This window comes from Phodopus roborovskii, unplaced genomic scaffold (assembly GCF_943737965.1).
Source record: "Phodopus roborovskii unplaced genomic scaffold, PHOROB, whole genome shotgun sequence".
Taxonomy (NCBI): Eukaryota; Metazoa; Chordata; class Mammalia; order Rodentia; family Cricetidae; genus Phodopus; species Phodopus roborovskii.
This window is the reverse complement of record NW_026126470.1, coordinates 30,518,358-30,662,536: the sequence shown is the minus strand read 5'-3', so window position 1 is coordinate 30,662,536 and position 144,179 is coordinate 30,518,358. Positions and strand designations below refer to the sequence as shown.

Sequence of the window (144,179 nt, the reverse complement as noted above, 5' to 3'; positions counted from 1 at the left end):
CAACACAAACTGGAAATGATTAGTAAGGAAGAAAAAGCGAATAAAGAAGACACAAATTTTGGTGGACAGGGAAAGGGAGGATGGATCAGAGAGGAGGTGAATATAGCCATGACTGGGAAAAAAAAAGCAAAAGGTGTATTTTTAAGTAATTAATTAAAATAACACTAATATAATAATTCTCAGAATGCAGCTCGAAATGGAAAAGCTGCCCAACCAAGGCCATCTCCTTCCCCTTGACATTATTTTGAATCCCATGAAGAGTTAGCTTTAGCTGTTCCTATAAGAAGAGCAAGGACAGCCCCGGCCTGACGTCCCAACAGGCGGTGCATGAGAATCACGTGCAGACTGTAGAGTTCCACTCACGAGAGCGCCACACTCCCAAAGACCCCAAGGTTATCCCCTCGGGGTAAACCGCCCCCATGAGAGTGAGGATTTTAGCACATGAAGAATCTGGTGGTGGCAATACAGGTGTTCGGACCACAGGACAGCCTAATCCACCTGTAAAGAAGGTAAACCTTCCGCAGGGGCCTGTTTTGGAGAATACAGGGAACAATATTCACAATGTCTCCGAGCTCTATTCCCCCGACAGTGAACATCTAACAGACATTGCTTTACCCTGCTTACAATGCAGGCATGACCAGTTGTTATCTTACATCGGCAACATACAAATGCCATGTAGCACTGATGGCAACCCTAAGTACCAAGGTCATGCAATATGCAAGTCACAGCCTACCGTGTCACGCTCCCAGAGTGTGAGAGGCTGGGCCTTCGATGACTGGCGTGATTCCCCCTGACAAACACGGTGCTCATTCACGTCTTTGAAGGGAGTTGTGAGCGCCTTATGTAAGACTCAGAACGCTCTTGTAGCAGAAATTCTTGGTTATTCTCAGTGTTAGGTACACATAGCGCCATGTGAACAGTGATGACATGAATCCCAGGGCCTCGGGCATGTGTTTGCACGCCAGCCTCCAGTCTCCTCCATGGTTCCTGAAGCTCTCAGGAGACAGCCAATGATCTGGGAGACATTGTTCATAAATAAATCTGCCCTTACAGACCCTGCTAGGTGTCCAGGGCTCTACAGTCACCTGTGGTGTCCTGTTACCCCTTCAGGGCCTGCTTCAAACATGTGCAGAGGTGAGTCTGAGACCCCGAAGATCCACATCTGTGTGTGTCCCCAGAGTGTCCACCATCGCGCGGAGGCCGAGGCTTAGAGGAGTGAAGAAGCAGACAGAGGGGTTAGCTTCTGGGGGGGGGGCATAGTAAATTCTTCTAGAAGGGAATTTTCTGAGAAGCCCAAGAGCATTTCCAGGAGACAATTCACAGCAAACAGAAGGAGAAATGTGGTGCTGGCTGGGAATTTCGGCACCTAGCTCCGCCAGTAATTCACACTTCCCGGGAGCCAGGTGGGCACACTCTGCACACTATGGAACCAAGCTCCAAATGGTGGGCCCTCGAGCAGGGACACATGTGAGGCACAGTGGTCTGGGGACATGTGCAATGTGGGAGCTGGTGTGCAGAGCTAGGCAAGGTCATGTGGTAACCAAGGTAAGGTCTCCATCCTGAAAGACAGAGGTGACCCAAATACCCAAGTACATATATATTTCCTATAACGAAGTGCCATGAAGCCCACAGCTTCAAACAGCGGGAATTTATTCTTTTGCCATCTAGATGCCAAACTCTACAAAACTGGGGCAATCGCGGCTGCACATCCCCCAACGGCCCTTGAAGAGCTACTTTCCTCCTGTCCCAGGCTCTTGTGGCTCCCAGGCTCCTCGGTGTGCGGCTGTATCACGCCATTCTCTACCCATCTTCTCAAGGCTCTCTGCCTTCCATCTCTGGGCTTCTCCGGGCACCAGGACACTCTAGTCATTGGGTTAGGATCTACCCTGGATGTAACAGGATCTCTTCATTCGATGCCTTTATCACTGCACCATCAAAATTCTTTTAAAAAGCAACTTCAGGGAGGAAGGGTCTGTTCCACCTTAGAGTTTAGGGGACACAGTCTGGGGAGCAAGCCGCAGTGCCTGGGTCGCTTGGCAGCCGCAGTCAAAAAGCAGGGGGGAAGACTACTGGTACTCAGCTTGCTTTCTCCTTCTTCATTCACCTTGGATCCCAGCCCGAGGCGTGATGCTACCCAAAGTTACAGTAGTTCTTCCTCCCTCAGTTAAACCTGTCTGGACACGCCCTCGTAGACACACTGGGGTGATTCAGGTTAATAATGGGGGTCAACTTATCTCATCTCAAAACCCTTAATCACATCTGCAAACAACAACAATAAACTATTTCCTAATGACTTTCTATCATCTTAGAGGCTGCACATGAATTTACTGATATTTTAATTATTGTCTGTGGCCCCAGCCTCCACTCGGGCTGTGGCCTGGCGGGGCTTCCAGTTCCATGGCCCGACTATCCCGCAGCTACAATATATAGGTTTAAATTAAGTCTCTACCTTTCTATTTGCCAATCAGACTCAGGAGTCAAAGGCTGGGGTGGAAACTTGCTAGCTCAGGGAGGTTGGATAGCAGCTGACTGATTTTGCTTCATTTGGCCAGAAACACCACAAGAGACTCACTCATCTCTTTCCTCGTCTCAGAACCAAAAGGCAGCTCAGACTCTAGACCCTGCCTAATCCTGGTCAGCTAGTTGCTGGATCTGCCCCCCCCACCTCCAATTTTAGGTGAACTTTATTTAACAGTTATTTAGCAGTCACAGTGCAATCAAAACATCCCACAACATTTCCCCCGTTTGTCTAAATAAAAAGAAGAGGTTTTAACTCTAACATAGTAAAGCTATATACTATAAGAACAACTGTCAGGTAAGAATTACATTCATAATATCAAGTCCATTTATATTTGGCAAACTCATAGAAATTACTACATTATCTCCCCTATCTTGGTGAGTCCAAAGTTTTATACCTATACCATTTTAGATCACAACTTGTATCACCACTAAAAAATATCCTTTTAGGCCCAAAAACGTCTCCTTAGATAAACAACTTAAGATTTTGTATTTCTTGAGCTTATAAACATCACATCTCTTATGTAAGCTTCCTGTCTGAATTTGGTAACATGGAAAACTGTAATTATCTAGTCTTCAACCCCAGCAGAGACCTGAGACGGTTATAATATTACCTGAGTAAACAGAAAGTGTTGAGCAAGCAACTTCCAAAACTACAGAAATGACAGAAACAGCCGGCTGCCTGGACATTCACCCAAGTTTCCTCTGTAATGTTGGGGCATCCATCTTTGGTGTACAAGCTTAGAATATCTGACAGACTTTTCTGCGGAGCAGGAATTTTAAAGGACTGTCCTGCCTTGTCTTGGCAACGTTCAGCAGTTGATTTCTCTTGGGCCCTGTTGTCCAGTTTGAATAGCATACTGTCAGCAGTTGAAGCAAGGGACGTTTCTAGCCAAAATGGCTAGCTTTGCCACATTGAAAGCAAACTCCATATGGAGGTTTCTCAACGCCCATCATCCTCTTTTGACGTAAATCAGTGCTGCCAGGAGCAGATGTATCTCACTGTCATGAAAATCCTTATGTTGTTAAAACATCTTAAATGCCATATTCTGTAGATCTCTGAAGTGTTTGAAGACCATCTATCTATTTGAAGTGTATCTCTTGTTTGACCTTGTAAGCATATCTATGGTTTGATTATAATAGACAACTACTGAACTGTATTTCTTTATTATCCTAAATAGCTTTCCAAGACTAAAACTTTACATTTCACTTTTAAATGAACTGCATAAATACAACACCTTAAACAACAGTAGAGCCATATATACAATATAACAAAAATAACCTTAAGTGTGTATTGACATACAAAAATTAATACCAATGTAAAATATTTAAGACTAGTAGTTGCTTTTCAGTCTAAAAGTAGATTTAATAATCTATCTTTTTCTATCCTATGATTTATGCAACCCCCTTTTTCTTTTCAGAATGAGATCCCTGAATATAAGCTCCCTCGTTCAACTTTCTCCCTGACCATGACCGAGAACAGCTTGCAAACAACCCCCCTACATGATGAAAACACCCATAATCTACTGAACGACCAAAAGCCATCCCCCCACCTCTTGGGAATGTGGGTGTCGTGTTCTATAATCTGCTTCCTTCAGTCTGGGGGGCACATAATCTCTAGGGGACCCTGAGAAAACAGGAACAATGTTCAAGTCCCGAGAGAACTCGCTGTATTATTTTTTTGTTTAGTCTCTGTGTACTGAGAAAGTTCAGGGTATGTCCGTGGAAAGTTCAACAGAGGGATTCTGAGAGACTAGATCATCACCTGGGCTACTTTTTTTTTAAATTAGTGTTTGTTTGTTTTTTTTTTTTTCCTGAAAACACACAAACTTTTAAAGGTAACACACATATGTGTAGATATAATATTTGCATGTATTGTTAACACAAGTACGGAATTGCAGTGCGCACAAATCAGCTAAAGATGATTATTTTGTTCTATGTTTGGTTGGGTAAAAGGCATCCGTTAACTTTATAAGTCTGTTTGGACTATATAACTAACCTGTAATGTAAACTCTATCCATGCCATAGGAAAAGATGACATGTAATAAGTCATGAATACTGCAGCCAGCAAGATTTGTCAAGTCTCATTCCGTCTCAGAGCTGTATCCATGTTTCTTTATATCTGTAGGTAAGGTGTCTCAGGAGATCTCCCCCAATCAAATCTGGTCCTTACTCATTTTTAAGAAATCCACAGATCTTTGTTTTCTGTGGAGACAAAAGTAAAAACCTCTCCCCCCCAATGCAACACGTTTTTCTGACTTCCATTCTGAAGTTGAGTCATTCTTAAAATATATAAGTTGATTTAATTTAGCAGTTTCCATAGCCAGTGTCACCCAGCAGTTATTTTTTTTTTACATTAACATTTTAAAAATTTTAAAGTCAACAAAACACCATACAGGATCCCAACACCCTGTGTTTATATCATTTTACTCTCTCTCTCTTTAAAAGTCTTTATTGTTATTAAAATATATATTTATTTTTATGACTGTCTATAACCATGTTCTTTTCTTTAGCATCTAAGCACATTTTTAAGTATACTATATCCGTCTAGAGGTATCTCATCTGGACCTGACCTGTTTGCACATCTGCAGCCTTCTCTGACTGTGCTAGCCCCTCCGTAGGGCAGCTAGTATGTGGCTCTGGTGACTGGCTCCACCCTGTCCAGGTCAGTGAGAGGTGTCTCATGCCTGTGGCCCGGCCTGAAGCTGGTCTATCTGCCCCAGCTCCGGGAAGCATTTCTACCTAGTCTCCCCACCACAGAGTAGAGCACCACCTGCTGCTCATAAACCCATCGAATGCTCAGTAACAGGTGAGCCTACTAGGGATTAAGTTCTCAGCGTTTTCACGCCCTGTGTGGATTGTTTGGCACCAAATGTACAAACTTTCTAGTCAGACTATCTGCAGACTTCCACCCTGCAAATGATGACTCAGATACTTATTTATTATTGATTATGAAACCGTGGCCTTAGCTTAGGCTTTTTCCCAAACAGCTCCTGTAACTTTAGTTAGATTAGTAGAGAGCTACTAATCTACATCTGCCATGTGGCTTGGTTACCCCAACTCTGTACTTATGTCCAGCCTCTTCAGAGTCTCTGGTGAAATCCCACACCTAGATTCTATCTCTTGCTTCCTTGCTGTCCGTGAGATTTTTATCACACCAATCACAGCAGTACGTCTTCACACGATGTACGATTATCCCACAACAACTTCTGAAAGTCCCCTTTCCGTTGCAAGGGTCTGGGGGGGGGGGTGATTTTCTGACAGAAGTGAGTCACGGGATATAAGCTTCAAGGCTGGAGGCAAGCCCCACTAGATTTCTGTCGCTCTCTGCTTCTGCCTTCAGACACGGTCTGCCGGGTCACCCTGTGCGCCTGCCGCAACCCTCCTCCTCCATGGTGAACCGCATCCTTCCGCAAGTTGCTTTTGTCAAGCATCTTATCCCGGCAACGGGGAGAGTAACGTACACAGGGGATTCAGGGAGAGATTTCTGTGTCAGCCAGTTCACACTGCTGTACAAAGCACCACAGACCCGGTGACTGAAGCAACAGAAACTTCTCCTCTGGCAGTTTGGGAGGCGGGAAGTTCGACAAGATCAGGATGCCAGCCTGGATGTCTCTCGGTTTGTTTCGCTGTGAGAACATCTGAAAACTGGGTGATTTCTGCAGGATAGACGCTCGGTTCAAGGTTCTGCAGGATGGAAAGTCTCAGGGTCTGGTGCTGGCATCCCGTGGGGATTTCTAGCTGTGTCATGATGCAGCAGAGGGCGTCACGTGACAGGGCAAAAGAGCTTGTCCGCCTCTTCTGGCGGCTAATGCTGTCACGGGGGCCACACCTACGTGGTTTTATCAAATTCCAGTCTCAAAGTCGTCATCTCTAAACACCATCAACTCCTGAGTTTTGGATTAGATTTCCAACACCTGAAGTTTTGAGTAACACATTCAGACTAAACCATAGTCGAACAACCAGTCTGTCTGGGATTAGAAGCCTTGACGTCAAGGGGTCACAGCAGAGCTGCGCTCCTTCTGGAGAATCCTTGCCTTCTCCAGCTTGGAGAGGGGCTCACTTCTGCTTGCCTATGGCGTTTGCTCTCCCGCTCCCTCTCTTCTCCTTCGTCTCCTTGAGCGTAGTCAGGTAATCTAGTGCGATCCCCCATGTCACTGTTCTTAATCACATCGGTCATGCAAAGTGACATTTTTCACAGGTCCGATATTCAGATGTGGATGTCCTTGGAAGAATATTAGGCAGCCAGCCCACTGGCATGTGTTTGTGCATGGATATGGCTATACCGTGTATGTGTGGTCACAGGTAAAAAGCCGTGTGGGGTGGCAGAGTGTTGAGCTTGCAATCACAACCTATTTCCAGGTGACCCAAGGCCACGGGATCGTGAGCTGGAAAGTGGGGCCCCAGCTTGGCTCTGACTCTTACTGACGATGCAATCTCATCTGAATCATTTCCTCTAGTAATGAGAGTGCCAGCCCCTACATCTGTCTGGTTCACGACAGACTATCAGCAAGGCATGGCTGTCCTCACACACCTCACCACCCTCATCATTATCACCAGCACCCTGGACACCACCGAAAGCCCGTCTGTAAGTCTGTTATCTCTGCCTTTAGCAGTAAATCCCGCCCTGACTAAGCCCTCTCAGGGCTCCTGCAAGGAGGATACGAAATGCTTCCCATTTCCCGAAGCCAACCTCCACAGGCAGAGAGGACTCCCCTGCAGCCTCACCCCCACCCCAGCCCCTGCCAAGACTTGAATCATGCACGTGCAAAGAAATATTTGTCACGCTGTCGAGGCAGCATGGCAACTCTGCAAAAGAGCGTGATCAGACTTGACAGCCCCGAGGAGACACCCGCCTTGCCCAGGAGCCTCTGTCACGACCACATTGCTGAAGTTTCCAAGTGACCTTCTTGTGGGATACACAGGGGGTTGGAGACTGCAGTTCCAAGCCTGGTTGTCGGGGGCAGCTGACACACTGGGTATTAGACTCCACACAGGGCAGGAGTCCAGGCTCGCCCCTCCCAGCTTGCCCATTGCTCCCTAGCATGGGTTTTAAAGCTAAGAACTTTCCGTGTGAAATGAGGGGAATGTGCCACTGGCTTTTATTTTCTTCTTTCTTAAGACAGGTTCTCGTGTAGCCCAGGATAGACCTAACTCACTATGTAGCCAAGGATGGCCTTGATCTTCCAATACTTTTGCATCCTCCCTCTTAAGTGCAAGGATTCCTGGCACACACCCCCAAACCTGGTTTTATGTGATTAGAGGGATCAACTCCAAGGCTTTGCACATGCTAGGCAAACATCCTAGCAACTGAGTGGCATCATCAAACCCCACCTCTTTCCCATTAGTAAATTTAATTTCTACAACAATTTTATGTTTATGAGAAATTGGATGGAAAGTAGTATATTCCCCAAACCTCATGCTGCATTCCCCCATGATTTCTAACACTCATTAGCATGAGACACCAGCTACCACTATATCACTGCTTGGCTAGCACAGGTAGATAATTAACACTGCTTGGCTAGCACAGGTAGATAGTTAACACCACTGGGCAAGGACTGGGAGGGTGTGAACTCAGAGCTTCCCATGAGTGGGAGAGCCCAGTTTCATCGCTGTGAAATGAACCCTCCAGAGGGGATCCAAAAGTAAGTGATCAAGAAAAACATTATTTCAATTCAAAGATTTGTTTTTAATGTAGTGAGAAAAATATCTAAACTTTGAATAAGACTCCCCACACACAATATTGGCAAAGCTCTAAGCTTAAATGTGTCACCCCCTCTGACCCAAGCCCACCCCTAAGATGAAGTAATAAATGTGAGCGTGTTTGACATAATGTTAAAGATTATAAATATATATAGAGAGAGAAATAACAACTCATATGGATAGAGAGAAATAACAACTCATATATAGAGAGAAAAAATAACAATTCATACATATAAAGAGAGAAAAATAACTCATATAGATGAGAAATAACTCATACATATATACATAGAGAGAAATAACAACTCATATAGATAGATAGATATATAGATGATAGATGATAGAGAATAACATCTCATTTTATATATATATATATATATATATATGGATAGAGAGATAAATAACAACTCATAGAGAGAGAGATAACAACTCATATATAGAGAAATAACTCATATAGATGATAAATAGATAGAGAAATAACTATAAATGTATATATATAGAGAGAAATAACTCATATATATAGAGAGAAATAACAACTCATATATACATATATATATATATATATATATATAGAGAGAGAGAGAGAGAGAGAGAGAGATAACAACTTGAAGAGCAACGAGAACCGCAGGTGTTTGCAAGTCGGCTGACCGTCCTCAATAGACAGCTCTACTTACAGAGGCAGGGGCTAGGGCATGCTCCAGGTGAGGAGGCCACAGATAGATGAAGGCATGCACTGAGGGGAGAGAGGGGCTCAGGGGACAGCAGTTAAGAGATTCAGAAACATAGGTGGAAGTTATGGCAGGAACAATCTCAATAAAGGCCTTCAGTGGGACAGTGCTAGAGTAATTTATAAGCACAAAGTGTAATCTGTCATCAAGTCAAAAGCAAGAGAGAATGGACAGTTACTATTGCTGCTTTTCTTAAAATACAACTTTTTCATGGATTTCATGGGGTCAGTTGTGGGGCATCTGGGAAGAGGGTGTGGAGATGAAGATGATCTAAACACACTAAATATCCATGTATGGAACTCAGAAGATAAATACATTATTTTCAAAATAACCGAAAGTAAATATTTAACGTATCTTCCATTACATAAATAACGTAAGCTTATTCTATAAAATTAGAATAATACAAGTACGGGTGAAACACCCCAGGGTGTAACACGGGCCCTCCTATGTTCTCCAGGAAAGACAATTTTCTCAGAAGTGTCTGACTAAAAATAGGGGGACTAGTAAGTCAGGTCCGTGAAAACGACAACTTTAGGGCAATGGCTCTCAACCTCCCTGATGCTGCGACCCTTTAATACAGTTCTGCACGCTGTGGTGACCCCCAACCCTAAGCTATTCTGTTGGTACTTCATAGCTGTTGTTTTGCTGTTGTTATGAATCATAATGTAATTATCCTATACGAAGGGTATCTGACACCTGGTCCCAGCAGGGTCACGATGCACGGGCTTAGAATCGCCGCTTTAAGAGAGCAGCTAGGTTCCAAGGAGGATGAGAGCCCTCCCTTCAGGGACTCCTTTGTGTGGCAAGTGCTCGCTGGGGTCAAACTCACGCGTGACTAATCCGTGTGTCCTTGGAGAAGCCCACAGACTTCTGCTCAGGTGTAGAGCAGCCATAGCTCTTTTCCCAGCATGAAGAATCATGCGGCCTTCATGCTTTGGGACACCGTTTCCCTTCTTTTCAAACATCAGCTGCCAGCTCGGTGGGCTAAGACACAGGAGCATCATTCGTGTTTTGTGGCAGGTGCGGTCCCGGGGCCTTTGACCTGCAGAGGGGAGATGCCTTGTCCTAGGGTCCAGGTCTGCAGGGGAACTGGAGTTTCTGCCTCAGAGGCTTGCTTCCTTCTGAAGAGCTGCAGATTCTTTCCCAGGCCCCCATGTGGCATCTCTCGCCATCCTCAGATGCCAGGAACACTGGTACAGAGCTGGCAAGATGGCTGGCTGCAGATGCTTAGTCCCTTTGAGCGAGCAGGCAAGATTGCATTATGCAATTCCCCCAAAGCGTCCCTGATAAAATGGCCGTTAACTCCCCTGTATGCAAATCTTTTAAAATGCAATGCCAAAAATACAGTGCAGTCCATGGGGGGTGGGGGGGAGCAGGGATCAATCCTCTACCTTTAACCAACTGAGAGTAGGACTTGGTTCTTTGTCCTTAGTAAAGAATGCCATGCAATAATTCTGATCTGAGTGCTGTAGCACAGGGCCCAGCGTGTGGGAAGTGTGCAGATGTGATGGTTCTAGAGTAAGTACCGTGATCAGGCACAGGGCCATGAGATTGAAAGTCAGGAGCCAGACCGTTACTGAATTAGGTTGGCGAGAGAAAAACTAACCTATTCAGTTAGTTTTCCTGTTCAGTAAGGGAGCCGGCTACTGAGACGGGCTCCAGTGGATGGGGTGGACGCAGACGTGGGTGATGACCTTTGTTTCTAACAGCCTATCTACATAGCAAATTATTATAAAAAATAATAACACAAAAATAATGAATGGAAGGAATGGACAGGAGTGTGGAATCCCACCAGGGGGTTAAGGTTTGGTGATCTGAGAAAACAGCCATAATAAGTTGTTGAGGGATGATGTGATTAAAACAAATAAAAAACAGTGCAGGGCAGGGGGTGAGGCTGGAGATTTTGCTGTGAGATAAGAGTCGGGACCGGAGAGACGGCTCAGTGATTAAGAGCACGCACTGACGATCTTGTAGCTGGCAAAACCAGGTTTGGTCTCCAGCACGGCAGCAGCAGGCGGTAGATAGTTGACGCACACCTGTAATTTAAGTACCAGGGACGACATGGTCTCCCAACCTCCTTAGCGCATGCACCGTCACGCATGCACCACACACAGACACAGACACAAATTGAAAATAAAACAGGTCTCCCTTTTAAAAGCAACGGTCATGAGAATCGACACGCCAGGGTGACGAGAGAGGAAAAGGGACAGCTTCGATCTGACATGGACAAGGCCCCACCCAAATGACTCAGGGGTCCATTGTGAGAGAAGCCAGAGGGCAGGGAGGAGAGCTGTGGGACTATCCTCCAGGCCGGGCGTGGCCACTGCGCTAAGGAGCGGCCCCCTGTGTGTGGGGGATGAAGCCAGCGCAGCAAGCAGCCAACATAACTGGACTTGGTGGGTTAGCAGGGTGCAAAGGGAAGGCTTGAGGGCGCGAGGGTGGGAGGCGTGGATACGAGCGGGACACGTCAAAGAATAAATAAAGCATGTCGTGTAACCAGCCAGCTTGTGATCACTCAAGACGGAGAGCGTGGGCAGTAACCTCGGGAGTACACACAGGGGGTAATTTCCCAGGGGGCAGGAGGTCACCCCATCCTCCTTCCACACGGAGGCAAGGTAACACCGTGTGTGGGGAGGGCGGGGAGGGGAAGAGCCTCACTTAGCCCCTTCCCACCTCCCACTAGTACCTATTCCGAGCTCCTTCCCAGGAGCTATCTTAGTCCTGGGGAGATAAAGATAAATAGGACTTGACTCTTGCCCTTGAAACCGAAGACAAGAGGGTGGAGTAGCCTTCCGCCTTCAGGCATCCAGTTGATGCTGCTGAGAGAGATAGGAGCCCAACGTGTGTGCCGCACACCAGGACGCCTCTGGGTCCTGCCACCCCCTAGCTTCTCACGGCCCACCCCAGGAAATCAGTACGCATAGGCAACAGGGGAAAAAACACACATCACAAGCAGTGAGTGCCATCCATAGTCAGTCAGTGCTGCTATTCCCTGCCCCTTCTGCAACCCATCTGGTCCTCAGACCATCCTAGACCTCCTATCCCCTTGACGAGATAAGGAAAGTTGATTTTCTCGCTGTAATCCCCTGGTGCACTGTGTATTTTAAATCTATCAAACGGATGCCTCGTATTTCCTGAGAGGGCGCTAATATCCCACGGCATTGTGCGGACTTGGCGCTACGTACAGCGCGTAGCATGGCCACGTTATCTCACACAGCACGGTAGCTTGATGCTGGTGAAATGTGGAAGTGATGGGTCACATTAAAAATTATTTTATCATCTTGAGTGAGAGGTAGAAGTTTCTAGAATGGGGTAGTGTAATGATTTGAAAATAAATGTCGAGTGCTTCAGTAAAAACAGGCGATTTGGATCTGTGGTAGCTGGCGATGCATTTATAACACAAGTTGTGTGCTTGTGTATGGGCATGTACGTGTGTGCACGCATTCGTGTGTATTGTGTGGGTGCGTACAGACGTGTGCATACGTGCATTGTGCGTGCGTGCAAGCATGTGTAGATGTGTGCTGTCCTGTCTGTGTAACTTATGGATGAGCGTGGGTGTATCTATACACGTGCACTGCGTGCATGTGCTTGCGTGTGTACATACACGTATTTGTATGAGTGCATACATGTGTGTCTCTGTGAAGAAATTCCGAGGGTGCACACTAGATTTCCACTTCGCCAGCTACATAGGAGCACAGTAAGTTGCACAACTAGTAAATTCTCCTGGTACACTCCCCTCCCACCAGGCAACATTTGGAGATTCGGATTTGAAAATTCTTTCGAATATCGTCTTGAAGCACGCTTTAATGTTTAGTTATTTGCTTTTGTCATAAAACATCTCAAATAGCAAACCAGGGTGTAATTATAATGTACCATGTGTGAAGTAAAAGGCAAGCTGATAGACGAGATTTATACTTTTAGACAGGACCATTTCATCTGTGGGCCACAGGTGGGCAAGCACTACACGCTCACACATCTCTTATGAGAGCCACTCCGTGTTCAGAGAAGACGGGACACCGAGCACGGGGGAGAGTCTGTTCTGCTGCTCTGGACCTCTCGTACCAGAAGCGTCATAAAGATCATGAAAGCCTTGAAACACAATGTTCTCCTTCGCATCATCTAAAACATATTTGCCTCGTGGAGGGAGAGCATAAGAGAATTTTAGGAAATTCAAAGTGACGTAGGTGACGTAGGCATCAGCCCAAAACATTGCAAACCCAAGGATCAACAGCCAAGGCACCTTTGCCACCTACACACGGGGAAAGGTACCTCACGATCCCCCTGGATGCCGCAGCCGCTGCAGCCTCCTCATGAAGTGCCTGGAAAGCCTCTTTGGACCAGATAGGAATGAGCAGACACCGACCTACCTCCTAGAAGGTTACACCCAGTGTATCAGTCAAGGTCTGATCGGGGATCGGGGAAACCGGCAGCAAGAGATTTGTTGCAAGGCATGGATCTGTGAAGCTGTGTAGCTGTGAGCTGGCCAGGGATGTCTCTGTGACATCACAGCAGACACAAGGGCACAGCTGGCTGAAGACTTGCCCGGGCCAAAGCTTCCATTTGTCCTGGAGATTTCTTCTCCCAGGGACAGCCATGTTGTCTCGTATACCAGGAAAGGCCCTCAAAGTACAAGAAGCCTAAAAGAGACAAATGGGATGGTGTTAAATTAAAAGACCATTGGATAGCCAAGGAAACAAACAATGCAGTACAGAACAAATTATAAGCCTGCTAAGAGGTTGAAATCTGGGAGAGACTCAAACTAGGGGTAAAAAAATGATTAAGGCAGGGTAGGTGGCCCCATCAGTAAAGACCCTGCCACACAGCATAAGGACATGAGTTCAGACCCCAGCATCCACATCAAATCCTGACATGATGGTCCATGCTATAATCCCAGTGAGGTCAGGCAGATTTCTGAAGCTCACTGACTGGTCAGCATGGCAAACTCATCAAGCTCTGGTCTCAGTAAGAGACCTTGTCTTGGAAACAACATGGACGGTGATGGGTGGAGACAGACATCCAACCTCTAGCCTTCAGGCGTATGCATGCCCGCCCACGCACATACAGGAGCACACACAGGTATATGAGCACACATACACCTGCACACACAGATACATGAACACACATACACATGCACGCACGGGTACGTGAACACAGGTACATGAACATACATACACATGTACACACAGGTACGTGAACACGGGAACATGAACACACATACACATGCACACACAGGTACGTGAACAACATGAACATACATACACATGCACACACGGGTACATGAACACACACACACACACAACATTTTTTAAAACAGCAAAAAGCTAAATAATTTAGGGGAAAAAAAAACATGAAGACAGAAGTGGTTGGTGAACAAGTGTATGGAATGCTAAACCTCGCTGGCCGCTCTCAAACAGCACAAATGCAAATCAGAACCATAAGGAGAAACCTACTCACTCTGGTTAGGATGCAGGCTGTAGAAAAAGACAGAAGAGCAGTGCTAAGGAGGACATGACGCATCAGGGGGCAGAGGAAAACCTCACACACTCCGTGGGAATGTAAATTAGGGCACCTACTACAGAACACAAGGCGGAGCCCCCTTTGAAATTAAAAGCAGGGGACCCTGTGACTCGATAATCCCAGTGCTGGTATATACCCAAAAACCCTCCCTCCAAAGGAGGAATTCTCCAGAGAAGATGGCAGGAAGATGGTGAGGGTCCGCTCTATCCCATAAGCCTGCCAGCAGCTTCTGAGTGTCTATGCTCCAGCGCCAGCGCCGTTAGATCTGCTGGCTCCCATGCCCAAGTGGCAGAGCAGCTTGTGTGACAGCCTGGACCTGTTGCAGAGCCTCTTCTTGTTCTAGTCCCTACTTCAGGCTCCGAGGTTTATAGCCAAGTGGCCCAGAGTAGCACAGCCAAATGGGGAATGTGTCGACTTGAAAATCTGTGAAGGCTCCCTACGCATTGGGACTTGCTGCGTCAGAGGAGAGGCTTTTACAGCTACTTATCCTTCACCTTAGGAAGGACCGCCTCGTGCCTGACCCACACCACCAGAACCCTAGGCTTCTCCTTGAGATGCTGGAGGGGTTTCTCTTCCACCCTCTGTCGTGCAAAACCTATAATACCAGCTGCTTCTTGCTGACCACATCCAGTCGATTTCACCTCCCAGCTCCCAGGAGGTGCAGGGTGACACCCATCCTTCAGGCCAGTGCATGACATTGGAGTGCATGCACTCCCGAGATCAGCCAGGGAGGGTGCTTGGCTGACTTGCCAGCAGGTAGCAGACAGAGCCTCTGGCCATGAAAAAATATGCCCGGGAAGGGCAATTCCAGATCACACCACCCAGGAGGCGTGGTGATCTGCTCCTGAGTGCAATCTCTGAAGGTGCCCCTCCCCCAAATCTGCATGATGACTCTGTGCACATTGAAAGGTACCGCCTCTGCCTCCTTCAAGTCCTTGCAGTTGGAGCAAACCCTGCAGGCTCTCGAGGAACGTGGCCTGTTTGTAGGTAGAGACATTTCTAGTGGCTTCCACTCGCCCTTACCTGTAGCAATAGCTCTCACTCGGCGCGCCGGGTGACCAGTGCAGACCCTGCATAGGTGGCCTATGCCATGAGTCCAGATCGCAACAAACCTTACCATTAATAAAGCCGGCCTTCAAAACCCTTCCCCAGCCATACTGCCCAAACGGCTGACTCTGTGACTCAAAGGAAGGGCCTCTCCCTCACAGGGCCTCGCCCTTGCCATAGATCTAGCCAGGCTCAGGAAGTGAAGGAAACAAATCCTAAGAAGCATCGGTGCATTTGGTTAGCCAGTACAGCCCCTCGTGTGAGGCAGGTGAAGGCTCCTTCTACCCACAAAGGAGGTGGGAGATGGACAGCCATGGCCTGTTAAGCCGCTGCCCAGATGTTCTCGGCATGGTCCAGGTGTACTTCAACAACAGTCTCATAGCACAGGGCAGTTTCTACATTAGAAGTTCTTTTCTTACTGCCCGGGACACTGGGAAGTATGACGTCAGCTGAACCAGTTGTCTGCTAAGACCGCGCCTCAGACCCAAGGAGTCTCCAAAGGGACCCTCTCTTCCCCTCTCTCTCTTCCCCTCTCTCTCTCCTCTCTCTCTTCCCCTCTCTCTCTCTCCTCTCTCTCTCTTCCCCTCTCTCTCTTCCCCTCTCTCTCTTCCCCTCTCTCTCCTCTCTCTCTTCCTGTCTCTCTCCTCTCTTCCCCTCTCTCTCCCCTCTCTCTCTCCTCTCTCTCTTCCCCTCTCTCTCTCCTCTCTCTCTTCCCCTCTCTCTCCTCTCTCTCTCTTCCCCTCTCTCTCTTCCCCTCTCTCTCTTCCCCTCTCTCTCCTCTCTCTCTTCCTGTCTCTCTCCTCTCTTCCCCTCTCTCTCCCCTCTCTCTCTTCTCTCTCTCTTTCTCTCTCCCTCTCTCTCTCCTCTCTTCTCTCTCTTCCTCTCTCTCTCTCTCTTTCTCTCCTCTCTTCCTCTCTCTCTTCCTCTCTCTCTTCCTCTCTCTTTCTCTCCTCTCTTCCTCTCTCTCTCCTCTCTCTCTTCTCTCTCTCTCCTCTCTCTCCTCTCTCTCTTCCTATCTCTCTCTTCCTCTCTCTCTTCCTCTCTCTCTCTCCTCTCTTCCTATCTCTCTCTCTTCCTCTCTTCTCTCTCTTTCTCTCTCTCTTCCTCTCTGCCTATCTCTATCTCTCTATCTCTATCTCAAATCAATGTTTTTAAATAATAAAATTTTAAAAGACAAAATAAAAGCGAGTGATTCTGGGAAGGGGGTGAGTGAACCCCAGTGCCCCTGGAGACTGTGTTAGATAATCCACGTCTCGGTGATCTATATAGGATGGCCTCAGAGAACCAACTCTGCCAACCACAGAGCCTAAGAAGGACCAACAGGCTGGCATGTGGCTGAGAAGAAGCCAGACAACTCAAGCTGACTCATACAGACGCTCAAAAAAATTTTTTTTAAATCCACACACAGCCACCTACGGTATTTTAATTTAAAATTTTTACCCAAGTCCTTTGGAAATAGAATTTTCATGAAAGCCCACACATCTAAAAAGATTTGCAGTTCCCACATCTGATTCCCCAGACCTTCAGGCTCTGTGCCTCCCCCCCAAATGCAGATCATTTTCCAAGCTTTGGTATATAAAATACAAACATTGCTTTAAGCTGAAAGCTAATCAATCTACTCTAAGTCGAAACACAAAAATCAAATTCTCATCTCAGAAGTTTGTTTGTGTTTTTGTTTTTGTTTTTTTTTTTTCCAAAAGCAACTGTAGCATTTTTCTTCTGGAAAATAAGAGAGAAGAAAAAGGAACCCTCTGACCACAGTATTCCTCCTCAGAGTCCCTCACATTCCCACCTTCTCCCTCACAGCCCCCAGGATGGCTGCTAAGCGGGGAGAGTCAGGGTTGACAGCCAGGACACCTTCATGTCACCAGCCGCCCTCCTGGGGACGAACATCCCCATCTCTGGGAAGGGCCGAGTCTTGAACTCAGGCCTCTGAGACTTGTACTGCCGTTGTGCTGTGATCTCAAGCTGCACACCCAATCCTATTTTATCATGCTGAAAGCCAACCTGTGCCGGCAAATGTGCATGTATCTGAGGTTGCCTGGGGTGAGCATGGAGTAGCATCAGTCCTCAGTTCCACTCTTTCTCACCGGGTAAGGGATCTTTAGGAACTTTAAGTTCCTAAAGTAACCATGCATGAACGTTGTCCTGACTCCGATCTCATCCCAGGGTGCCCAGCATTAAGACGGTTGGAGAGCATTTTCAAAGCTGGCTCTGTAAGACTCCTGGGTTATTTGTCTCCACTGAGTCTGTTTCCTTTAGTCATGCCTCCCGTGTGTGGACGCCAAACTTTGGTGCTGTGTGGCCTCGATGGCATCCACTACCGTGTGCACCAATCTGTGTAGCCCAGGGTGCTCCCATCCTCCCTACCATCAGACCTCACCAAGGCTCTGAGAGGCTGCTGCTGACTTCGGTCTGGGGTGGCTAGAGTGGGATTGAGTACATTTAATGCAAGAACAAAATCCTGCCAAACTCCAGGCAGACACTGTTACCCACCCCCTTCCCTTCTGTGCCTGAACTCATTCCTCTCTACCCTGGTGACGGCCCACATGTCTCCAAACACTGGAGGCAGGGCTCTGGAGTGGATGTCTGGGGGTGGTTGATAGCCTTCCACTTCGTCCTGGTCACATTGTAGAGGAAGCATCCTACCCCACCCACCAGACAGGGAGCCGATCTGTGCGACATGTATGCTCATCTCAGTCTCCATAGTCCCCAGAACTAGCCAGAGAGTCCACAGACACACTGTGTGTGGGGGACGTAGAATGAGGGGGCTGCATTTGAAATCAGGTCACTCTGCATCTGTAGCTCACACCCAGTGGCATGCTGATGAGTGTCTATCAAGAGCTCTTCGGGAGAAATAACATGCGAGCTTCCCCGAGCTGAAGGCCAAATGGTGGCCCGCATAATGACTGCACGATAAAGTCTACATGGCCGACTGGTTCCAAGGCATGAGCTCTGAAGACGATGAAGGGTGTGGAGAGGAAACTCAATGGGTAAGGCGCTTGCTTGCTTGTTCAACAAGCACGCACACATGAGTTGAAATCCCCAGACACAGGGAAAGCCAGGGTTGTAGTGTGCAGATATAATCCCACTATAAGATGAGCAGTGAAGGCAGTAGAAACCCCAGAAGCTCAGGGCCACATAGCCTGGAGCACGAATTAGTGAACAAGCTTCTCTGCCTCATACAAGGTGGAAGGACCCACACTCAAGTTGCCCTCCAACCCCAAATATGCTGGAGCAAATGAGTATCCATATTCACACAGATGAACACACACAGACATGTACATACATATCAGACATACACACACACGATAAAGATAACCAGTAGGACTTCCCTCATTTGTCAACATTTGAATCGTGTCTATACTGACTTATCTAACAGTTTTAAATATCAAAGAATTGGATCTTTGTTTTTGCTTGTGTTTGTGTGTGTGTGAGCACTTGCCTGGAGTGTGTGTATGTAACTCACGCAGTGTAACAAGCATAGACATGACACCCAAGCTTATTTTACAGTGCTAACATTTTTTTATTACATTTATTGGGGGGGCAGCAGCATGGGGACTCAGGGTACGCCATAGCGCACGCAGACGCCAGAGGACACCTTCTGGAATTGGTGCTCTCCTTCCCCCATACGGGTCCCTGGGATCCAACCCGGGTCATAAGATTGGTGGGAGGCACCTTCGCCTACTGAGCCATCTCATTAACAGATAATTTTCCATCGCTCTTTAAAATCTAGAGCAGGGTTTCTCAGCTTTAGCGTTATTGAGTTTTCGAGCCTGACAACTGGATGAGAAATACAGATGCGTCTTTGTCTGGGAGTTGAGGGAAGGCACACGTTGTCTTGTGTGCCTCGGGATGTTTGACATCAGCCCGGCTTCTGTTCACCAGATGCCAACACGCATGAGCCACTTGGTTGGCGTGCATCAAATGCATCTCCAGATACTGTCAGTGTTTCCTGGAGGCAAGGTCCGCCCAGTTCAGAACAATTGCACAACAACAGACCAAGTCAACCCTGGCCTGGCTCTCTGATGATCTCCGTGGTATATACTCTCCCAGCACGGCCAGTTTCCAACTGCCAAAGTAGTACCACAAGCACAGATCGAAAAGAGACGTAAGGACTTGTTACGCCATGCTCACACCACACAGATACAGACGGAAATGATCCATAAGCACTCTAATACAGGGCTGTGTGTTCAGTTGGTACAGTGCTTGCCTAGCTTGAACGAGGCCACGGATTCCCCAGCACCACACACACCGCGACTGTAACCCCAGCACTCAGAAGGGAGAGACAGGAGGATCAGAGGTTCAAGGACATCCTCAGTGAGCTTGAAGCCAGCCTGGCAAGCCTGAAACCCTGTCTCGGTTTTCCACAACAGAAACATTGGCGCATTAAACAAGAGGAGAGTGACACTTTGAATTTTATACCGCAGCCGTGTTTACATTTTTAATGTAAGAGTTCGCAGAACTTGATTATAAAATGGATTCACTTAACAATTGCCATCCTTAAATTGCCAAGACTCTGAAGTCAGCCCTGGAAAGCAGCGCAGCTGATTCCAGCCCTCTGCTTCCCGCAGAACGTTCAGGGTTAGAACACATAGTCAAGGTGGGTCTTGGCCAGCACACTTTGAGCAGGTCTTGTGGGGGGGCACAAGCGTGTGTGTCTGCACACATGTGTGTGCTAGGGTGGGTGAGATCAATTCTATGTGTGTTTGTGTTGGGGTGCATATGTCTATGTATTTGTGGGGGGTGCATGTGGGGGGTGCGGGGCTTGTGCATGTGTGAGTGCATGTGTGGGGGGATTATGTATGCATGTGTGCATGGGTGTGGAGGGGTGTGTGTGTGTGTATACATGTGTGTGTGTGGGTATGTGGCAGTGGATATGTGTTCATGTGTGCATGTGTGTGGGTGTTGCCTCCCTCTCTCCATTGACCCCTAACTGTCCCTTCAACTAAGGCATAGTCTAAAAGTATATGGTCCATGAGAACGTATTCAGGGTTTTGAGTCTGACTTCAGCCTCCTGGGAGGCTGCTGAGTTCCAGCACTGCAGAGAAAGTCATAATCCTGGCAAGGAGCCCTTGGGAAACCACCATGCAGAGCATAGAAAAGCAAGTCCAATTGCAACAGAGACCACGGGATGTTAGAGATGTCAGGACAAGGTACCCATCCATCCATCCATCCGCTTAGGAACGCTGTGGGCACAGAGTAGAACCAGTCAGGGAGGGAGCCTGGAGCCGCTGGGCTGCTCAAGCTCTTAGGAGCCAAGATGACTCCAGCATATGCCCCAGATGCCTGGCGTGGTGCCGCAGGATTTGACGTTTGCCCTGCTGAGTTTCAGTTTGATTTGGTCAGATCTTTTCTTCATGCACCATAACCATGCTTCCCTCCTTTAGAACCAAGAATGCTTTGTACCAAGGCTGGAATGTTTTTATTTAAGATGTGATTTAAAATTTGATGTGGTTGAGCAGGGAAACTGAGAAAGGATGGAATTATGATCGTTCCACCTTGTCAGCCTGACGTAATTCAGGATCGCCATGGGAACACATCTCTGGAGGGTGTTAACAGGAAGTTTAACTGAGCAGGGAAAACTGACCTAAGCGTGGTGGCGCCATCCTGGGGCCAGAACTAAATAAAAGGAGACAGCAAAGTGTAGGGAAAACAATAAAGCTCTTGCCAAGCACTGAAGGATGCTGGGATAATAGGCACGCATTCCCCGTCCAGACAAACACGACCTCTGAGTGTATGTCTTCAGCCATCCATTCTGGCCTGAGGGTTCCACATGCCCGGATTCAGGCAAAGCATGACTGGAAAAAAAAAAAACTTGGAGGGGAAACGTCGGTGCTGAACATGTACAGATGTTTCTCCTTGCCATCATTTCCTACATAATGCAGTGTGACATCAATTTACATAGCGTCTACATCCCAGTGGGTGCTAATAGTAACCTAGAAGTGACTGAGGTAAACAGGAGGGTGTGAGAACTCTGTGTCATTTATACAGCGATATAGAGTGCATCCATGGAACTTGGCACCAAGTTGAAGTCCTAGGACGGAGCCCAGGGATGCCGAAGACTGGCTGTGTATTACAAGGATGGGGGCCAGGGTCTTATGTGCAGACAGGTCTAAACGTAACCTTCAGCTTCTGATTTTCCTGCCTCTATTTCCCGGAGTACCATACCATGATGGGTTTACGGCACCCTAGGAACCTAACCCAGGACGTTTTACGTGCTAGGCAAACCCTCTACCAGAAATATTCCCAGCACAGAAACAAAGAGTTTTAAAAAGCGGAGCCCATCAGTTTATTTTTAAGACATCCATTGAGCATGATATCTAGAAGCACAGCATAAACCACACTGCCATGGCCCCGCCCCCTCCTAAGTCACTGTGTGTTGCTGTGAAAAGAGACACCATGACCTAGGCAGCTTATCTAAGGAAGTATTTAATGGGGGCTGGCTTACAGTTTCAGAATGTTAGTCTATGACCATCATGGTGGGAAACATGGTGGCAGACATGGCCTGGAGAGGTAGCCGAGGGGGTCACATTTGATCCACGGGTTTCCGGACAGAAAGAGAGCAGAGACTGGGCTTGCCGTGGGCTTTTGAGACCTCAAAGCTCACTTCCAACCATAAACTTCCCTCAACAAGGCCTCACCTCCTCATCCTTCCCAAAATGTTCTGCTACCCGGGACCAAGCATTCAAGCATATGTGCCTATAGCGGGCATTCTCAGTCAAACCGCCACGGCTTAGGAGAAGAGAGGTACCAGGGGGCGTTTAGGAAGACATGAAGACCTCTAAGGAAAGGCGAAGACAGCAGCTCCCAGGATAAAATAAGTGATTTTTTTACCAGAGAGTCCTGGGGTCAAATTTGACTCTTCTGCATGCTGTCTCGGGAAAGTTTCAGAAGCCCGGATTTGGCTGTGTGTGCCTCGAGCTGTAAACCACCCATGCGGGAGGGAGAAATACTTTGTTCCCAATGGATGACCACCGTCTAAACGGTCAGGGCCACTGTGGGAATGGGTTCGGGAAAAGCAGTGGATAAACAGATCCGGACAAGCAGCTGCTCCTCCTGGGTGTCTGAGGACACCTTGTGCCTTCAGTTCCCCTGTAGTCAGTAAGCGAGCTCTCCCTGGTGATATACAGATCCTTATAGGAGGTCAAGGACAGCCACTGCTAACCCCTTCCCCGGGACGGACACAGATCCTCTTTAAGATAGCAGAGGTGTGCCTGGGGATCTCTGCCTGTTTTCTGAAACCCTACAGACACTGCAGATGCCCCGATGAAGAAGGCCTTTGATTGTGAGTGTCTACATCTAGGATCCATGATGGCAGTAGCAAGACCACCAGGCCAGAGGTCCGGGGGACTCAAGTGTCCCTGGACAATAGCTGACGTCTGTCCAGGTTGCCAAGGTCTCGAGGGTGACTTGAGTATTGGCTCTGAGAAATAGCTGCCAGGAAAGTTAGAGCTGTTTGCTTGAGTCTTTCCCGGAAACAGCTGTTTGCCTACCACCCTACAGGGATGAGTCAAATTGATTAGGCTAACATAAAGGCACCTGCTGTGTTTGGGGTGTGTCCCCCAGAGCGTCTGGTGGAGAAAGCTTGGTCCCTCAAAAATGATAGTATTGAGGTTGTAGGACCTTTATGATGTGTAGGGCTTTGTGGAAAGTAACTAAGCCATGGCCATAACAGCCTCAGAGAGATTAGGTGTGGCTGCTCCTCTGGCTGTTTCCTATTCTTCCCGCCTTGGGCCCTTACCACAGCCAGTACAATGTCTTCAAATCTCCCAAACTGGGAGCTAAATAAACTCCATTATTTATAAGTATCCCAGCCTTACATCTCTAACAGTAACATAAAACGGGCAAATGCAGTATCCCAGTGGACTTCCAATGCAGAGGAGAGTAGCAATTCCACGAGTCTCCTGACTAGCTATTCACTGGAACACAGAGGTCTCAGAGAAAGGCATCCAAGAGGTCGGAATGGCACGTGGGTTCCCCGGGGATCCCTGGGAATCTGTCTCAAGTCTTTGAAGGGATATGGTTTTAAAAAAATAAAAAAAGGCAGGGGTGCATCTGAGCAGAGACATCCGACAGACTTTGACCCAACACTTGTTACTCCTATACCCATCCTCCAGGACCTCAGCCAGCTGCTGCCTCGTGTGTGACCACTTCCTTGCCAGCCCCAAGAGTTTCACGAGGCCGGTCCTGCCGTGGTCAGACCATGGTCCTACCCTGAGTAGTCTGGACTCTGAGAAAGAATGATATGGGCCGGGCGGGTTAATGACAGAACTCTCACAGACAAGGGGGACAACGACCCTGAAACTGAGAGTCTCAAGTCTGGAAACGCACAAGGTGCCAGCAGTAGGGACAGCTCATGGCGCCCCACCCCTTTGGCCAGGAGCCATGTTATATCCACGATGCGGATGGCGTATGGGAATGCCAGGGTCTGTCCAGGTTTGACCAGCGTCTGCTCCATCCCTCAGGCTCTGAGCATGGAGGTTAGGGGAGGCTCAGTCCTTCCTGGGTCAGTAGGCAGAGAAGAGCCCTGAACACAGCCACGTTCCCATACTGCTGCCTACCCAGCTACACATTCAAGGGCCAGTAGGCTCGGCGGCCTCCTGAATCGGGAGCGGAGCAGAAGGCCACAAGAAGAGGAAACTGTGTGTCCCCGTGAAGACAGTTCTGAGGCAAACCTCCAGTGGCACCCTTCAAGTCCTCAGGAGTCCCCGGCAGGGTTCTGCGGCCCCTCCCACAGGAGACAGCCAGCCAGGGCGGGGGAAGAACACGGGCACATCCAACCCTGGGGAACAGTGTGCAGCTGCGTGACAATCTGCCGAGTACTGTCCCAGAAACTGGAAGGTTCCTCTTGTCATGATTCAGGGCTGCAAATGAGTGGGTTTCGATGAATCTAGGAAGCCTGTGGTCACAGGAGGCTGCACAGCTCTGAGAGCTGCCCTGATCCCTGCCTGTGCTTGCTTCTCCAATGGACTCTGCTTGAAGAAAGTTCCTTGCTAAAGGACCTCTCATGCCATCATCTGGAACCAGCTGCAAGCTGGCAGGTCCACACAGGCCCAGCCCAAGGGCTGGCTTGGGTGGGGCTTAGGTGTAAGGGCCTCTGTGTGTGTGTGTGTGTGTGTGTGTGTGTGTGTGTGTGTGTGTTTGTGTATTGATGCAAATGCATATCTGTGCTTGTGGAAGCTAGTACTCAATTTCAGGTATAATTGCTCAGGAGCCTTGGTTTTTTGAGACCAAGCTTTGCTGTCTGGCCAGCAAGCCCCAGGGATCTGTCTGCCTCTGACTCCTCGACTGGACTCCCAGGCCACAACTGCACAGCTGTTTTAGGCTCAAACTCAGGTCCTCGAAGTTGCTCAGCACTTTAGCCACTAGTGTCCTCAACCCTTAGTCCTGACATTTTTCAAACCTTACTACTGTAGGACGTTCACGCTGGTAGCAGAGCTGGAGGCCACTGCCTTTTGGTCATAAAGCACAGCAGGGCATGTCACTGAGTGGTCTGGCCTTGCCATGGACCCAGATCACACATCCGCAGACTCTCGGGTGTCATAGGTCAGTGCATAGCTGTGGGCATTGGTAACACACAAGAAAGGACCTCAAGGGAGTGAGGCCCTCTAATTCTAGGCATCTGAATTCTACCCCAGCTACAGCCTGTCCGCATACAGCCAACACCTGGAAAATAATCCCAGTCTCCTCCCTGTGAGCCCTGCCCAGCCACTTGCCAACCCGAGGCTGGCTCCTCTGGGGCCAGTGTGCCTTGCCGGTTTTTTCATTTCTAGCTACGTGGGCAGGAAGCCTCTCCACCTGCTACACTGGGGTCCTGTCTTTAAGAACTGTGACTTGTTCTAGAGTACCCACCAGAGAAGACTGCTCAGACATGGGCTTCAGCCAATAGAAATTCTTCATTAACCAATAGGTGACTGGGATCCCAATGTAGCCCCAAGCCTTTCCCAAGGTGAGCTTTCAAGTACAAAAGTCCCGAGACGCATAGAATAAATAAAAAAGAGAGCGAAAACCATATCTCGTGTTGACACACTTCAGTTAACAAGCACAGTTAATCAGAATCAGAACTGCTTAAGGCAAAGTCAAGGTTGGTCCGTTTAGGGACTGAGGTGGTTTGAATGTAACTGGTACCATAATCTCATAGGGAGCGGCACTTAGGGGTGTGGCTTTGTTGGAGTGGGCGTGGCCTTGTTGGAGGAAGTGCGTCACTGTGGGGGAGGGCTTTGAGGTTTCCTACGCTCAGGGTACCTCCCAGACTTCCTGTTGCCTGCAAGATGTAGGACTCTTCCGCTACGCCTCCAGCACCGCGTCTGCCTGCACACCGCCGTGCTCCCCACCATGGTGGTAATGGACTGAACCTCTGTTACTGTAAGCGAGCCACCCCAATTAAATGTTTTTATTTGCAAGAGTTACCATGGTCATGGTATCTCTTCACAGCAATAGAAACCCTACCAGAGGTTTCCCAGAACTACGGACGTTGATGGATTAGGTCTTTGATTTTGGCAGGTGGTGTTGTCTACGTGCTGAGTTTTATGGTGAGCTACGCCTGTGAAAAGCTGAGCATCCATGGAGTTCCATGTGTGCCCACGCTCCTGTCTGCCGCCCACTCAGCCTGAAGCTGCCCCTCCCAGGAATACCCACCTCACCTGGCGTCCCTTCTCACAAGGAGGCTGGAAACTCTCAGCGGAGCTGCATCACAGGCTAAGGCAGGGAGATGCCCTGCAGGTCCCTCCGGGAAGGATATCCAAACTATGAATGGTTTGGAGCCCTTCTCCCTTTAGTTATCCCTACAGCGAAACATAAAAGGGTCACTGCCCTGTGCCGGCCCGCCTCCTAGACAGCCTGCATCTCCTTGCCTCCTTTTTGTGGCCTTCTTCAGGTTCTGTGTTGCTTTTAGACTTTGAACTCCAGATGAAAAGCTCTCCGGCAGCATTTGAAGATTTGCAGGAGCTAAGACAACAAAGAAAGCCCTCGGACGAGAGCTTCCCATCCCCAGGCACAGCTCTTCCTTGCTGTGTTTCGGAATGATTTGCCTGCGTGTGTGTGCCTTCCTTGTGAAATAGATATTCCAGAAATAGAGAATCGGGGGACTAGAAAGTCAGCCATGTCCTTCTGATTCTGTTCCTTCACAACGGGGGTCAATATCCACGAGATCAGATGCTTAATTGATCCATAAGATGGATTGGGTTCTCTTAGGCGTCAGAGCAGGTCCACTGGGGGCCACGGGAGGCCGACTCCTTCCCATGTGCAGGGCTTATCAACGCTTGTGTCACAGCAGTGTGCGTATACAAACATACGTGCACTTCCCGTGTGCACACCTGCATTTGGAGGCCAGAGATCACCCTCGGGTGACTCGCTCAGTTGCCCATGTGAGGCCTGCCGGCTGGCAGGCTAACCTCGGAGAGCCGCGTGTCTTTGCCTACTGGAACTGGGATAGCAAACGTGAGCTCCCGCCCCTGGCCACCTCACATGGCCTTTGGCTGAGACATCTCCTTGTTTGCAGCGTGCACAAAACACACTGTCACACTTGCAGCTCACACCTGGCTGGAGTTTCCTCACGTTGCATTCCATCCGCGGTCCCAAGAGAGAGTGGCAGATGCATGCGATCCCAAATGTCCTGATCGCACACAGGGCAGTAGTGAGCTTTAAAGTCTCAGCAGCCCCCGAGCCAGGAGGTGTCACCTGGAGGCCTGAGGGCCATGCTTCTGGACATGAGAAAGGTCCCATGGGTATACAGTGATGATGATGTGGCCTCCCTTCCTACCCTAGCTCCCATGGTGCAGCATCTGACTCATAGGCTTGAGAGAGCTTTCTCAGCTCCGGCCTCCGGGTCAGGCATCTCCTCCTCAGAGCTTCCCACGTCCCCTGCCTGCTCACACTGTTCCCCTCATCCATCGCCCACTCCTGACGTCTCCTAGTCTCTGGTGTATCTAACATCTTAGATGGTTCATAGATTTCCCTTGCGTGCCGATTTGGGCATGAATCCCTCCAGGGGCAGGGTCACAGTCTCCTGCTTGTCACCACACTCCTGGGTACAGAGGATCCCTGTTTTCTCACAACCCGCCGGTTGCCTACAACACGCAAAATCACACAGTCATACATCTTGGTACTATATCATGGCGGCCAGCCTGGGTCTAGTCCCACAGTAGTGAAACTAGGCAGTGAGGCTCCTTAGGGTTGGCTGTGGGCTGCCTCGGTCTGGGGGTCTGTTTAACGGTGCCCACAGCCATCTCGGCCAGCTTCCTGGGAGCTGGAGCCTCATTCGCCATTAGGACTTGTAAACAGTTATAGGGGCTCTGTGTCCACCGTGATGGGCCCAGCGTCTCCACCTCTGACCTCTGCCTGCCTCTTTGCTTTTGCCTCCTCCCCATCCTTCTCCTTCTGATTCTCCACTGAGCTCACATTGGACTTCTGGGCAGGGTTTGGCTGGGCGAACCAGCACCTTTCACATAGAAATCTTCTGTTGGCTAAAAACCCACATCTGGCAGCCTCAGCCGACGCCAGTGTTCTTTGAACTGCCCATCTGTGATCAAAGTAGCAGGGCCACTTGGAGTAAACAAGAGCTTTAATCCTGCATGGGGAGATTCCTCTCAAGTGGGGGTTCGGGAAATGTGTCCAAGGTCCCAGGAAAACAGAGCGTACACCGGCCACCCCCTGCTACTCCATTTCCCATTGTGTGCATGAGAGGGCTTCGAGGTTGTGGAATTTTACATAAACTCTTAAAGAGCAGATTTTCCTGCGTTCCCTGAAGACTGATTTAGATTGGCAAAGGAGCAGATCTTAGTATGTTCTAGAAGCTTTCTATATTGGCCATTTTTAACCATCCCTAATGCTCCCTTTGAACTGAGCACATTCTGTTCACAGGGTAGAAATGCCACCCTATACTTGGTCATTCATTCATTCACCATGTTTGCATCACGCCAGATGACACAGACCTTAACGTCAAAAACCAACCGTGTTACAAGGTGAAAGGGGCGTAAGGCTGGAGAGCCAGCTCGGGGGGTAAAGTGTTTGCCACACAAGGATGGGGACCTGAGTTCAGATCTCCCGAACTGACATAAAGCCAGACACAGTAGCACGTGCCTGCGATCCCAGTGTTCTTACAGTGAGGAGGAAAGAGACAGGAGAGTTCCCTGAAGCCCTCGGGCCGGCTAGCCTGGCTCGCACAACATGGGAACAAGAAGTCCTGGCTTAAACACAGAAAGGGAGAGCCGACAGCTCGGGTGGCCTGTGGCTTCCACATGAATGTACCTACCCCTGTGCTCGCTCTCTCTCTCTCTCTCTCTCTCTCTCTCTCTCTTTTTTCTCTGTGTGTGTGTCTGTCTGTCTCTGTAAGTTTCTCTCTGTGTCTCTCTCTGACTCCCTCCCTGTCTCTCTGTGCCTATCTCTGTCTCTCTCTGTACGTCTCTGTCTCTGTTCTGTCTCTCTATGTCTCTGTCTCTTTGACTCTCAGGTGGAGAACTGCCAGACACTGACACATTTATTACTCTGCAGCTGTCCCCTTTCTGATGAGGATTTGGGGGAAATCTTTTCAAGGATGTTACAACCAGCAACTAACACAGCTCCAGGACTGTTGTTTGGTCCATGCATCCTGTGCCTCCCCCCAAAACCACTGCGCTTGGAGAGATCCCACCACCAGAGTTGGAGTACCCTTGCATAACTGGATGCCTGCCAGCCCCAGCCTGCTGCAGCTGCTCAGCAAGACACCTCTGTCACTTCTCGTCACACGCACAAGTGCAAACAGGCTCCAAACACTGTCCTACCTTTGCACCACAGTCCCAGGGTGTCCCTAAGTGTTAGTGTGAAGACAGGCACACCATAATAACAGGAAGCCTCCCACTTCTGTCCAGATCTCCTAGGGCCCAACAGGACCGCGGGGAGAAGAAGGAACAAGCCTGAGCTCTTAGCAGTTCTGCAGGGAGCACCTTGCATGAATTACTAATAAAATGCCCACTGGTGCAGGGCAAGTCACACTGTGGTCCCGTGGCGAATGACTTCAGGCTTAAAGGAGAAGTCAGGGAATTAGAGACGTCTAGTGAGATAGAAGGTAGAGTTGCTGTGTTCCTTCTGGGTGTGAGAGCTGCTTGAACCTGCTTTAGGCAATGCCCTTCAAGCCTACAAGGTCGTTATCCCCCACCCCCACCCCCGGCTTCATTAAAGAGATCCGTGGTTAATCTTGTAAGTTCTCTTAACTCTGAACATACAACAAGAGCTTCTTCTGAACATGTAAAGAGGGAGCAGTACTGGGCAGGCTTCCACTCTTCCATTCTTTATGTTTTTAACATTTATTTCTATTTTGTGTGTAGGGATGTTTCCCAAGTATGTGCACCATGTGTGCACAGTACCAGCGCAGGCCAGAAGAGGGCATCAGAACTCATGGAACTAAAGTTGCGCTATCCCTCAGTAGCAATAGGAGATGGTCCCATGGAGAATGCAAAATTCCAGATATCCAAGGACCTATTGTAGGTGATATGGATATATAGCATTGATATAGGCATAGATGTGTAGCATGTTATTTGCAAGTTGCCTATGGATGTGAAAGCCATTGGAAGGCGTAAGAGTACTCTATATTCACAAACTCACTGAGCCCTTCATGTTCCTTCACATGTCAATTGTCTGCAGATTACATGTATACATGAAAAAGGATTAATAGTTGCTATTATCTATTATTTAAGGGAAAGTGTTCTGTGCATGTTCAGTACATACTAATTTTTTTAATATTTTTAAATTGTGGTTGATTGAACCGTCTGAATCTTCAGGTGTAGAACTTACAGACACAAAATACTGCCATATATGTATAAATACACACACACTCACACACACACACACACACACACACACACATATATATATATATATATATGGGGTTAAATACTACTTGGCTTCTCAGGGCTGACTGTCCTTCACACAGTGAAGTACAGATGTCCTTGGATGCCTCATGTTTATTCCACAACTTTGTCCCTCAGTGACCATAGCTTGGAGATTCAAATCTTTGGCTGGTGCTTTAGTGAGAGAACTCAGAGTCTATTATTCTGCCTTGTATATCACTAAGCGAGTGTGAATTCATGTCATGAATAGAAAATAAATAACTAGACTTCAAGTTCCTGGAACAATTTTCCAGTTGTCCAAGCTTGTTGGGGGGTTAAGGAACCATGAAAAAGGAATACCCCAGGCTCACACTGAAAAAACACGGACCTTTGAAACACTAGGCTTCCACCTGGCCCCGCTACCTGTATTATCAACAGACTTAGCTTTGCCATGGTCCCACTGACCTGGACTGAATGTAAAACACTGCTGAGAATCAGCAACGGATGCCCAGTATCTGATTCTCAACATCTTCTCTCCAGGGTCCTGAAGCCCTTTAGCCCAGTCTCTCCTTCCTGTCCACCCACTCCCTCCCTGAGAAAAACAGAACTGGAGAACTGGAAACATGGCTCCTTGTGCATTCACTCAGACAAGTGCAATTTTGCAGTAATTAGCATTTCTTTTAGGAAAACTTCAATGAGCATAGCAGCTGGGAACCCACTCACCAGCCACAGGTGTAAAATCCATCACAACCCTTAATTTTCTCAGATCCGATTAACTGGCTCTGAGCACCTGCTGTCCAGGTTTGGGGAGATGTTTTGCATCAGCCACTATTGAGAGGCACCCTCTATCCCTTGGGTTGCACAAATGGCCCACGTGGCTCATTCCACTCCATAAATTGTAGAAGGAGGCTTCTAGATGCGGTCTTCCTTCCTAAGTCTACACAGTCCACTGGAATGCATTAGACTGTGGTTACATAAGGACTCCTCTGCACACGCAAAAGCCACTGAGACCTTCTCCACATGTCCCAAGCTCACCACCCTGTGTCCTTTTCTCAAGGAATACCCCATAACACCATGTGCTAGTGCCCTAATGTTGGTAGAGTAAATTGCATACACTTGGCAAACAACACAATATCTAGCAAATCTGTAGATTACACTCTAGCACAGGCTTCACCGAGCTAACTCTGGGCTTTTAGCAGGACCGTCTTACTTCTGCAGGGTTCCAGATCATAACAGACTCCCTACTTATGGAGATGCCCCCCATTGTCCCAGCTTTAGGGCACTAAAGCCTATTTATGGCACTGTCCGGACGTTTAGGGGGTACGCCCTTGTTGGAAGATTATGTCACTGAGGACTAGCTTTGAGAATTTAAAGATTCTCACACCAAGCCAAGTTTATATATGCTTGCATATATAAGCCCTCAGTTTCCTGCTTCTGAAGCCACGCCTTCATTCTGCTACTGTGGACACTTAGCCCTCTGGAACTATAAGCCAAATAACCCTTCTTTGTCTGAGGTGCCTTGGTCATGGTGGTTTATCACGGCGACTGAAAAGGAACTAAGACACCAGTGCGAGCCATCTTTCAGAGAGTACCCACACCCTTGTCTCATGGCTCCAAAGCCAGTAATGTAGGTCAAGCCTTTCTCCTCTGACTTTTCTCTCCCTCTCCCTCTCCCTCACGTCCTCCCCTGAGTCTGTACTCCACTTATAAGTACCCTCATGATGACATTGGGCCACCCAGTGACTCAGAATCTTCCTGACAGGCAACCCTGGTCTCATCTGCAACCTCCATTCCCCTTTGCCCAGTATCACATATTCACAGGTTTCAGAGGATAGGATATGGGCACCAGTATTAATAATATTCTTGTCGTTGTAACTATCTAATAAAGCAGCTTAAGGGAAGAGGTATCCATTCTTGTTTACAGCAATAGTTCGCAACCTGTGGGTCACAACCCCTTCGGGGTTTAAACGACCCTTTCACAGGGGTTACATATCAGATATCCTGCATACCAGATGCTTACGTTACGATTCATAACAGCAGCAAAATTACAGTTATGAAGTAGCAGCAAAAGTAATTTTATGGTTGGGGGTCAGCGCAATATACGGAACTATATTAAAGTGCGGCAGCATTGGGAAGGTTGATAAACACTGGTTTACAGTCTTAGAGGTTACAGCCCATGAAGGGAGAAGACAGGAAGAGAGAGAGAGAGGTGGGTGCGGAGGAGGAGGAGGATCAAAAAGAACAGAGGGGGAGGCTCATCTTTGCAGGGCATACCCCCCCCAGCAAACTTACCTTCTGTGGCCCCATGCCCTACCACTTCCCAACAGAGCCATCAAGTTCGATCCCTCAGGGAATGCATCCACTGATGACGCCAGACGCTAATGATCCAGTTGCTTTCCCTAAAGCCTCAGCTCCAAACACTGCTCCACTGTGGTTCAGGCCTCCAACATGGGAGCCTTTCAGGGTAGACCTCATATCCAAACCATGACAGTGTTCTCAGGGTTGTTCTGCCTACCATACTATAAACCCCAGCTCGTTCCCCATGCAATCTGCCATTCCAAATGGCTAACCTTGAAGAAGGGAAGTGACTTCATTCGTTCAGGAATTACCTCCTGAGCTGTTATGTCTCAGGCACTGTCTGTAGTTCATGGTCCTCAAGAGATCTTTTACTATTTTGCTTTCCCCCATGGTTTAGTCATAAGGGAGTGGCTTACTAAGCAAAGGAAGAATTCTAAAAGATACGAAGTACAGACATTGAGGAACTTTCCAGAACCTCTTCTACCCTATCACCTAATAAGAGGGATATATTAGCTATTTTTTTTTCTGTGATAAAAACACCGTGATCAAGGAGAGTTATGAAAGAGTTTATTGGGGCTTATAGTTCCAGGGGAGATGAGTCCGCCATGCAGGCAGTTGTGGAAGCTGGAGCAGGAAGCTGGAGCTCACATCCTCAACTGCAAGCTCAAAGAAGGGGGACAAACGGGAAGAGGGTTGAGGCTATTGATGGGGGACGTCCTTCTGTATATGTTTTTCTTATTGGTTGGTGAGTAAAGCACTGTTGGGCCAATGAGGCGGGAAGATAGGCGGGACTAGGGAAGGAGGAGGGGTCTGGGAAAGGCGGGCAAGAGAGACCACCAGGACAGTCTCGATGTAGCAGGCAAAGTAGTGCAGGCCAGTATTCTCTGGTAAGCCAAGGCCAATGCAGCCGGTAGAAGCCCTGGTCACCAGCCAACAGTTTTATAACTAATACAGCCTCTCTGGTTTCATTTGGGGAAAGGTGGTTGCGGAACTGGGCGGGAAAATCCCGTAACAGGCTATGTACTCCCAAAGCTGGCCCCTGGTGACATATCCTAAACATCCCCAAACAGCACTGTCAACTGTGAACCAAGTGTTTAAATAAATGCTCCAGCCTCTCGGGATTTTTCTCGTCCAGTCCACTCACTGACCCATTAGGCTCATGGCCACATCACGGCACCAAATGCATTTAATCCAACTTCAGACGCCCCCGTCTCCCTTCGGTCTCTGCACTGTCCAAATGCTGAAGTCCCTTCTGATAGTCAAGGCAATCTCTAGCCATGGTGGAGGGATACAATTTGATCTCTTCCCTTACATTTTTCTAAATCATTTGCTTTTTTCTGCATGAGAGTAAATTATTCCTATAACCCAGGACAACATCAAAAGTGTTGCTTGTTCAAAGTTGAGAGGCTGAATAGCCAAATAGAGCGGAGTCAGACTGTACATAAAAAGTGGTACTTGGACCCGCAGCCTCTGGCCGCCTGCGTAGGAGGCCAACGCCTTATGGAAACAGACAGTCCAGGAAGCCACATTCATTATTCAGACTGGAAGGACAAAACGCTGCAATCCCAGTGACAATCAAAGAAACTAACATGACCAACGCTTAACAGCTTCCCTAATGTACAACCAATCACAGAGACACACATATATTCTTGTCCAGTCTCGTGGGTGCTCGCTTCTAATCAATCCACAGCAGTTTCCCATGGTGACAGCTTCCATCAGGACACACCTGAAGCCTTTTGTTCCCTGTACAGCCTTTGCGGCCTTTGCTTTCCTCATTCGGCTGGTGTTGCGGTGCTGGGTACAATTTGAGGAGTTCCCCAAGACGTCATGTTCTGGGGAATCAGTCCTCAGTGCAAAAGAACTGTAGGTAGCTAGAACCTTTAAAAGGTAGGAACTAGAGCTGGTCATTGGGTCACTGCTCAGGAACCTAATCGGCCCTAAAGTAATTGATGCCATTATTAGAGGGATCTGGCTGGCTCTCCTAAGATTTATATAAGCAAATAACCCTTCCCCTCAGTAGCTGTGACTTCCTGTCCTGCCACGACTCGCCACCATGTTTCTATCTGCTGTGAAGTCCTCACCAGAGCCACAGTCATGCTGGTACCATGCCCTTGGATCTCCGTAACTATGGGATGAGGAAGCCTCTCTCCTTTTTAATCATTCAGCTCTTGGTATTCTATTACAGTAACAACTCACACGGTTGTGTTTTTGTTTTTCATTTATCCCCACAATCCAAACTGTTCAGTTAAGGAAGCCACAGGGAAAGGCATTGAGGAGGGAAAGCCATGAGAGTCAGTGGAGGAGAAAGCTGAGTAGCAAAGATGCTCTTGGCTTCTGAGCTGATGCCACCCACACTTATGCAGAGGGACGTGCAATGTGGAAGAGCTTGGACCCGGAGCATTGCGGAACAGATGGAAAAGGACGGTGGTTAGAAAAGAGATTCTACAGTGTGGGTAAGGCTAGGGAAGAGCAGCCAGGCATGGTGCACTGGCTGGATTTATGTCACTTTGACACAACCTAGGATCATCTGGGAAGAGAGAACCTCAACTGAGGAATTGCCTCCACCAGAGTAACCTGCAGACGAGTCTGTGGGACATTTTCCTGATTATTGGCCCAGCCACTGCGAGAGTGGACAACCGCAGGCAGGTCCTGGGTTATATAAGAAGGCAAATGGTGTGAGCCAGGAAGAACAAGCCGGTAAGCAGGCCTCTCCATGCTTCCCGCCTGAGTTCCTGCATTGGATCCCTTGATGATGGACCGGAAGCTGTTAAGGTGGAGTAAACAAACCCTTTCCTCCACAAGTTACCTTCGGCTGCAGCTTCATCACAGCAACAGGAAGCAAACTAGGATGTCTGGGGAGGTGCCCTGTGACCCATCACATCTGTGAACCGAAAGAGACCAGAAGAGGAAACAGATCTATACAGGAGAGTCTCCAATCGGACCCGGCCCTGGGGAGACGAACTGAGTCCATTTCAGTTCAGCTGAAGACCTAAGAGGAACACTCTTATTCTCCTCCTGCTCAGGAGTTCCCTACCTGCGCCTCGGTGAGCCAAACCCAAGAGGAAAACAAGCCAACAGGAGACAGACGCACCCATAAAGGCCATTCCCAGAAGGTGCAAGAGTGTGTAAAGGTGGGCACAGACAGAGCTTTTGAGATTCTTCCTGGAATGCCAGGTGACGTCTCCTATGTCCGCCGGCTCAGCAGTAAAGAAATCAGAAGAAAGTACCCAGGCTGCAGGGTTGGGTGTGGTACTCGCCCCACATAAGATGAGGACGGGATGCTGGCATAGGACATCTCTGAGAGAAGGCAACCGGGAAGGAGGGGAAGTCACTGGGAATTAGTTGCACATCCTGAGAGCAACAACCAGAGTGGTTATTGGGGCCGTGTGTTAAATGTTCATCCCAAGCGTGGTGCCTTTAGAAAGGGAAGCCTATGTATGACAGGTCTGAGGTCACGGGAAGCATGTCCTTGAAGAGGACCGGACCGTGGGAGTCTGGGTTCTTCCTCTTGTTCTTCTCCTGGGCTGCAAGGCAGCCAGCTTCTTGTAGAACACACGCTCAGCTTGATGCTCCGTGCCTGATGCTCTGTGCTGGCTCATGGGGGGGGGGGGAGGCATGTTTGCGTGGCCGAAGGGTCAGATGGGATGAGAAAAGAGAATTCTCCGGAAGTCCTCCTGTCCCAGTGCGGCTTGCAAGAGAGCGCGCTCTCTCGCTGGAGCCTCCTCCCTCCGACTTAGTTCCCCAGGTCACTTCCGCTCCTGACTCCACCCCCCAATGGGTGTGGTCAGGGCCACAGAAGGAGACAAAGTGAATATCCCACTGCAGGGCAGAGCTCTCATGGCCTGAAGGCCCCGCCTCCCAGCTACAGAGCCCTGGGCCTTTATTTTCCTGGAGACCCAGCGTGGCTGCAGTAGACAGGGATCCCCACAGCTGGGGACATCCAGGTCCTTCCTGACTGCACCCAGCAGTCCCCACTGCCTTAGAGGCTGACTTCACCCATGGTGGGCCCCACTCACAGCAGATTCCCTCTGCCCCTTCAGCCCTGGCGTTCACCAAAAAGGGTTCTGGGCAACCCTCCCCACCCCACACATGCTGCTTCCTAGAGAGGGCTGGCTCCGGAATCATAACCTCTCGCTGAGGAGTCATAGTTCGCTCAAACCAAGACACTCATGGAGATGGGGGGGGAGGGGTGAAGGGTCAATGCCCTGGAAGGCTTGAGCCCTGGAATGCTGACTTGGGGCTTCCTGTTCCCCACCTAGCGCCAGACCACACACAAAACTGTCATTTTCAAGCTGGGGAGAATCCAAAAGGGGTAGGGTTTACCAACACTCTGCAGGAGATCCCGGCCTTGGGCGGCCTCCATCCTCCTTCTGAGTCTATTTCAGAGTCTCCTTTACCCTCCCCTCGAAGTCTGACAACCGTCTAAGTCAGCCTCCCTTTGGTGACAGAGGAGCCTCCTCTGTTTGGATAACATGCCACTCTTACTTTTGTTTCTTGCTGGTTGACTGAGCCACATCTCCTCTTCCGCTGCGAGGCCAGGGGAAGGGAAGGGGGGAGGGGGTCAGTGTGCACCCAGGAAAAGCGGGGGACAGGGGACTGGCCCTTAGTGAAGAGTGATGGGGTCCAGACAAGGACACTGGCCACCTCCAAGCCCCATCCCTCACTCTACGATCCACCAAACCCAAATATGTCAAAGAGAGCTCGGGGAATGCTGGGGAAACAACCGAACATAAACAGGATTTCCCATCGCGCTCCTCACGTTTTAGAACTCTGCAATCAGCAGACAGGGTGGGCAACGCTTCCCAATCCCCTTATCTCTGTTTCCCTTCCCCCTCACTCCATACCCATCACCAGCTCCCGGATAAACAGCAGGCTCCATCCACCCTGCTTCTAGGATCTGACCTAGAGCAGTGCCCAAGTGTGCCCAAGCTGCCACAGCAGACTGTCAAACAGGAAATTTGGAGGACCAGTCAACAGCTAAGAGCCTGCCCCTCCTTGGAACTCTTGGGCCAGGTTCTATTCTACAGAGCCTTCTGAGGCCACAGCAACTTCCCACTCGCACAGACCTGCAGAGGGAACGCCTCAAACCCATCCCAAAGGGGGGCTCGGACCACTTGTTGTATGTATGTATATGTATATGTTTGGGGGGCCCTGTCTGTACATGTGTTTTTTGGATGCCTACACACGTGTGTGGGGTGCCCATGCGCATGTACATACATACATTATATATGTCATTAACGGTCACGGGAAGAGGGTGCTAGCTACAGAGAAGCTGGGCCGGTGGCCCCACATCAGTACCCAGTGATAATATGGCAAGTTGAGTTCTCAGCCCCAAACTGCTCCATCCACACATTCCATCTGTCACCCCAGGCAGAGGATGTGATGGGTCCCGGGAGTTAAAGCATACATGCAGGGATTGCTATGGACATTGTCCACTTGGAGACACCCTGGAGTCTTCCAGAACAACAGGGGATTAACGGAGTGTAAAAGGTTAGGCCTTTTGCATTCCAAGCAGCTGTCCTTGGGAATTCAAACCTCGTGGAATTAGGCGTGATTCTGCTTCAGTGATGTGGGAATTCATGTGATCACAGAAATACCTTCGGGGTCTCAGCCCTTCACAGAGGAGGAGGTCACCTTTAATCTGTTCAGAAACGTGGACATTTGATCTGGACACAGCGTGATGTTAGGTAGGGGCGGCTGGGAGGCCGTGCTGGGACACAGTGAGTTTCTTGTAAAGTTGAGTCCGTCTCCTCGGAACAGAGAAGATGCCCCTGAGCTCCCTGTGTGCCAGGGCCTCTACTCTGGCCTGGCACAGGCAGAGCCACCCTCAGGTTCTAGAATCCTCAGTCACACAGCAACTTCTTCCCTCTCCCAAACCCAGTTCCTACCCCTATCGGAAGGGGAACAAACAGCAGAGGAGATGAATCCAGCTTTCCGCTCGCTCGCTCAGCTGAGTGACAGGCAGGGGTCTGTGGGGAGCGGGCCCTTTGCCTGAAACGGAATTCTGGCTACCTGCTGCTGGTCTGTGAGCTGGGAATACAAGCTGGGTATAACTGGAGCAAACCTAAACTGGTCTTGCGTGGAAAGCTGTCCAGGAAGGCGCCGCAAACCCCGCTCAGCCATGGAGAGAGAGCGCGTTCTGGAATCACCTCCCTTTACTCCCCATCCTCAGACCCCACTTGCAAGGGTGAGCCTCCCATGACCCTAGGTCAGGGAGCAGGGGCTCTCGGGAAGCATGTCTCCACTCTCGTCGCCCTCTAAGACCGGGACGCTGCCAGCCCCTCTTGGGGCTGTGACCAAACTGCTGAAAAGCAGGAAGGGCTATTGTGGCTCTCGGTCGGAGGAGACGCAGTCCGCAGTAGCTGGGCACGCCACATAAGCAGCCAGGAAGCAGAGCGGACAGGAAGCCAGACTCTAACCTCAAGCCCCCCCGTAAGCCACTTCCTCCAGTGAGGGCTCCACTTCCTACAGATTCTACAACCTTCCAGGACAGCGCCATCAGCAGAGACCCCAGTGCTAGACTATCCAGCCAGTGCTCACTGTGTGTGTCTAGAGTATGTGGCCTCGGTCCACAGATGGAAAGACGGAGGATGGGATGTCTGTCTCCGTCTCGGTGAGGAGCTGAGGCACCTTCTACAGACAGGGAGGGGCTGTTCTCTCTGAGGGCAGTTTTGACCTCCACTACACTTCCTCCCCATCTCTTGAGACCTTGCTGCTCGATAGAAAATTCCATTGCCATCGCCACTCCATCTTTTGGGGAAACCAGCTCTGGGCTTGGTGACCCCAGCAGCCACTCTGCTGCTTACAGCAAAAGTCTCCTAAAGCATCATGGCATCGCCATCTTCCCATGAGCATACCATGCAGGCCTTCAGTGTGTTCCGGGGGCCAATCCCAGGGCCTCTTCTCTTCAGATGCACACCCCAGCCTTCCATCCTGAGCCCTGCAGCCCGCAGAACCCTGTCCTTTTCAGGACCAGCCCTCCTCCCTCTCCTCCTCCCTCCCCCCCTCCTCCTTCTCTTCTTGCCCCTTCTTCTCATTCTGAGCCCTGTGTGATATCTCTCACATTTCTGTAAGCACACCCTGCACTTGGAAATATGTGCGTTGACTAAGCTGGTTCTAGCTGTGTAGCCCCACGCTGGGTACCAGATCTCAAGGCGCTGCCCTCCACACAGACCTATCAAGGATTAGAACAAACCCAAGAAACACATGAAGCTGCCAAGTTCAGGGTTCCTCACTTCAGTGATAGAGAAAAAAAAATCAATGTTCTTCTCATTGTTCAGACACACGAGTGTGTATGTATGCACACACACTCAGAAATACATATACTCACACTCAGGCACATGTATGTTTATATACATATACTCATTTGTGATAACATTCTCACACACAGGCACATATACGTACATATACACATACATGCACACAATTATACCACATAATTGTAACTTTCTCACACATATATACATTCATGCACATATATACATACATGCATATGCTCACATATACATACATCCTCATACATGCTCACCTATGCATACATTCTCACACGTGCAAACACATAACTCAGATATGCACACATCCTCACACATACCTAAATTCATATGCACACATTCTCTGCACACATGCACACATGTACAAACGTACTTCCTCTCACCTATCTTCAATGTCAGAACGGAAGGAATTGAGGCCACGTCCTGTCATTTCCACTAGACATAAGCTGCGTCAACTCAAGTCAACTCAAGCAAACACCTGAACCCTACACACCTCCCTCCTCACGTGGACAGCAGGTGAACCCTTCCTGTGGACTGGTGAGCCTTCCCGTGGACTGGTGGGCCCTACACGCCTCCCTCCTCACGTGGAAGGCACGTGAGCCCTTCCCGTGGACTGGTGAGCCTTCCCGTGGACTGGTGGGCCCTACACGCCTCCCTCCTCACGTGGAAGGCACGTGAGCCCTTCCCGTGGAATGCTGTGGAACAGACATTTGGTCAAGGTTGACTTTCTTCTTCCTTTATGAGGCCTTCACCCATGACTCGAGCCACTGCCGACAGGATTTTTTGATGTTCTAGAACATCCGTGGGCTCTCATCCACAGCGTAGAGAACAAGTTCTGTGTCACCAGGCCCCACTCTGAGTTTCCAGATGGGTCTTCCCATCTGTGTCTTAGACTGTTTCTGGGTTTCACACAATTTCCAGGGCAATGTTGGATTTATAAAAATAGTGACTATTCCATGTACGAATGGTTCCCCTCCTGGGACACAGATTCGAGAGTAATCGCCTCTGTGTGGTCAGATCCATATTTGGTAATTCGTTTATTTCTTGTGCTCACTCCTCAGTATAGGACTTTTGTTTTGGTTTTTGAGACAGGGACTTCTTACATACAGCCCAAGATGGCCAGGAACTCGCTGTGTACCCCGACGCCCCCAACAGAAGTCTACCTCAGCTCCCAAGTGCGGACACAGCAAGGGTGAATCCGGAGACAGGCGCAGAGGTAGACATGGTCTGAGCAGACACACACCAGGCAGGACAGGAGTCCCTTCGGGTCAGCCTGGCTTCCAGCCTGGGCCTCCACACACACAGTTGGGCCATTTAGTTCTTCCAGCATACCCGCAGGTGGGCATCCCACCTCTTCTGAAAGCCTATCGGTGCCAAGTGTCAGCCAGGATTCCCCAGGTCCTTGTATGTGCATACAGGCATGAGGGAGAGGCGGGGAGGGAGGGACAGAGGGGCAGAGAAGAAAGCCAGCAACAGCGTGGTCCCCAGGGAGAAGCCTGCAGCAAGCAGCCACCACTTCTGAGAACACAGGGAGGTGGTGATTCCACACTGCACACTCTGGATCCCAGGAAACTCTGCCTCCTGTTGCCTGGGGCCTTGCTTTCTGTGCGCTGAATAACAGAGAAAGAAGGGGATGTTAACTGAGGCCCACAGCGCTAGAACGGCTGCTAGCTTTTCCTAAGCCGCAATGAAAATGTCCGGCCAAAGGTGTCCTTCCCCGGAGCAGATCTGGGCCTGTGACGGGGTCAATAGCTTGGCTGACAAAGTAAACTCTGGGCTGCAGTCTCCTGGCTCCACTCAGCCAGGTAATGACAACTTGAGCAATCGAACATGTGATCCTGAGGGTCTCCCAGAGCTTCTGATGCCTGAGGTGACGTGCAAAGAAAAATCACTGGGCGTCCATCTCCTGTACCAGCCCAAGGTGAGCTGTCAAAGCCAGCCTGAGAACTAACCTTACAACAGGGTACTAGACAGTCTAAATTTATGTTTGCTTCGTGGCTCCCCCAAGCTAAGCTTCTAACAGGCCCCTTTGCCCTGTAGCGGCTGTCACACGCTCCAACCACGAAGACCTGTGACTTTAAACCTGAGCAACTGTCTAGACTTGTGATCGTTGTCGTCTGCAGAGGTCACCCGAGCTCACGGTGCAGAACACTCTTGAAAGGCATTTCACCTTCACACATCAGCCATGAAAGGACAGGAGACAAGCATTATCGCCAGACCCTGCAGCGTGAGATCCCAAGATAAGCATGCCAAGGGGAGATAAGCATCTGGGAAGGAGCTGACTAAGCCCAGGCAATGCCTGTAAACACAGCTCAGAGTAGCCACCTTTCCCTGGGTGTCTGAGTCAAGGGGGGGCGGTAGGTCTCTCTCCACACGACCCTCTCTTCATCTCCTTTACCCGATGCCCAGGGGCACCATAGCCTGGTTAGAAATCACAAAGTGCAGAGACAAATGGAAAGGGAAGAAGCCTGCCTTTGCCCTCTGTAGTGTCACAGAGCCTTACAATCCTTCCCTGGGTGAGACGGGAACCCACCTGACGACGATGCTTGCTTTCTCCGTTTGTTTTTCAGCACGGCTTCCCTTGTATCATGCGAAGCACGGGTTTTGTGCACGAGCATGTTCCTTTGTGTGTGCAGGCATGCATCAATGTCCACGTGACACGTGGAAACCAAAGGGCACTGCCAGGTGTTCCCCGGCGTGCTCTCCACGTTATGACCTGAGGCTTGGTGAGCCTGGAGATTACTGGCTCAGCTAGGCTGCCTGGCCCAAGGGATCACCCTGCCCCAACCTCCCCAGAGCTGAGAGCTGGGCTCCCAGGAAGGAACCACCATCCCCAGTTTTGTTTTGGTTTTCAAAGGAGTGTCAGGGATCTGACCTTGGGATGCTTGAATATCCATGACAAACTCCATACCGACTGAGCCATAAGTTCAGCCCCCTCATGCTCACCATTCCTAAGGCTGCCACTCAAGTGTGTCGCACTCTGTGCCACCAGGACCTTTCCACCTTCCCTAACATCCGCCATGCTGCTCTGTCTCTGAAGCCAGTGTTGCTGGGGACTGCGTCTGGTGCGATGGACCCATCCGTGTGTGTTCCCCTATGACCAATGCCTTTCAGTTTGCATGATATCCCCAAAGGCTCGTCCATGTGATGCCAGAATGCTCCTCCTCCTTGAGACCGAACGGCACCCACTGTGTATAGAGCCACGAACGATGAACCCCACCTTGGAATACTGAGATCAGCACAATGCCGCTGTGACACAGGGTATGGCTATGCAGGCCATGAAACGCACTCTTTAAAGAAAGCAGACATGAGGTTCCTTTAGCACAGCGTCCCAGGGAAACGTTTCCAGAGCCCCATCCCCCCACACCTCCGACCATCCCTGCCTCTCTGGCAGATGCTCACCTGCCTGGCTTCCCTGTGTGCCATGGCACTGCTTGATTTCAATACCCACAATTCACCTCTTATAACCACAAACCCACTTCCTGAAGGGCAGCTCTCCTTTTAGGCTCTGTCTGGTGAACATACCCAGGCACCTCCCATTCCTAGACACACATGGCGCAAATCCACGCTTACACACACAAGTCCCTCCTCTGACCGGCTCCCTTCCAGCTTCCTCTGCCTCTCATTACGCCATCTTCACCACCCACTTCGTCTGCCTCCCACTACAGCCTGGCTCAGAGCTGCCGCTCCACAGTTCCCTTGTGTTTGCTTCCTGGGAAGGCCACAACAGTGCCATGAACTGAGACATGTAATGTCACAGAAACCCATTTTCTCTGAGTCCTGGGGGCCCGAGTTCAAGTCGATGTATAAGCTGAGCCCTACTCTCTCTGCAAGCCAAGAGAGGGGGTTGGGTGTTCTTAGTATCGGCTCGTAGTAACGCCCTCACCAAGCGACCAGCTCTACACCTCTCTGGTGTGTATGAGATGTAGGTTCTGACCTAACCTAATCTACCTCATTTGTGCCTTAAGCTAATTAACCCCCCAAAGGCCCTTCACTGAGCAAGATCACATTTCCAGGGATGGAGCGGGGCGTAAATGTTGGGAAGACACTGCTCAACCCACACCAACCAGGCCCCATCTCAAAGTCCAATGAGTTGTCTTGGTATCTTATACAACAACACATGTCTGAAATGATAAATTCAGAACAAACATGACGTTTCCCACTGACATTTTTAAGTGAGATAAACATATTAAGGGGAGGATTTAAATATAGAAAAATTGAAAGAGAGAGTAAAAACACCCACACAAACCTACAGCTCAGAAATGGATCAAAATCCATATTTTGGAGAACGTTCTTCTATGTACATACAACACACGTCCACAAACACACGCGTGCTACTGTAAGAAGGCAACACAAGCAAAGTGGGCGCGTGTTTCTGATCCTGCCCCCCCTCAGCACTGTAGTGTGGGCTGCTGGCTGGGCCAGTGAACACAGGCTTACTGCTATCGGCCTGCTGCATGAGCCAGGGCCTGTGGCCAAGGCCAGAGGGTCATGCCTGCCATGCTGGCGGTGGAAAAAAAAAAACACATGGGAAAGCAAGACTAAGGAATGGTGACAGCGTTCTCCGAGGCAGCGGTGGTAACTTTAAATGTCGGTCACCTTGGAAATATGACCAGTGGCAGCCCCTAGAAGGCTTTCCCATTAGCTACAACCACATAGTAGATGCTACCTGCAATGGTGTGGTTAGTGTTAACAGACAATCGGGTTAATATACTCTTTGCTTGCTTTTTGAGATTTATTTTTATGTTTGTTGGGGTTTCGCCTACATGTATGTCTGTGCGAGGATGCTAGGTCCCCGGAACTGGACTTACAGACAGTTGTGAGATACCGTGTGGGGCTGGGAATTGAACCTGGGTCTCTGGAAGAGCAGCCGGTGCTCTTGATCTCTGAGCCATTTCTCCAGCCCCCTCCCCCGTTTGCTTTTTTTTTTTTTTAATGTCATTTTATTTGCATTGCTTTTATTTCACTGTGGTTGACCAGTGACTTTCTAGATCTGTGTATTTCTTCTCTAAGAAACGCCTTATCCATTTTTCCAGATGTGCTTTCATATTGTTATATTTTTTAACAGGCATTTAAATTTTTATGTCGTAAAAAATATCAGTCCTTTAACGTAGCTCCCGGACTCCTAACGTGGCTTTAAAGGGGGCTTCTCATCTCTGGGTGCGACTTATAAAAAAACATCTTCTGCCCTCATTGCCGTAGTTTCGTATTTTGCATTCAAATCCTGGATCCATCTAGAATTCACCTTGATATAAAAAGGAGGAGGGATCTCTTCCCAGTCCAGGCGGGCCATTGCTATCCCCAGCACGTGCTGGGTGGACCCCCTGAATGCTGTTTGCGGGCCCTGGATCTGTACTGCGGTACCCACCCAGCTTCCTGCCAAGGCTCTCACAGCCCTGGCTCAGCCCCTGCTCTGCTCAGCCATCTCTCCAGCTCCATGTTCAACTATTTGAGCAGCTGACATACTGTCTCCCGTGGGGGCTTCAGGCTCTGGCGTTCCTTCCTACCAGCAAAGTAACCAGGTCCCAGTTCCTCCACATCTCACTAATACTCGCAATTTTCCATTTTCTCCTTGTTTTATAATGGCCCCTGCAATGTGCATGAATTGGTATCTAATTATGGTTTTGATCTGCATTTTTCTAAACGCCTAGCAATGCTGACTGTAGCTCACTGGCCGCTTGTGTATCTTCTTCAGAAAACGGTCTCCAGGGCTTTGCCCATTTCCGAATGGGTTGGCTCTGTAGGAGTTTCCTTGCATCTCCTAGCTACTAACGTCCTGTGGAATGCATGGTTGGAACGCCTCCTCTACCATTCTACGGGGTGTCTATATTCTCATCTAGCAAGGCATGTTCAACAGAAAAGGAACCCAAATTCCCACACGCTGAGGTCACTGCCTGGACTACAGAAGCAGGGCCAACCCGGTGGGAACAGCGTGCCCACCCTCTCCTGATCCTCGCTGTAAGAGTCCTCAAGAGTCCTCCCGCATACACACAGGTGTCCTCCACCTGCGCCCAATCAGCCAATCACAGCAAGTTCCTATAGGCCCACCCCTCGGCAGCAGGAAGCTGAGAGATCATGTTTCACCCACACAGAGGAATCCCGGAGAGAAAAGAGGAAGTGAAGTCAGACTATACAAACTCCAACTCCACCCTTTCCCCACTGCAAAACTGTACCTCCTAAGGGTCCCAACACCTAGGAACCAAGTGTTCGAACACATGGGCCTGTGGGGACATTCCCCATTCAAATTGCCACGGCTCGTAAGATGTCCTTTGCGTCCTGGGCTGTGCAAAGATGCAGAAGAAAGAATCCCCAAGCCAGCCGCGGCCTGCACAGCCACGCAGCTTGGAACGCTCTAGAAATGTCACCCAGGTCGTCCCTCAAATTCACACGTGCCTGGCAGGGTTGCAGGAAGGCACTGCTAAATGACACCAATGACCCCTGTATCCCCCGCCCCGTAAGAAAAGGTAAAGGTAAAACAGGGGGCCATGCCTACTGTTAAAAACCCTGGTCCTGAAAGTCATGCCCCACTCAGGATGGGGTATGACTCTGTCACTGAGGCCACCTGGGCAGTCACAGACACGGAAACGAAGCCAAGCCATGTACTACCCCAGCTAGAGCTGTCTGACTCAAGCCAGAAGGAGGCAGCGCTGAGCACAGGCAGCCAGACTGTCAGTACAGAGCCCAGGAAGCCTTCATGGAGCTGGGGGTGAGGGATGCAGTGTTCGGTCTTTATCAAGGAATTATAGACATGATTTTAAACAGTTTCTGTTTCCTCTGACACACAAACATCCTAGCCTCGTTCTCGGTGGACGCTGAGTGGTAGCCTCAACCAAGACATTTGTCATTTTGTCAGCAGATCTGTGCACAGGGCACGGTAGAGTCTGGTCAGAGATCACAGAATTCAAGCCTCTTGTCCCAATTCTGCTACACATCGGGTAGGGTATCTGCAGCATCTAAAGGGGATTTGAAAGTTCCTGAGACGGCACCAAGGCCACTTTTACCAGGAGCCAACCTTTGAGGTGGTATCAAAAAGAAGGGCTCAGCATGATCTCCCAAGAGAGTGGGAATCTGCTGGGTGGCTTTGGGTCTTCATCCAGTAGCCGTAGCTTCTTGTCTTGTTGGTCTCTTGCCCTCTCTCAGATCCCACATGTTTGAGCTTGGCCTTGGCCTAGACGTGAAGGGTCCCCACTCGGTAAACACCCTAGTCTGTGATCTAGTGTGTATGGCAAGGGTGTTGAGTGTACAGACAGGGCATCAGAGGAAAATGCACACTGAGCTTCCGATGGCGGTGATGGTTAATACGGTCATGGTGACAGGATCTAGAACGAGAGAGAAGCCTCTGGAATTTCTGAACTTGGTTAACTGGGACAGAAACGTCCACCCTAAATCTGGATACCACCACCACCTCACGGGTGCAAGAGAGCATCCAGCATGAGACTCCGTAAAAGAGAGAGAGGAGCTAATGCAGCACCCACCTCCCTGTCCCCTGGGGACGGTGTAATCAGCTTCTGCAGGCTCCCACCGCCATGCCTTCCCCACCATGATGGACTGTACGCTCAAACTGTGAGCCAAAACCCTTCCTCCCTTGAGCCGCTTTTACGGGATGTTTTGTCCCTGTGGTGCAAAAAAAAAAAATAATTAAAACAGAAGGCAACAAGCTGAGCACCACAGTTTGTCTGTCTCTGGTCACCTTACTGTGACCTGTACCCTTCTGGTCCTCATCCCAAGGAGCCAGAAGACAACCTCAGAGCATCATCGGCTCTCCTTTCGGAGAGGTTCCTTCCTTGGTGATGAAGTCCTGGGCAAAGCCACCAAGGCAAAACACAGGGGCGGCAGCTTCCGTAGAGGACCTGACTCCACCCACACATCAAAGTATAAACTACCCAGGAGATTGCTTAGAGGTAGCTAAAGTTGCAAACCCTCTCCTTCTACTTCAGGACTCAGAGAAATAGAGATTCAGGGTGGCCACACATCACACAGCTTGCCAGTGGTCCAGACCAGTACGCTCCGACCTGCTGGACTCTCTTTGAGCTTGCAGACAAAGTCTTCCCAGACTGCCTTGGTTTGACCTCAGTAATCATCCAAATGGAGCTCTGTTTAGCGGTCACTGAGGAAAGATGATAAAAAAAAAATAGCTCAGGGGAAACTGCTCAGGACAGAGAACACATCCTCCTGTATAAAGGCGTTAGCAGGGGACAGGTGTGGGACTTTCCACACACACATCTCACCCACCTGCGGCCCCTCCCTACTTCTCCACTCCAGCCCCTGAGTCGATTCTTGCTTGCAAATTGAAGTCTCATTGAAACCAATGGTCTAAAGGACAAAGCTGCCAGATCACACAGTAGGCTCTACAGATTGGGTGCTCCCTTGGGTAGGAATCGAAAACCAGATCAACGCAATTGATTTTAAAGGCAACTAACCAAACACAAACAAGGTTGATTCATAAGTTAGGAGGATACCATGCACGTGCCAGCCCTGGATGTTTTCCCATCTAGATGAGTGACAGTTTCTCCCTAGGCCTTGAACCAAGAGGAAAACTCAGCCGCTACCGAGCAAATGCCTAGCTCAACTAAAGGACCAGAGTGAAAGCCTGAGGGGAAGAAACTGCTCATAAAACTTTCAGCAGCTCTGAAATCACTGGCTAAACAAGTCATTGCAGATAGAGGTTTCTATGCATTTAATAGCAGGGCCCTTTCTAAAATTCCCTTTGCACTCGACAACTAAGAGAGCCCTCCTAACACGCTGCTAACTGGTACATTCTTCACAAAGGCCGTCAGAAAGAAATAGCTCCACGTGCCAAGGTACAGATGCTCGAAGCCGAAGCAGAAAGCGAACCAAATGTGTGAGTACACAGACAGGGAACATTTATTTCTCCACGCTTCTTTTTTAACCTTGGCATCGAACCAACCATCAAAGTAGAAGGCGTGCACCCTTCTCAGGAAAGTGTTTAAGCCCTGAGATTTGAGCAGGACTCTAAAGAACCTGCTCAGAACTCCTGCCCCGGGTACCAAGAGCAGTAAAGAAGCAGTCTGTTACAACGGGAAGCTTAATGACAGGCCATGTAGGCCCATGTCACCTGTGAGGGCCTATTTCCTCTTGTAACAACCCTGTAGGTTGGTGCAATGGGAATTTTGCAAATGGAGAAATTTAAGATGTGAATTCGAATGGTGTGTTTGCCAGTTCAAGCTGCTGTAACCAACAGTAGATATTCGATGTCTTACTCTTCTGTTGTGGAGGCTGGAAGCCCCAAGCTCAAGCTGTCTGCAGGGCTTGATTCTGGAAATCTTTCCCCCCCTCTCTGTTCCCCCCTCCCTCTCTCTGAGGCCTCCCACTTATCCACGTGCAACCCAGTGTCTCATCTTCTGAAGACATGGGTTGTATTAGACCGGGCCCTATTGAACCTGTAGCCATCTCCTCGAAGGCTTGTATCCATAGCTTTTCTTGTCATTGTAGCAGAGCACACCTGATGAAGGGTAACTTAAGGCAGGAAGTTTCTTTTTGGCTCGGAGTTTGAATGTGCGGTAGCAGGAGTCGCCGCATCCCAGGAGGAGACAAATGGTACCACTTTCTTCCCCTTCCTCCCTTTTACTCAGTGTGGGTCTCAGTCAGTGATGATGGTGCCTGCACTCAGGGCGGATCTCAGCTCCTCCGTTGAATCTTTCTGGAAACATCCTCGTAGGCATACCCAGAGATGTGTTTCCATGGTAATTCTAACAATCAGAGGCTCCAGTCCCTCAATGCAGTCATATTGAAGGTTTGGGCTTCACCTATGTGTCTGGGGGCATCACCGTTGGGTTCGTAAAAGCAGGTGGGCAGAGCCAGGGCTGTATGGATCCCAAGACACCTTCTATAAAAGCCTGCTGGCTTTCCCACGCTTCGACATCTTAGGGAGGGTCAGGAGACATCCCACCATGGGCTCAGTGGGAGCTCCTGGCAGAGAGCCAGTTAATGTCACAGCACTGACACTCATGGTGTGCTGCGTGGCAAAGGACTTGTGTGCGCTAGGTCACCCGAGGACCTGTCCATGAGGGGCTAGGTGAAAACGGCTCCTTTAACCTAGTTTGTGAGTACAAGAGAAGTATGTAGGTTTCCTGCCAGCCATAGGCGCTGTGTGATTACATCAGAAAAAAAGAAAAAAAAAAAAAAAGCCAGCATTTCAGCGTTTCATTTGATCTCTCTTTTCTCTCCTTCAAACTGCCAGCGAATGTCCTGGAAGGCGATTCCATGGACCAGGATGTGGAAAGCCCCGTGGCCATTCACCAGCCAAAGTTGCCTAAGCAGGCCAGGGACGACCTGCCGAGACACATCAGCCGCGACAGGACGAAAAGGAAAACCCAGAGGTATGTGAGGAAGGACGGAAAGTGTAATGTCCACCACGGCAATGTGAGGGAGACCTACCGGTACCTGACGGACATCTTCACCACTCTCGTGGACCTCAAGTGGAGGTTCAACCTGTTGATCTTCGTCATGGTCTACACGGTGACGTGGCTCTTCTTTGGGATGATCTGGTGGCTAATTGCATACATCCGGGGAGATATGGACCACACGGAGGACCCCTCCTGGACCCCCTGTGTCACCAACCTCAATGGGTTTGTCTCTGCTTTTTTATTCTCGATAGAGACAGAAACCACCATCGGTTACGGCTACCGAGTCATCACGGACAAATGCCCCGAGGGGATTATTCTCCTCTTAATCCAGTCTGTGCTGGGGTCCATTGTCAATGCGTTCATGGTAGGGTGTATGTTTGTGAAAATATCCCAACCCAAGAAGAGGGCAGAGACCTTGGTCTTCTCCACACACGCAGTCATCTCCATGCGGGACGGGAAACTGTGCCTGATGTTCCGGGTTGGGGACCTGAGGAACTCCCACATCGTGGAAGCTTCCATCAGAGCTAAGTTGATCAAGTCCAAACAGACGTCGGAGGGGGAGTTCATCCCCCTCAACCAGACGGATATCAACGTAGGCTACTACACCGGGGACGACCGTCTCTTTCTAGTGTCACCGTTGATTATTAGCCATGAAATTAACCAACAGAGTCCCTTCTGGGAGATCTCCAAAGCCCAGCTACCCAAAGAGGAACTGGAGATTGTGGTCATCCTGGAGGGGATGGTGGAAGCCACAGGTAAGATGGGTTCCATCCTGTTAGAAATGCATTCAGCTGAAACTCTTGGGTGCGAAATGCTGTGCCTATGCGTCCTATAACCTTAAGTGCATGCCCTGAGACACCTACCACGTTATTTTACTTTTCATGCTCTCGGTTTTACAATGTGTTCCTCTTACTTTACCAGTAGGAGCATTATGCCTGAGTGTGTGTGTGTGTGTGTGTGTGTGTGTACACCATGCACATGCCTGATACCCATGGAGGCAATAAGAGAACACCAAGTTCCCTATAACTGGAGTTACCAAAGAGGTGTGAGGTAGCATGTAGGCTCTGGGAAACTGAACCAGGGTCCTCCGCAGGAGCAGCCAGTGCTCCTAAGTGCTGGGCCATCTCTCCAGCCCTCATCTGCTTTATTTAGGGCCATGTAGAAAGCAAATTAATGATGTTTTAATGTATTTCCAATTTCTAAATACTTAATGAAATTAGATTTTGATCCGAGTCAGAAGCTTGTTTTGCATGGTTTTAGAGCTTTTCTCATTTAAGTATTTACAGCTATTTGTTGGCAAGCCAGAGGGGAAGAGTTAGACCTTTCAACAACAACAACAACAAATAGAAAGCCAGGAGAAAATGGCCCCTCCTTTGGCCATCATTTGTAAAACCCATAGAATTGCTATTTTTCCCTTTGTGTTAAGTGTGTCTCCACACATTTGACCTACCCAGCCCTGAGCAGGACACCACACCAAGGAACTAAAGATTTGTTCCTCATAACCCTACAGCCTTTTCTTGGTCAGTGCTAGTCATGTGTTGGAAGAGAGGTGGCCTGTTCTCGGGGTTTGGAAAACTCTGCTTCCACGCATCTTTGCTCACACACATTCTGAGAGCAAAGTGGGTTGTGCCCATCATGTGCTACAAGTCAAAAGCCTGAGCAGAGCCTCGGATCCCCCAGAAGTGTATCAATCCAATGCCATTCACCAGGTCCCCGGTTCTGAGTCCTTGCTACATAGGCTGGGCCACACACACACACACACACACACACACACACACACACTTTTACACAATCTGCCCTGTGTTCGGAAGCCTCCAGCTAGGTTGGTCGGTGTTGTGGGAAAATGTGTACTCTGTGAGTTGGGCTAAGTATTCAATAAGCTGGCAACCCCCAGTCCCTTGCTTCTGTGTCCTGTCGTCCTGCACCAACGGTTGGCAACGTCACAATTCCTACCAAGTAGTTCTTACTGGGGAGAGGGAAACTTTTCCAATAGGTTTTTACATTTCAGCAAGCTGAAAACGTCTCTGGTCCAGCACTTCCCTTCCCATGGAGCAAAAGGATTTCTATACATTAACAGTATACACTTGGCTTTCTGTGTCTAAGTAACCCATAACCACGAATTCCACCATCCATGGATCCAACACATTTTTTAAAGCATCTGGTACTGAATGCCTTTCTGTTTCTTGCCATTATTTCCTAAATAATGCAGTATAAATATTTACGTAACATTTGCATTGTAGTAGGTATTATAAGCAATGTAAAGCGTGTGGGTGAGCAGAGTCTATGCAAACGCAACTGTTTTGTAAGAGGGACTTGACATTTGAAGATCTGGGTACCTTCGCGAAGTCCTGGGATCAATGCCCTCTGGAAATGAGGCACAGCTTTGAGTTTCTCTCTCGTCTATGGAGCCAGGCCTATATGTTTGGTGTGTAAAATGGGGTGAGGAGTTGACTCTCTCATAGGGGAGCAGCTCCAGCCAGCACTGGGATGCCAAAGATTGTTGTTTTCTCCTGAGTCCCAAGCTCTTGCTTCCTAAAAGACTTCAGGCTGTGAAACTCTTAACTAGGGTCTGCAGATAGCAGCAGGACTCTTGGCACCTTGGGCGTGTGAGTGGTTTTTTGCTTTTTGTTTTGTTTTGTTTTGTTCTCCTGATTGATTGGAGCAGTGGGGAAGGGGGAGGAGAAAGGGGAGGAGAGAGATGAGGAAGAGGAAAGAAAGAAAAAGGGGGAGAGGGAGGAGGGGGAGGAGGGAGGGGAGGAGGGAACAGAAGAGAGAGAAGATGAGGGAGAGAATGAAGTAGAGGAGGAGAAGGGGAGGAACAGGCCACTGAGGAGAGAAATGAGGGATGGTGTCCCTTACATGGGGGCCTCTGCCATGTTCACACAGACCTGAACGCCCCCTCCCTGGCGGAACACAGGGAGTCCCCAGTGGCGGCTTCTGCAGCAACAGCCTCCTGCTGCGTGCCCTGCCCATCCCAGCGGTTCCCTCCAGCTGGACAGACTTGAGGACAGTCCGTAGGGGAGTCTTTCCGTTCTGGTCTGGGTACAAGAGAACGCAAGCCTCCGGCCCTGATGCTAACCCATGTCCAACAACAGCAGCAGAGCTCTACATTCCCTCCAACCAAAGCCCAGCCTCAAAATATAAATGAATCTGAGCAAGAAAATCACATTTGCACTGCGCCTAGGGCAGACCTTGTCTCTCTGATGACAGCCTGTGTGGAACAAGACTATCCACAGCAAAAAACATCCCTTCTATGATAATTAACAGTGATAGTCGCCTAGGAGCACTCACGCCTTTCTGAGAGCTCTTAGCCATACCTGGGTAGTTGCCAGCAAAAAGAGTCAGACTCTCTACCACTCCTGAGAAAACACAATTGATTTTCTTTTTAAATATATTTTTAATGTATCATATATATTCTAAATATATTATGTAATAGATGTGTGCTTTATATGTATATTTACATATGTGTGTATGTGTGTGTGTATATATATATATATACACACATACACACATACACACATACACACACACACATACATAAACTCCTAACTTCTGGTTAGTAGAGAAAGCATATTCTAGAACATTCTGGGGGTGTTTGGAAGCTGGACGTACATGCCTTGATCCTTTCCACACCTGTTCTATACAGTTCAGTACCCACACCCCACATCCCCACCCCACCCCCACCGCCCAATAAGCGATCTCTGAAACTTCAGCATGCCACGTTCTTGGGAAATGAAGACCACAGCTGGGATTTACACTCAATAAAAGGTAGGAGAAAGGATTTCAATGTCTCAAAGCCACAGAGAAAGAAAGGCAGGCCAACTGGAGGGAGCAACTTGAGAGGGATCTGACTATTCGCTGGAGTGCAGGGCTGGAAGCCAGGAGCCCGAGCAACTTCTCTCAAAACTGGTCCCTGCTGGACCAGGGAGGCCCAGTGGTTAAGAGACCTGGCTGCTCTTCTAGAGGACCCAAGTTCAATTCCCAGCACCCACATGGTGGCCCACAACCGTCTGTAACTCCAGTTGCAGGGAACCCAACGCCGCCTTGCGGCCTCCAAGCGTACTGCACACATGTGATGCGTATCCATACATGCTGGGAGAAATAATAACTTTGAAAAACTTTTGAAAGCCATTGACAGTGGACAGCTGTGTCCAGGGGTCTGGATTCGTGAACCTGTATTAGCAGAATCACACTCCATCAGGGGTCAACATGCCCATCTTTTCTCTTATTTTTCCCTTTGAATTCTGTGCGTGCATACAATATAATCGTTGCCAATGCCCACTCTCCCACTCCAACTCCCGGATCAGCCCCTACCACAACCCCCTAACACTTTGTCTAACCTGCGCTAAACCCACTGGGGCATGGCCCTCCCCTACCCTCCAGTCACCATTAATTGCCAACAGCTCCTTAACCAGAGAAGGCTCCTGTGAGCCCCTCCCCCGTCGGGGCTGGACTGTTGAATGGCTCCACCCTGCGCAGACAACCACAGCAACCATGTAACAATCCAGAAGATACTGTTTCATAGCTGCCCTCCCTGACTTCTGGCTCCCACCCGCCTCTTCCAGATCATTCCAAATCTTACAGGGGAGGGTGTGATATGGACGTCTCATTTGTGGCAGAGCACACCACAGTCAGTTAATCTCTGCACTTGGACCACCCACACGCCCTTCCCATCATGCCCATCACAGGCCCCTGGGGGCCCGCCCTGACGAGAGCACGCTCTGGAGACATGAGTTTTCTTGCAGTGGCCTGAGCACCAATGTCCGGGGTCTGCTGGGAACTTGGCGTAGAACAGGCTACAGGGTTTGCACGGGCAGTGATTACTTTGTTGGAACCTTGTGTTTCAGCACCAGTTGCACTACAGACAGACTCCAGTTCCATCATAGAAAAAGAAATCGAGGGCCATGCATGGGTCGTGGCCCACTCACCTGTCACACTGCAGGCTCGGGGCTGGACCTCCAGCAGTATTTCAAACTGTGAGTGGTTGCACAGCCTGTAACCCAACGCTCTACAATGGAGGCAGAAGGACCAGACGTCCAAGGTCACCCACAGCTACCAGGTGAATCCCAGGCCAGCATTGGACACAGGAGAGAGGGATGGATGGAGAGAAAGGGAGGGAAGGAGGGAGAGAGGTAGAGAGAGAGAGAGAGAAAGAAAGGAAGGGGGAGGAAGAGAGGGAGGGGCGGAGGGAGAGAAAGGAGGGAGGGAGAGAGAGAAAGAGAGGAAGGAAGGGAGGGGAAGGGAAGGGAAGGGAAAGGAAGAGGAGGGAAGAAAGCCCCTTGTAGGCAGGGCACAAGCATTCTCTATTCTTAATGCCGTGAAGGGATCCCGATAGTCAGACTGACGCTGTGAAGACGGAACACACATTCCCCAAGGACTGTTTCGTCCTGGCCTGGTCCTGCCTTCAGTCAGAGGGGTGACTGTGTTGACCTCCCAGGAACCTTCCAGTCATGTGATTCTATTTTTGGACATAAATCAAACCCTGGAAAATTCTGGCATCAGCCACCCAGACACCCTAGAAGCTGTCTGTGTGTCATCTGCGAATATATTTTTGAAGGGGCCTTTATGTCCCCGACACATGGCAATTTTAGAGGTAGCGATGTTTACAGAAGGTTTCTTAGCTACGTAAACAAACACGCTCGGCAGCTGTGGCAAGTGTGCTCTGAAATAGTATCGCATTCATCCAGACTGATATTTATAGAGGGCAAATGGGCCCCGCAGCTGGATGACAGCCACCCTGCACTGGGCCCGGGGCCAACCGATGCCTCGCTGTAGCCTTTCTGATTGAACTCCCATATTTACCTCCGGCGATTATACATAGATAGCTATGACAGGCAGCCTGCCCCTACCCCAAGCGTGCCTCGGCGGCACAGATATCCACCAAGCCTCTTTGGCTTGGGCTTTACCCGTCTTATTCCGAAAACTCTGCAGCTGACACGAGGAAGACAGGCCAAATGCTTGGATCCCTGGGTGCCCGTCCTTCGGTTCTGATCGCTGTCCATTCGGAGCCGTACACGCCCAGTCTCATCCCCCCTTTCTCACACTCTTAGCGCTGCAAGGTTTCAACTGCAGATGTCTTAGTCCTTTTCCTTAAAAGATAAGGACTTTATTTTTAATGTATTGTGCTTTGAATGAATGAATGAATGAATGAATGAATGAATGATTGGGGCAGTGTCTGTGCCCCAGCGTAGGAGTGGAGATCAGAGGACAACTTGTGGGCAGGGGTTTCTCCTTCCACCGTGCAGCTCCCAGAGTATGGGATCCAGGTTATCAAGCTTGGTAGCAGACACCCTTCGCACTAAGCATCTCTCCGGTGCAGGGCTCTTTTTCTGTTTCTCCATGAGCGCTCGGGGCTCGGCCCAGGGCGACAAAGTGCTTTCCATGCAGGTGTGGAGACCTGTGTTGGGGTCCTCAGAACATACGTAAAGCTGGATGTGGTGGTGTGCATTGTAAACCCTAAAGTCACATGGGGGATGCGGGGAGACTTGCCTGAGTCTCAGGACCAGTTAGCCTAGCATATGCAGCAGAGAAAACAAGACAGGAGATGAGGACAAGCACAGACGTGCTGTTAATTCCTGTGCAGCTGGGTGAGGTCTCGAGGACATGCAACACAGGACCCTCCCGTGTCTTCGATTGCAAGGGTCGTGGTGATTAAAAATATTTGACTAAAAAAGTGCATCTGTACTGAATATATAGACTATTTGGGGCATCAGTACACACGATATAGTATATACATGCTATTTGTGTGCCACTGATATTATGTGATATTATAAGCCGTCTACAGACTATTTAAAGTGTGAGGAGATATGTGTACAGTTCTAGGCAAATTCTATACCAAGATATGTTTATATGTTATCATAGGGCTTCCATTGCTGTGAAGAGACTCCATGATCACGGCAACTCTCGTAAGGAAAACATGTAGTTGGTACAGCTTGCTTAAAGTCTCAGAGGTTGAGCCCGTTACCGTCATGGCAGGGAGGGTGGCGGGCGGGCAGGCAGCGTGGTGCTGGAGCTGAGACCCTTTGCACCTTGACAGGCAGGCAACAGGAAGTCCACTATGACACTGAGCTAAGCAAAAGACTGCAAAGCCCGCCCCCACAGTGACACACTTCCTCCAACAAGGCCATGCCTCCTAATTGTGCCACCCCCTTTGGGGGCCATTGTCTTTCTAACCAACACATGTTTCTGGGTCTCAGTCCCAAGAACTGTTTTTATTTGGCATCATCAAAATGCCAGTCCACTCTGAGAGGGGAGGATATGAGATTCAGAGTCTGAAGGGTAACAAGGTTAAGGGCTGGCATAGCATCTCTCGTAGGTTCTTCCCTGAGGTGGGGGGGGGGCAACAGGTAGACTCCTCGCTGTGCCCAAATCTGAGTTCCCCCTTTTGTTTTGATAATCTACATTTACTCCACCCTGGGCAGGCCAGGATGTGAAGTGCTAAGCACTTGGGTGGAAAGCTCTGCAGAGGCAGACCCTGGGACGGCTACAGAGACTTGTAGTAACGCCTTGCAGGTCGGGAACCTCACTTCCATACACGGAGGTATACGTGCACTTCCGCACACGTGTTCTTTCAGGACTAGGCCCAAGTCGTCTACCCAAGATTCCGTTCCACGATATTCACTTGGTGTCGGCTGTCCCGGGAGTAACTTCGGCAGTGGACAGACCAATGTCCCTGCCCCAGAATGGGATAGAACCTGTAGTGCTCGACCCCTGAGGGGCCTGGGGTCTCACTCCCTGTGAGCATGCCCACACCGAGACTTGGGATTGCCCACCTCCTCTTCCAAAAGCAAAACTTTGTAAGAGACCTAACATGACCTCTGCAAACATGAGGAAGGGCTGCACGAGAGGTTTGGTCCATGAAGAGCTTGAAGACCTAACCTGGGTCCCTATTGTCCATGGAAAAAGCCAGAAGTAGTCATCCATGCTTGTCATCTCAGAGCTGGGCTGTTGAGAAGGTGGGCTCCTGGGGATCACCAGCTCGGGGTAAGAGCTAGGACCCAATGAGAAGCCCCGTCTACAAAAGAAAAGCAAATGACTCCTGAGGAATGGCACCCAAGGTTGACCACTGGCCTCTATACACACCTTCACACACACAAGCACCTGTACACATGAATACACACACACACGTATATGCACATGCACACACACACACACACACACACACACTTACACATATAAGCAAAACAATGCCTCATACTTCATAAGGCACTGAAAGAAATCCATAATTCAAAAACTTATCTAACTTTGGCTAGAATAATTAAATACTGGATAGAATATTTTATTATTAAAACACACTTACCAGAAAATTATTACACTTCTTTCCCCAAATGGGCCATGGGGAGATGCACAAATAAATACCCAGAAGCCACTAGTAAGGTCATATGATATACACAATATGGATTCAAACTCAAGGCCACAGTGGATTCTGCTGCAGACACTGACCATGCAACTCTACTGCAGACACTGACTGTGCAACTCTGCCCCAGACACTGACCATGCAACTCTACTGCAGACACTGACTATGCAACAATACTGCAGACACTGACCACGCAACTCTGCCCCAGACACTGACCATGCAACTCTGCCCCAGACCCTGACTATGCAACTCTGCTCCAGACACTGACCATGCAACTCTACTGCAGACCCTGACCATGCAACTCTGCCCCAGACACTGACCATGCAACTCTACTGCAGACATTGACCATGCAACTCTGCCCCAGACCCTTACCATGCAACTCTACTGCAGACACTGACCATGCAACTCTGCCCCAAACACTGACCATGTAACTCTGCCCCCGACACTGACCATGCAACTCTACTGCAGACCCTGACCATGCAACTCTGCCCCAGACACTGACCATGTAACTCTGCCCCAGACACTGACCATGCAACTCTGCCCCAGACACTGACCATGCAACTCTACTGCAGACCCTGACCATGCAACTCTGTCCCAGACCCTGACTATGCAACTAATCTTACAAAGAAACAGGAAACAGTGCATTCCCATTAGGAGATGGTTGTCAACCACTGCAATGACTCTAATTGCCACATCCTTAAGTCAGGGGAGATTTATCATTTCCTATGAGTGCTGACAACAGATTGCAAATGAAGCAATCCCACCTGACAATTTCTAACCAGCAAGAAGAGGGTTGCTGGGGAGAACCGCGTGAATTGTTTATGTGTATACATGTTTACACGCTCCTGCGCAACAGCTCAACAGCCAGGGTTAGCCATACCCTTGCAGCCATATGATCCTGTCCGTTATATCTATATCTTAGCCAGCTTCTCTCTCAAAAATTGTTAGACCTACTCATCTGTAACCTCTTAGCTTCAGCCCAGAGTTGCATTATTCCCTGGCTTGCCTCGGTTTCTCCAGCTCTAAAATGGGAATGGTAACACTACTTCCCACACTGGTGACTTTCCTACTTACCCTCCAGGGCAGGTCATTGCCTTCCCAAAGGCCACCCCAGGGAAACAGTAGGGGGCAAAGCTTTGAAGGGAGGCAACGGGGAAAGCCAGTCCTCACAAGAGGCTCCGTTGTTTCCAGGGACTTTGAAGCTTGCACAGAATGTCAAACGATCCCCTTTGAAAATGCTCTGAAAAGCCAACGTGGAAAATATTGACTGATGTGTGTCTGTGTGCAAGCCAGAGTGGCCTCTGCCCTGGTCACCTACTGCGAATTATAAATTGATGATATTTGAAATAATGACAAATACTGGAGCCAGTAAGAAAGGACTCCGCATTCCCATAAATAGCGACGTTCATCACTGCAATGTCTGCCAAAGGCGGCCATGAATGTAGATTATCCTCACCTCTTCTGAGGCCAGTGAGGACAGGACAAACAGTGTGCATCCAAAAATAATACTTGCTGTTCCCAATCCCTCTTCTAGATGTTTCATGAGGTTTTTGAGATGCCTGCCCCTGCTCCTGTTTGGAGGATTCACCTTTGTGCTAGCAACTCAACCCAACCAAATCGTTTTGACTCCCAGAAACCCCTAAAGTATAGAGGTAATTCTACAATTAGAGGTAATTCTACAATGTGGACCACAAACATGACTCTCCGCTAGGAAAGAATGATAACAACGCTTTGACTATGCTGTACTGCAATAACAAATACACCTAAGGGCTTTAAACAGAAAATGGTATTTATCATTCATAAGGCATGTCCTCTGCAGCTCTGCCCACATCCTGTTCACTGCAAGATGCCCGCTGAACGAATAGCCGCACATGGTGTGTGCCATTTTCCTATCAGGGGAAAGTGGTGAAAGCATCTCACTTCTGCTCTCAATCTGTTACTCATAGAAAGTCATGTGCCGGAGCCTCGTGTCGTAGAATGGTACAGTATGATTCTCTCGTGAGAATCTGGAATAAGTAATTGAGAATGATGGCTTAATCCACCGTAGATGCCCTCGAATCTCAAAAGTGGTTTAAGATGCGTGGTGGTCACTGGTTCATCCCACAAAACGTGCAGCCCAGAGAGAAAGGTCTGGGCCTGTGTTTTCCTGCTCCTATTGACCTGAGGCCATAGTAGTCAGTGGTCCCTACCAACAGAGGCAGAAGCAGTGGGCGTCAGGCTGGAGGAAAACCTATGAGCCGGTGCGTGACAGGGTTGCCAGCTATGGGTCCTCATGGCACAGTGAACCCTCTGCCAGTCTGAATCCTGGCTGGCTCCGTATGACTGACCCCTTGCCAAGTCACCGAGGACACGGAGCATGACTGAGCAGTGGCATCACACTGAGCAGAGCAGCCGGGGCGCTGGTTGTTTGTTACCATGGCAAAGCCTACCCTGCCTTGCCTGACACAAAATGTCACAATGACACTTTGACAAGCAGGCTAGTGCACGCGCCAAGCACACCAGACTTGCCAGGACGTGAGCTTGCAGCTAGCGTCTTTGCAGAATGTCTTCTTCCTGCTGTAAATTCTCTCTTCCCTGGGTTAGACTTTAACACCAAGCAAGCTGATCTTAATCCGTCTCCCTTCTTGTATGTTGGTGTGTGTGGTCATATCATACTCTTTGACTTTACCATAGCTTTTTTCAATATGTGTGTGAGAGAGAGAGAAAGAGAGAATATGTGTGTGTGCACGTGTGTGTGTGAGTGTGTATGCGTGTGAATGTATGTACATATGTATACATATGGGGGGGAAAATATATTTATATAAATATGTATATTTATCCTATGGAATCACACATGCAATCCTTTATGGTTGAACATGGTACATACTAACTGCTCCATATATGTTGAGAGCAGCTATGTGGTTCTACATCTATCCCTATCCTCATCACTGTCCAGCGACTGGAAACTCCTGGCTGACAATTTTTACATGTATTGATTCACTTATGCCGAGTGCATGTGTACCTGTGTGTACATGCCTGTGCAGAAGTGAATGGACGACTTACAGGAATCAGTTCTCTCAAACTCAGGTTACAGGCTCGGCGGCACACACTTTACCACCAAGTCAGTTCACAGGCACTAATCATGTCAAAAGATGGCTTTCATGGTTTATTTTCAGACCTTAAAAACAACTTGAAAGGTGAAGACAGTTCTAATTTGACAGATAATAAAGGTCGGTGCTGGGGTGAGGAGTTAGGGTGGAAATGACCCGCCCAGAGTCACACAGCAGAAGTGGTGAGGTCAAGATCGAGCCTCGGGCCCGTCAGCTCCCAGCCACCTGCCCACCTGCCTGGACGATAAGGACTTGAGGTCACGACAATGACGACACTGACCGTGATTCACTATGAGCCTGCAACAAAGCCTGATGCTGTGTTATCTCTTAGCCATTAACTTTCCCGCCATAAGCTCCCTAGCCTGACCGAGGGAGGCCAGCAGGGGTGAGTGAGGGTGAGTCACGCAGGGGTGAGTCACGGGGCTGGAAAGATTGTTCAGTATGCAAAATGCTTGCCTTACAAGCATGAGGACCTGAGACTGATCCCCCAGAACCCATGTTTTAAAAAGCATGGTGGCATGTGTGTGTGAGAGAGATCCCATGTCTGGAAAGTACAGTGAAATGGCTCCCTAGGGCTGACTGGCTAGGTGGCAAGTTACAAAAACTGGTGACAGGATCCTGAGGTTGTCCCTAATCTCTGTGTTCATACACGCACATGCACATGCACACACACACGAGCGCACACATGCATATGCACAAACACGGTAACAAACGCACACACACACACACATGCACACACACACATGCATGCACACACTTGCACACACACATGCCCACACACATATACACACACACATGCACACACACATACACACATGCACACACACATATACACACACACATGCACACACACATACACACATGCACACATGCACATGTACAGAGGAACATGCACATTCAGAAAATAAAGTGATAGACTTAAAAACATAAGATAAGGGCAGTTCACCAGTCTTCTCTCCAGGTCTAACCAGCTCAGTGTTATCTCACTGGGTAACTGTGACCCAGCATGGCCCAGTGTCATGCCAAGTATAATCCACAATGCAGTCAGCTGATGAACCATAGGGGAGCACGGGCCCTTTGTGGGAGGAGGGGGGATGGGTGCTGATGCTGACCGTGATGGTGAAGATGGGGTAAGGACGATGATGGTGATGATGGTGGTGATGGTGATGATGGTGTTGACAATGGTGGTGATGGTGGTCATGATGGTGGTGATGGTGATGGTGGTGATGATGGTGATGATGGTGGTGATGGTGATGATGGTGTTGACGATGGTGGTGATGGTGATGGTGGTGATGGTGGTGATGACGATGGTGATGATGGTGGTGATGGTGGTCATGATGGTGTTGGTCGCACTGGTCATGATGGCGACAGTGATGATGTTCATGGTGGAGATGATTATAGTGATGATGGTGTTGTCATTGCTCAGTCAAAATGTCATCCTTAGAAGACTCTAATGAGTATTAAATACATTTCCTTTTATATTTTATCAAATAATGTCATGTAACATGTTTATGGTAGGAGGTTTGTGGATAATGACATACAAAACAACACATAAAACACTGACGAGGCAGGACCACAAATCTGATTTTAATATATGTCAATGTTGCATTTCCACTGGCCCAAAATTAAGCAGGTTTACTACACCTCAGAAGACTAAATGATAATAAAGATCGTGTTTGCCTATGATACTTGGCCCTAAAGCTAAGAAAGCAAAACCCACATTCAGTGTCCCACACAGATGGGGCGTGGCCCACACACATGGGGCATGGCCCAGTGAGGTCACCAAGTCCAGCGTAAGCTCAGTAGGTTATGTGAGCTCCAGCAGCAGCCACAGTCTTCTGCAGTCGTCACAAGTCTGGCACAGATGTACCCCAGCTTTTGGTGGGTATGCTAGCAAAAGATTCACTTTGGCTGGACACACCCATCCCTGGTAGGGAAGAGGCTCACTGTGGATGTTTTATGTCCCCATTTGTCAAAGCAAAGCATTCAGCGCTGTCACGTACGCAGAAAGAATGATACAGAGGCATCAGATGGAATGAATACAATCCGGCAGAATGTCAGACAAGGCACATCTCATAAACAATGGCCACCCACAACCCAGGAAGAGGGGCAGGGAGAGTACTAGAGTTTCTTGTCACGTGCCTCTCCCTAGGGTCTCTTCGTGTGAAGAAATGAACCCACAGAGAGATCCGAGTACACATTTAAAGGCTTCACTTGCTCATCTTCCCACCCATCAGGATTCTCGTTCTCTCCTCGTGCTATACTTCTAGCACCATCTCCCCTCACACAACCACCTGGTCGTGTGTTTGGTTGGGAACAAGCAGACTGGATGATACATATCTTAATGGAACTGTATGGACCCCATGCTAGGTCTTAGCTACTTTCTGTCCGCATCTCCTCTAACATCAGAGCTAGCAAGCTCTGCTTCCTACTCTTGCATACTCAAGACTCCCGGGTTCCCACCTCTCCTCCCCTTCTGCAGCTATCCCCTCCCACCAGTAAACGCCGACGGTCAAGCTTAGAATGCGGCACATGCCTGCGATGCTGGCATTTGGGAGAGCATCTCGAGTTCGAGGCCGGCCTGGTCTACACAGTAAGTTATGAACCAGCCTAGAGCTACATGGGAGACCCTTACATGGAGAACACGTCTATTTTCATCATCCACAGCCAACACCCCAGAGCAAGTTGTCAGGGCAAGGGGGCCAGAGCAGACACCTGGTCCCTCAGTGAACGACCACTTACAGAAGCCAAGACACGCCAACAGAATCCCGTGAGTCTGTCACTTCTGCTGGTCAGAAGTCGCCAGTAGGCTGGGTGCGGTGGTGTGTACCTTTAACCCCAGCTACTCGAGAAGAGAACCCCGTGAGTCTGAGAGCAGGCCAGTCAGGGCTGGGAGACCTTGTCTCAAAAACAAATATGCCATTAAAAATCGTAAACACTTCCAGAGAGTCCCACTGCCTTGGGAGAAAATCTAGAGACCGCTTCCTTCCTTGTCTGGCTCACACAGTTGGGTCCTCTACTCTGCGAGCATGGGGCCTTGCCTTGCTCAGGACTGAGTAAATTATGAATGGATGGATGGATGGATGGATGGATGGATGGATGGATGGATGGATGGATGGATGATCCTGTGTGGTCTCAAAACCAGTGGCTCCTTAAGCTGAGATCCAGGTGGGGTCAGGTGCTGACTCCACACCGTCCTTGACATAGCTCTCCATCAGGGTGGCTTTTGGTCCCATCGCTATGCCCAGTCCAAACCTTCCACCTGCTCTCCTCCATCATTCTACACCTCTGTGAAGGGAACCCTGGCCTCCCAGCTGCCGGGGTCCCAGATCTGACTGCCATCCCTCCCTCTAATCGTCCCCCTCTGGATGCCCGGCCCCTCAACCACTCCTCAAGCCCTGAGCTGTTGTCTGGGTCCCCGGGCTTCCTGATGCCTGTCTCCTCTCCACTGCCACCTGCTGGACAATTCATGTCAGATAGCTACAAATCTACCTCTTAGCCACAAGTCTGTACCTCTCAGCCATGAGGTGTGCAGCCAACAACACGCACAACCGTGGGTGGTGACGCTGGGTGAGCTTGTCCCCAATCCGTACTCGCCTCTGACACCCAGACATCCTCGTCTTCCCAGCCCTTGAGGGTCACACCACTGCGCCTTCCCCCAGGACCATGACACTGCCTTCCAAGTTGGTTTCACTGCTGCTGGCCCCTTATCTGGGACGCTGGTTTCAGTCTTACTTGGGGTGTTGTTCTCGCTGGTGGTTGTCTTATTTGCAATGCCCCGCGCCCCACCCCTCATCCCCCCACCCCATGCCTGTGACATGCAGAATAACCCTTTAAACAAACCCACATTCTTTATCCCCCTAACCAAGCATCCTATGGTGGAGCTGAAGAACAAAAACAGACCGCTTTTGCATGTCACAGCGTGCAGCCTGTCCTGCACTCCGACGCACACACGCAAGCACATGCGCCCTGAGCTCAGGGTGAGCTAGCTCCCATCTGGCCTCACTGTGACATTAGACAGTCTGAGATGCCCTCTCTTCCTTCCTGACCACTGCTTCCCCCCCCCCAGAGCCCCCTGGAGAGCTTTCAGGGGTGCTCGGCAGACTCCGAAGCTCTCTCTGTGCCTCTGATGCTTTTCCACAGAGGTGACAGACCACGTGTGGGTGGTGCCATCTGACTACAATTTTTAGGATGAAAGTTGCCTTTTGTTTTCTATTTTCAGCAAGATCCACAACGTGGCTTATGATCGGTGCTTGATAAAGGTGATAAAAATCCACGACTTCTTATAAGCAAGGTCTGGCCTTTCTAAATGGATGTCGGGTCTGGGGCGTTTCCTCCTGCCCTGCGGTGTGCAGCCAGAGTCAGGCAACACCTAGCTTTCCTCTGGAGGTGCCTTGCTGTTCGTGGTTGTTGTGGTTTAAATATGGCCCCGATAAGGCTCATGTGTTGAATACTTGGTGTCTGTAGCCTGTGGTTCTGTTTGGGGAACCTTAGCTGTCTCTGGGAGACAGGCCATAAGAGGTACAGCCTGGCCCTGTTTCCAGCGCTAAATCCTTTGCTTGCTTGCTCTGCCCAGATGAGAAGTGTCTCCACTACTCAGTTCTGCTGCCACAAACTTATCCATGTGTCCCCAGGTACGATGGACCATGACCCACCCAGAGTGGGGTCTTCTCTCCTAGGCTGCTGCTGTCGAGCATCCCCACAGCGATGAAAAAGCATCCCATGTTTCACTGGAAATCTGCCCGCTATTCTGTACATTCCTTTCCCCTCCCAGGAGTCACCATGCATCCCATAAACTCCATCTGACATGACAGATTGTTCAAAGCAGAAATCCAAAAGGCGAACTTGCCCCCTGCACTCAGTCTCAGAATTTCACCCAAGAATATAAGTGTGACCCAATCCTGCTTGAAGAAGGTCTCATTGTCACTGAAGGCTAGAGAGGCCAGAAAGCTGGTCTGTGGGAGCAGCGGTGGGTAGGGCTACAATCCCACCCACTAAGAGGTCCTTGATGTCATCAGGATTTACCACCAGGTCCCGTCAGGGAGCCCGTCAGGAGACCAGGTGTGGGAAGGGTCTGGACATAAGTTTCCGACCTGAAGTTGAAGGCAGACGATCACTGAGCCCTCCCACTGCAGCAATGGCAGCAACAACCGGAAAGGACGTATCACGGTACTCCACCCCCTTTCCAAAGTTTCCCTGCCAGCTAACAAAGGGGAATTGCCTGTACTGTGCATGACATGGAATTTAAACACACACACACACACATATGATACGCTGGCACAACAAATCTTTATCTTGTCTTCTGATTCCTCTCTCGGATCTGCTTTGCTTTTATTTTTGACAGTTTCACACGTGCACAGGAGGAACCTTTGCTCTTCCTACCCCCATTGCATTCCCTCCTCCCTGCTCCTCACTCACCGAGACCCTCCCTCCTTTCCCACAAGTGCCTCTCCTACTCCCAACCCTTGTGCCGTGTGTGAGGCACCGATTAACGGGGTGCCTTCATGAGCATGCGTGGGAGGCCACTCCAGCACAGGTAACTTGTCAGTGGCTGCACCGCAGGAGAAAGTGATGTGGCTGTGAGTTTAATCTTCCTGCTGAGGATGCAGCCTGGGCCCCACCTACTTCAAGGATCAAACCCAGGGCTTCGAGCGCGCTAAGCAAGCAATCTACAAACTGAGCTGCACCCCAACCCCCTAACAAGTCCGTTCTGAAGGTTCCAAGGGGGCACACATGTCAGGCTCAGATATACCTGCTCCTTAGCGGAGATAGATGCCCACACATCTGGCTCTGTGTAGAGACCCAGCCCCATGTTTGAGGGGCTGGCGGTTCTTAGCAGGGCTTCCAGGAAGTCTTCTCTCCCACAGGCCAGAGTGTGAACATCTACTGGGGACGGCCTCTGTCATAACCACTCAGCTTTGTCACCCAATGTGGAAGCAGCCACAGGCATGGGGGGGGGGAGCGGGAATCAATAGGGCTGTGTCCTGATACAAGTTTATTTATGGACACAGTATCGTTTTCACGTGTCATTCTTCTGGGGACTTTTTTCTTCCAACCCTTTTAAAGGCGTCAAAGCCATCATCGGCTCTCCCCTATTCTGTAAAATGGGACAACACAGGGCAGAGTAGGGACGCACACACGCGCATAGGAAGCAGAGGAGCTCCGCTCCGCCTCCCAGAACACCCCGCTTCAGAGGGTTCTGCTTGGTCTAGACAGGTGCTGAGCCCCAGCAAGCAGGGGTCTGGTAAGCCCTGGGCCTGGTGAGCCAGACCACATCATTTGCATTCATAATTCTGCTTAGAGTGGGGACCTAACAGGAAGCGGAGGCTCCCTGACCCTTTGCGGAGCTCTGATTGCCTACGCAGAAGCAGAGCTCCGTCAGTAAACAGAGCTGTTATTAATATTGCATTCCAAAGAAAAAGACTAGAGAGCGCGAGCCCTTGGTTCTAATGTGTTTTTACACCGACTCACTCGCTTTCTGCCTTGCTCTTGTTTCTTTGGACAGAAACTGCTCCCCAACCCCTTTCGATCTCCCCAAGTAGCATTTATTCTCAGCCTTGGCTCGTTCGGAGTCTGAAATCCTCAACTCCATCCTGCCCCGAGAGAGCCTTTCTTTGTCCAACCCCTCTCTGCCAGCACCGCAGTGTGTGTAGGAGGCTGCAGATCCTCCACTCATTTCCCATAAGTGATGACACATGCCACCTTGTCTATAAGCCCCATGTCCCCAGGGCTTGAGAGGTGGCACAGCAGTTAAGAGAAATTGCTGCTCCCAGAGGACCCCGGTTCAAATCCCAGAAACCACATGGTGTTCCACAGCCATCCACAACTCAAATTCCAGGGGATCCAATGTTCTCTTCTGTCTTCCAAGGACACCAGGCACGCATGCACATACATGGTATGCATACGTACACGCAGGTGAAACACTCATACGTAACAAATAAATAAATCTATAACGTAAAAGACAAAGTAATAAACTCCATATCCACACTGCAAACCTTGATCCCTACCAGGTAAGAACAGAAACTGCAAAAAGCCATCTCCTACTAAAGCCTTAGCAATACCTCTTATCATTCAAAACAGCTACTGCCAACACAGCATCCAAATGTCATTATACAAACTTTCTAGTCGCTGTCTGTGCTGGCTAGTTTTATGTCAACTTGACACAAGCTAGAGTCATTCTGGGAGCAAGAAAACACTCCCACTGGAATGGCCTGTGAGCAAGCCAGTGAGTAGCGTCTTCCTCCGTGGCATCTGCTTCAGTAACTGCCTTGAGTTCCTGCCCTGACCTCCCTTGATGATGCCCTATGACCTGAGAGCAGCAACCTGCAACAATCTTTCCTCCCTTTTGCTTTGGCCATGGTGTTTTATTACAGCAATAGAGACACTAAGATACCAGCAGAGCCAAACATAGCAGGTAGGAAGCTGGTAGTAACAAACATGGCATGGGAAGCTCCCAAGGACCCAGGATCTTGGATGACAGTAATTGTGCCAAGCTCTTAAATAACACAACAATCCTAGCTTGCCTGGCGGGGGGGATCAGTTTTCCCTACTGGGAATCTTGGTTGGAAAATGCACCCCTGCTCCTATGCTGTTGGTTGCCCAGTCTTTCCCCGGTACTGTCTTGGGGCTTTGCCATTTTTCTCGACAGCTCCTCTTACCGGAGCCCTCTCTGCTCCTTGATCTACGGAACAGTCGCTTTCTTCATCTCTCCTCGGGGTACAGGTCTACTGCTCGGTGGAATGTTCCTCCTGTGTTTTTCTTGTGTTTGCTCATGTGTGGGGAGGAACTCAATGGGAAGGGTGCTGTGCCCCGGGCAGACACTACCAGGAGAAGCATAGGGTTTTTCCCAGCTGGAGCCACGCTACCGTCAAGGCTGGTGAAGGGTTTTTCTGCCAAATTAGTCTCTTACTTTGTGAAGGCTGCATCTGAGTGAACACTCTGAGATGGAGGCAGCATCCTGGGTAATACCCCTAGAATCTTCTCTGAGCAGTCATTGGTGGTTTCATAGAGCCCCTCTCTCCGGTCACCAAACGACAGCCTTTGACTGACTGCATACCTGTCCTGGCTTTAGCTATGGAAATGGCCCTTCCTGCCTCCCTGCCTCCCTGCCTCCCTGCCTGCCTCCCTGCCTCCCTGCCTGCCTCCCTGCCTCCCTGCCTGCCTCCCTGCCTCCCTCCCTGCCTCCCTGCCTCCCTCCCTGCCTCCCTGCCTCCCTGCCTCCCTCCCTGCCTCCCTCCCTGCCTCCCTCCCTGCCTCCCTGCCTCCCTGCCACCCTGCCTCCCTGCCTCCCTGCCTCCCTGCCTCCCTGCCTCCCTGCCTCCCTCCCTGCCTCCCTCCCTGCCTCCCTGCCTCCCTGCCACCCTGCCTCCCTGCCTCCCTGCCTCCCTGCCTCCCTCCCTGCCTCCCTGCCTCCCTGCCTCCCTGCCTCCCTCCCTCCCTGCCTCCCTCCCTGCCTCCCTGCCTCCCTGCCTCCCTGCCTCCCTGCCTCCCTCCCTCCCTGCCTCCCTCCCTGCCTCCCTGCCTCCCTCCCTGCCTCCCTGCCTCCCTGCCTCCCTGCCTGCCTCCCTGCCTCCCTGCCTCCCTGCCACCCTGCCTCCCTGCCTCCCTGCCTCCCTCCCTGCCTCCCTGCCTCCCTGCCTCCCTCCCTGCCTCCCTCCCTGCCTCCCTGCCTCCCTGCCTCCCTGCCTCCCTGCCTCCCTGCCTGCCTCCCTGCCTCCCTCCCTGCCTCCCTGCCTGCCTCCCTGCCTCCCTCCCTGCCTCCCTGCCTCCCTCCCTGCCTCCCTGCCTCCCTGCCACCCTGCCTCCCTGCCTGCCTCCCTGCCTGCCTCCCTGCCTCCCTGCCACCCTGCCTCCCTGCCTCCCTGCCTCCCTGCCTGCCTCCCTGCCTCCCTGCCTCCCTGCCTCCCTGCCTCCCTCCCTCCCTGCCTCCCTGCCTCCCTGCCTGCCTCCCTGCCTCCCTCCCTGCCTGCCTCCCTGCCTGCCTCCCTGCCTCCCTGCCTCCCTGCCTGCCTCCCTGCCTCCCTGCCTCCCTGCCTCCCTGCCTCCCTCCCTGCCTCCCTGCCTCCCTCCCTGCCTCCCTGCCTGCCTCCCTCCCTGCCTCCCTGCCTGCCTCCCTCCCTCCCTGCCTCCCTGCCTCCCCTGCCTCCCTGCCTCCCTGCCTCCCTCCCTGCCTCCCTCCCTGCCTCCCTGCCTCCCTGCCTGCCTCCCTGCCTCCCTGCCTCCCTCCCTGCCTCCCTGCCTCCCTGCCTCCCTCCCTGCCTCCCTGCCTCCCTGCCTCCCTGCCTCCCTCCCTGCCTCCCTGCCTCCCTCCCTGCCTCCCTGCCTCCCTGCCTGCCTCCCTCCCTGCCTCCCTGCCTGCCTCCCTCCCTCCCTGCCTCCCTGCCTCCCTGCCTCCCTGCCTCCCTGCCTCCCTGCCTCCCTGCCTGCCTCCCTGCCTCCCTGCCTCCCTCCCTGCCTCCCTGCCTCCCTGCCTCCCTGCCTGCCTCCCTGCCTCCCTGCCTCCCTGCCTCCCTCCCTGCCTCCCTCCCTGCCTCCCTGCCTCCCTGCCTGCCTCCCTGCCTGCCTCCCTGCCTCCCTGCCTGCCTCCCTGCCTCCCTGCCTCCCTCCCTCCCTCCCTCCCTCCCTCCCTCCCTCCCTGCCTCTGCACTGGTATCAACATGACTCTTCTCCTTGCGGTTGCTTCCTTCACTTACTTGTGGCGCTCACCTTAGCCCAGCATCTGCCCATCATCAGATTTCCCCATCCCCTTTGAGGACTCACCTTGGGCTTTCCCAGCTCCAGCTCTCCTGGCAGACATGGAGAGCCCTTGCACCTCTAAGTCATAACTGCTCTTTAGAAGCCAAGACCGGCACAATCCGTGCTGGGCAAGTGTTTCTATCGGGCCCCTCAGATTACAGCGGCGAAAGCTGTTTTACAAGAGCCCGGCTTCTGCCAAGCGTGCACGCAAACTTAATCGGGAGATCTGGAGCAGCTCCCTCCTGCACTGGGTTAGCTCAGTAGTGGAGCACATTCCTAGAATGCGTGAGGCCCTGAGGTCAGTCTCCACCACTCCTAATCATCATCCTCATCACCACCACCATCATCATCACCATGGCCCTCTAGGAACTCTTCTAGGAGAAATCCCTAGCCCATCACCTCCAGTATCTATGGGAACAACAGGAGATGGCGAGCAGTCCCACAATCTCTCCATCCTTCCAGAAGGTGACCACCCAGCTTTGGTATCCAAAGTGGTCATACAATCAAGCAACGGAAATACAATGGGGAAGATCTTCGCTGAGCTGCTTGGTGTGGGGGAACTGTTTGGTAGGAAACTCTGAACCTAGCCCAGCCTCCCCCTGCTGCATCGTCTCGCAGCACTGATGGCGGCTGTCTTCCTCGGTAGCAGCAGACACTGTAAGCTCCCTTGAAGTCAGGGCTAGCCAGATTCATGGGCAGCAATCTGGGGTTGCTGCGCCTGCCGTGGGTCCTCGGGATGTTTCGGTTCCCGTTGCTATCCTACGAGTTTTCTCCCCTAAGCAACACCTTCAGATTGGCGTTTGCCATTCTCTGTGCTGTGTGCACATTCTGACTGGGGCTGCCATCACAAAAGAGTACCAACTGGGCGGTGTCAACAACAACATTTATGTCCTCAAAGTCTGGAGACTGGAAGTCTCAGATCGAAGCGCAGTTGATTCTGTTCCTGGTGAGAGCTCCCTTCCCAGCTCGGGGACAACGCCTCCTCTCCATGTCCTCACATAGCCCCTGGCTCTGCATCGGAGGAGATGGAGATTTCCATTGACTTTCTCTTCCTATAAAGACATAAGTCCTGTTGGACCAGCTCCCTGCGCAGCCCTAGGACCACATTCAATCTTAATTGCTCACATGGTCGCTATTCCCAAACAATCAAGGCCTGAGGCTTCACTGTGTGGTTCTGGGGGAGACACTGTTCAGCCCATGATACTTTAGAAACCACCTGGGTTCCTTCTAAATCAAGCAAAGGGGGTCATTGTCACTGGGGGTCCTGAGCCTAGACATCAGTTCCCTATACTCCATTGAAACCACAGCCAGCCAGCCTGATGCCTGCAGCTGAGACTGAGCTGTGCCCATAACTTGCTAAACTCCTCAAGTAAATTCTGACTACATCACATGAGCTCTTTATCCCATCTGGCAGTCCTAAGAATACTAAAACCCCTATTGACCCCCCCCTCTTCAAAGCTATCCACTTCACCCTCGAATATTCAAATTTTCTATCCATAAAAGGGGCAATTTGAGTTTAAGGTCACCTCAGCTACATGGCAAGTTCAAGGCCACTCTAGACCATAGGAGACCCTGCCTCAAAAAGCAAAACAGCAAGCAAAACCATCCAGGGCACGGAGGTAGAGGGAGTCTGTGTATGGGTGACGAGAACTCCTGAGAACACGATAAATTCAGCAGGGCCCGGACCCCGGAGCTGTCAGTCTTCCTCACCTTGCAGTAGAATCCAGGGAGACTCACAGGCCACAGTCACAGGCCACTGTCCAGTGGCTACGACAGCACTCAGCAGGCTTGCCCACAGGTCCAAACAGCATCACTCACATTCATCCAGTGGCGTCGGCACTCCGGACCCAACATCAAACACGGCACCATTCTTTGCTACCCGCCTTGTAGGTACGTAGTGCTCATGTCCCGCAGCCCCCTGCCGACAGCAATGTCTAAGAGGCCACAGAGCCCCAGAGGCAGGCGCTCACCTAGTATGAAGACCTGAGGAGAGCATAGACACTTGCTGGGCATGACAAGGCCCATCTAGCCCACTTGGTCCATGGCTTGTTTTTCCCAGCATTCTTAGGACTCTATCTGTGAACTCATCTGCCACGGCCAGTCCTATGTGCTCCTTTGTTGTTATTGTTGGTTTGTTTGTTTGTTTTTAGCTCAGGCTAACCGTGATTGTTTTGTCAAAGATGACGTTGATCTCCCATCGTCTAAATATGATGCCAACCAAAAGCAAGAGGATAGACTCTTCCTACGACACTGAACTTTGTTCCCTGCTTGGGTAGCAAACTGAGTTAGCCAACTCTGTCGTTACGATGAGGTACCTGAAGTGATCCATTTACGGATAAATACGGTTTGTGTTGGGTCACAGCTTTGGTGGTTTGGGCGGACGGCCGCTTGTCCCTGTTGCTTTGAGTGTTGAGTGACACGGTGTGGCAGAGGAGAGTTGCTTATCGCACAAACCACAGCAAACAAGAGAAGCAGGAGCCTCACCCCTCCACCCTCAAATGACCCAGCCACCCTCCATAATGTCCCATAAACACCCACCACACCCCTCAATGGGTACCAGGTATTTACCACGGAGTCTTTGGGAGCAGCACTCCTAAAACATCATCTTGTCTGAAGGTGGTAAGAAAAGTAGCCATAGCATAGCACTTGGTATGACCTCTGAAAGAAAACGTGGCATGTAAAGGCTTTTATTGCAGTGTTCACGTATGTATGCGTGCCATATGTGTACAGTGCCCATGGATGCTAAAGAGGGAGTCTGGCACCCTGGAGCTAGTTGTGGGCCACCATACGGGCACTGGGAACCGAACCCGGGCCCTCTGTGAGCACCCTTGACTGCTGAGTCATCTCCAGCCCCACGCTGGAGCGTAACCTTCAACATGGTCGTGCGATGGGTTCAGCCGGGGCTTGTGGAGTCACCTCCCGATGTTAAAACAGAGGCCACGCCAACGATGGCCCTGATGCCTTTGGCCTTTTCTTCAACACTAAAAGCAAAGGTGGAGTGGGCTCTTCCTACAATCAATCGGCTGAAGTCAGAGAGATGGTGTCAATGATACCACAAAGCGTATCAAGGGAGGCGCGCGGCCCAGAGAAGCCGACCATAGCTGAAGCTCACAGAATGAATGCGCCACTGCTTACCCTGCCTAAATCAATGGGGCATTCAGGGCCCATGATGTTTCGATACAGGGGTTCTCAACCTCCCTTTGATTCAGTCCCCCGTGGTGTGCCCACCCCAACCATGAAGTTACCCCTGTTGCTACTTCATAGCTGTTATGAATCATAATAATAATTATAATAATCATAATGTAAATGCCTGTGTTTTCCCGTGGTCTTAGGCAACCGCCCTGAAAGGGTTCTTAGACCCCCAGACTCGTCACGACCCGCAGGTTGAGAACCACTGCTTTAATACCTGTGCTCCCAGGTGTGCTGGTAACTGCACCAACCCCACCCCTAACGAGCATCTCCAGCTGTGTCCTACCACACTGCGTCCTGTTGGCGTTATCGGGGTTCAACTCATGCCAAAAAAAAAAACTGAGCAGAGAAAAGCAGGCTCACACTGTTCCTGGGGCCTGTCCAAGCCAGAGGCTAAACGATGAATCAGAGCAGAACAAGATGCCTGAGGGAGCGCTTCAGAAGTCACTGTCTGTGATGCTCCGCTCCTACACATCCATGCTCCACCTTCTCCAGGGGCTCCCGGGGGCATGCAGGCTTCAGAAAGCAAGTTTTAGGACCCAGTGTGGGAACACACCAAACTCGCCACCCACATGGGCCTTACTTACATCACAGCCCACACGGCGGGGGACATCTCTCCCTTTCAACCCTCAAAGGTCCTGCTGTAATACCCATAGAGGCCTGAGATCACAGGGAACTGTTTACTGACCCACAGCTAGCCAGTGGTCCCCCATGGGGGCTCTGAGTCTAGACCTCCACCGTCAGCACCGTATATACGCGACCCCTCGTCTCTGTGGCTCCTCCTTAAAGGGGCCAATTTAAGCTCCCTTGGCTAGACATTGAAAAGTAAAACGAAATCTCACCCAGGGACACATTGCTTCGGTTGATTTCTGCTTGTGTCAGTCCCCCCTGCTCTGTAGGGCTTCAACTCACATCCCTAACTCGACTATAATAGCTGTGGGTTGACTGGGCTAGTGACATTGTACAGTCAGTCCCCAGGCTTCTGGGCGATCCTCGCAAGCAACTACTAGCCACGGGGGCTCACCCCCTCAGCACTCTTCATGTCCATGCAAACGGGCATCCCGCAGAGGTCTTAGGGAAGGCCACCCTTGAGCTTTTTCAGGCTTAAACACAAAGGGGCGCCCTGTCCACGTTCGGCAGGTCAAGCAGCCACAAGGTGGGAAACAGAAATGGGCCTGAGCTGGACGCACACAGATCTTTCCTCTTGGAAAGTATACCAAGTATACACGAGTAAATGCATCGTTTACATGAAAATTCTCTACCAATTTACATAAGGGGCTTGTGTAGCTATAGACTTCGACAGAGACGTGTCATCCGTGGATATCAAAGGGCCTTCGGTCACTACCAGGTTCGTGCGGAATAGGAAAAGGAAACGGGAAGAAAGGGAAGGACATCTCTGTGTGCTGAGTAGCCGTGATGCCAACAGAATCACAGGAGACAATACTTTGTCGTTTCAAAATAATTATGTCATGCATTGATTAAACTTCATTTGAAACACACACCCCCTATTCCAGAAAGGAAAGGACTCCTATTGAGGCAGGTTGTAGTGGGATGCCTTCCACTTTATAAAATGACTAAGTAATTAATTAAGGGGTCCCTTAGGGGCTCAGCTATATGGGACATTGGTAAATAATCTGCGACACTGGGTTCCTGGTGTCTGAGGCCACTCTGTGACCAGCCCTGCTGGTGGAGAGCAGCCGTGGGCTTCCCAGATGTGAAGAAATGGGTGGGATATAGGATCTTTCTTCTTGTCTCCCTCTTTCCGTGGGTTACACGTGTCTTATAATACACGTAGAAGCCAGCAAACTCAGGTCACTGTCAGATCCATGATGCAGAATAAGAAAAAGCCCTAGGCCCAGGACCCTCTCACCACGGTCTTCACCCCTTGCTCAGTAGCTGCATCTCTTACTGTCATCTGGTTTTTCCTGGACCACGGGTGCTGCATCTGCTAGGCTTGGCCTTGGGATTCTCAAATGGAGTGGAATAAAAAAAGGTTAGCTTGGAATCTGAAGTAACATAGACGATTAAAAGGAAGAGGCTGCATTTTAAATACTGGCTCACCTCAAGCACTCAGAGTTCCCATTCACCTGTGAAATGGTGGATGGTTCAAACACCTAAAATTGTCAACCTATCAAAGGTGGTTATCCTCTGACCCCAACCAACAATCTAAGCAATAGTAGAGAGGCCACCTTAAATGCCCTTCCCCGATAAAGAGATTGATGACTACGTGATATGCCATCCTAGAGCCTTCATCCAGTAGCTGATGGAAACAGAAGCAGACACCCACAGCTAAACACTGAGCCAAACTCCTGGAATCCAGTTGCAGAGAGGGAGGAGTTGATAAGGAAAGGGGTCAAGACCAGGCTACAGAAACCCACAGAGACATCCAGCATTCATGTTCAAGTCCTTCTCTTCCCTCTGTCAAATCCACATCCTGGAGCATGAGGATCTAGCTGAGTCCATGAGCAATGTGTACTTCCCTGCCTACAGGTGTATCCTGCTTCGCACCGCCCACGGGAGCGAACCCGTGGGGTCACGGGTCAAAAAGACCACTTCAAAATCACAGGAGTCCTTCCCTCTCCAGCACAGCACCGCTCACTCTTACCAGGATGAGTCTCAGTCTGAAGCATCTGGCCGTTTCCATCACTGTCCTCAACGTGGGAGGACACGTGAGTTGCCCCAGAGCAGAACCTGTGCTGGCGAGCAGAACCAAGCTCTATTCTCATTTCTTAACTTTTAACTCCGACATCTTTATGCAAAAAAAAATCATACTTTTACATGATAACCTGTCCTAATAGCACAAATGAATATATGATGACAATCCCAGCTCGGCCTCTAGGCTCATTTCCTCCACACAGACAGAACGCACACACACAGTGGCTTGAACATGTCATCAGAAATGTTTCAAACATGCATTACATGCATCACTGCATATCCGTGAATTACTACACAGGACCAGGCCTCTGCCCTCAGTTAATTGCTTCAAAACGTTACATGAGCAGTAGATGTTTACTAACACACTGGTGAGCTATTTTTAGTCCTAGTTTTCAGAAAGAAATACATGTGATTTGTGTTTATTAGTCAGCTTATAAAATAATGGGTTTATTATGGCACTTAAAATAAACTTTTTAGTTTTATATATTTCGTATGTGTGCTGTTGCCAGCAGAGGCCAGAAGAAAGCATCAGATCCCCAGAACTGGAGTTACGAGCTGCTGTGAGCCACCATGTGGGTGCTGGGAATTAAACCCAGGTCCTCTGCAAAAGCAGCCAGTGCTCTTCCTAGCTGACCCATCTCTCCTGTCCCTCATTGTGACATTTACACACACACACTCACACACACACACACACTCACACACTCACATACTCACACACACATACACACGCACACTCACATACTCACACATGCACACACACTCACATACACTCACACACACTCTCACACACTCACACACTCTCACACACTCTTACACACTCACACACTCACACACATTCACACACACTCACACACTCTCACACTCACTCACACACCACAATTGAACGTTGCTCATATTTGCCCCCACCGCCATCCCTTGCCCTTCTTCCTTCTCTCTCTGACCTGACTCCCCCCCTCCTTGGCCCCCCCTTCTGCTGGAAGACAAACACACAAATACATGTGTATGCACAGACACGTGATATTCTGCATGTCAGAGGAAATGAAACGCGTGTCCTGCCTGCCCCGTTACCATCTCCTGTCCCCTCCTCCTCACTTCATTGCTCCATCGTGCTCCTCTGCTTTTCTGTCATGCATACATGTGACATGTACAGTCTACACGTGACAGAGAGCAGGCCACCTGCTGGCTCTGAAGTCAGGCCGTCAGTCTCTGCAGTCAGCCGTGGCTGACACGGTTCGCTGCAGACGACAGGGTGAGGTTACTTCTCCCTACACCCGTACGTCCCTAACGGAGCCTCTCAACATCGGAACACTCAGTGTGTCTGCATCCACCCCTCCACACCCTGGAATTCTCTTCCACGGCCATCTCCTGCCCAGGCCATGGCCGGTCATCACCAGCCTCTCTGGCTCCCAGAACAGCATGGGATGCTGGTTTGCCTTCACCGGGGACACCTTGCTAATCTTTTAAATGAAGCTTCTGTCTGGGGTCCTCCGCCCACACCAGGGAGCCACAGCAGAGCCGTGGGCCCCAAACCTTTTTCCTTCACCTTGATTTTTCCTCTGCTTCCGCCCCCAACGTCCCCTCCCATCTTATCTGTCAGAACGGAGTCTGTTCTTTACTCCCTTTCTCTTCCAGTTCACATCTTAGGAGGCACCTTCTCACCCACCATCCCAGGCCTGGCTTTTTTTATGCACGTGCAAGTTCATTTCCAACCACAAAACACTACTCCATGCAGCGGGAGTCACTCATTTATGTAAGTGCTGCTCTTGGAAGGCTGGAGAGCCGCCTTTCTGTTGACAAACAGCACTGCGATGAGCCTCCTTGGCTTTCGAAGGGTAGGATCTCAGAAGATTGATGGGATTAAAAAGGGCTTGCGTGTACCGCCCTGAAAGATTTCCGAGCTATATTGCATTGTGACAGTTTACAGTCTCTCTCCAGGGGTGAGCACAGCCATGTCTCTGCAAACGAACAACACATTCATCTTTGCCAATAAGACAGTGAAGCTGTGTTTCTTTTGTATTTCTCGGGGTGTAATTGGGAATATATTGATATATGTCTTCTGCTGCTGCTTGCATGTTTTTCTTGGGGATTTTTATCTCATCTAATTGACACGCTATAAAGCCGATCAGCCCCCTGCCAGTTACGAGTTCTGCAAACATCTCTCACAGTCTGTCCTTTGCCACACGGATCTCTTTATTAATCGATTTTTAGTTTTTATATCTTCTGGATATAGGAAATTTTCTTTTATTGGGTTACTTTATTGACACCTTTCTTCATGTGGCCACCTTTTATGAAACAGTCAGGCAGCCTACTCTATTCCTCCTAGCTCATCACCAAAAGACGACTCTGACCTGTTCTGTTACAGTGCTCTTATTGGTGTGTGTGTGTGTGTGTGTGTGTGTACATGTGCATGCATGCTTGTGTGTACATGTGCATGTGTGTGAGCATGTGTCGTGAGTATGCGTGCCTGTGCATGTATGTGTGTGCGTGCATGTGTGCACATGCATGTGTGTGTTCTGTTTTGGGGGTTGGTTGTTTTTTGGTTTGCTTTAATTTGTTTTGCTTTCTGCTGGCTGAGATTTTTGATCCTGCTGACTCAGCAAGGCAGCAAGCTTGCGTTTTTCCTAAGTGACCGGCCAATTGTCCTAACACGTTCACTGAGACAATTCAGCTCCCTTCAGAGTGGCCATCGACCTAGGGCTTCCTCCTTGGGCCTGACCCTCTTCAGCCAAAGAAAAATGTCAACTGCTGAGGCTGTGTTGACTGTGTCAAGTATGAGCCTTGGCTCCCAAAAGCTGTCCATGCCTATGTGACAGCTCATAACTGCTATTGCCCACATATTCCCTCCGGAGACCTAAAAATGGAATGTTGCTTGGAAATAGAATCACTGCAAATGTAATTACTTAGGGTGAAGACATACAACGCTGCACCCAAGATCAGCAGTGACCCACCAGAGCCTGTGGGAGAGGCCTGCCTCGGACGCCCCCTCAGGACCAGACAACACAATTTCTGTTGTTTTGTGTTTGTGGCACGATTTTTATGGCAGACTCAAGAAACTAATACAATGACTAGGGGAGTTTCGTTGTAGCAATTCCCCTGCCATGCATGGTTTTGCTTTCCCTGGTTCTAAAATACCAGGTGGAACATTATACGAGTAAGCAGCCCCTAAGTCCAAACCGCATGCTGTTTGGACAGGCACAATGAAATCCTCTACCATTTTACTTATAGTCGTCTCTCTGTCCGTGCCACACATTCACCCACCAAGCAGCTATGGATGATCAGACCGAAGTCCCACAGTTACGTCCCAATCACCCTTATACCACTTAATAATGATGGCACCGAGGGCTGGGAATGCGACTCAGTTGGCAGTGTCTGCCCAGCCTTGTAAGGTTCTGGGTTCAGTTCCCGGCAGCACATAAACGGGTGTGGCGGCACACTCCCATAATCGCAACTCTCTAGAAGCAAGAGTTTAAAACGGCCACTCAGGGCACACCCATAGCCAAAAACAAAGAGAAACAAACATCCTTCGTTTGCTTGCTTTCAGCTGACTGGCTTCCTCCATTCACTCTTACCCAGTCCAAGGCCCATTCTGAGAGATGGTACCACCCACACTTGGGGAGAGCCCCCCCTCTGGCCCGAATTGACAAGACAACCACCTATAGACTGCCACAGTTCACCCTGGGACAGATAGTCCCTCACTGGGACTCTTACTAAGGCATGTGAGGGAGGCACAGAGACTTTATTTTAAGAAGTATGTGTGAGGTTGCTCAGATGTGGGGTGAATTAGTATTAATCTCACAGTGTGCTAAATGGACAGGTTAGGTCGTGTGACTGGTGTGTGTGACTCAGCATCTGCGACCTGGGACTTCAGGCATCCACCGGGGATGCCTTGGCACCTACTCCCTGCAGGTAGACACCTCCTATGTGTCTGTGTGAGTGCAACTGTGTGTGCACGTGCTGTGTGTGTATGTGTCTGTGCCTGCACATACATGGGTATGTGCATACATGCATGTGTGTATGTGTGTGCATGTGTGCGTGACTGTGAGTGTGTGCATGCGTGTGCGTGACTGTGTGTTGTATGTGTGTAACACTTGTGTGCATGCGTGTGTGTGCATTATGTGCACGTGCTGTGTGTATGTGTGAGCGTGCATGCATGTGTGTGTATGTGTGCATGACTCTGAGTTTGTGCATGCGTGTGACTGTGTGTTATGTGTGTCTGTGTGTGTGCATGTGTGTGCGACATTATTGTCGGCAGCCATGAGAAACCACTGAGGTCAGAAGGGTTTCTGACTTCCCACAATCCTTGCTGTGCACAGAGTGCCCCTCCCAGTGATTTCTATGTCCTCAGTCCCTGTTGACCGGGCGCCATCTGGGTTAGGGTGGGTATCACTTCCCTAGTGGTCATCTACTGATCCCTAGCCTCCACCCACTTGGCAGGAACTTGATCTATTTCTCACCCCTGTCTGCCTGAGATTTACGGAACCCTGGCTGTGTGTTCTGAGTGTTTCGTTCACAAAATCCTCACAGCTCCTCTGTAGACTCCACTTCAAGCACACTAGGCAGGTAAGAACACAGAAGCAGGGGAGGCCTAATTATCTTGCCCAAGGGCACATGCCACACCACCAATCTGCTTCACAGCAAACTGCCCCAATGCCCAAGCGGACCCAAGAGCTGCTGGGCTGAGTCGCTGTGGCTCGGGAGCTCTGGTGAAGTTTCTACCTGGCGGTTTGGCCAGACTGGAGGACCTATGCTTGCCTAACTCTCTCCCAGGCTGTTGGGTGCAGGTCTCAGGTCCTCTGTAATGACTGTAGAGTGACCCCCAACATGCCAGCTAATGCCGCCCAAAGCAGGAAGTTCAAATGCCTGCGGGGACGAGCCACAGTGCCTTCCAATCTAGTCTCTGAAGCCACACACCATCACCCCCACTCTGCTGGAGCGACGTGCCAAGTCCATCCCCCACACAAGGAGAGGGCATTGGGCTCCTCTCTTGACAGTGGAGCACCAGAGAACTTGGGGACACGTTCTAACACACCTCAGCATATACTCAGTGGAATGTGGCCTACTCAGGCTGACCCCAACGGCTAACCCCCTGGCCATCATGGGAGGCGCCCTGGTGGAAATCCTGGGTAACTTGCTCCAACAGCCACGTGCATAAAACTATATACCCTATGTAGTTGTTTCCTGCCTTTAGGTTCTTTCCCCAAGAGCCGCAAGTGAGCCACTGCAGGCTGTCCTGGACTCTCCCGGGGGGTGTTTAATAATTGTGCCACAGACTTTTAGAAGCCCAGGGCAGGAGTCTGCAAACCTACCAGAGAAATTTAAGACAGTTCTCCTTCAATGCCACAGTTCTGGGTGGTAACCCCTGCTCCCAAAGGTGATCACAACACTCATCAACAGGACCCCATTGTGGGGGACTTCAAAAAAAAAAAAAAAAAGACAACCTCGTATTTGTCCTTCCTGTCCACATTACCTCCTGCCTGTGGCACCCATGACCCACTCTCTCAAAGTTTCTGGGCCTCGCCCTGTGCTTATCCTCCACAGCTACCTTGAGAAACCCAGGTTCTTGAACCGTTTTCATGACACAGCCCCTTCTCCAAGTTAGCCAGCTCCTTCCCTTTGCTCCCTGGGACATCATATGCAACAATCAAATTATTCTTAATAATTTGCTCTCCTTCTATCCTCCACAAGAGAGATGTGTGTGGGTAACACTTCTGAGGGCAAAAGCAGGAACACTCTGTGTTAGGACGGATGGACGGATGGATGGACGGACGGAGGGACGATGGATGGACGGACAAGCAGATGGATGGGTGGATAGTGAGTGGATGAACAGTTGTTGAGTAGGTTGGTGATGAGTGGGTGGGGTAGGTAGGTCAAGGGGTAGATGCATGGATACACTGGTGTATGAATAGATGGGTGAATATTCATGTCAGAGAGTAGAGAGACAAGAAGACAAAGCGGGAGGTTCTAATCTCACGGACCACGCAGGAGCCAAGTAAAAACGGTACCAGCTGTATACTCTGGGGCCATTTACTAAGGAAAATGTCATGGAAAATAGCTGATTGGGATAAACTCATGTGAAAGAAATGGCCTAAAATTTAAATACCGATACGAAAAGGAACAAGGGAAATGGGAGTTGGGAAGAGAAGGGGGGAAAAGGTAAATAATGACTTGCAATTCCCAGAATTTTCTTCTTTCAAGCCGAGTAAGGCTATTTGGGGGTTGTTTTCTTGGTTTTTCCTCTAAGGGACTGAAAACCAATCCTTTCACCCAGATTGCCTCTGAGTGGGATGCAGGGAATACCTTCCCATACCTATCACACGCAGAACTGCGCTGTCACCATGGGAAAGCCGTCAGCTCGGGGCTGTTTACTGGATCCCTCCCCACCCCTCCCACATTCTAGCTAGCACACTGCAGCACGCTGCCTGGAGCTTATTCTGAGCCACTGGGAGGACCCGTCTTTGTGGCCAGAGGCGATAGTCCACCATCCGCTTGTGGTGGAGGGAGCAGTAGGTACCACGGCATCCCTGAGATGCGGGAAAGAACTTGAAGCAATTACCAGTGTGTGCCCTGGTCGTTTTTACTGCTGAACACTGCATAAGCCTGGCTGGGAGCCCTGTTCCTACAGTCATCCGGGACACCAGAGCTGCAGTCACTCCTAATAAGGTCTCAGACCTTCCCACTGAGGAGAGAGGTTGGGAAGCTACTGGGCCTACAGCTTTCTCTCCTGCCCTCCAGCTCAGCACTGATGACATTGGGCTTGACTGTTCTCGTTACAAGGGTGTCCTGCATATGATGGGGTCCTTGCAGATCCCTGACTTCCATGCTCTAAGCCCAGTGACATAATCTTTCCCCTCCCTGGGATGCCTGCTGTGACTTGATTGCCAGCCCCTTTCTTAACCCTGGTTTGTTCTTTTGTTTGATTTTGTTTCTTCTGCAACCCTGAAGATGAACCTAGGGTTCTAGATAGGTGAGGGCTGTCTGCCTACAGCCCATCCCCCAGGTCTCTCTCACCTGCCACCCTTTCAACACACTGGCCCTGGGCACACACAGTTTAAAGGTGAATAAAGTCTACCTTGCATACAACCCTTGTGCCAGCATCGGCACACGCAGCAAGCCCGGCTTCTGGGCACCCTATACACACACACACACACACACACCCTCCTGGATTCTCTGTGGCAGCTTCACAGGGCATTAGGACGCTCTACACACTTCCACACTTGACACAACAGTATTTGTCAGCTGCCTGGTATTGTCTGGCTGCCGAGTTCGGTGAGGAGCAAACAACATTGCTCCTTGTGGTGCCAGAACTTTCTGGAAGGGCTCCTGTGCATTCTCTCAGTCTTGGCCCGGGGGGTCACTGTCCTAGACTACAGACCCGAATGGTCCTCCACAGCAGTGCAGAGCCCCAAGTCAACTGTGAGTCTGGCTGACACCACGCTGGTTCTGACTCCACATTCCCTGTGCACTGGCAGGAGCCCCAGTGTAGCGATATGACTGGACCTCCTGTGCGGAGAGCAGAGCCAGGTCATAGCCAGAAACTTTACCAGCAAGCTTCCTCACTGCCTCCTGAAGACACAGGCATGGAGGTAGACATTCACCTTAAAGAGGGTTCCAAAAATACAAATTTGGGAGTCAGGGTAGCCGACCGACCTCCAGTCCTGGAGGGGAGGAGAGTTATGGAGGGCTGAGTTTGTTGGTTTGCGGTTTCCTGCAGAAGAATCCAAAAGTCTCTAGGGACACTCTCTGGAGTTCAGCTCCTTAGCGGGCTCCCGTCTTCTGCAAATAGAAAATTCTGCCAAAGCAAGGCAAAACTTGCTGCGTCCAGGGACTGGGGTGTCAGCGCACCCCTGGATCCATGGGCGCTACAACCGCCCCTCCCAGAGGCGCAGGGGCCTTAGGAGCAAAGACACAGCCTACAGCCCCTGGCTTTCCAATTCCCCCAGCAGCATCAGCCAGGCAGCAACCCAGAGCTTAAGACAAGGGACGGAAGATGCGCAGGCGCCAGCGCCACCTGGTGGTGCAGTGGCCACACAGCCCGCCCTTTGACAACAGAGCGTTTAACACCAAAGCAGTCTCTCATAGAACCGGCCTAATGTTCTTTCTCTGCTGGAGTTCAGTAGCCACCACCTGTGAAACTCCAGATGCAAGGGAAGACTTTGAGTTTTCAGTGGCCACTAGTTCAAAGTGAGCAACAGACGCTGAGATACAAAACCTACAGCCCAGGAGGCGCGCAGGAAGATGCGCAAAAGAGGGGGTAGCCTCTGCGGTTAAGAGCACTTGTGGCTCCGTCAAAGGACCCGGAGTTCAGTTCCCAGCACCCACAGCGAAAAGCTCACAAATGCGTGGAACCTCAGGGAGTCTGAGTCCCTCTTCTGCTGACACACAGAGAGAGAGAGAGAGAGAGAGAGAGAGAGAGAGAGAGCGCACACCACAAGCATCGCCTTCATGCACACATGCACACATACATACATCCACTCACATAATTTAGAGAATGAAAGGAAGGGAGAGAAGGGGGGAGAGGGAAGGGGGAGGGGGCAGAGGGAGAGAAAGAGGCAAGCAAAGCTGATCATCTGAGCTAAGCACAGACCTGCAGGGTGTCCCGAAATCTACCTGAAGGCTGGGGACCGGACAAGATGGGGAGCTCTCTGGAAAGAGCAGCCCTCCTCTGCCCTTAGCCACTCTCAAACTGTCCAGACTGCTCACGTTCCCACCCCAGGCACCGTGGGCGCGCGGTGTGTTGGGAAGCAGTATCCAGCTCGGAGCACAGGAGGCTGCCATCCCAGTGGGCAGAGGAGGGGGCTGAGCCGGGAGAGCACAGGAAAAGAGGAGAGAGCTGCCTGTGTGGCTGGTGTGGGGACAGGTGGACTGCGCCCTGAGCAGACTAGGGGAGACGGTGGGGACCCTGCAGGTTTCTGGAATGTTCTGAGCAGACAGCACGTGTATACAGGGGCCAGGACTGGAGGGTAGTTTTAAAGAGATTCAAGATGCCCATGATGCTGGACCCCAGGGCGGGGGAAGGGAGTGAGCGGCCACAGGGACCAAACTTTAGCTTCAGACTGTGGGGAACTTGCAGTCCTCTGTAAGGGCATGGCTTTTGCTCTGAGAGGGTCACTGTGAAGGTGTCGAGAAGGAATGGGGGGGGCTGCACATATTCTCTGCTGGTATGTGGGCTGTGGCATCCTGGTTTGTGCAGGCTTGGGGGCTTCTGGGAGATGAGCTCACCTGGGCTAAGCGCTGGGTAGTCCTGGACAGCCCTGTGTGCGTGAGCGGGATGACAAGTAGACGGAAGCCCCAAGGCCTTGCCCGGGGCGGGGCGTGTCACAGGAGGCAGCAGGCTCTTCCCAGCTGCACACCCAGAGTAGCAGCCTGCCTCTACTGTCCCTGTGACCTCCAGCCAGAGGGGAAGAGACTGCATAGGGCGGGGTGGGGATGACCGTGAGAGGAAGCACAGGCTGTGAGTCACACCATGAAAGCAGCCAGGTGAACCCTGTTGGGGAGAGCAGACCCCCTGAGTTGTCTCCAGGCCTCTCCGGGCAATCCCAAATGCTCACCCTTCCCTGGTCTGCTAATAAACTCCTATTCGTTCTTCAAAACCCAGCCCACCTTAGGTAAGAACTTCTTTGTATCACTGCTACCTTGAGTCCTCCCTTGTTGCTACCCCTCCTCACTCTAAAGTCCCCAAAGGCACCCACATGCTTACTGCAAGGGTCCTGTCCTCGCTCTGCCCGGTGTGTGCCAGACTCAACACACAAGCTGTATCTCCAGGCTCCCCTCTGGGCCTGGGGGGGGGGGCAGTCCATCCGAGGGACTGACAAGCAGTGGGAATACATCCAAGCCTCCTGAAAACCCCAGCCTGATATCAGCCCACCACGGGGCGGGGTGCGGCGGGCAGGCAGCCCCAGCCCTCCCCTCCTCCCTGCCTCCCTCCCTTCCCCTCCCTGTCCTCCCTGGCTCCCAAGCCCCTCATTCCCTCTTCTCCTTTCATATTCGATAATGGCACAACTCATTTTAAATGTCTTGAGAAAATTATATTATAAAGGTAATTTAACCAAAACAGACATTCATCTCATTGAAAAGACCTTACTCTCCTCTCTCTCTCTCTCTCTCTCTCTCTCTCTCTCTCTCTCTCCATTGTCTTTTCATTAAATAAAAAGTCTACAGGAAGCAACCAGGGGTAGTAAATTTAAACTAAGCGAAGGATGGAGCGTGTGCCTTGGAACTTTAAGAAAAATGTTTTTAATCAAAAAGCAATATCAGAGAACCCAATGTATGCAAAAGAAAGAGGGAAATAATGAAGGGCCCTGTGGCTTCAGGTGGGGAGTTCATGTGGAGTCTCCCTTCCTGAGGCGCCGCTCCATGGTGATTTGGCCTCATTGTTTAGGCCTGAGGTGAGGTAGAAAAAAATAGCTCACTGAGATTTCATGTGTGTGCACTGGCTATCCAGTTATTTAGATATGAATTATTGTTAATTGTGTGTGTGTGTGTGTGTGTGTGTGTGTGCATCTATCTGTGGGTATGTGCACATGAGTGAGTGCAGTTGTCCATGGAGACCAGAAGAGGGCATCAAATCCCCTGAATCTGGGGTCATGGGCAGTTGTGATCCACCAGACAGGGGTGCTCGGAACCAAACTTGGGTCCTCTGGAAAAGCAGCAAGTGCTCTTAACTGCTGGTCCATCTCCCCAGCCCCAGATAGTTATCTTTTAGTTGTGAGCATTCTGCATACATCCTAGATGCTATACCCTTAGCTGACAGATAATTTCAACAGTTTCCTCCATTTCCTGACCTTCTTCTAGTTTCTTGAAACTGACCTTTAATGAACATTTTGATGAGGCCATATCTTGACGAAGCCCTACTGTTTCTACTCATGGCGTCATAGTGAGACATCCATCACAAACCTCGCCATGATGGCTGACTCCTGTGTTTTCCTCTATGAGTTTTATGTCTTCAGCTCTCACACAGAGATGCCTTTTTATATGAGTGAGATAGGCGTAATATTTTTTTGGCGTGTAGACACCCAGTTGTTCCAGGGGTACTTGCAAAGAGGCTATTATTTCCCAATAAGCGCCGGTGACATCCTTGTTGAAAACCGAATGGCCGTGGGTGATTGTCTCTGTCCCCAGACGGTCACCTATCACATTGCTTCATGTGTTAGAGGACAGAGAGTGGCCACTGTGTCTTTGATCAAGATGTGACACCCTCTCAAGTCTGCTCCTTCCTTTCTGTGTTGCTCTGGCCATGTGATCTGGTTATTGGAATTTCCACAAGAATTGCATTAAAGCTGTAGACACTCTGGGTAGGGTTGCCATCTGAGCAGTATGGAGTCTTCCAATCTGTGAGCACAGAGTGTCTTTCCATTCATTTAGATCTTTTTCTCCTGCATCACCTTGTGGTTTTCTGTGCAGGAACCTTTCATTTCCTTAGTTAAGCTTATTTTAGTCTTCAGGGGTCTTTTATAAAAAATACTATTTTTAATTTATTATCTGAGAATTTCGTAAACAAATACAGTGTATCTTGATCATATCCTCCTTCCGTCCCCCCCTCTACCCCTCTCTTGAGTGGTAGAAATCACCCACTAGGACACAGGGCAACCTACTGAGGCTCATTTTTAGTTATATATTGATTGTGGGGGGAAAAAATGTTACATGACCTAAAATATGATGCACAAATTATACCCTACTTGAGTTTATTGGAAGACAAATACTTATTTGTCCTTCAACTTACATAAGGGCTTGCTGGTCTCACAATCACCTTCTCGTCCCAAGGGATTTAAACCAAGAGGTGGGCAATGGGTGGGGCTTGATCCTGATGTATCAAACAATGATTCTATGTCACTCCTTTTAATGTACTTCAATTTATTCCCATATACAGTCTACTTTGGTAGCATCCATGCCTCCCTCCCTCATGGCCCAGTCTGTCTTGTGTCCTGATTTTAATCCTCTGTGCTACCCATGTGTGCATGAGTGTAGGACAGAGACACACACTAGAGCTCGGGTACCAGGAGCCACACCCCTGGAGAAAACTGGCCCTCCTCCCTCCCTGAGCACACCAACTGCCAAGGGCTCCCGAGCTAGAGCTGGAACCTTGAGAGCCAGCCCCAATATCCATGGAGGAATTTTGACCTCCGTGGCCTTGGGCAGGTTTTGTGCAGGCAGCCATGCTGGGATAGTCCTGTCGTGAAGGAGGTAACACTGGCAACAGTCTTCCCAACCTGTGGCTCGTACAATTGTTCTGCCTCCTCTTCCACGATGCCCCCTGTGCCTTTGGAAGGAAGTGTGATGTACGTGTCCCACTGAGGGGGCCTGCCAATCTGCCGTATGTGATATCACTTATTCTCTCCCTTAAAACTCCAAAGATGGCCCAGCCTAGGAGACACCAGAGAGCAACAGGGCGTACTAAGATCAGTGGGCTTCATTTAAGGGAAACTGTGTGTCGCTTGGGTCACAAATGAGTCTCCTCCTCCTCCTGAGGATAGCAACAAGGACAAAGGCAAGCCCGAACCCATGGTATTTCCCAGCAAGTCTTGGCCCAACCCTTAACATCTCCAACACGAGGCTCGGAGCCTGAGTGATGGCCGGCACCATCCGTGAGAGGCTTTGCTATGTCCTAGTGGGAACAACACATTCGGGGACCAAGCAGAACCATGGGAGAGACGAGTGGCGTGCCATCTAGTGGCCCTCGCTGCAGCGCAAAGGCAATTAAAAGAAGGTCTATGACACAGCGAGATAGCTCGGTGGGAAACAAGACAACCTGAGTTCAAGGCCCAGGATCCATTAAAGGCAGAAAGAAAACTGACTCCACCAAGTTGTCCTCTGACCTCTACATAAATGCTGCCTCCCATGCATACACACATCATCATCATCGTCATAACGATTTCCTTTAAAGGCCCCAGTCCCTCTTACATTTCCCCCGTTGTCTGGCGTTCAGGAGGCTCCTGCAGGAGCAGGAAGTTGGTTCTCTGCTTGTGCCCATCCTTGGTCACGTAGGAAGAGATTGACACATGTGAGGACACATGTCACATGTCAGGTACACGGCACATCTGGGAAAAGCTACCAGGATGGAGAGTTTGCACTTGAGTCCCACCTAAGTGAATCCGGGGAAACGCCCCCCCCCCAGTGGCTTGCAGGAAGCATGATGCTTCTTGCCTGCCCCGACCAGCATCCTTGGAGCTTTCTGTTACTCCCATGTCCTGCCTGCGTTGCTGCGAACGGCCCATGATGCTCTGACAGCTACATCTTCAGGAGAGAACTACAATGTTCACACCGCTAGCGACGCTTCCACATCCTAAAATGCTTCAACCGCTTCAGAAAGCATTTCAAGTCGCTGTCCATCAAAGGGGACAGAAGAAGCCAGAAGTGGCAAGGTTGAGACCCGGATCGAAAACCTCACCTCCATGGCAACCCCGACGTCAGGCAGTCAAGTCCCTCGGATGCCACCTCAGATGAGTCCAGCAACGGATGGGGAACCTGAGGCAGCAGGCCCTGCACCTCCCCAGACTCCACAGCTGAGCCCCGGGGCAGCGGCTAGGACGTGCAAACCAGCCCATCAGCTGTACTCTCCAGTCACCCTCATACTCCCCCGGGCCCGCCTTCTTCCCCCATGCTCCTACCCTATTTTCAGTCCCGTCCTAGCCTGCCTCTACACCTCAGGTAGAGGATACCATCTGCAGCACACAAACAACGCCGCGCTATGGAGTAGGAGCAGCTGCTGCGCCCTGCTCGACGAGCACAGAGCTTTGCGGCCACGCTGTCCCAGAAGCGTCTCTAGGTTCCGCTTGTCTCACACCCTTTCTCCCCGTTGGTGATTCACTTGATGCTCAGCTACGGTTGGGAACAGCCCCAGAATTACACACCGTTCGTTTGGAATGATGTAGTCCAATCTTTGATGCCGTTTCCAGGATTTCTAGGGGGAAATAAAACAGAAAGTCAGGACGGCGCGTGACTGACAACTGTGAGGGGCCCCGTGGGGTGGGGGGGGGTCCTGAGAGCAGCATTTTGATGTGGCTGGAGTGACTTCAGAGAAAACTCAGCCCTGACAGAGCAGCTAAACAGCCTGTGCTGGGAAACTATTAAAACACATCTCACTTGAAGAATGAGTTAGGAGCATTCCCTGCTTGGTTTCTGGCTAGTGTAAACCCTGAAAACAAATTAATCCTGTGGGGAGAAGGGAGGAGTTTTATGTTCCGAATGTGGGCGCCAACATTTCCAGGCAGAGAATTCATGTCTGGGGGACAGAAGGGAAAGGGGGAGGTCTGAGCAGTGGACATCCTGGGCATGTACTGGGCTCTGCTCCTAGGCAGATGAGCCACTCAGGACAAGTGGCTGCTGCCCTGTTTCCCTATCTGCACCCGAAGTGGCCTCTGATGGAAAGGTATGTGCAGCTGGCTGCCTTTGGCCAGGCCATGCTTCCTCTGCCTAAGGGTCCTGTCTCTGGTGCTTACCTCCCTGCTAACCAAGTGTGCGCTCTTGTGTTACCCATTCCACAGACAAGCCAAAAGAAAAAGAAAGGAAAGAAATCTCTCTGTGGTCACCACCGGCTGCTGCAAGGCCTCCTAGACCCATCCGAAGTCGCATGCAGACAGCCAGCCCTTCTGCCTGCTGTACCATCCCAGCAAGTGTTCTGCAGTGCAGATATTTTAGGATGGGTTTTAAATGGCCGCGGCTGCGCAGTAACAGAAACTTAAGGGAGAAAGCTGGCAAACAGGGGTCAGCGTTTCCAAGAGGTACTGGGTTTTCTCATCATCGCCACTAAATTGCAGTGCCCTGCCTGTCTGCGGGGACCGAAAGCTTCCGTCTCTCCGTTTAAAATATCCACGTTTCAAAAATTAAGCTGTCTTAGCATGGTGAGGCAAGACTCAGGGACGAACCGACCACAGCACAAATCCTAGCCCACCACCCTACTAGCTCGCAATCATCACAGCAACGGTGATACCACCGTAAAATACAGGTTTCAGAAGGCACCACTTGCCCCAACCCCAACCCCGCCCCCCGAGAGAACTTGGTGTCCCAGAGACTTTTCCAGCTAGGTTGTTGTATACATGGGTCAATCAAGGAAAACTACAGCTTGGCTTCGCTGCCTTCTAATTCCTGCTTCGGTTAGCTAGCTTTTCATCCAGGATAAGATGCAAAATTAGAGGTGTGTGATTTTTCACCAAGCCCAGAATGTTAGGATCACTGCATTGTCCACTATGCAGCCTGACAGCTCCCCAGCGTAGTCCTGGGTTAAAATAAGGGAGGGGTGGGGAGAAGTGTTAATATCCACATCCAGCTTGAGCAGACACCTAGCTCCTCTCCCCTTAACACAGAGCAAGCTGCTCCCTGGTGATGATAAGGCAAATCCCGCCCACCTCAGAATCATTCAACCGCACATGAAACCAGAGAGCCCCTGCCTGAGCCTCACTGAAGGCCACCCCTAAAGTATGAGGGGACAGAGCATGAACGTCGCCAGAGCACCAGACAGGCCCTCCTTCCTCTCTGCCACCCTCGCTTCCCAGCTTATCCACAAAGGGTCTTCCGGAGGCAGGTATGAGCCACCCCTAGTAAGGAGGCCAGCAATCCTTCCACAACCTCTGTACCCCAGGAAGCATTGCACCGGCCACTTGTAAAGTGGTAGGGCATACTGAGGTGGACCCTTGGGTCCAAAGTTGCGCCTGCTGCTCTTTCTCCTACAAAGAGCAATGAAGGAAAAGCGCTGTCCTCGGTTAAAGAGATGGGGGCGGATGCCAGCCAAGGTGGAGGGTCAACGGCAAGACAGCCGATCGGGACACCAAGGCGTAACGTCAAGTTCTCGTGTCCATGTGGACTCTGAACATAGTACAGCAGGAAGGCATCTTGCAGATCCCGTGGAGCCTGGCGTGGTGGTACCACAACAGTCAGATGAAGTGCTAGTAGCTGAGAATATCCACCCTTTCACAGGGCGTGGGCAGGGAAAGGGATGGCATGGGCATGCCATCCGCAGGGGGCGTAGCCATGTTACTCCGCATGCAGTCACTACCTCCTGATGTAATACGTCCTTACCACATCTGCGCCATCCCTCAGGGGGTTCTCCGCACTTGCCAGGGGACCCAGAGACACTGAGACAGTGAAGTCGCACTAGGGTCCACCGCCATGTTCCTGCACTAGGGTCCACCGCCATGTTCCTGCACTAGGGTCCACCGCCATGTTCCTGCACTAGGGTCCACCGCCATGTTCCTGAGATCGGGGTAGCTATGTGAGTGGAGAGACCCATCCCCCTGCCATGCACTCAAGTCAGTCAGTCTTCTCTTGTGATGTAAGCCAGAGTCCCAGTTCAGGATCTGAGGGGAAATGCTACCTCCACCAAGGGGTCAGAGCTGACCCGGAACTGCTTAGCTTCTAGGATCCTCAGAGCCAATGTAGCCCAGACCTGAGATCAAGTGTGCAGGTAAGACTTTCTACCTTGCAATACAATTCTTCTTCCATCCCCTCTGTACTGCTCAGCGTCTCTCTCTCTCTCCTCTCTCTCTCTCTCTCTGTCTCTCTCTCTGTCTCTCTCTCTGTCTCTCTCTCTCACACACACACTTCCTCGTGAAGAGCATAGAGCTAATGGGTAGGAACCAGGCACGTGTCTGGCGGAACCCCAACAATTGACTGAAATGCTAATGGTCAGGGGCAGGGGCAGCTTCAAGAACAAAATGTCATTCATATCTTCTGATTTGCTGATTTTTTTAAAACATTTATTTTGAGGCCAGGTGGTGGTGGTGCATGCATTTAATCCCAGCCCTGGGGAAGCAGAGGCAGGTGTGATGGCCATTCTTGGTTATCAACTTGACTACATCTGGAATTGACTAAAACCCAAGTGGCTGGGTACAGCTGTGAGAGTTTTCTTTTTCCTTAATGAAATCATTTGAAGTGGGAAAACCCAATTTTAATCCAGATATTTTGATGTGGGAAGACATACCTTTAACCTGGGACACACCTTCTGCAGGCAGCCTGTATAAAGGACATCAAAGAAGGAAGCCTGTTCTCACTGTCTATGGCGAGCCTATTTCTTCACTAGCATTAGAGCCTACTTCTACTGAAGACCAGCGGAGACATCCAGCCTGGGACTGTGGATTCTTGGGCCTTCAATTGGTAGACAGCCATTGTTGCAATAGCTGGACCACAGCATGCAAGCCACTCCAGACAGACAAACAGATAGACAGATGATAGATAGATAGATAGATAGATATAGATATAGATAGATAGATAGATAGATAGATGATAGATAGATAGATAGATAGATAGATGGATATTTTCTATAAGTTTAGTTCCTCTAAAGAACCCTGACTAATACTGCAAGCATCCCTATCCATTGAAACATCTCCCCAGTCCAACTCTTCCATTTTTAAACAGTTAACTCAGACAAGCTGCTGCTCACCATGCTGCTCACCACATTCCCTACCCTGAGAGTGATCTGAATTCAAGTGCCAAGCTGTCATTTTGCCACAGAGGGTCTATCCATGTGAATCCCTGTCCTCTGAGGCTCCCCAAAGCGGGGTGCCACCGGGGACACTGTTTGTATCCATTCTCACAGCCTCCCCCTCAAGTACTCTCGAAGTTTTCAGGAAGTGCCAGCCTTTCAGAATGCATTTGAGTAGATGCACAAAAAATGCATGCCTATACATGCTTGTGCACACACAGACATATATACACACATGCCCACATACACATATTTGTGCACTAGCATGCACTCCATGTGAATACAATGGGCTTACACAAATACATACCTACACACACACACACACACACACACACACACACACACACACTGAAGGGAACCCACTCTTTGACACCAGCCTCCTCAGGCCCCTGATGAAAAGTTCCAGTGCTGAGGTTTCTCTAGGCCCAGGCTGCCCTGAGATGGCCGGAATCTCCCAGAATGCCTCCAGACTGGACCTTGAATCCCTAACATGTCCAATTCTCTCTCAAAGTCTCAGATTTCCTACTTTGGCCTTCTTACTGTATGTCGATCAGGCCAGGGTCTGGGGTGTCTAAGCCACTTCTTAGAAACACTGGCAGTACTGGAATCCTACAGCCAGGAAGTCTGCTCTCACACATGTGGCTTCTGGAACCTCCAAACCCTTGCTTGTCTCTCAAGAAAGCTTTATTTCTGTAAACACAAGCTCTACTTTCAAAGCCACCACTGTGACCTTTGGATTAAAGTGTGTAGCGTGAAGTGTGTCATAGTTGGCATGACCTCTTGTCCCAACCTTTCCCCGCCATTCCATGAAACATAGATTCATACCACCAGAAACACAACAATCAGCAAGCAGTAGACACGGGCAAAACTCAAGCCCCAAATGATTTCCCTTCACATGTGTTCCTCAAAAAAAAAAAAATCCAGACTCCAAGAATGAGCTAGAATGTGCTATTTCCTTATTTTCTGGCCAACCCTACCCACCAGCAATTCATGTCCTTGGTGGCTGATGAGAGCAACAGCTGATTGTAGCCACCAAGGAAAGGGGAGGGGACATGTGGGACACTCGATAACTGAGTCCTCAGGCAGAGACCTGTGTTGGCCAGAAAATAATCACAGCTCTGCAATAGTTTATGCAAAGCCAAAACACAAATGCTACATCCTGTAGAGTCACAATCTCAAGTCACTCGGCGACATGGGTCCTTGAGAATGGGCAGAGATTGTAAAAGCTCCTACACGAAAGAACTTGATGGGATCGTAAGTAGGGAGGCAAGAGAGTGAGGAATCTCCCATGAGATTCTGTCTTCAGCAAGGCAGAATCTCCCCCTCTAGGATTCAATGCCAATTCATCCTCAGCCTAAGGCTGAAAGAGGCCAGAGGACCACCAGCCTGGCCTACAGTTTAAAACCCCACTCAGGAGCCACAAAAATGCCAGACAGACGCCACAAACAGCTCCAGAGAGGGACCATAACAGCTCCACACAACCTTGGCTTGTAGAGCTACAGTATCCCATCTCTCCACAAAGCCTTGATGCTTCAGTCAGCAAACTCCTTTTGATGTTGCTTTTGAAACAGTATCTCCTGCCACTCAGGTTGGCTTCAAATGTAGCCAAGACTCACCTTGAACTCCTGACCCTCCTGCCTCCACCTTCAAGTGCCGGGATTATAGGTGTAAACCCGGGAATCTAAAAGCTCTTAAACACAAGCTCACCTCTTTAGGGACCCACAGTTCACCTGTCCTGAACTTCAGGTGTGAAATTCCACCTTGCACCCTAGCCTAGACATTATTTCTCAGCAATGGTAGATGAGCAACTAAGCAAGGACATCCTTTGTCATGTGCCAAGGTCCCGTAGCCACTCTGTCTAAACCTCTCTGTGTGGCTCCCTTCCCATGCCCAGGTGCCCATTCTTGGTAAAGGGAGATAAGGACACTCAGTGATTTCAGATGAGCAAAAGGACCAGCCATCCATCCCTCCATCATAGGGCAAGAATAAGGAATAAGAACACAGGGAGGGGGGGTGAATCGTTGCCGGATCAATCGTTTGGGGCTGACCAAGTTCTTTAATCATTCAAGTGGTTTACAACTGACTAAAGTAAACCCCGAAAGAGGAGTGTGAACAGGAATAAATGAACCCAGCTGGTTGTCTAACGGGAACATGACCACACGTAAAAAGAGAAGGTGCTGTGTGCCGCTGTGTGTTGTGTTTGCTATTTTGGCTTTGGGGGGGTGAGGGGGTGCACCACCCAGCTCCCAGGTAAATCACACTGGCCTCAGCTTGGCTTGTTTCTAGCCAGCTTAATGTTCTTTTCCTCCGTTTCTCTTCTGTCTGTCCTCTCTGCCTGCCAGCCCAGCCTATCCCTGCTCCTGCCTCTCTATTGGCCGTCCAGCTCTTTATTAGACCACCAGGTGTTTCAGACAGGCAAAGAATCACAGCTTCAGAGAGTTAAACAAATGCAGCACAAACAAAAGTCACACAGCTTAAAATAACCTTCCCCAGCAGTCTGAAATGACTTATAGATGTAAGACTGACTGCATGACCTCAATGGGAATATTCTGAGGTTGGACAGAGAATCCACCCTTGGCACCATCTGTGGATAGTGGGTGTCCAAGCGGCAGCAGGGGAAGAATTCACAAAAGGTCCTTGACCCAGAGTGTACCCAGCACTCAGCTACCATCGCTTTTCCTTCTGTAGAAATAAAGGGTTTTGAGAGGAGCTAGTTTAGGACAGTAAATGGAGAGGTACTAATGCAGTTTTTGATTGGTAGGACGTTCTATTAGGGGAGAACTTTTGAAATCGGGGGAAGTTTCTGATTGGCTTCCAGGTGCATGTGGCAGGATACCAATCAAAAACTGCCAGACCGGCGTGGTTAGGAAAGGCATGGTGTGCTTTGACGGCACCGAGAGAGTCTAGTGTGCACGGAAGGGGACTCTGAGCCTAGCAGGGGAGGCTGTATTTCATGACCACATTCAGCTCTGTTCACATCCTTGTGTTAGATTAGACCACACTGCTCGCTTCCGTCTGACACCAGGATCGGAGAATCATCCATACCCTTTTCCCACGGCCGGCAGCCCAGTGCTCCAGCACAGCAGTGCACAACATTCTGGACTGGGCTGATTGAGGGCGGCTCTTGCCGAGGTGGTCGGAGGGTGGAAAGAAAGGAAAAGTTAACAGCCTGTGGTGTCCCTGGTCTTTGGAGTGAAATGTCAAAACTGTAACAGAGTCCCTCTTCGACTTGGAATGTCAGCAGTGTAGACCTGTCTTACATTAATCATAAGTGGAGTGGTTTATTTTACTGCTGTCTTATTCTCCGGCCAGATTTGATGCGTTGTTTGTCTGCTGCTGGCACCTCTGGCTGTTCCCCGAGGGGCTCTCTCGGGGTGGTTTTCATCCTGTTGCTATTCCACACACAGACCTCCCCCCTCATAACTCGTCACTGGACCTAAAGTTAGAGCTTTGCCTGCTGAATTTAAATTGTGCGGGGTCTGCCCCTGTGTTTCACTACCGACTCCTTAGCTACACGACTGTGTTTTCGTGGCTCCGAGATGGAGTGAGCCTTACACTGCTTACCCTTGTGGTTTTATGTAGAAAGGAAGAGGATACCCACAGATGGGCTCTTTCTATGCATGCCTCAGAAACACTTGGGAAACCCACGAGGGACTCGGAGAAGTTCTCAGTAAAGAAATTGTAAGATTAAATAGACTCAGTCAGTAAAGGGCTTTTTGCAGTCCCCAGAAGTCACATTAAAAAAAAAAAAAAACAAAAAACAAAAGGTCAGGCATGGTAATGCATGGCTGTAATCCCAACGCGGGAGAAGTATGGGCAGAACTGGATTGCTGGCCAGCCGGTCTAGCCAAACCGTGAATTCCAGGCTCGGTGAGAAACCCTGCCTCTAAAAGTACGGTGGAAATACGATGTTCGTGCCATTCCAACCCTTCCCTCCCCCATGCAACTCCCACCATGCTCCCACCCCCTCAAATTCTTCCTTTTTAATTATTATTGTTTACACTATAGTGTGATATATAATGTAACAGAATTGTTACCATAAAATGTATTCGGCACAAAATTATACCGTAGGGGGAAAAGATGTATTTTCCTTCATAGTTCTCTACAGCGGCATCTATTGCTTCGTGTGGGTTTAATTTATCACCCAGACTCCTTTTGTCTTCCTGGAGGACTGCCCTCATGACCCCACGCAGTGCAAGAGTGCTAGCAGTAACATTTCTCCACTTCTGTTCACTGACTGTCTTGTTTCTCCTTCATTGTGTGAAGGGTAGTTTTGCTGGGTATAGAATTCTCGGTTGACAATCTTTTTCTTTCCGTGTTTTGAAAAACTGTCTTCTCAGTGCCTGTTGTACGGCACATCCACCACAGATGAATGTTCAGATATGGCTTTAAACCGATAGCAGATCCTTATCAGCCTGCTGGCAACTACACTGGGATCCTAGCATAGCACCTAGCCTTTCACAGGCTAAGCTTTTAAAAACAGACGCAGAACTACAAAAAGCAGGGTTAGTACAGTTAGAGAAGGTCCCGGGGACTGTAGACATTGTCAGCTTCACAAAGCCCCGGGATTTTGTGGCATATCTCTATGGCGTGAGAAAGATAGCTCCATAGCTGTCACCCTCCGGTACAGGTCACAATACGGTATAAATGTCTACACATAACAGCTCTGCTCGGGTCCCCGAGTCTCCTTGGCCTTGGGAAGCCCAAACTCGTGTGTCCTAAAAACCCCTTTTCTCCTCTCCACAGGAATGACATGCCAAGCCCGAAGCTCCTACATCACCAGTGAGATCCTGTGGGGCTACCGCTTCACACCCGTCCTAACGCTGGAAGATGGGTTCTACGAAGTGGACTACAACAGCTTCCACGAGACCTACGAGACCAGCACCCCATCCCTTAGTGCCAAAGAGCTGGCCGAGCTGGCTAACCGGGCGGAGCTGCCCCTGAGTTGGTCTGTGTCCAGCAAACTGAACCAGCATGCGGAACTTCAGACAGAAGAGGAAGACAAGAGCCCAGAAGAGCAAACGGAGAGGAATGGTGATGTGGCAAACCTAGAGAATGAATCCAAAGTGTAGGCCCGCTGGGTCCGCCGCGCCCCCCCCCCCTAGACTCAGACATGACCCTTCCTGTCTCTCGTCCCTTCCTTTCCTGTCTCTTGCTTTGATCTTGATTTGTTCATATTTCATTTTTGGCATTTCCAGAAAACAAATCTTCGATGTGTAAAATGCCTACCTGCCCCCCCCCCTCAGATGTTCAGATGGACAAGCAGACAGCGATTTGGTTGAGGTACAGGGGAACCTTCATTTGTGGCCCAAGCCTTGCCTCCACCCACAGGAGAGACTTGGCCACTTACGCACTTCATTGTCCAATACGAGTCACTCAAAAGAGCTGTCAAGGGTTTTACCCAGTGTCACAAAGGTCACCTGTTTACCGTGGCCGTGGGTCACGCAGAATAATCCCTTCCATTTTGTAGAGCCCCGTCCATCTCGCCTAGCACAGGGCAGGCGCTTGCCCGCGCACACACCCGGATGAGCTAAGGTTAGACCACTCACTGTACATAGATCTGCCCTATGGAATTATTTTCTTTTCGCAGTTAGCAACAAAGCACGGCATGCACAAAAGTACTGTGGAGCAGAGCTCCTAATGATGTACATAGATGTATCATCCGTGAAGCTTTAGACATACAACTTTAGAGATAAGACCAAAAAAAAAAAAAAAAGAAAAAGAAGAAAAAAAGATTCCCACTGTACAGTAGATGTTCCTTTGTTATCTGTGTCTTTTGATTATTTTGTTCCCCTTGACTGTTGGCCCTCTACATGCATGGCCTTTGTTCCAGGTCCCAGGCTGTCACTGGCTCGGGTACCATTCTGTTCCCTTGCCATCCTTCTGTTGAATCTAATAAGCCATAGGTCTGGGGGCAGTCCAGGGGTCTAATAGATGGTAAGACCAACCAACCACCTAAAACGCTGACATACTGTGACACATTTACAAAACCATGTCATTTGCTTATAGATAGCAAGGGTCTCTCTGACTCGCCTGGGAGGGACTACCAGGAACAAGACTCTAGCACAGCCACCCCCTATGACCCTTCCCTTTGGAGGACAGCAGTTTAAGGAACATTTCTGTAAAACCACTGATTGCTCTGCTATGCAGTCAGGAGAAGCTGCAGGGTTTTCATGGGAGCTGTGGCAATGGCAAGTCAGCAGAGACGGCCCGGGTGTGCAGCCACGGCTTTCAGGGAGGCAGGCATTAGGAGAACTCACCCAGCATGCCTGTACCTGGGGTCTGTCCTTACCATTTCTTACACTGTGTCTTTTGTTTTTAAGTCTTCTGCCATCATTATTGTTGTTATGATTAAGAACCGACCAGAATTTGGCATACCAAGAGTAGATGACAGTCTTTGTGGCAAGTCCCTCTAGACTGTAAGAAGTAGTCCACTATTTGAAATCTAATCCAAGTACCTCTCAAACGAAAGAGCACAAACATCAACAACAACCAACCCGTTTTATCTCACTTTAATCTTCAAAGAAGGGAGGAACGGATGAACAAGGGAAGGCAGGCAACGTGCGTAATAACCCTAAATTGTCAAAATGAAGTGAAAGGTAAGGCTGGAAAGAGAATCTTGAATGAGACCTCAGGGGCAGGTGGAGATTTTGCACTGTAACCGATCTTTCTCGTTGTTTGCATGTGTAAACTGTTCGTTTTTAATGCCATTGCCATCATAAACATGCATCGAAGGGATCTAGATTTATTTCAGCTCCTACAGATGTGCTCAGTTTGAGACTTTGCACCCTGGAGGTCAAAGAGGTCAAACTAGCTATCCCGTTTCCCTTGCCACCCCTGACCAGACTGCACCAGGCTTTGCTGCAGCCTGGGTTCTCTGTCTGTAAGAGAGATGCCCAGGGAATTATGGAAAGCGGTCCCCCCCTCCAACATCTAGGTTGCTCCTCTCCCTCTTGCCACCCAAACAACCATCTCTTGGCGCCGACTCTGGAAAAGCAAAGCTATCGGCTATATAGCTCTTCCCTGCCTGCCAGCATTGGTCATGAATCTGTCGCGTTCACTTGAAGCAGGAGATGGTGGGGGAGGGAGCCTGATGCAATTCCCAAGAGGCTGTGGGAGGTCCCATGGCCTGCCCTCGCTTTTTTAGCCTTATGAAAGACGCTCTGCTTTGACTCACCAATCTCCAGCAGCCCAGCGCGGGGCCTGTGTAGCACAAAGAAGGTGGAGAAAGCCTGCTGACTTAGCTCTTGAAGACTCCTTGGGCCTTTTAAAATCTGTTACTGAAGTCTGAAGGACAAAAGGTCCCCTATTGATGGGCTGAAAGGGCAGCTTTGATGTTGATGGCTTCCTGCCTGCCCTCCTGCACACCTGGACAATAGGCCCGTACAACACTTGCATCACAGCCACGCGTGACCTCAGCAGGGCACTCTGATGGGAGGTCTCTCTCTCTATTTCTCTGCCTCTCATGGGCTCTGCGTCACCGTGGTTGGTGATGCAAGCAGAACAAATTCCTGCGTGTCACAGGAGCTCAGAGTCTTTAGAGGCGAGCACTCCTGAAAGACCTTTTATTAGAATGTCCTTATCAAACGTGTCTATTTTTCTACAGTCACTGAGAAAATGGTTTAACAGTGTATTTTGTGTCTACTGTTAAAATTTGAAAGAAGGTCATTACGACTGAATTTTCTAAGCAGCAAGTAGTCAACGGGGTTTTTCGTTAAGATAATTCAACAAAAGGGACCCCCCAAAGCCTCCCCTTTTTAGTCCCTGACCCCCAGTCCCTCTTTCCACCAGTAGATCAAGTGCTATGAAAATACATAAAACCTATTAATGCACCAATCGATCTATAACCAAGATTGCTCTCTCTCCCTCTGTCTCTCCCTCTGTCTCTCTCTCCCTCTGTCTCTCTCTCCCTCTGTCTCTCCCTCTGTCTCTCTCTCCCTCTGTCTCTCCCTCTGTCTCTCTCTCCCTCTGTCTCTCTCTCCCTCTGTCTCTCTCTCTACCCCTCCTTCCCCTCCGTCATTACACCCTTGTCTCTCTTGACATTTGAGCTGCTTGGTTAGTATCTCCAAGTCACGTTTCCCATAATGCACAGTGAGATCCAGATAAAACCCTGGAACGCAAGGGTAACAGTTGCCACAGTTGATCCCAATCTGACAGAGCAAATGAGCTCCCTGAGGTTTGTCTGGAAGGGAGGGCCTAAAGAGATCCTTGCAGTCCTCACTCTACTGACACCCCCCCCCATCCCTGCCATTAACTTTCCAATAGGAAGAGTGCATACTCACTTACAGATTGACTTTATGTAACCAATACGGTTGTTTCCGGCAGCCCCTAACACACAACGCGCCTGTGCTAACACCTTAGAATCAGTTCACCCCTTCCAGGCCTGAACATTATGGTAGGGTGTGAGGTAGGACCTCTCTTCCTTTACTCCCTTCCTCTCTTTCTCTACCCCAGACATATTGATTTAAATTAGTACCTAAGTTTCCTAACAGAAGTCTAGCTACTAAGTTTCCTAACAGAAATCTAGCTACTGTATCGAAATGTCGACCTGTTTCTCTTAAGCACAACTTTTTTCTTACAGGTTTAACCAAAATAGGACTCAGACATGCCTGGTTTTTCTCTTTATTATTATTATTATTATTATTATTATTATTATTATTATTAATTATTATTATCATCATCATCATTATTATTATACTCTAATTTAAACTTAGTTTAATGGCTTCATTTTAAAGCCTAGATGTTCACAATGTCTTGCTTTCTTCCCCAACCACCTGTCTGCTTTCCTGTTTGAATTTAAGATGGCATCTTTGGAGTATTTGGAGACTGTTTGACCAAGGTGTGCAACAGGGGGGAAAAAATGCTTTGGAAGAGTCTGTGAGCACACTGGAAGAAAAAAAAAAAAAAAAACACCAGATCCTTCAGCTAAGAGAAACCATGTCAAGGCAGCTCAAAATGACATCCCCCCTCCCTCCACATGGCCAGCCTTCCTAAGATGACACATTTCTAGGACTTCAAGTCCTACAAAGTTGGAAAAACACAAGCAAGATTGTCATAAGAGACTGATTGATAATTCAACACAGTTAAAAACATTCTCTGAGTTAGACTTTATGTCCAACCTGTGTTTAATAAAATGTCACCTTTGTAATTCAGAATAGAGGAAAACATTCCTCTTCCCAATATGTCTACCCTCAACATCCCAGAGGGGACTTTTGATTCAAAATGTCATATGAAGTAAAGCCATCAGGAGGTTACTAAGGGACTGGGCAATATCTACAGCTTTGACAGTGCATATCTAACAGCAAATCAGTATTTCACCTGACAATGTGTGGTAAATTCAGAATGCCCCCACAAATTATCTCCTGGAACTCTAACCCACGGGAGGCTGAGCACTATAATCGACATCTTTATAACTGGGGATGTAGAGTTTGGGCAAACTGAGTAATTTCACCAAGGCTCCAGGCCAGTAAATGATAGATCCTGGTCTCAAACCCAGATCACAAGGCTGTAAACATGGGATGTTTTTATTATGAAAAAAAAATTTGGCACACCAATATGCAGAGGTTCTAACCTGTTTTATATACTCTTTCAAGTTAACACTGATTTTCTTACATTTAAAAATGGCTGGGAGAAAAACAAGCCAAGAACATTTTGGGGAACACATAAAATTCCAATATTAGGGGCCAGGGATGTAACTTGGTTAATAGAAGACTTTTCCCTAATTTGCACAAAACCCCAGGTTTGGTCCCTATTACTACATAAACAAAACATGTTAGTACACAGGTTCAAGGTCATCCTCAGCTACATAGGTAGTTTAAGACTAGCCTGAGCTAGTCCATAGCTCCATAACAGTCCATAAACAGTTTCATTGGAATACAACATAGCTTTGCGCATACATCACCTGCGGCTGCTCTGACTCTACATGAGGAGAGATAAGTAGCTGCAAGACAGATTGTATGCCTGGCAAACATCTGTGCTATTACTAAATAATACTGACAAGTATCACACTGTCCTCATAGGCTTGGGGGAACACCAAAGAATGACCTCCTTTCCCAGCCCAAATCTCCCGGAGTCACAGATCTATTCCGGGAAAACATTGTAGCTTTTGACAGTAGGTAGTGTAGTCAGGCTTCTCTCAGAGAGAAGGCTTCCTTTTCCTACATAGCCTTCTGGGATTCAGTGTCCACCTGCAAAGCGGCTACAGTAGAAGGGCTCATTGATGAGCAATAAAGAAAGTTCCTGGCACATCAACTGAGACATGACTTCTCTGGTGCCCGTGGGCCTTCAATTCTGCAGACAGCACAGCCACACACACACACACACACACACACACACACACACACACACACACACACCGGTGTCTGTTCAAGGGCAGTTGCCAGTGCAGAGAAGGCCTGACTACTAAGGCCTTCACACGCTGTTGCTGGCCCCTCAGGTCTGGAGCTCAGGGTGGATCAGTGCAGTGCATAGGATCCTGGGACCACAGTCAGAATTGCTTTACACTGGGCCTGGCTCTCTGTGGCCCCTCAGCTAGAAGCTCAGCATGCAGACGACCAGCTGTCCTTCTCTGGGAACTCAAGGGGTCTCTGCAAGCTTGAGGGGTGCAGAAAGGTTGGGACAAGGTTGTTGGATCTTCGTTAATTCCAAAACAGATCAGATCCCAATATGGGAATTTTAGGTATACCAATATTAAATGGCATTGTTTGGAGTCACAAATTCGATTTACTTTAGTTCTAGGGAAACATTTCTCATGCCAGGTAGCTAAATTTGGCACTTTGTCTTATCGGTTCCATTTAGGAAAGAAAAAAGACAGAGACAGAGCATACATATCAAGTTCTCTTATGAATGCTCTCCAGGAAATTAGACGAGAAAGAAACTATTTTGTGGCAAACCATTGTACATTGTATTGTGGACAGACAAATGATAGGTGTCTCAAAGTCAGAAACTTAAATAAATGTAAAAGGAGCCAAACTTCTACTTGGCCTCACTGCCTTAGCAAAAGAAAACCCCATGCATCCAGCTAATCCGTGTGTAGCAGCCCAAGGGAGAGGAAGGTGATGCTTCTAAGATATATAAGATCGGTTCACAGGCATGCTCCTCTAAGTGGAAAAGGGACGGTTGGTCGCTGATGAAATGTAGCTGTTGCGTTACTTTAGACACTCTTCCCCTACACTTGGACCCTGGAGTGTGTGTGGCTGGCAAATAACAATGACCACAGAATTAACAGGCATCAGTTTCAGAGGTGGACAGGTTCCTGCTATCCATGTGTGACTGGCCACCTCAAGGTGGAGGCTCAGCACCCATCATGAAAACTGTGATATCAATGTAGCCAATCTTTATAAGAACACGCCAACCATCAGAGCTTCTAAAACCTAAATAGTGCTCATAGTGTATTCACCCAGAGGAGTGAGAGGCTCCCCAAGACATCCCAGGAGACTACCAGAAGACCCAAGCTGAGGCTGATAGCCCTTCGGAGCAAGCTAGTGCTAGATGTAAGGTCATAAAATGCAAATAACAGAGCAGCTGGCTAGAGTCTCAGGTCCCGGCCAGCTGTGCACCATCTAAACCTCTGGATCTTCAGTCAGAAGGAAGGACCCTGCCCTCAGAGCCACCCTCTCTCAGTGGGGGTGGCACTGAGCATCACCCTGCCCTGCTCAGTTTGAGCAGGCCTCAGGGCTTACCACACCCACCTGCTGAGCCCTCTCAGAATGAGTGTCCCCACACCTGAGCTGCTTCTGACACATCTGGACAATGATTGCACAGCTGGTCTCCTGGGGACTTGGAATTTTTAAGGATACCTGAGAGGCATTCCAGACCCCACAGAGCACCCCCTGGGTCAGTAATAAACTTGGGCCTTTGGAGTCTGCCAGCAACCAGGGAATCCCACCCATATATAAATCCAAATAAAGTACTAAAGCAAAAATGAACTGAGCAGAGCTAGAGATGCCTCAGAGGTTAGGAGCAGTGGCTGCTGCTGTTCCAGAGGTCCTGAGTTCAATTCCCAGCAACTACATGGTGGCTCACAACCATCTGTAATGAGATCTGCTGCCCTCCTCTGGCCTGCAGGGGATACATAGACAGAACCATTGTACACATAATAAATAATCTTTTTTTTTTCCAAAACAAAGTAAACAAGCAGAAGGAAATCCCCAGAAGTTCTGATTTCACCATAATGACTACTCCCATGATATTTGGGGGTTTTATCATTACATATCAAATTCTTCATACTTGGGGGGAAAAATCTCACTTTGGGGCCTCACAATTCTGTGTCAGAGATGTTCCACTGGAACCCACCTTACAACCAATATGAATCCCACCCAGGTCAAAGCAAACACACACGTTTCTCCAACAGAGGTGCCAAAGGAGGCCACTTGTTTAATTCTGTCCTTAAGCAGTGATCACAAAGCACAGCTTATCTGATAGACCTACCCCTTACCACTAACACTCCACTTCCGATTGTACTGGAGTCTGACCCCCGAGATTCTTGTACCGTTAGGTACCTTGAGCTGGGTACTTGTAACTGGAGATCTTTGACCCCAGCCCAGCAAATGGCCAGAACAGGGTCAAGTGAGGTCTTGCTCTTCCCATCATTTGCAGCCTATGATTACCTGGACACCTTTCCCAACCAAGTCCTGAGCATCTCTACTCAGCCCAGAGTGCCTCCTCTAAAACCAGAGGCACACCATGACAACACTCACATGCACAGGTTCTGAAGTGATCCAAAACCATGTGCCTGGATTGGCAAAGCGGTCTTTTCTCTGCAACCGTGTTCCGGGGGGATCACCCAGCACCCTGGGATGACTACTACCTAGGAGGTGTTGTTCAGCTGCTGCCATGGCAATCCTCCATCTGTGAAGCTGGAGGAGGCTGGGAGGAGGTCCCAGGGGCTGAAGCTCTGAGGGCTGATCCATATGCACACAGCTTTGCGGGAACCCAAAGAAATGAGAGCAGGGCCTAGTAAATGTATACTCGTTTAGCACACAAGTGTGGGGGAGTCTTGTTGCATCTTACCACCGTGTGTACATAGTGGCCACCAGTGTGTGTGTGTGTGTGGTGTGTGTGTGTGGTGTGTGTGTGCATGTGTGTGTCAGTGTGTGTCTGTGTGTGTGTGTGTCTGTGTGTGTGTGTCTGTGTATGCGTGTGTCTGTGTGTGTGTGTCTGTGTGTGTCTTGTAGGAAGGAATGCACACACACACACACACACACACACACACACACACACACACACGTGCACCACTTGTCTTTTTTAAAACTCCAGAAACTATAGTCACAGTATTCGATGCAGCAAATGTCCAAAGAATTGCCATTGTCTTAAACAATAAGTAAACATTGTCTGCCAAATCAAGACTGCCCCCAAAACAAACAGCATTTTCAATAACAAGCCTAAGTATAAACAAAATTAATAGAAGAATTTATTCATAATTGCTGGACATAGTGGCACGTGCCTGTAACCTCAGCACTTAGGAGATGGATGGAGTAAGAGCAGGAGTTCAAGGCCATCCTGAGCTACATGAGCCCTTACCTCAAAAAGAAAAACTGACAGTTTATTGTTAAAGATCTTATTTCAAGTTAAAGACTCATTTTTATCCCGGATTCGGAGCTCTCAGAATTCCATCTCTTCTTGAATTTCCCATCTCCATCTGGCTTCGAACCTGGGAATCAGATCCTGCATATCGATGCACAAAGGCAGACTTGAGCACTGAAACATTCAGCGTGTGGGTCAGTTTGGCCCCTAGAGCAGGCTAAAAGAAAGTCCGCTGGGCGGACTCAGAGATCTCAGAGATCTCAGAGTCTCAGAGGACCAGGGAGGGAGAAAACTGGGGTATGGCCGTGCTTAAGACAAGGGAGGTGTGAAGTGAGTCTGCCTTCACAGAGAGACCTTTGTGTTCAGGTCTCTGATGCATGCCTTGCAGCTGATCTCAGCACCCAGAGCTGGTGCATGCCCGTGCAGCTGATCTTAGCACCCAGAGCTGGTGCATGCCAGTGCAGCTGATCTCAGCGCTCAGAGTTGATGCATGCCCATGCAGCTGATCATGTCAGCACCCAGGGCTGATGCATGCCTGTGCAGCTGATCTCAGCACCCAGGGCTGATGCATGCCTGTGCAGCTGATCTCAGCACCCAAGGCTGGTGCATGCCTGTGCAGCTGATCTGAGCACCCAGGGCTCACTAGTGGGCTTGATGTATCTTCATGGACAGTAGAGGATAAGTGAAAATTTTCCACAACCCAGACGATCACATCATAGGACTTGCTCCCATCTGGTTTTGTAACTCTGTTACAATAGGGCTCCCAGACTCCTGGCTTGCTACCATGCGGTCCCTCCTATTTACAACTTTCCCCTGTGCTAAAGCGATGAAGAAGGCCCCTTACTCAGTAAGAAGCTCCCAGGCCTTCATAACTAACACTCCAATTGGAAAATATAAAACAACCACTCATAAACACAGGTGCAGGGATGTATGCTCACACATAGACCCATTCTTATACCTCCCGATCAGCTACGACCAAATCCACGTAAGTTTTCAGAAGATGCGGCTGGAGACACGGCTCGGCGGCTAAGAGCACTGACTTCTTTTGTGGAGGAGCTGAGTTTGGTCCCAGGACCCACATCAGGCAGCCCTCAACTACCATTAACTCCAGGCCCAGGAGAGCGTGACACTTCCAAACTCTGCAGGCAACTGCACCCATGTTCACACACACACACACACACACCAATAAAAGTAAAATCTAAAAGAAAAGGTTTCTGGAAGACTAAACATGAACAAAAATGGTCCTGTCGGGTCATCACAGTGGCTTCAGCGTTTAAATGATCTTACACATCACTGGCCCACACACAGGACAGGCAATGGGCCGTAAGAACCCTTCATCAGTGTTATGTTGGAGCCTGGTCCTGGGTCTGCACCTCCTCCCCCACCTTCCCACCCCCTACCCCCACCCCACCCCCCACCCCAGATGAGCTGTGTGGTCTCACATGACTGACTGAAAGCCTCTCAATGTTTCTTTCTTTCTTCCTTTCTTTTTTAAGTGGTGTTATAACGTTTTAGGGACACTTTAGGTTCACACACACACAAAAAAATAAAATTAAGTAGAAAGTACAGAGCCCGTATATGCACCCCCTCCTCACCCATGACTGACAAGACACAACACTGTATGTTGGCCACTATGTATGCATTTACCCCAATACACCATTATCACACACATTTGGAGGTGAAGTTGGGGCTCACTCTTGACCATGAGCATTGAGTGTGTTTGAGGAACTGTGTTAGGACAGGATACCCACCATTGTGTTGTATGGGGCAGGTGGCCATCCTACAATTCCTCTGCAGCCACCGCCCCCTTCCCGACGCCCACTGCTCCTTCTCTGTCTGCATAGCGTGGCCTCCTCTGTAGACTATGGCTGTGGTCCCCCAGTGCTGTGTTCCTTCACTTGGTAGCATGCCCTCAAAGCTCACCCAGTGGCTCCTCGCGGCTCCGTTCCCCAGCACTAAACAACATTACATTTCTCAGACAGACCAGAGTATATTCAACCATTTACTTACTCAATGGCATCTTGGTTGCTTGGCATCTTTTTTTTTTTTTTGAGATAAAAACGTCTAAAAGCATCTATATGTGACTTTTATAGGGAAACAAGCTTTCAGCTCAGTTGGGAAAATATCAGGAATCATGATTGTTGTGTTACGTGGCGAGACATCTCCATTGCACACTGATAGACTGACTTCCCTAGTGGCTGCACTATTTTTTTTCCATCTGTCTATGAATGAGAGCTCAATGGCTCCTCCCGGGGTTTGGTGGTGTGGGTGTTTTGGATTTGGACCCTTCTTATACGTGTATCATGGTACGTTACGGCCGTGTACCGTGCAGTTCGTGCAGTTCACTACGGCATCAAACACCTTCTCAGATACTTCTGTCTATCTGTACATTGCCATGCTGGAACATCTGTGCTCAGACCTGCTGTCCATCCTGTAGGTGAGCATTCATTTTCCTATTCTAGAACTGCAAAGAAGGCTCTTCGGATTCTTGTTCCCCATTCCCTGAGACTTCTGCAAATACTCCCTCCAGCTGGCCATTCTCTGGGAGTGTCTTTTGCTCTGCATAAGTTTCTTGTCTCAGTGAGGTCCAGCCTGGCACTCACCTCTCATGGAATGCACCCTCCTCGGAGCTGTATCTAGGAAGTTGTCATCATCCCCAAATCATCCAGATGTCTCCCGTCTCCTGGGAGACTCATCATTTTATCTGTTACCCAGATCTATGGCGGTTTGAGTCCATGCTTTGTGATGATTGGTGTGAGGTTTGTGTTTGGCTTCTTTCCTATCTTGTTTTTGTGTGCCTAGCAGCTCTACCGTTTGCTGAAATAGCACCATTTGCTCCTTTGTCGGAAAGCAACGTGTGTCCTGCACAGGTCCTTCATGGGCCACTGACTCTTACCAATACTACATCATCCCAGCTGATGTAATTGGTTTACTACCAGACTTGGTGTTTGCTAGCATCAGTCTTCTGTCTTCACACTGTTTCTTTAATACTGAATGACCCGCTTTGTCTATCCTGAGTCTCATGCGAACTTTAGAGCACTGATTTCCACAAAATAATCTACTTGACTTCAGATTGGTATCATGTTAACTCTTAAGATCAAGATAAGAAGAGAAAAATTCTTGACAATGCTGGTTTTGTTAGTTTATCTGGTTCTTCAGGGTCTTTTACCCCTCTATAGTCTTCCTCACACAGATCTTATATATAATTTAGGAAACATACCCAAGTATTTCATTTCAAGGGGAGCTAATTTAAATGATCACATTTTTATATTTCAGATTTTAATTGCTCATTACTGGTATATAAGAAAGCAGTTGGCTTTTGTATACTAATTTATGTCCAAAATATTCATGTAATTTTTTTTAATCTTGGTTTTGCCGAGGGGGAGTGATGCATGCCTTTAGTCTCTGCACTTAGGAGGCAGAGGCAGGTAGATCTACGTGAGTTGGAGGTCAGCCTGGTCTACCTCTAGAGCTAGTTCCAGGGCAGCCAGGGCTACACAGAGAAACCCTCTGTATTGGAAAAAAAAAAATATTTTTTTTAAAAATCATGGGGGGATCCAACCGTCTAGAGTTATATTAAAAAGCAGTGATTCCCTGTTCTAGGTCTGAACAGAAAACAAGTTTCTGTCAGTTAAGTGAAATGGACCAAAAGGAAGTTTTAAATGCTGCTCCCCTAGTTCAAGAAATGCCATAAGTAAATAAATAGCAAAAATAAAACTTAAAGGTTCCACTACCCATACTTTATAAAGAGCTTTTTGTTATTTATAAAAGTTTTATTAATAACTGCAAAAGGCTTAGCAGCCAAGATGTATTCTTGTGATAAGTGAATAAGCAAGCAATATCTAAATATTTAAACATTCCATAATTGAAAAAAACTATCCATAAAATCATAAAATAACATTAAGTGAAGATTATTAAGTTAAAAAAAAATCTAAAAAGACCATGATACGCTGTAATTTCAGGTATCTTACTTTCATAGTGGACAGCTGTTGGGTTTGATCAAATTCCCCCTCTGCATAAATCAATAGTAAAAACTTTGTATTAGCCCGCAATTAACGTGGATTACAGGCATTTATTTTTAAACATTGAACTGGTTTTCTTCTCTGGCATAAATTCTACTTGGTCAAAGTATATAATTCTTTTTATGCATTGTTAGATTCAACTTGGTGAGTAGCTTGTGGCTGAGTCTATTTGGACCTGTGTTCGTGGGAGCTACTGATCCGTAGTTTTCATTTACTGAAGTCTCTTTTCCTTGTTTGTTCTTAGGGTGACGCTGGACTCCTAGTGTGGATTGAGAAGTATTTCTTCTAATCACATCCTCTGACAGAGATTACAGAGAATTGATATATTTTCCTCCTTAACTGCTTGGAAGAACCCACCCAGATTGAGCCCATCCGGACCTAGTGCTTTCTGGTTGGAAAGGTCATGAATAATTTACTTAAAGTCGGGGCTGGAGAGATGACTCAGCGGTTAAGATTGTTGATTGTTCTTGCAGAGGGTTCAGTTCCCAGCGCATACATGGTGGCTCACAAATCACCTATAACTCCAGTTCCAAGGGACCGGGCACCTTCTTCTGGCTTCATCCGGCTACTGCATGTGTGTTGTGCACATAAACTCAGGCAGGCATTCAAGCTCATACACATAAATAAAAATCATCATAACTTTAAAGCCTATAATGTATAAACATTTTGGATTATCCATTTCCTCTCATGTGAGTTTTGCCAGACTGTATGTTTCTAGTAATGAGTCTAACTTCAACAAGCAGAGAAGTGTGGATGCGTCCTTTGCTGCCCTTTCCGTATCTACAGGGCCCATAGTTATGCCCCCTTCCACCCACATCTACAGTGGTGTCTAGTTCGTTCGTGCTCGCTCGCTCGCTCTCTCTCTCTCTTTCTGTGTGTGTGTGTGTGTGTGAGACCAAACAGAAATTTAATAACCTTATTTTATTTCAAAGAACTAGTTCTTGGTTCCATTGTTTTTTTAATTGACTTCCTGTTTTCAATTTCATCAGTTTATGCTGTCGTCTGTATTTCCTTACTTGCTTTGGATTTAATTCACTCCTGCAACTTAGATGGCTGACTTCAGATTTCTTTTCTGCTTGACGCGTTTGATGCTATACATTTTTCTTCAGGCTCTATTTCTGCTTCGTGTCTAAAATTGTGATTTCATCTTCACTTAGATCAGAATATATATATAAAATTTCTCTTGAGATTTCTTTCTACACCCCTGTTACTTAGAATCGTGTTGTTTGACCTTAAAGTGTTTAAAGATTTCCCAGGTCTGTACCTATTATTGCTTTCTAGCTTAACTCCACTGTGTTCTGGAAAGGGATACTATAGAATTTGTATGGTCTTAATGTGTTAAGGTGTTGCTGTGGCCCAGAATGAAGTGTCCTGCTGGCTGATCTTTGTGGAATAATGTCACCCATTATTCCAGCCTTCGTACGACTCTCTGTCACTATGATCCTGATATGAGTTTCTAGTGTCATCCCCATCAATCTATCAACCTAAGTCTACGTTATTCTTAAACTCATGGTCCCTAATTGGGTCAGCTTTTAACTTTGTAAATTCTTCCTTTGTAAATTCAACTGCCAAAAAAATGCCCCTCTCTCTAGATCTCCTTCCTCAGCCACATCCCTCTCTCATCTCCTACCACACTAACCCAGGTAGCAGATAGGTAGTTATTACGTAGGCGCCTTGTGGGGGCACTGTGACCTCCACCAAAGTAGAAAATTCTCCCAGGAAGGTTAGAATCATTGATGTAAAATAACACGCACTAAATAAGAAAGTCAGCCAAGGGATGGGGGAGACAGACCTGTTCTTCAGGACACTCGCTGCTCTTACAGAGTTTGGTTCCAGGCACCTGTGTCAGGAGACTCACAACCACCCGTCACTCTAGCCATAGGGGTACCTGATGCACCTGAACACACGTGTACATTCTAATGCAAACAGATACCCATAAATAAAATCAGTGTTGTAAGCGACCCAATGCCAGCATGCTATTGGCAAGCTGATTTCAGCACAACTCCAGCTGTGCACCGCTGGAAACAAGCACGAGGGGACTTCACCAGAACTATGCTGATACTGAATCAAACACAATAAGGAGAAGCTTAGCCCTTCAGGATGCTCAACAGCCCTACTGTGCTTTAGCTGTGCCACACTAGCCCTACTGTGTGTTTTAGCTATAACATGCTAGCCCTACTGTGTGTTAGCTGTAACACGCTAGCCCTACTGTGTGTTAGCTGTAACACGCTAGTCCTACTGTGTGTTAGCTGTAACACGCTAGCCCTACTGTGCTTTAGCTGTAATATGCATTAGCAGCACTGCTTTTTTCTGCCTTGTTTTAGTTATATGCCCAAAGCAGAAAGAGGAGATTCTTTCCATTATTGCTTACAAAATAATGAATTATATCTACCTTTCCCAGTAAAGGGCCAGAGGCTTGCTTGGCTGAGTAAAATAGGTTTCTCTGTGTGCTAAGATAGAAAAAGAAATTATTCTATAAAGTCTCCTGGTTCAAAAGTCCATCACCAGTGCCAGCACCCTTTCAGAGAATCCGACTGAGGGTCTGGAGACGCCTGTGCTCGCACGGACCACGAAGATCTCCAACCATCACACGGTCCTATCAAGACCGAGTCAGGAGCCCTGGGACTGGGTCTGGGAGCTAAGGTGTCATGAGGTCCCCACTGGGCTCCACTTCTAAAGAACACACCAGGCTGGAGCAGTTAGGGGGTTCAAGTTTGCTGCCCAGCACCATACAGGGCAACTCACATCTGCCTGTAACTCCAGCTCCAGAGAATTAGTGGTCCCTTCTGATGTTCTCAGGCACACACACACACACACACACACACACACACACACACACACACACGGCATAAACTCACACAGACATGCACACGTGCACATAAATTTAAATTAAAATTTTTAAATGTTTTGAGCAAACATAACCCCCCTCCAAAAAACAGACACACAGACTTATTCTTCAACTCTATCCCCAGCAATTTCCCTAAGAACTTGAGCCTTTAATAAAATGATTACGTCCTACAGAGAAAGAAGGTTTTTATTCTCAGGTGTGTGGTAATCTTCGAGGCTGAGAGCATGCTAAAACGCATTTCTGTTCTAAGAGATCCAGCAGCTAACTAAAGCTAGACAAGGACACTTGGTGGGTGCTTGGTGTGCAGTGAGCAACGTCTTAAGCAAGGTACCCTGGGGACACTTATATCTCTTCCATTGTCCCCAACAAGCTACCACCCCACGGCCACTATCTCCGACTGTGTGGCCACACAAGTCCCTGTGAGCAAATGCTGACCCCCATATTACACATGCAAACAGTGAGTCTAGTTTTAGGGATAAAGATCCTGGGACACACTGACAGGGATTTAAAGACAGCAAGCCAGCCTCTCTGACAACAGAAAACAATAGTATCAAGTGGCAGAAGGGACATATCTTGATAGTCCTTGAAGCCTTGGAAGTGAGAGATCCAGAGGATCAGACATAAAGATCTGCTGAGGGGGACCAGGGAACAGTGCCTAGACTGGCCTACACAGGGTAGACGACTCCCTGTGGGATCTGACAAAAATACGTCGTGAAAACTGGCGCTAAATTGTAGGCAACTCTGAAGTAAAGGCAGGAGGGCTTTACTAGCAAAGCCATAACAGTGTCAAACCAGCTCCTAACGCTTTACGGTTGAACCAAAGGACACAACCGTCAAGTGCTCCCAAGTAATTGAGTGAATCTGGGGGGGACGGGGAATAGTAAAAAGTAGAATTTCAATGGATGTAATAGGGAATTACAAGCCCAGCAAAATCGTATTCAGAGAATACTGAACAGTCCCTGTAGCTTTCTTTAAGCAAACACCAATGATCTTTCAGAAAGAGACAGGAAAACACGCGGAGAAAAGTCTTCCCGCCTCCCCCAAAAAAATGAAGGCTTCAACTTTTCCTCGCAGTAAAGTAGCTGATATCTGCTTCTGAGGCCACTGTTGCCAACCACGCTTTTGAAAAGGGGAAGCCAGGCAGACCTCGGGCCCTGGTTTGACCCCTGACCCACACCTCCTTCCTTTTGTAACTCCCTTTACTCAACTCCAGGTATGTCTGCGCACGGACAACCAGGCAAAAGCATGCTAAATGCAAAAGCACAAATTATGTATTGAGAAATCTCTACAATGCCAAATTTTTTTAGAATAAATAAATATATATATATTTAAGAACTCGCTGTGTTAGGGAAACTGTTTACATACTGAGGCGTTTCTTTTTTTTTTTTTTTTTTTTTTTTTTTGAACTGGAACAATAAAAGAATAATTTGATATGGCCTTGGTTTCTTATATATACACACATACATATTCGTCCAAAGACGTCATCGTATACTCCAGGCAAGAGAGTGAATTCATCTCAAAGTTCAAAGAGCTGCCACGTGGAACCTTGTACCCAGGACACACGGGTGTACCATAACTGTGAATGCCCAGTGCCCCACCCTGCCCCCATATTTTCCTCTCCCCATCCTTCCCTCTGCCCTGTGGTCCTGCCTCCTGTGCCTCCCCAGCACACAGCCCTGGAATGCACCAGGGTGTTTCCTCTCTCTCTTTCAATGCTGCTACAGCAGGAAACCTGATTTGGACAGCTTATGGGACAAAATCGGTGTCGGTCCCTGTTTGCAGATGCATCGCTGTACTCCTGGCTCTGATAAAGCCTGGACTGAAACCTGTGGTCATGGTATGGGGGGTAGCGATACAGACTCTCTGCTGGCTTCCACACACGACACAGCATGCTCTCTCTTTCCTATCTTGGCTCTCCCTACCGGCTGCTTGGGTTATAGTTTTCTTCCACCACAACTCTTTTCCAGAAGACCAGGCTCAAGGGAATCACGAAGACATGCTGTGGACACTGTGAGTCTTAGGTCTTTCTTTCCCAAGTGGCTACTCTAAAAAAAAAAATCAATTTCCCACTCTCAGAGACTCCTTGGGATTGGATCCTTACAGCACAAGGACTACAAGAACAAACAGCCACCACTGCATACATGAGCTCACTGTTAACAGGTGAGGGGCACCTTTCAAGCATCCCTCGCCTGATGCGGACAGGCCGGCACCAATCAGCAACAGAGCTCTCTATCACGGTTTAATAAGGATCAGGATAAACAAACAGGCCGAATAGGTGTTTATTCAGGGAGAAATAACTTACAACCTAGACAGATGAACGCCAGCAGGCTCCACCGGATGCCCTCCTCTCCGCCTCCGCCAGCCAAAGAGCATTTCGAGGCTCCTCCTCTGACCTAATTCCACAGGTCACTTCGGCCCCTGGCTCCACCCCCCCCCCAATGGCGTGGTCAGTGCCACAGTAGCAAAGTGAATACCTCACTACAGCTCTCCGGAGACTCACTGAACTAACTAGTCCAGAATGCAATTGGAAGCACAGGATTATAGCGCCGAATTGAAAGTTATACTGCTGGTTATGTATTAAACATATGGAGATGACCCAGCATAGCTATCCTTTGCATTTGAGAAGATACCAAAGCCAAATACCAATTCTCATCCCCAATGTGTTGCAGGGGCTTTAGCCTCAAGCCAGGAGGGGGCATCAGAATATCAACCAAGGAGCCAAGGCCAGCAGGGGCATGACGCTGGCTATTGTTGGGTTTCAGTGACCTCCCAAGGAAAGGTGCTGGTCAGTGCTCCTCCAAGCTGGCACCTAGTAGGTAGGTACCCAAGGGACTCGCCTCGTTGTGGTAAATGGAGAACAGGGATCAGGGCGTGAGAAGGTTTCGAAACAACAACAGCTTTATAAGCAGGGGCCTCCACTCTATGCTTACTCCTGCCTACGGTCTACTCTTAAGGCCTCGTGGACACACGGAGAAAGTGTCTTCTGGTTACACTACAGGCCGGCCCCCACTAGTACTCGGGTGCCGTGTTATGACATCCAGCAGAGAGCAGAGGCAGGTTGGGACTGTCCTCAAGTACCAAGGCTCTACATTTCCAAGACTTCTTTTAAGTTTGCTACTAAAAACAAAACTATATAAATTTACAGTTGAATGTATTATGTTTAAAAGCTAACATTTGAAAAGCATTTTTAAAAAATCATCTGTTCCTAGTTTTCTCACTGCAACCGACAATTATTTGTATTCTTGGAGCTACGGACACCTGTCTTATCTGGGCGCCAGCGCATTCCTTCCCAGCTCCACATTCACTGACAGCAAGTTTTTGAAATCAGGCTTGGTGGGAAATTCTACACCACAGAAACTGGCACATTCTACAAACAATGACTTAAGTTTCTCCAGAGAGCCCGTGGTTAACATTCGCCAGAACAAATGAGAGATGATTATGAAGGACTATGGAGAAGATGGGTCTTTCCAGCTGACCTGACTACAAGGGTCTTCTCTTTGTCCACATCATCTGCAGGGAGAAGGCTAGACTTTGTTATGGGCAATGGCTTCAAAGGGTGTGTAAGGTCCTTGTAAGAAGCTGGATGTCCGGTGTGAAGAAACTCGGATAGGTATCTCTGATCTGAGTGCTGAGTGTGTGAACATCCCTGTCCATGTGGCTGCTCACCAGTGGTCTCCATTGAGTGTGTCAATACCCCTGTCTGTGTGGTTGCTCACCAGTGGTCTTCACTGAGTGTGTAAATGCCGATTTCAATGTGGTTGCTCACCAATGGTCTCCATTGAGTGTGTCAATACCCCTGTCTGTGTGGTTGCTCACCAGTGGTCTCCATTGAGTGTGTGAATGCTTCTGACTCTGTCCCTGGTGTGTTCTTCTCCACAGGATTCCATCCCCCAATTAGGGGCTTCAAATAAGCACTAATTTTTATCACAACTTTCTGGGTTGGAAATTTGAGGAGGGTGTTCCCAGGAAGTACGCTCTGAGCTATCAGTGAGGTGCTTAGGCTTCTTTGAGTTGCTTTCTGTCTCTGCATCTGCTCCCCCAAGGGACTCCACGAGACTGGGATCTTCATAGGAGGGAGACTCCGTGTGGCCATCTTACAATACAGCAGCTTGGCCTGGCGGCAATGGTCTTTAATCCCAGGAGAGGCAGAAGCAGGTGCAAGGTGATTCTTTGAATTTCAGACCACCCTGGTCTACAGAGCAAAGGGAAACTCTGTCTCAGAAAAACAAAACAAACAAAAAGATAGTAGCTTCTATAGGACAAGAAACTGGAGCTGCTTGGTCAACTGAGACACCAGGAATGAGCAATCTCTTGCTCAGCTCTGAGCTCCTCAAAGTCAGGTGCAGAAGGTAGAGATTTTTGTAGTAGAGACACTACCACAAAAACCATGGCAAGTTTGAGTTGCAGACAGGAATGTGCCCAAATCCAGCAGCCTGATTTGTGACCCCTTGAGTCTGACTGTATCAGTCACTGTCTTAAGGTTCTGTTGCTATGGTAAAACACCATGACTAAAGCAACTTAGAGAAGAGACAGTTTGTTTCAGCTCACATTTCCACACCACAGCCCATCAGCGAGGGAAATCAAACCCGGAAGCAGGATTTGAAACAGAGGCCATGGAGGGGAGCTTGATCCTCGTGGCTTGTTCAGCCTGCTTTCTTATAACACCCAGGACCACCAGCCTGGGGTGACAACACCCACAGTGACTGAGCCTCCTCACATCAATCAATAACGAAGAAAATGTCCCACAGGCTTGTCTTCAGGGAATTTCAGGCCCATTTTCTCAGGTGACTCAAGTTAGCATAAAACTAGCCAGCGTGGTTACTTTCCCGTTGCTGTGGTAAATATAAAATAGGCTGGCAAAAAGCAGTTTAAAGGAGGAAGGGGTACGTTTTAGCTCACAGTTCCAGAGGGCTACAATCCATCCTGGTATGGATAGAGAAGGCATGACATAGTCACACAGGAAGCAGAGAGAGAGAACAGGAAGTGGGGACAGGCTGGGAAACCTCAAAGTTTGGCCCCCGTGATGTACTTCCACCAGCAAGGTAAAGAAAGGTTCCAGACCGTTCACAAGCGGCACTAACAAGTGTTCAAACACACGTTTTATGTCAACACCACAACACTGGTGTCTTTGGTCCGTTTATCATCGTGCACGCTTTTTTAGGAAGGAATTTGAGGCAGAGAAGTCACACTGGCCATGGAACTGTGGGTGACAAACAGTTGCTCTCCTGTGCATCTGGCCTGCAGAGGAGCATCTTTGCTGTGACACCTCCATTGATGGACTGCTACCTGGGAAACCCCAAACCTGACGAGCCGAGCTTAATTATCCCCCATTACTATGACAAAACAGGTGTACAGAAAGTTCCAGTAACCTGCCCTGGGCCTGACAGCTTGGGAGCCAGGACCTCCATTCTTACATCCACAGAGGCTGTCCTCACCTCCTACAATGTCTAAAACTAAAATTTCCTTGTGTTCTATTGGCTGCCAGAATTTTCAAGAACTCTTGAATGGCAGTGTAAATGGAGGTTGGCAACAATTTATCTATAAAACATTCAGATTTGGAACTGTTTCTGGTGAATCAGAATGCTTGTCAATCTCATCTGTCTCCACCAATTGAGACTGTCAGCATTGATTAAGACAGGGTGACCCGAAAACAGCCGCCTCCAATTACTCCATTAGCAGCCCCTGTGAGCTGGTCACGAGCCCTGAGATGGGCGTGACTCAGTTATCCTTTCCACTCTAACATTAGCTCACATGCCCCCGACATTAAGGAGATTGTTCATGGTAGGCTATGAGAGATGGGAATCTAATAGAACTAAACTAAACCTCTGGTTCCTGGAGAAGTCTGCCCCGAGAGATGGACCATATGTCTACCTCTGCAGAGATGAAGGACAGTGGTGTTGCTGGAAAAATGCAAGGGTTCAAACTCCATCACACAGTTCAATCCAGACGGCCTCAAGTCCAGGCATAGTGTGACATTGCAGAGCATAGCACATCCCCTAAGAGCCCAAAAGGGAAAGAACTTTTTTGACCCAAGATGGACCTGGGCTGGGGAACAGGCAGGATGGAAAAAAAAATCTTAAAATGCATACAGAAATCCGGGTATGGTGATGCACCCCTTTCATCTCAGCACTTGGGCAACCGAAGCATGTCTGAGTTCCAGGCCAGCCTGAGCTGTATATCAAACTCTAGACCAGCCAGGGATACAGGGAAACCCTATCTTTAAAAGAATAATCATTGTTTCTGGTTGCTACATTGTTTCTAGTTGTCTTATTGTTTCTGGTTGCTACATTGTTTCTAGTTGTCTTTTCAGTGCATGCTGCTTTTCAGACCTGGTTGGTCTGAGAGCCTCGGGCTGTCAAAAGTTAGGGCCCTCCTGCAGCCAAGATCTACCCCTCCCGTGCTACTTTGCCCGGAGGGCTTGAGTTTCTGACAGGAGAGAGACGGCACTGGGTGAGAAACCCCACGGTGTGCGGGAACTCCATACTAGGTGAGGAACTCTGCACTGGGAATCCTTTCTAACCCCAAGCACAGGCCTTCACGGAGATGTGTTGAGTTAACAACCCTGTGCGTGTACATTTCCATTCAGGCTTATGTGTGCCTAAACGACCTGGAAAGGCAGGGCTGCCGGAAGAGATTTCCTGTCTCAGAACTCATCTCACCTAGAGGAATTACTTCGCGTTCTTCCTGTTGAATTACTTTCAGATCTCTCCTGACAGAGAGATGCAAACACGCTGGCAAGCCCCGGTGATCAGACATGGATCCTTAATAGGCACGGAGGTGTTCGCTAGACGGGAGCCCGCCCTTGCTGATCCTCCTGGCTGTGTGAGAAGCCCCGTGGGCGTGTGTTTGACAGGCTCTGCCAAGAGCTGCAGAGCGACTTCCTGATGGAGAAGAGTGAATTCTAAACACCATTCATACTTGCAGGAGCAGGATTGCAGGCAGGTTGTCTCTAATGTACATAGATAGAAAAGGGAGCTCATTTTTGAGTCTGCTGGATTCCAAGTGTGTCCCGTAACCTTGCAGTTTACTCTGGCCCCCACATTCCAGTCCCTCACAAGGCTCTGCACCATCAAGTGACTGGTGTCCTCGAGTTTCATTGGCCGGGACCCATACTTTCTCTCCGGTCTTGGGCTAGCTTTTTTCTGATAAACAGTGCAGCCTCTTCATTTAATGCTCTACTCACAGTGCGGACTTCCAGGCAGCTGCCCCTAAAGCCATGAAGCAGCTACTTCATTTCCTGGAGCCCTAGGTAAAGTGAAAGCTTGACAACCAGGACCCTGTGGCAGCAGAGATTTGCATGTATGTTCCTGCCCCTTCTCAAAAAGAAAAGTTTTTTATCAAATTCTCAGAAATGAGTTTGCTGAATCAAAGCCCTTAGATTTTTCACAGGGGATTTTCGGAGCACCTGGAGAGTGAGTACCAAGGGAGGAGACAGGGACCCAAGAGTGGCTGCAACCACCCAGATGTCCGTGAGCCCCCTGGAGCAGGGGACACCTGGTGCGTGGCTTTGTCTGGGGAATCAAGAACAAATGTCTGTTCGTCCCAGATAGGACAACAACAACAAACCAAAGGAATGATTCCACCCAAGTCTAGGTGATTGTGAACCAGGGAATTATGGGAGCATGGGAGGCTCAAAGGCAAGCGCCTAGGGCTGTAAGAAACAGATGCTTCCTTTCTTTTTTTTTATTAAAAAAAAGAAAAGGATATGTGTTTTGAGTGTTTTGCATGCCTGTATGTCTGCATACCACATGTGTGCAGTATCATGTATGTCTGTATACCACATGTGTGCAGTATCATGTATGCCTGTATACCACGTGTGCAGTACCATGTATGTCTGAATAGCACATGTGTGCAGTTCCATGTAAGTCTGTATACCACATGTGTGCAGTACCATGCGGTACCAACAGAGGGCAGCAGAGGGAGCGGGTCCCCTGGACTTCCGAAAGTTGTGAGCTGCCATGGTGGGTGCTGGAAACCCACCGAGTCATCTTCTCCAGCCCACTTTTATTTTGCTTATTAGCATATATGCTCATTGTACACGATGACAGGTTTCATCATAACATTCTCATATATGTGTTTCTGTGTACTTTGCTCATATTAACACTCTCCCATGCACAGGCTTTTTAATTCGATGTATTCTCTTCTTTAAAAAAATTAATTAAAGTAGATTCTTTTCCATACAATATATTCTAATCATGGTTTCCCTACCCCAAGTCCTCCCAGATCCTCACCACTTCCCCACTCATCCAAACTCACACCATTTCTTTCTCTCCCGTTAAAAAGCAAACAGGCAACTAACAAACAAACAAACCAGAAAAAAAAATCCTCCAAAAATGTCATTGAGTCTGTTTTCTGTTGGCCGTGCTGTGCAGTGCATGGGGCCGTCCTTAGGGTGATTTGTATGCTCAGTGAGGCTCTTAGGGGAAACTTTTTTGTTGCAAATGGTTGTCAACTGGAGATAGCTTCTGGGTTAGGGATGATGGCATGTGTCTCTTTCCCCGCCCAGCACTAAGACCCCATTCATCTTAGATCTGTGCGGTCCTAATGTCCTACTCGGGCCACTCCAGTGCCTGTGGGATCAAATGTGCATTATTATGCTGTGTTTGGACAGCTCTGTTTCCTTGATGTCCTCCATCCCCTCTAGCTCTTACAATCTTTCTGCCTGTCTTGAGCCCTGGGGGAGGCATTTGATGGGGACATCCCATTTAGGAATGAATGTTCCAAGTTCTCTTGTTCTACACATTGTGTGGTTGTGGGTTCTGGTATTTGTCCCCTTGTACTGATGGACGGCTGAGGAGTCAGCGGACCTGTGAGTATAGCAGAATGTCATTAGGAGTCGTTTTATTGCTGCAGTAGTATTCCATTTTCCCCTAAGTCTGTGGCCTGCCTAGTCTCAGGTTCTCGGCCACCAGAGCAGTGTAAGGCACAGGTTCCATCTCATGGAGTGGCCTTAAATCCAATCAAGTGGTAGCTGTTACTCCCTTAACTATTGCACGGATAAGTTTTGCAGGCTGACTGAAGATCAAAGGGTTTGTAGTTGAGTTGGTGTTTACCTTTCTCCTCTGGTAGCACCTTCCAGTACCATGGACACCACTCAGTGGCGGTGAAGGCTCTAGGTGGGCATCCTCACTTGTCAATCCTTGCTATTATTTTCTGAGTCCCCTACACATAGATGTACAGTATCCTAGCACCATTTGTTGAAGATGCTGTCTTTTTTAGTTCTCTGTCCTGTACCACTGTTCTGGGTCAGTTTTTCTGCCATACTGTTTTGTTGCTATAGCTCTACAGTATAATTTGAGGTCATATATTGTTGTATCTCCAGATAGTTCCCTTCGCTTAGGGTTGCTTTGAGTAACTGGGGTCCTTTGAACTTCTGTATTCTTGTTTTGTTTGTTCATTTGTTTTGAGACAGGGTCTCTCTGTGTAGCCCTGGCTGTCCTAGAACTCACTATGTAGACAAGGCTGACTTTGAACTCACAGAGATCAGACTGCCTCTGCTGCACAAGTACTAGAATTAAAGGTGTGTGGCAAACATGCCCAGCCTTGATGGTAACTTTTCCATAGCTCTTCCATGATTGGCTGAATGTGGTTAGAAATACAGTCAATTATGGCCCAGCTGGTCCTCAATAAATTTGGCTCTCCCCACGCTTCTGTACATGTTTCTCTTGAAGAGTTTTTGTTTGTTTTTTAATTATGTATGTCTATGGGGGGGGGAGGTGCATAAGTTCAGTTGCCCAAAGAGGTCAGAGCTGAAGTTACTGGCATTTGGGTGCTAAACCGAACTCAGGTCCTCAGGGGCAGCGGGAGGCTCTCCTAAGTGCTGAGCCACCCTTCCAGCCCAAGGTAATAGCAGAAGGTACACAGATCACCCTTCAAGTGCAAGGAGGCTAGACCACACCTTCAGAGAGACGGAATCAACGCCCAAGTCCTCCCAAGGCCACCCATCTGGATTTCACTTTGGAAAAAGAAACTCAACTCAAATATTCTGGCATATCTAAATGCCTGTTAAATCCTATTTTGATAGTGTTAGGTAGGCAGAGTATAGCCACCTTGCCTTAAAATCTTCCTCCGAGTCTTGATGCAAAAATATATAAATAAAATTATAAAAAGGTCAAAAAAGCCCTTGGATAATACAGTATATAGAAATGCAACCTTGAAGCCAGGCATTGGTGGCCACACCTTTAATCCCAGCACTCAGGAGGCAAAGGCAGGTGGATCTCTGTGAGTCTGAGGCCAGCCTGGTCTGCAGAACTAGTTCCAGGACAGGCTCCAAAGCAATACAGAGAAACCCTGTCTCTAAAAACAAAAAGAAAGAAAGAAAGAAAGAAAGAAAGAAAGAAAGAAAGAAAAGAAATGCAACCATGTAGAATTTTTCTTCAGTAATGTTTGAATGGACAGCATTGTTCCTTACAAAGAATCTAATACCTCTGAAAACACATACATGTGTAACATTCCTTTACACTGTGTAAATATATGTCACTGTGATTGGGTTAATGAAGAAGCTGGCTGGGCAGGTAGGGGTTAGGCGGGACTTGCAGACAGAGAGAGCATGAAGAGGAAGAAAAGTCTCAGAATCTTGAGGGGGCAGAGAGAAGGAGATGAACTTCTCCTGCTGAGAAAAGGCACCAAGCCATAGATAAGGCAGAGCTTAGATAAGATATATGGGTTAATTTAAAATGTAAGAGTTGGCTAGTAACAAGTCTGAGCTATTGGCTGAGCATTTATAGTTATAGTAAGTCTCTGTGTCAATATTTGGAAACTGGCTGGTGGGATGCACACACACACACACACACACACACACACACACACACACAAGTAAATCAGCTTGCATCTTCTTCCTGGCTGGGGGTTCTCCCTGCCGTTAGCAGCCCACTGGAAAATGAAGCTGTTTCCTGCCTTGGCTGCTTTTCTCTCACTCTGAGATCTTAGGGAATAAAATTCCCAACCATGCTGTCCTAAGATTACAAGCAGAGGTGTGATAGCCTGAAATACAGGCATCCCATAGGGGTTTAGAACTCCTGCTGATTTTGAGAGGTAACACACTGAAACATGGACGGATCCCTCTAAAAGACATCCACTTTAGGAGTTGACTAAGTCAGGAGAAAACAGCAAACCCACAAGGTTGAAGTGATTGTCTGAAAGCAAGCAGGGCCTCGAGGCCAAGAAAGCTTTAGTGAGGGTCCAGGAATTTAGTTTCCACAATTTGGCCCACATGAGCCCCAGTCAGTGTTCCCATGAGCCACTGCTGGAATGAATATCACAGGAAAGCTCAGATTCTGGAGTGCATGCTCACCCAGGGACAGAGAGTGTGTGAGGCCCCTGGCTGGGGTGAACTGGGCAATGGTATGCAGGGGTGGAGTCTCTGCTGTGTATACACCTGGCTGGGCACTGAAGCCAGCAAAGATATAAGTCAGCAGACTGAAGAAAGAATGGGTCTCCCATCCAGGAGGAAACACACTGGCATGGAGTCATGGCAAGCATCCGTGTGCCAGCTAAGGTCATCTGAGAGTAAGAAACCTCAGCGGAGGAAACGCCTCCATGAGATCCAGCTGTAAGGCATTTTCTCAATTAGCGATCAATGCGGGAGGGCCCAGCCCATGGTGGGTGGTGCTATCCCCTGGGCTGCTGGTCCTGGGATCTACAAGGAAGCAGGCTGAGCAAGCGGTAGGAGCAAGCCAGTAAGCAGCACCCTCCGCAGCCTCTGCATCAGCTCCTGCCTCCAGGTTCCTGCCCTACATGAGTTCCTGTCCTGACTTCCTTAGATGATGAACAAGGACATCAAGGTGTAAGTCAAGTAAACCCTTTCCTCCCCAACTTGCTTTTTGGCCATGGTGTTTTATCACAGCTGTAGAAACCCTAACTAGGACACCCTGTCAACCACATTCCTGAGTGTCAGCTGCCACTCTGCGCTGCGACTAACAGGGACACCAGAGTGAGCGTGCAAAGTGTGGGAGAGGAAGGAAGGCCAAGTCGCTTCCTGCTGAATTGGCCTTGTCCCATTTGGGTTTCCTAACCTGGCAAGGACTTCGTTTCCCTGAGAGTCTCAAGCCAGCCTCACACCAGCCATCATAAGGGGCCCCCGAACCGGCTCAGACAGCCCTGCCCCCTCCAGTCTTCCAAACTTCATTTCATAAATGTAGCCTGTCCCCCAAGCTCAAGGGAGCCCGCTAGCTCCCTCGGCCTCCTCCACAGTAACAGCTGTTTGTTTGTATTAAGCCCTTTTAGAACAGCTAGTGTCTGTGTACTGACTAGACCTTTCCTAAATCAGGCAGAAAAAATAAATAAATAAATCTCCATGTAACAAGGACTGATCCAGTCTGTTGTCTGTGGCTGTGGTAAACACCACGACCAAAAGCAACTGAGGGTAGGAAAGGGTTACTTGGCTTTACACTTTCCGGTCATTGTTAATCATTGAAGGAGGGCAGGGGAGAGTAGAATGGTGCTCACTGCCTCTCTCACACTGCCCAGGTCCACCTGCCTAGGGGATGGCGCCGCCCACGGTATCAATCACCAGTCCAGGTGATCTCTCATAAACATATCCACAAGCCAATCTCATGGTGATCTCTCATAAACATATCCACAAGCCAAGGAGGCGATCTTTCAAATGAGGTTCCCCTCTCCCCAGGTGACTCTAGGGTGCGTCAAGTCGACACTAAAAAACGAACGAACACAAATGCTCCTTTATTCAAACGTGAAGACGCAATGCATCTTTTCCTAACGTCCTATCTTGTGAGCTCATCCCATCAGGCTAGCTGAACAAGCTGAGAGCCTAGATTGCAACCTGGGTTTTGACCTGGAGTTATTAGGATAAGAAAATCAATTAGTACTTTTGCGGTGAAGGTAGCTCACGGGAGGCACCTGCCTCATGGACAGAAGCAGGTGGGTAGATACACTTAAGAGATGCGGGTGACATAACATCAGTGAAACGAACCGGCAGGTTTGATGATTGGCCGATACCCCCAGAAGAGTCGGGAGTGACTGAAGCTCTGGTGAGCAGAGAAAGGTGCTTAACTGTTGCTGCAAAGACCCGGGTGCCATGCTGCCACACGGCTGGAAAGGACGGGAAAATAAAAAGATGCTGAAGGGGAAGATGGATGGGATGGATTTAGCCAATGACTGCATACAGAGGATTGCAAGACAACCTGGACTCCGAAGCTGGAATGCCAGCGAAACCGGGCTGGGAGGGGGTGGGGGAGGAAGCGAACAGACCGAGCGGTGCACGCTGGGACACGCAGCCTGGGGGCCGCAGGGCTCGGGGTGCACACGGGACAGGGGTGTGAAAAGGATGGGTGTAAAACACCTGAGTCAGAACGCGCTGGATGCAAACCTTGCTTGTCGTGAGGCAACATCCCGTCTTAGCTACCCAACCCGCTTTGCCTAGAAGGCCGGCTGGGGTGGGTCCCTCCAGCAAAGAGTACCTAACCACCCAGCCGGGGTAAACGGCGGGGCGCGGCGCGGCTGCGTGACCTGGGTTAGCCCCTCCCGGAGCTGAGGACCTGGACGCGGCAGCCCCGCCCTGCCCTCCCCGGCGGCGCCCTCTGGGCAGGCAGCTTTTCCCCAGCACCAGCTGCTCTGCTTCCTCCCCCCTTCGGCTGCAAGCAGGCTGCGGGAGGAGGCCGGCAGGAATCCCCACTTTGGCGGGCCGTGACGCCAAGACGCACACGGGACCGCACACGCACGCACGCGCAGACACGGAGGGGAAGTGGGCCAGCATCCGCCCGCCGCCTTCTTCCGGGAAGGAAGCCGGCGTCCTGCGTGGGGAAGCCGCTTGACTTTCGGCGCAGACCCACCCCGCGGGCCACAGGCCACTCAGGGCGCGTGGGCAGGCTTTCCGTCTGGGACTTCCGCAGGGAGGCGGCCACTCCGACTCCCAGGCTGCCAATCAGCGCGCGCGGCCAGTGGGGGCTGCGCACGGCTGTGACGGAAGGGCTCGCCGCTCTGCATCTGCAGTGTGATTTGCAGCCACACCCTTAGGAGGGCGAGACTTCGGGGCTCCGGAGGGCGAGAACCTTGCCCTGCCCGCACCTAGACCTTTCATCTCAGCCACGCGGCATCACACACACACACACACACACACACACACACACACACACACACACACACACACACACACACCCTAAGTGACCTTGAGGTCGGAGGGGAAGGATCAGCCCTGCGCCCTACAGTTCTTGTTAGGAGTGGACTGTCCAGGAGGTGGCAGCAGTGGGCACACACAGACACACACATGCACGCGTGCACACACAGACACACACACATGCACGCGTGCACACACAGACACGCACACATGCACGCGTGCACACACAGACACGCACACCCAGAATCACTTGCTGCCCAGAGAAAGTTCTGCTGTGGTGGAGTGACTTCTCAGCTATAGACCCCGCCCCCGAGTAAAAACCAGATCCTGTCTCAGGAGAACCAGTAGCTGATTAGATAGAAACAGACTTGGACCTTCTGGGGCCGACAGGACACCGGCCCTCCCTCACTATCAGCTGCCTGTAATTCCAGGAATGAAGCTACAGGGCCCTGATCACTGCTCAATAAATACATAATAAAGAAAATAAATGGACTCTGAGCCTTGTCTCTGGTGATGACACACTGAACCGTCTGAACGGTCGTGACCAGCCAGCCAGGGAGCAGCTTGGGGCTTCCGAGCGGTGGCACCCGGCATGCGTCAGCACAGCGCCTTGTGTGCACCTGGCTTGAAGTCAGCCCCTGCTCGCCTGTGACATTTTTAGTATTTTACGTGCAGCCATCCTTTGGTCCCTGGGAAATTAGGATTTCCCTACGGCACGGTACCAAATTTGAGATGTTCAAGTCGGCTACACAAAGTGGTACAGTGTTCACATATAACCTACACGCCCTCCTGCATACTTCAGTCTCCAGATCACTGACAGGGATGCAATAACGCTGTGGAGAAATTATCATCCCGTGTTGTCTGGGGGAATAATGACGACGAAAGCCTGTGTCCCGTCAGTACAGATCAAACTTCTATTGCAGGGGCGGCAGCAAACCCCAGAGGCTTGTACGTGCAAAGTCAGCTATACCCCAAAATGCTCAAACCTTGGAACTGCAGAGACGGCTCAGCAGTTAAGAGCACAGGCTGCTCTTCCAGAGGACGCAGGGTTAACTCCCAGCAGCTCACAACCAACTGTGGTTCCAGTCCCAGAGGATCCAGTGACCTGTTCTGGCCTCAGTGGATACCACGGACATACTAAAATAATAATAATAATCTTCAAATATTTTTATCAACACATAGTTGAATCCAAGGCTATGGAACTCACAGATAACAGGGGTGATTGAGTGTACTTCGAAATAACACACAGAATGTGTTGGTTTTCCACCTTGCCCAAATCTGAGGTTTTGACTTGATTTGATGCCCAAACAAATGTCAATATGGTATTATTAATACCACATTATTAATAGTGTTGTTTCTCAAGTAATGTTTTTAGAAATAAGAGCAATAATCCAAGTGTGGAGTGATGGTTACAGTTGGTGTGATCATTTTCTTTCTTTTTTTTATTTAAATTAGTAACGATCTTATTTTATATATCAATCCCAGTTTGTCTCCCTCCCATTCTCCCATGCCCCCCACTGACCCCCAGCCCATCCCTCTAGGGTAAAGCCTATGGGGGATTCTCAAAGTCTGTCACATCATTTTGGGGCAGGGCCTAAGGTGTGACCATTTTCTTAACAACAGCTGTGTGGTTGACAGAACACTGCTAAACTCACCTAATGTTCTCTCGGGCTCTTAAAAACACTTTTAGGACGCACATGGCCTGTGTATGCACCCTGGAAGTGAGAAATCTGTGTTAGTGCTGTGTGGCTATGACCAAACACCCATGAGCAGTCAACTAAAGGGCAGAATGGTTTGTTTTGTCCCACAATCTCAAGCCTCTGTCCGAGGCCAGCCACTCCATTGCTTTTAGGTGGAAGACAGACAGGGCAGAGTGAAATTGAACACTCTCCTAGTATCCCGGAAGAAGCGCGGGGGTGGGGGGTGGGGGGGTAGAGACAAAACACAAAACACATCCTTCCAGGGCGTGCCCCCATGAGCCACTGCCTCCTCTGATGCCTTTTCCACCACCTCCCAAGAGCCCATTAAATTGTGACCGATCTAATGAGCGTGAAGCCGCCGATATTCACTCAGTTCTGAAAGCCTCACCTCTGAATCATGGCACCGAAGCCCAAACCTTCAGCCTGTGGGCCTTCCTCATAGGATCCTTCTATCCAAACCATACTTTTTTAATGTTATTTTTCTAATTATGTGCAAAGACACAAGACCTTATAAAACGAAGATACCAGTGGGTATCGGTGAGGTAGAAACGCTCTCCCATAGTCCTCCGGGGGAGAGATGGGCTGTGTTTGGGTGTCTAGTGAGTGGGCTACAAAATGGATTTTTATCCCACGAGTAGCTATTTCTTAAGAGCACAACATTTTTATTTGATAAAAAATAAAAGGCCCTGTTAAGCTCTATGCTAGGCACATATTTTCCAACACTGGCCATTGTGGTATTTCTGGCCTCCTGTTCTAGAATTTTGCCACAGCCTCCTACATAATGGTACCTGCTTTCTGCCATCCGAATTTTAGATTTGCAGAAGTCAGGGCGTACCTTGTTAATTATTATGTTTAAATTAACACAGTATCTTAACTAGGGTTTCTTTTGTGGCAATAAAAACACCATGATCAAAAACAAAGCCGGCGAGGAAAGGGTTAATTCAGCTTACACTTCCACATTGTGGGGCATCCCCGGAGGAAGTCAGGGCCGGATCCTGGAAGCGGGAGAGCCATGGAGGGCTCTGCTTACTGGCTTGTTCCCCATGGCTTGCTCAACCTACTGTCTTACAGAACCCTGGACCACTAACTAGCCCAGGGGTGGGGCCACCCACAACAAGCTGGGCCCTCCCCCAAGCATTGCTAACTAAGAAAATGCCTACAGCTGGATCTTATGGAGGCAATTTCTCAATTCAGTCTCCTCCTCTCAGATGACTTTAGCACACCTTCGAGGCTGCCCTGTTCAGCATCCCATACATATTTCATTTCTGCTGACTCTCCTCCTGGGTTCCCCCATTCCCTGCCCCCCCCCCCGCTGGCCCATTCCTTCTCATGGCCCCTTCTGGTTTTGTATCAAGTGAGTTCCAGAACCTTCTGCCTCTCTTGATCCCTTCCTACTTTCGTGACCTGCATTTATTCATTCTCTCACAGCAAAGTGAAGAGTCAACCACAGAGTAGGAGAAAAATCTCTGCCAGCTATACTTCAGACATGGGATTAATATAAAGGACTTCAAAATATTAAACACCCGACACACCTTCCAGTAATAAATACCTCAATGAATTGAACTGAGAGTTCAGGAAGGAAGGGAGGAAGGAAGGAAGGAAGGAAGGAAGGAAGGAAGGGAGGAAGGGAGGGAGGGAGGGAGGAAGGAAGGAAGGAAGGGAGGGAGGAAGGAAGGAAGGGAGGGAGGAAAAAGAAACCCGAATAGTCAATGATTATTCCCAAGTGTTCAACATCCTTAGCCCCCAGGGAAACGCAAATCAAAACTATGCTGATGCTTTTATCTCACTCCAGTCAGAATGGCTAAAGAGAAGGAGGAGGAGGAGAAATAACAAATGCAGCTTCAGTCATGGAGAAAGAGGGGCCCTTGTATAAAGTTAGTGAGGTGCACACTGGCTGCGCCGCTTCGGAAATCAGTGCGGAGGTCCCTCAAAAACCTAAAGATAGAACCGCCATATGACCCAGCTGTCACTCCTGGGCACACACCCAAAGGGCTGGAGTCTCAGAGACGCTTGCACAGCTGTGCTTAAGGCTACTCACGCCACAGCGTGAGGAGTGGGAACAGCCGGATGTCTGTCTTGGTTACCTTTCTTGTTGTTGTGCTAAAACAAGCACCTCCAGAGGGAAAGGGTTTATTCTGGTCCTCAGTTCAGTTCAAGGAGACATCTGCCAGGGCCGTGAAGTGGCCAGAGCCTGAGGCGGCTGGCCACACAGCACCCAGTCCGGAAGCAGGAGGATAAATGCATTGCTCAAGTCCCTCCCTCCAATTATACGGTTCAAGATCCTCCTCTGCAGAGGGAACGGTCTGACCCACCGCTAAGATAGGTCTGCCCACACCATTGGCCACAATCAGGACGACCCCCACAGGCAGCTGAAGAGTCAGGAGAGATGATGCCTTCTCTGCCCTCTGCTTTCTCCTCTTCTCTCCCCCAAGCTCCTGGTGCTCTCTGCTGAACCCCAACCTAGGCTGTGCATTTCCCAAAGGACAGTGGGCCCTATCAGAGGCACAGACCACGACTCTCCAGGCCTCTCGTTAGGCCCTACCTCCTGACAACGCCATAGCCCTCAGCTGGTGCCCCAGGCTGGTGCTGACGCCTCTAACATGAGAGCCTTCAGCAGGCACTTGACATCCAAACCATAACAGACACAAACGTTTATGGCAGAGAGCATAAAATAAACAAAATAAAGGAGAGGACACCAGCTTTGAGAATACGACATTTGAGAAGATGGGGTGTTGCTCAGGATGACCCACCGGATCTATCTATCATCTCTCCATCACTGGTCCATCTTCCCCGGGATCCTTTACCATCTTGCAATTCACTCCATGGGGGAGGCGCCCACTCCAGCTGTTCGCTGCCTTTTCCAACCGTGACAGTTCAGCTGTCCGGCTCCCTCGCCTGGTGTATCTGTCACTCTCTGAAGATAGCCACAGAGCACATGGCCTCAGCTGCTGAGGGAGACGGTCAGAGTTCCTTCCAAGAGCAGGTGCGCTTGAGAGCTCCTGCCCACAGACCCCTCCCTCCCGGGACCTCGCCTCTCTCTATTAGGCTGTGCAGCCGTGAGCACATTCAGACCTTCAGAGTCATCGGCGGGTTTGACGTTGCTATCTTTGGAAACAGCATGCACCCTTGGAGCCCACCTGTGGTTATCTGTTGGCAGTGACCATGCCTTATAAGGACGCACACTTGGCCATGCCACTCGGACCAAAGGAATTCAGATGCATTGCCTCAGAACTCTGAAAATAATAGTCCCCATTCAGGGACGGCAGAAGGGAGAGGCTCAGAGCTCAGCTCCACTAGCTAAGATGCTGCAATTAAAAAAAAAAAAAAAAAAAAAAAAAAAAAAACAGAAATCCAGGAGGTATGTGTGTTAGCATTCCTCCACCCAGGGATCTGAAACCATATGGTCCATCAGAAGAAGGACTGGACTTGGGTAATTAGCAGGCTCCTGCCGCTGTGGGTGCTGGTGGACCAGAGAACACACCTCAATGCCCTCAGACATTAGTGTCTGAAGATGCAGACCGAAAGGGCAAACCCTCTGACAGCTCAGGAAGGGAAGCAGAGGGGTCAAGTGATGCCTGGGGCAGCCTTCTCTATGAGCTCAGAGAGACTGGCAGCATGCACAGGACCAGCTCAAGCTCAAGCCAGAAGGGCCCCAGCGCTGAGAGGAGGAAGTGAACGGAGTCCACCCCTCACCAAGGAGCTAATTGCAATCGATGGGTTCTAGGAACATGCTAATAGTGTCACTGGGCATATCAGCCTCACTCCGGCGCAGGCGCAGGCGCAGGAATAGCCGACGAACACAAACAGACTTCCATGTTTTTTTGTGTGTGAGCGCTTTTTTGTTTGGTTTAGTTTTTTGTTTTTTTTTTTTTTTTTTTTTTTTTGTTTCTTGGTTTTTTTTTTTTTTTAACCTGAGTTTTTTTTTTTTTAAGATTTTGTTCTGATTTTTGTTTTTTGCTGTTTTGTTTAAGTGTTTTGTTTCTGAGGGAGAGAGAACAAAACATAAAGATGGTTTGGCTAAGGGAGGTGGAAAGGATCTGGGAAAAGTCGGAAGAGAGAAGATGTTGAGAGAAAAGAATAAAATCAAAATATACTGGATGAAAATCTTATAATAACTGTTTCTAATTTCCTAGATCAGTGGTTTTCAACCTTTCTAATGCTGCAACCCTTTAACACAGCTCCTCGTGTAACAGTGACCAACCAAAAGATTATTTTCTTTGCCACTTCATAACTATAAGTTTTGCTACTGTTATGCATCACAGTGTAAATATCTGTCTTAGAAGACCCCTGTGAAGGGGCTGTTTGACACCCCCCACCCCCGCCCTGGGGGTGGAGACCTACAGGTTGAGAACCACTGTCCAGGATCAAATGCCCCTTTCTCTTTAACCTCCTGGCATTGGCTGGAAAAATAAATTCGAGAGAAACAGGAAGGATCGTGAATGTTGCAAACATCCCATTTTCTAAACTATAGATCTCCAGTGCTGAAGGGACCGTCCACAAGTGCAGGTGGATGGATGCTCTCTACCTTCAGTCCTGACTCCTCGATTCTTGGCCTCTGTGGTGGTGTGAAAAGGAATGGCCTCCATGGATTTGTGTGTCTGAGTGCTCAGCCCATAGGGAATGGCACTCTTAAGAGGTGTGGCCACTGAGGACAGACTTGGAGGTTTATACACTCAAGCTAGGCACACTGGGACAGTCTCCTGCTGCCTGTGGCTCTCGGCTCCTTCTCCAGCACCGTGTCTGCCTGCACGCCGCCAGGCTTCTCACCATGAGGACAATGGCCAGCCACAAAGCCTCAGAACTCTAAGGCAGCCCCAGTTAAATGTCTTCCTTGTCAGAGTTGCCATGGTCTCGGTACCCCCTAACTAAGACAAGCCTCCTGTGGTCTGCAGGAAAACAGAAAATGAGTTTCTCAGCCCGTGTGTGCCCATGAGTTTACCATTTACAGCAGGGTCACCCTCACGTCCCTGCCCAGAGAGCTCCATCTCTTAGGTCCTGCAGGTTCTGACACACTCCCTTGGATGTATGCCTGGCACACCCTTGCATGCCTGGGCCCAGCAGCTCCAAGTGTACCAAGTGTGGCAGAAACTAGAAAGCCAGCTCCTTGGGTTTGTATCCTACAGAACGTTAAACCAAAAGCTTAGCTGACTCTCCCTCTCAGACTTCCAGGGACCTGCACTTCACAAACACCTTCCCAACTCTTCGCAAGTAGTTCTCATCCACGGGACAGGGCCAGAGCTCAGAGGACAAGGCCAGGATAACTATATTTTTCATAACAAAAAGGCGGAGTCTTGGCTGGCACCGTGCTTGTTTGCAGCTGCTGTGGATTAATATGTAAGCGGCAACACGGACCGGTGTGAACATTGAATCCCATGAGCCACTCACCAGAGCCCCCTTTCCCACAAAGAATCAGAATCCACTCACAGAGCCTGCCCTGGGAAACCCAGGGGGTGTGGTTGCTGTAGTAATTGATGCCTTCTAGAACAAACCCATGCTTGTCTAATTACAGCTTTCTATTTTTAAATTCATCTCCATCCTTCTGTCCCAACCCAACATTTCTCCAGGACACCAGCAATAAAATACCATTACTGCCACCAGCACAACCTGTGCTGGCTGAAAATAACTTGTTTGCAGCCTACTGGGAGGCCCTTGTCCCCCCCGGCACACAAAGACCCAACAGATGCCTTTAAAGAACCCCCTACACAAAGCCATGCAAGCAGTGACACAGATCTGTGGGACGATGCCTCACTTATGAGCTCCCAGGGTTAAGGGGCAGGGTTCGCATCTTCCATGTGCATCCCAGGGAAGGAGCTCAGGTCTGCAGGTTCACAATAAGCACCTGTACCCGCGGCACAATGTAGCTGGCCCAATAGTTGGTAAGTCATACTAAGTTTTCAAAAGCTGTGTTACAAACTATTTCACCGTGCAAAGAACAAGAGGGGCCAGGGTTGTGGCTCAGCTGTAACAAGACCCTTCCCCATGGTAGTAACTTGAGAGGCAGGGGGGGACGTGGGGTACCCTTCACTCAGCCTCCCTCATAGTACAGTACTAAGTGGGGGACTCTGAAGGTCTGTGCCAGGCCAAGAAACGGAGGGTAAAAGGGACCCCGGGCTTGGAGGCGTGGCTCGTTTGGTAACATGCTTGCCTGGAATTCTGGAAGGCATGGTGGAACACACCAGTAGTCCCAGCCCTCCAGAGGCAGAGACAGGAAGATCATAAATTCAAGCTCATCCTTGACTACATAGCAAATTCAAGACCAGCCCAGGCTAAAAGAGAGAGAGAGAGAGAGAGGAGGAGGAGACTATGGAAGGGAAGAGAGGTGAGAGGGAAGAGGAAGACAAGAGAGAGACTCTGCCAGTCTGCCAGTGGCACTCATTGCCCAGATTCAGGGAGATGAAAGAGGCCCCCAAAAAACTCCTAAGTAGCTAAAATTTGAGATAAAATGCTTAAAACACATTATTAATTCCAGATGCTGGAAAACAGTACAACATGATTGCCGTGATTACAAAAAAATTTACAGACTCTCAAACCACGAGGACAGCGTGTCCACACTCTTCACTGAACAAAGGGGGGAACTGAGTCCGGAAGAGGTTCAATCAGAGACGTTTGTAAGTGCACAGTGGGTGGAGAGAGAAGGTCGCAGAAGTCTTCTCCCTTCCTTGGTGCGTTTTCCGCTGAGTGGGTACCTGCCCAGCTCGGGGAACAACCAGGGAACCCTCGGCTGGAAGAGACAGCTAGTGATTTCCTTACTTCCCCCCAAGTAGTTTCATCCAGACTGCTTGTTCCCTGACTGGGAGGAAAAGGAGCCAGGCGCACAGGGATTTTTTGGCATGCAATGTTTCAATGATCCCATGCACCTCCCACTCCCAGAGCCTTGAAAGATACAAGTTAGAGGTCTCTCCTCCCGCCTGGCAAAGAACTCCTAACTGCGTGGCCCATTAATCAGACCAAGCCATAAATTTCCTGCCTTGTTGCCCCAGTGGGGGGGGGGGCTTCTGGAAGCCTGTCAGGCCGTAGTAACTGTGGAGCTCTGGCAGGCGATGGCCATCTAGGGCCAGGGTCCCCGGGTATCAGAAAAGCTCCACGAGGGGCTGCAGGGGCCCTGGGGTACTTGGTCGTCATGCTGTGTAATCTCCAACAAGCTTTTGACCACTGTTGACTCTTCGTTTATGTAATAGATGGTCTGGGGGACAAGAAAGGGTCTCGGTAGCTAAGAGCATCGAGTGGCAGATCTTTCAGAGGACCTGGGTTCAATTTCTAGCATCCACGCTGTGGCTCACAACAATTTGTAAGTCCAGTTCCGGGGGATCTGATGCCCTCATCTGAACACTGGCATGAAGGTACACACTGGAGTGCACGCACACAACACCTATACACATGAAATAGTAAAATTAATAATAAAAAAGCACTCAGATTGTTGGGAAGGCTAGTAAGACGATATATATGAACTAGAAAATAATATCAAAAGTCTGGAGGGAGAGAAATAGACCAACCTGGACCACGAGTCTGTTTCACCCAGAAACCCTCCCCACTGGCCTGCTGGGAGAGGCCCCTGCCCTTCCCACCGACGCGCCTTTGGGCCAAGGTGTGCCAGCATGAGACTGTCTCAAGATCCAGCGGGCATGGAACTTGCTACAAACCAGAACATGCTCTTGCTCTGAACCGCAAAACCAAGCACAAGAGGACCCTGCAGGCTGCAAGGCTGCACCCCGAGCCGGCCGGCCCTCGGCATCCCCGCCAGGGGGCGCTGCGGCCTCCGCGGCGCTCCTCGCAGGGCGTGGCTCCCGGAGCTGCCCCGCCGTGATCACGTGCGCTGAGTGTGCGTGCCTGGAGGCTCAGGGTTCCTGGCGGGTGCCGAGCCCCGGGTGCTGCGGGTTTCTAGGGGAAGGTTGTCATACCTGTACAATTCGCATGGGCTAAACCGCGTGGGCTCCTGGTCACGCCAGAGGTCCGCGCTGCGGGCTCCGATGGCACCGTGCAGGGGTGAGGCTCCTAACAGCCATGTTTCTGCTGCGATTGCTCCTCACACCGCAACACCCTGCATTTGGCCAGATCGCTGCGTGTCTGAGGCCAAGAACCCAGATGGGACCCACAGCGATGACCCAGGTAGCCAGCCACCCTGGACCAAAAGAGGGCGTCCATCCTATCTAAGCACGCGCTCGTGCACACACACACACACACCTCTGAAATTACCAGAATTTTCAAAATTTAACATCGTGTGTGTGTGTGTGTGTGTGTGTGTGTGTGTGTGTAATAAAATTACCATGCATAGACAAGTGTTCAAGTTGATGGCTTGGGAAAATGTGTGCCAGTTTATGACCAAGTTTACGTGTGTGCATGCGTGCCAGTGACGGTAAGAACAGCGGCCACCATATTCTTTTCTGATTTTTTTTTTTTTTTTTTTTTTTTTTTTTTTTTGACTGTGTAGCCTTGGCTTCACTAGTAGCCCAGGGTTGCCTTGAACCCAGAAGATAGCCTCCTGCCTCTGCCTCCAGGTGCTGAGATTAGCGATGTGTATCACCCGCCTCCTGGGTGTCATCTGGTGTAAAGTCCCTAACCTCAGCCGTTCTCAATGATAGTCAGTCAGGCTGCCCCCCACACACACACACACAGCTAATATACAAATTTAAACAGGAGGCAGGAGGACCTGGAGTTCAAAGCTAGCCTGGGCTAATGAGACTCTAGCTCCAGGTCTTTGTTAATGGGGGAGGGGCACTGGCATGTGGATTAGCTGGTAACTGTGCCTGCCTAGCACACAGACTGCCCCTGCTTAAGTCTCCTGCACGTGTGGTGATGCACGCCTATAAGCCCAGCGCTGGGGACGTGGTGGCCGGACAATCAAGAGTTCAGAGTCACCCCCGACTACAAACAAATTCAAGACAAGCCTGGGAAAGGCCTCGAAAATGAAACAGATAAGTAAATAAGAAACAAGTAAATCACAAATTGAAAACGTTAAGCAATAGCATATTGTGGCTTAAATCTGCACACTGGCAACCCCTAATACTCTGAGTCGGTATCTCTGCCAGAGGATACAAGGGCAGGCCTTTATTCTCACCAGCTGAACCAAATCATGTAGCCCCAAGCCTTGCCATTCTTGGCTTTTTATGCACAGCAACAACACCCTGGCTTGGCACACTTCAATTTGCAAGAACAGTTAGCAATAAGCAAGCCACGGAAGCCAAGAAAGCAAGGCTGACAGACTAAAGGGCTTCCCTAGAACTGTGGGCTGTGATGCCTTGGGTCTTCCTTCTCATCTTGGCGGGTGATGGGGTCACAACAGCGCTCCTACGGTGGCCCGGTGTAGTAAGTTCTGGGGCCTCTTGCACAGGGACAGGGTCTTAATAGCACTCTATGTGGAACTTGTCTAATGAAGCGTTCCTCCCCTTTAACCGGGCTACTGAGTTATTTCTAAGCTTTTTCTCGAAGTATTGTCTTTTCTTCCTCCTCCTATACCTCTGTGATGAGAATCCAGTTCAAGCGGGCTTTTCCAGTGGGCGACAACCTTGGTGCTCCCTGACCTGTGGGTGCCCAGTGGCTTCTGGGGCTCCGGCTGGAATGGCCACTTCTCCCTGCTCTCCCAGCCACCCCTGCACCAGTTCCAGATACAGGAGCCAGTGGGATCTATTTCCCGAATCTTGATTCCATGCCAACAACCTGTTTGCTGCATTCTCTGCCAAAGTACACCGCGTCAATTGCTCTGTGTATGTTTACAGAAATCTTCAAAAACTGGGTTGTGTCGCTTTGCCCTCAAAACTGCGTTTCTGTAAACATTCCACAGCCACCTTGAAAAACCCTATAGAAAGCTGCCTGGAATTTTACTGGGATTGTGTTGACTCTTTAGATCAACTTGGGGAGAGAAGGAAAATGTGACCATTTCCAACAACATGCATGCCATACCACTCTGTTTAGGCCAACCCTAATTCCATGTATATATTCAGTGTACATGTGTACATTCACGCAAGAGCCACAGCTCACATGTGGAGGACAGAGGACACACACACACACACACACACACACACAAATATTTAAGTGCAAACAATTCATAAATGTCCAAAACACTACATGAGTATTTATATGACCCTAAAGCCTGTTTTGGCAAGGCAGAGATGTCAAAAATTATGGAGGAAGTAATTGACATCTAATTGTGTAAAATACATAGGTCAGAGGTATTGCACAGAGCCTGGTCTGTGACCCAGCTACTGGAGGGCGTGTCTAACGCAGGCCAAGCCTAAGGTTCAGTCCCCAGAGTGCACAGACAGCGCTACAACCCAGCACTGGGGAGGGAGAAGCAGGAAGGTCAGATCCAAGATCACCCACACTATACAGTGAGCTCACAGCCAGCTGAGGGTATGTAGGATCCTGTCTTTAAAACTAACAGAAATGCTGGAAACAAAGTAACCCTAGAAACCCGAATACCAGACATTTGGAGCATACCTGCATGGAGTAGTCACCTCAACATTTAAATCCCAGAAAGGGCAGGGTAACAGTTGCAATGCAGTAGTATCGTAGTATCATCTATGTCTTTAAGTACGTGTGTCTACAAAACGCTTCTACCTTTCTATGTGGAAGGAGCATTTGTAATAATTTTAAAATAATGAAAGCAAAAACAAAACAAAACAAAAAACAAAAAGGAAAACCCAAGACTGTTCCACTGTGCACAGACATCCTTATCGCTTGCCATTAAAGCAAACCAGACCACAGAGACCACAGAGGCCACAGAGATGCTCTTCGAACAGAATGGAACTAATCTTTGCAGCGAACCTAGAGGTGCAGAAAGCAACAAGAACAGATAAAGCGAGCTGGTAAGAAGCGAGCTGGGTAAAGAATGTACCAGCAAACCTGAGGACCCACGTTCACTCCTCAGGACCCACATGGTGGGAGCAGAGAGGAAGGGAGGGAGGGAGGGAGGGAGGAGGAAGATAGATAGATAGGCAGGCAGGCAGACAGACAGACAGACACATAAATACACAGATACATAGATAGATACATATACAGATAGGACAGGCAGACACCAGATTTTCAGGCAGGATCTCAGGTAGCACAGGCTGACCAACTCACTGCGGAGCCAAGGATGGCCTTGAACTCCTGATCCTCCAACATGCTCGTCTAAAGGGCTGGGTTTATAGGAGTGTGCCACCACACCCTCCCAAGAGAATAAACCTTAACAAGGCAAGTACTGCCTACCACTGGCCGTATAAAGAGCAATGGTTACACGCAAAATTAAACTGTCCAGTGACGACGGCGTGTACACTAAGCGGTGCCTGCAGTTGTAAGGCTGTGCTCTATCATCCAGGCAGATATTAAAAAAAAGTCCCTTCGTAGTCACCATAGTAACCACTACAAGAAAAGTGGAATACTGCGCAATTTCTAAATTAATAGCGACAATACAACAGTAACTGAAAAACACTCAACAACCCATAAAGAATAAAGGAACATGGGAGTAGAAACACTCCGGCGGACGGACAGCATCGGCCTCATCCAGACGCCAGTGCTTGTATTAAGTCTTCGCAGACAGAAGATCCTGTTTCTGAAAAGGGTTTTCAAGCTACTACATAGCACAGAAAACAAATGACCTAATATGAGCAGACGTCCCCCAGGATGAGACACACGGAAGGTATGTGGGAAGAATAAACAGCACTAGCCAGGCTACAACCCAAGCCCTGGAAACCGTGGCTGGAGGGTCTGAGTTTGAGACCATGAGTCTACATACCGAGACCCTGTTTCCCATGCGGGGAAAAAAATAAATGCATACCACCTCCAGTCATCAAAGCAACACTAAATCGAGGCGTCGCCTACCCCAAGGGACACAGCGGCTGCCAGTAAGACTGGCAGGAAAGTGTTCAGGAGGAAACGCCAGAACACAAGGGTGGGTAATGCAGCAGCAGCTGTACGGAGAGCCTTCGGGAAAACAAGGGTCTGAAGAAAAATGAGATCAAAATGTGAAAAGACGTAGCTATGCATTCCAAAAGCCTTGACATGGGGCCAGTCCGTCGACAGATGAGTGGATAGAGGGTGGGTGGGTGTGTGGGTGTGTGTGTGTGTGTGTGTGTGTGTGTGTGTGGGTGTGTGTGTGTGTGTGGGTGTGTGTGTGTGGGTGTGTGTGTGTGGGGGGGGGTGGGTGTGTGGGTGTGTGGGTGATAGTATTCTGCCACTGAACAGCTCGTAGAGGCATGTGGGACACAGTCACACTAAGAGAAATGAGGGAAACAGAGAGAGGTGAGCACCACATGACCTCATCCTTTGTGGATACACAAGCTGTTGTCATTCACTACAGAGTGATGCTGGTTACCAGGGGTTGCAGTGTTTGGTAACTAACACTGGTCCAAGGATATCCAGTCATTGAGAGGCTAGTAGACAGACTCAGTTCAAGGCGTCTGCCTCCAGCACGGGCACCATAGTGAATTGCAGCCCATCGTGCTTTTGGGAAATGTGAAAGGTGTTTGCTGGGAATTTTTCCCACAGGTTAATAACCACGTGAGTGAATGTGCTGTTAATTCTGTATCTCTCAAACCAGTAAAAACTAACAATTCTTGGTCTGGCTAGCTGGCTCAGCAGCTAAAATACCTTGCAATTAAGCTTGATGACATGAGTTTGATTAAGGTAGAAGAAACAGCTCCCACAAAGTACCCTATGACCTCGGGGCACATAAACATGCAGCCCATCAAGAGATGTTTAAAATAACACACAATGCCAACTCTCTGCTTAGGCCAGTGGGCGACTTCTTGACCACAGTATTGACTGCAAAGACCTCTTTGTGCTCACAAACGCTGTGTGTGTTCTGTGAAGAGCTGTGGCGTCTGAGGACACACGCGCAGAACTCCATCTTGCCTGCCTCTAGTAACCCTCCCCATGGCTCAGAACCCCTGTGATGGTTCTGTATGAAGTGATCTCCCCAGAAGCCTCATGGGTTGCCAAAGCCAAGACGTTCAGAGGCTTGGGGAAGGATGCTGGCATCTTCGGTGGATTAACCTACCAGCAAGTTCACTACAGGTAACATTTCAGGTGGCTGAAAACAAGGAGTGTGCTTGGTAAGAAGGCAGGGTGCAAAACCCAAAGGGTTTCGCATCTCCACATCGTGGCCACACAGAAGACAGCGGGGGAGAAAATCCCTCTTACGGTAAAAGCAAAGCCAAACCCCAGAATAACCTTAACAAGGGTAGGTAAATCTTTAAGCGAGAACACTTCCAAACACCCCTGAGATGCAGAAGGCTCTCCATAGTCGAGCTGAAGTCAAGACACTTCATAGACCACGCTTCTTAAAGGTGAAAGTGTTCTCAAATTCTCGTGGAAAGGCCACTGAACTAGGGAAACTCAAGAGCAAT

At 49.4% G+C, this 144,179-nt stretch overlaps 1 protein-coding gene across 2 annotated transcripts; it reads left to right on the top strand.

Moving 5' to 3' along the window:
- The first annotated feature begins 50,066 nt into the window (after nt 1-50,066).
- Kcnj6 (potassium inwardly rectifying channel subfamily J member 6) lies at nt 50,067-112,983 on the top strand. Of its 2 annotated transcripts, XM_051191929.1 has the most exons (3): nt 50,068-51,007; nt 99,436-99,723; nt 112,480-112,983. In XM_051191929.1, the coding sequence occupies exons 1-3, from the start codon at nt 50,110-50,112 to the stop codon at nt 112,482-112,484; spliced, it is 1,191 nt and encodes a 396-aa protein (XP_051047886.1). In that variant the 5' UTR covers nt 50,068-50,109; the 3' UTR covers nt 112,485-112,983. The 2 variants fall into 2 exon arrangements, with proteins under 2 accessions (XP_051047885.1, XP_051047886.1); XM_051191928.1 differs by lacking the exon at nt 112,480-112,983 and having other exon boundaries at nt 50,067-51,007; nt 99,436-99,761.
- Nucleotides 112,984-144,179: the final 31,196 nt, after the last annotated feature.

Coding starts and splice junctions, on each gene's coding strand:
- Kcnj6 (XM_051191928.1), top strand. CDS start 50,110: ATGGACCAGGATGTGGAAAGCCCCGTGGCCATTCACCAGCCAAAGTTG. Junction 51,008..99,435: donor GGGGATGGTGGAAGCCACAG/GTAAGATGGGTT, acceptor TCCTCTCCACAG/GAATGACATGCCAAGCCCGA.